The 144,179-nt window shown below is 44.3% G+C and overlaps 1 protein-coding gene across 1 annotated transcript; it reads right to left on the reverse strand.

The window, feature by feature from the left end:
- Positions 1-41,020: 41,020 nt before the first annotated feature.
- BARX2 (BARX homeobox 2) lies at positions 41,021-112,472 on the reverse strand (the record flags this gene model as incomplete). Its single annotated transcript, XM_079709564.1, has 4 exons — positions 41,021-41,755; positions 50,363-50,447; positions 55,547-55,844; positions 112,286-112,472. The coding sequence occupies 4 exons, from the start codon at positions 112,470-112,472 to the stop codon at positions 41,489-41,491; spliced, it is 837 nt and encodes a 278-aa protein (XP_079565690.1). The 3' UTR covers positions 41,021-41,488.
- Positions 112,473-144,179: the final 31,707 nt, after the last annotated feature.

Genomic DNA, 144,179 nt, shown 5'->3' on the forward strand with positions numbered 1-144,179 from the left:
AATGTGAAACAAACAAAAGCAAACAGAACCTTCAAGCAAGATTCGCGTTCATCTCACTAAGACACCATGTGGGGACACCTGTAGGCTGATTGACGCCCAGTGGAAATCACTCAGGATGGCTCGTACTGTTGAAATAGCAACCTCTCACTCTCTCTCTCCCTCCCTCTTTTTTAATATGGACACACAGTTGAATTCATGCAAATTAAAGACATGGAGAAGGCCTTTCCACCCTACTTGTACAAGCCCCTTCAAAGAGCTTGCAGCCTAGTCTAGAAGACAGACATGGCAATGGGGAGAGTTGCCACAACAGGTTGAAGGTCATGGGAATCCACTGAAGAGAAGAGGTACCTAATCCAGTGTAGCAGGGGTTCGGGGAAGCGGCCCAGAAGAAGGGACAACCAACCTGAGGCCTGAAGGACAGACGAGAGTTAACCAGAGTGGGGAAAGGGATGATCCAGGAAGAATGTACCAAGTTCAGGAGGCAAGTTGGAGCACATCATACTAGTTCAGTGTAGCCTTTGAATACTAGGGGGTACATGGCAGCAGAAGCATCAGCCTGATGATCATGGGGAGTCTTTTTTTTTTTTAAAAGATATTGTATTCTTATTATGTAACTGCTACACTTCCACTTTTTTGTGTGTGTGTGGCTGTGTTGGGTCTTTGTTTCTGTGCGAAGGCTTTCTCCAGTTGCGGTGAGCGGGGGCCACTCTTCATCGCGGCACGCGGGCCTCTTACTGTCGCAGTCTCTCCCATTCCGGAGCACAGGCTCCAGACGCGCAGGCACAGTAGTTGTGGCTCACGGGCTTAGTTGCTCCGCAGCATGTGGGATCTTCCCAGACCAGGGCTCAAACCCATGTTCCCTGCATTGGCAGGCGTATTCTTAACCATTGCGCCACCAGGGAAGCCCCCATGGGGAGTCTTGAATGCTATACTTAGTAGTTTGGAAATTATTCTGACAGAAAGGGGGAACCATTAAAGCAGAGAAGAAACATGATCCAGTTGTGTAATAGAAAGAAAATTCTGGTTGTTAGATTGAAGGATAATGATACGTTAGACAGGAGATCAGTCAAGACCATTCCAATAACCCAGGCAAGAGGTCACAAGGGTTTGGATCCCTCACTGTGGATGCAGAGGGGATGAGGGAAGGGACCAGTGATGCTCGCCCAAGGGTCTGGCTTGAACAACTGAGTGAATGGTGGTCCATTTATTTAGGTAAAGAATGGGAGTAGCTGCCCAATTTCCAATTGCTTCCAAATTACTTTTTGTATTTCCTGTCCAGTCATCCCTTTTCTTCCACCTTATCCCCACTTCCAAATGATGGAGACTAGGATAGCAAAGACTTTCCTATCTTGATAGTGTAGAAGGCTAGACAAAAAGACCTCAGAAAGAACCTTCTAATTCCAAGGCCTCTGATTTCTTAGTCCCTAACATGGTACCTGGATAGAGGCAGAGAGAAAGTGGAGCGTAATTGGATATAGAGAAAAATCTATTGATGGAATAAAGACTTATTTGGAAAGCACTTGAGAAACAATTACGGTCCCTCCTTTTCCCTTAGTAACTCAAGTCCTGATGGGCCAGTTTCCCTGCGGTTCCCAGTCTCTCCACATCCAAGCTTTCCTGGTGATGGCCATCCTTGGCCATGATTGTCTCATCTTAGTCAGAGCCTAGAGGCCTATTTCACTTCACAGGAGGTCGCCACACACAGAGCCGCTGAGAAAAGTAAACCTAACAGGTGAGACCTTGAACATGATGGATTCCTCCTGACCTTCCCTTTTTGTTATAGACCAAGGGGCATGCATGAATCCCAGTTCTTAGGATTAAGAGATTACCTTCAGAAAGAGAAAGAAAAATAGGTAGTGTTAATTAATTTTTATTTGAGGCCTTGGCCCTTTTCCTGGTCTCTATTCCTCTTTTGTCTAGTCCCAGGGAAAACCTGTGGGAGAGGCCCAGCCTGTCAGCGGAGTCGGCCCCCCGGCAGATGGGGACTGACTGCAGCCACTGTGAGCAGCCCTGCCCTGGCCACTCCCCTGCCCCCTCCAGCTCTTACACAACCGCCAAGCAGGCAGACGGAGAGTTCAGCTCGTGCTTTGCTTTCTGGGCTCCCAGGCTTCTCAGAGAATCCCTTTATTGGTTAAATCGACCTCTCCCCAAAGGCCTGAAGTGGGAGCCAAGGAGGCCGAGCCCAGACGAAGTGGAGGCTTCCGTGAGGGGTGCCGGGTGGATGGGGACTTGCTGGTGGCCTCTGGGGAAACCTTGGTGTCTCCAGGGTGAGCGTGGTCTAGCATGTTCAAAGTCCTTAGTAAGACTCACCTCCTAAAGGAAGCCCTCTCGATTACTCCCAGTCCTGCTCCGATTGTGTCTGCACTGGGCCTTGTCTCAGGCTGGCGTGCGTGTAAAACCCTTCTTTTTTATTTATTTATTTATTTTTATATTTATTTATTTGGGCTGCATCGGGTCTTCTTTGCTGCATGCGGGCTTTCTCTAGTTGCAGCGAGCGGGTCTACTCTTCTTTGCGGTACGCGGGCTTCTCATTGCTGTGGCTTCTCTTGTTGCGGAGCGCAGGCTCTAGGCAAGCAGGCTTCGGTAGTTGTGGCACGTGGGCTCAGTAGTTGTGGCTCGTGGGCTCTAGAGCACGGGCTCAGTAATTGTGGTGCACCGACTTAGTTGCCCCGCGGCATGTGGGATCTTCCCGGACCAGGGCTTGACCCGTGTCCCCTGCACTGGAAGGTGGATTCTTAACCACTGTGCCACCAGGGAAGTCCCGTAAAACCATTCTTGACGCACTTGAAACCATTGAAAGGGAAACTTGAGACCACTGAAAGGGGAAAAAAGCCATATGCTTGGGACAGAGACAAATTCAAAGCCAAGATTCAACCAAATCCTGTGCTCTTTCTGCTACACACCAAGCTCTCTGGTCCACCCAATACTCTGGAATCAATTACCTTAGTTTCAGATGCCCCAGGGAGAGGTCAAGTCCATGTTCAGGCCTTGCAGTGCCTAGGGCTCCCTCATGGCCTGAAGTCACTCAGACACCATGGATTCTGTCTTTCTGGAAGCTTGGGATATTTTGGAGTATTTGAATGGAGACCCTCACTGCTCTAGGCCATAGCACACTCTGCTTTTCCAAGCAGGCTCTGTCAAGGACCTCTGACATGGTGACATTCAGGTTAGAGTACAAGACAGCCAGCCCCAGGAAAGGCAACAGGAAAGGATGCTTACACCCCTATGTTGTGTTCACCGTCACTCATGAGCTCTCACTGTCAGGGGTAACAGAGAGGGGCAGCTGGGGTAGAAGAGGCTGCACAGAGGAGCGTGTCAGAGCATGAACTCTGAAATCAGGTGGCATATACAAGGCTTGCCTTTTCTCCACATCCTCACCAACACTTTTCTCTTGTCTTTTTGATGACAGCCATTCCAACAGGTGTGAGGTGATATCTCATTGTGGTTTTGATTTGCACTTCCCTGATGATTAGTGATGCTGAGCACCTTTTCATGTACCTGTTGACCATTTGTATGCGTTCTTTGGGAAAATGTCTATTCAGATTCTCTACCCACATTTTAGCAGATTGTTTGTTTTTTGCTATTGAGTTGTTTGAATTCTTTGTGTATTTTGGATATTAACCACTTATCAGATATATAATTTGCAAATATTTTCATTCTGTCAGCTGTCTTTTCATTTTGTTCATGGTTTCCTTTGCTCAGCGGAAGATTTTTAGTTGGATACAGTCCCACTTGTTTATGTTTGCTTTTTGTTGTTGTTGTCTTTGCTTTTGGTGTCAGATTTTTAAAAAATCTTTGCCAAGACTGAAGTGTAGGAACTTACCCCCTATGTTTTCTTCTAGGCATCTTATGGTTTCAGGTCTTACATTAAAGTTTTTAATCCATTTTGAGTTTATTTTTGTGTATAGTGTAAGACAGGGGTCCAGTTTTATTCTTTTGTATGTGGTTGTCCAGTTTTCCCAACACCATTTATTGAAGAGACTATCCTTTCCCCATTGTATATTCTAGGCTACTTTTTCATAAATTAATTGACCATATATCCACATATATTCATGGGTTTATTTCTGAGCTCTGTATTCTGTTCCATTGATCTATGCGTCTGCAATCAGGAATTGTGAAGCCTCCAGCTTTGTTCTTCTTTCTCAAGATTGCTTTGGCTATTTGGGGGATCTTTTGTGGTTCCATATGAATTTTAGGATTGTTTGTTTTATTTCTGTGAAAAGATACCATTGTTTTCATAGGGATTGCATTGAATCTGTAGATTGCTTTGGGATTATGGACTTGTTTTTTTTAAAGATTCTTTTTTTTTAAATTTATTTTTGGCTGCGTTGGGTCTTCGTTGCCGCATGCAGGCTTCCTCTAGTTGCGGCAAGTGGGGACTACTCTTCATTGTGGTGTGTGGGCCTCTCATTGCAGTGGCTTCTCTTGTTGCAGAGCACGGGCTCTAGGCACTTGGGCTTCAGTAGTTGTGGCCCACGGGCTCAGTAGTTGTGGCGCATGGGCTTAGTTGCTCTGCGGTAAAGATTCTTTTTTTTTTTAATTTTTGTTTATTTGTTTATTTTTGGCTGCATTGGGTCTTCATTGCTGCACACGGGCTTCCTCTAGTTGCAGTGAGTGGGGACTACTCTTCGTTGTGGTGCGCGGGCTTCTCATTGTGATGGCTTCTCTTGTTGCAGAGCATGGGCTCTAGGCACGCAGGCTTCAGTAATTGTGGCTCATGGGCTCTAGAGTGCAGGCTCAGTAGTTGTGGCACACGGGCTTAGTCGCTCCACGGCATGTGGGATCTTCCCAAACCAAGGATTGAACCCATGTCCCCTGCATTGGCAGGTAGATTCTTAACCCCCGCGCCACCAGGGAAGTCCCAGTACGGACATTTTAACAATATTAATTCTTCCTACCCATAAACATGGGATATCTTTCCATTGATTTGTGTCTTCATTTTCTTTCTTCAGTGTGCTATAGTCTTCCTTGTACAGGTCTTTCATTTCCTGGGTTAAAGTTATTCCTAGTTATTTTAATCTTTCTGATGAAATTGTGAGTGAGATTGTTTCCTTACCTTCTCTTTCTGATAGTTCATTGTTAGCATATAGAAATGCAACTGGTTTTTGTATATTGACATTCTTTCTGCAACTTTACTGAATTTATCAGTTCCAACAGTTGTTTTGGTAGAGTCCTCAGGGTTTTCATCATATAATATCATTTTATCTGCAAATAGAGACAACTCTGCCTGTCTTGAACTCACGCCCTTTCAACATGTGTTTGTATCCTCAATGCCTGGCATATAGCAAGTCCCTAATAGATGTGCTAAATCATATTCACCATCCCTGATATCATCTTTATAAATGCAAGGCAAAGTATATCACTTTTATCAAGGGAATATATATTGAATATAATGCATATTAAAAAGTCTTTGTGAACCTCAGTTACTAAGGCATTAGATCAAACAACATATAGTAATCAAATTACTGAAATACTGAAATGCATAAATAAATTTGCAATTTGATTATATGGATTTCTGATGAAGATTAAACCCAAACAAATGTTTCAAAAGTTATTGTTGATATTGCTTCTGAAATATATAAAACTACCTTGTTCGAGAAGAAGATGCAGCTTAGGATGGGGATGTGTTGAGGGAGAGACCTAGAAAAAGAATCCAGAGTGTCAGAGAAAGCAACAAGAGCAGAACACATTATTCTCACTTATCTAAACATGGTTCGTATTCTAGGATAAATCAAATACCTACCCAGTTGCTTTAGGTTTTTTTAAAAAATTAATTTGAGGGAGGAAAAATCAATTAAGCACATAAAACATCTTGAGATTGAAAGTTATGCTGTTAGAACTTTTTACGTTTTTCATCTATTATACCTATCTATGTGAATCAGGCATTTCCTTATACCATGTAATAACAACAAAGTACAAAAGCAAGTGTAGGCTTCTGCTCTGAGAAGATGAAGTAGGTGTACTTTTCCCTATTACTCCTGCTAAGTCCAACTAAAACCCCTGGACAGTATGTTAAGACAATCACAAGAAGACTCTAATTAAAAGGTAGAGAAGAGAAGACAAACTGGTGGAAACCTTGGGAACGGAGGAATGGGCTCCCGATTGTTTTGTTTTGCCTCATATGTTCCAGACTTGGAGCTAAAGAAGCCAGCAACCTGGAGTTGCCAAAAGATACAGATTAAAAAAAAAAAAAAAAGCCTCAGCAGAAGCCTATTCTCTCAGGCCAAAGGACCAGGAAAGGGGTAGCCTGTCAAGACAGAAACTTTAGCCCATAACCACTATACTCCGGTCAAAACCCCCACACACAAAAATCCACCTCACACTGACTCCAGCAAAGAGTAACACTTAGGAGAATGGAAATGTGTTTACACCAAAACCCACACATGAATGTTTATTGCAGCTCTACTTATAATTGCCAACAAAATGGAGACAATCCAAATGTTCTTCAGTGAGTGAATGGATAAACTGCAGTAGAGCTATAAGATACAATAATACCCAATAAACAAAAGGAATGATATTGATGCATGCAACAGTTTGGTTGAATCTCAAAGGTATTTTACTGAGTGAAAGAAGCCAGTCTCAAAAGTTTACATACTGGGCTTCCCTGGTGGCGCAGTGGTTGAGAGTCCGCCTGCCGATGCAGGGGATGTGGGTTCGTGCCCCTGTCTGGGAGGATCCCACATGCCGTGGAGCGGCTGGGCCCGTGAGCCATGGCCGCTGAGCCTGCGCGTCCGGAGCCTGTGCTCCGCAACGGGAGAGGCCACAACAGTGAGAGGCCCGTGTAACGCAAAAAAAAAAAAAAAAAAAAAGTTTACATACTGTATGAATCCATGTATATGATATTTTTGAAAAGACAAAGCTATAATGACAAAGAACAGATAGTGGAGGAGGAGGGAATGGGTGCAGCTGTTCTGTATTCTGAGTGTGGTGATGGTTACATAAATTTATATGGGTGTTAAAATTAATAGAATTGTACCTTTCAAAGAAGTTGCTTTTACCACATGTTAACTTGAAAAACCAAAATTTAAAGAGGAACAAAGTTGAAAGACAAACTTTCTGACTTAAGGCTTATTATAGAGCTATAATAATCTGGACTGTGGGCTACAGTCATAATGATAAACAAATAGATCAATAAAACAATATGGAGAGCCCTGATATAGACCCACATTTATATGGTAATTTGATTTTCAAAAAGATGCCGAAACCAACCCAACAGGAAAGAAAAGTCTTTTCAATAAATAATGCTGGAACAACTGTGTATCTACATGGAAAATAATTAAACCCTACTACATGTCATACATAATGATTAATTCAAAATGGATCATAGACTTAAATATAAAAAGTTAAAACTATAACACTTGTAGAAGAAAACTTAAGAGAATATCTTTGTGACCAAAAGACAGGTAAAGATTTCTTCAACAAGACTCAGAAAGCAATAACCATAAAGGAAATATTTGATAAGCTAGACTTCATCAAAATTAAAAACTTCTACTCCACAAGAGATACATTTAGAAAATGAATAAGCAAGGCACAGGCTAGGAAAAAATGTTTTGTGAGACATGTATATCTGACAAAAGAATTATATCCAGAATCTCTCTCTGATGATGGATGACCTTGCAGAGCCTCAGTGAATGTCTGTTGTCACTGGAAGCCCAATTTATGGAGATAGCCTAAAAATCTGTGTGAAGTATCTGCTGAATCCAGAACATACTGGAGGAATGTGATTCTTTTCCAGTCAATGAAAAGCTCCGTATTGCCAACCCCTACAGTGCATTTGTTTTCTGAGGATCTTCCCTTCCTTCCTTCCTTCCTTCCTTCCCTCCCTTTCTTTCTTTCCTTTCTTTCTTTCCATCTCTCTCTCTCTCTTTCTCCCCCCCCCCTTTCTTTCTTTTCCTTTTTTCTCTTCCTTACTGTGGAAGCCATAAAGCTGGTTCCACTGAGAGGCCTGTTTAAAATGTATACCCGAGGGTTCGTTGTATCAGTCAGGGTTTGTGTTTGCAGACAACAGGATCTACCCTGGCCAGCTGATACAGAAAAGGAATGTGTGGAGTTGTTAAAGGGTATTAGGGAGCTCACCACATTTCCAGGAGAGCCAGAAAGACAGAATCTGGGCCAGATGCTGCTTGGCACCAGTAATGCCTGGAACCAAACGCCACAAAGGCTACCACTGTGACCTGTGAAGAATCAGCTCCCTTCCCCAAGCATGCATTTCAGATAAGCCTTCCCCCACGTTGTAGCCACCTCCTCATGTGACTCACTTCTGAATTCAAGTCCCAGCAGAGCGGATCGGTTGATAGAATCTAGATCACATTCCTCCAGGCACCTCAGTTGGCTTCTTCCTTAGAATAGTAGGGCTTAAAATAAAGGAAATTAGCAAAATAGTGGAAGAACGTTTTAAAGTGCTGGCTGCTAAAACAATCTCTCCTCTAAACAAAGCAAACAGATGAGTTAAGTGGGGACATAATAGGAATCACTACACCTACATTTTTAAAATTAGTTTCTGCTTTACAACAAAGCGAATCAGTCACACATACACATCTGTTCCCACATCCCCTCCCTCCTGCGTCCCCCTCCCTCCCACCCTCCCCACCCCACCCCTCCAGGCGGTCACAAAGCACCGAGTCGATCTCCCTGCACTATGTGGCCGCCCCCCACTATCCACCTACCCTACGTTTGGTAGTGTATATATGTCCATGCCTCTCTCTCGCTCTGTCACAGCTCCCCCGTCCCCCCTCCCCATATCCTCAAGTCCATTCTCAAGTAGGTCTGTGTCTTTATTCCTGTTTAATCCCTAGGTTCTTCGTGACATTTTTTTTTCTTAAATTCCATATATATGTGTTAGCAGACGGTATTTGTCACTATGGAGAACAGTATGGAGGTTCCTTAAAAAACTACAAATAGAACTACCATATGACCCAGCAATCCCACTACTAGGCATATACCCTGAGAAAACCATAATTCAAAAAGAGACATGTACCAAAATGTTCATTGCAGCTCTATTCACAATAGCCCGGAGACGGAAACAACCTAAGTGTCCATCATCGGATGAATGGATAAAGAAGATGTGTCACATATATACAATGGAATATTACTCAGCCATAAAAAGAAACGAAATTGAGCTATTTGTAATGAGGTGGATAGACCTAGAGTCTGTCATACAGAGTGAAGTAAGTCAGAAAGAGAAAGACATACACCTACATTTTTTAAAGTCTTTAAAGTGACATAAATCTCTGTGATGCCCTTGGGGATGTAGAATTGCTTGTGTTTCAAGCTGTGAGAACTGGGAATTTGGTAAGGTCCCCTGACACTCTATTGTAATTGCTAAAGACACACCTCTTTTCATCAGATCTAGGATTTGTTTTCTCTTCAGGAGATCAAATAGAAGATGAATGGACTGACCACTTATTTCAGCCCTTGAGAACCTATGATCAGTTAGTCACTGCTAACCATCATTCTAGTTACCCCTTTAGCCCTGATAAATCATGCTACTTATTGTGGTGGCTATACATTTCACCTCCTTCTTGTACAACAGAGGCTGAAAAGCTAAAAAAAAACAAACAAACAAACAAAAAACAACCTTTCTCAGACACCTTTGCAGATATGAAGTGTGTTCTGGGCTCCTTCAAGGGTATAGGTTAGGGTTTGTGAGTGGGTCAGATATGATAAATCCACTCCAACATTCCTTTCCTTCCTGAAGTCTTGGGATTTCTTTCTCTCTACATTTCCCTTAACAATGTCTAGCATCTCAACTTCCATTTGATGTAGATCCCTGCTGAGACTAAATTTTAACCAACCAAATGAACCATTCAAATTACTCCCAACTATTTCAGCTAGCAAATTCAACCCAAAATGTCCACTAAGTGAACCCATATTAGTGAATTTGGCCCAATCTAAAATTCATTTCTACTCCCATCTTCATCCAGCCCCTTATTATCCATTTTTATGTGTATTTCCCAGTTTTTAACCATATAAATTAGCAAAATCTTATCATTATTTTTGTCATGTAAGATTTCACTTCTCCAGATTGACTTTGTAATCTCTGGCATATCCTGGGATCTGACCTTAGTTACAAGTCTAAAGGCAGTAAGGGGTGGTTAGCATAGTACATGAGGACAAAATGTTACCTCTAAGGCAATATCCTTGACCAAGGTCATTACAGGTATTTAATCAAGGCAGGAACAGCCTCAATGAAGAAGGGAGAAAAGGCCTCTCCTGCTGAAATTTTGGGAATTGAGATATTCTCAAATGTCCTGTACCAATTCTCCATGTCTCACTCTTTCTCAGTCGATGTCCTAATTTCCACATAAGAATCCTCTTAAAACTGTTAATTCAACCTATTTCATAATTCAGCATCCCAGTGTGAGTTTGATTTTCAGCTACAGCATACTCGTGGCTTCAAAAGATAGCATAAAAGCCATGTAATTGTAGGATAGTTTCAGGAGCTAAAAATTCTAACTTCTGACTTAACATTTTCTTTCTTTAAAATGTCCAACAGAGTCAGAAGCAGCAAGCTCAGCCCATGGTACTTGCATTCCCCAAGCCCTCCATCATGTAGGCCACCAAAGCCTTGAGTAGGCAGGTCAGGTGATAATTTAAGTAATTGTTTCATCAGTGTCCATCATGGACTACCGGAATCCCATCCTCTAAAGCTAACTCAATAATCATTGCCTTGCCTTCAGATCCAACCACTTCACATAACCAACCATCATGCTCCCATTTCCTTGACAGTCTGTTGTTGGTAACCATTCCAAGTACCAATCAGTGCATCTGTCAGGGTCTTTTAGATGCCAACAGCAGAAGCTGTTCTGGCACTTTAAGCTAAAAATATGGTTTAAGAATTTTAGGTAACTCATCTAATCTTCTGGAGGCCAAGAGAACCAGACACAGAACAATGTCCAACCAGTTGTTCTCGTGACAGTTTACAGCCAGAAACCAGCACTGCCACTGCAAAAGATCTGGTATCTTCTGCTACTGCACCTTCTTGAAGAATGGTTGCTCATGTGTGGCTGTCTCCTCGTATTTGTTACTTCTGAATACAAATCTCATGAGGATGTGTCTGATTGCCAGAACATCGATCGTATGACTATACTGTAGTTGGGTGAGGTATGCAGTTGTGAATTTTCTGGCTTCTACCTTGGGAAGAGAGGATTCCTAAAATAGTAAGTTACCAGAATCTAAAGAGGAATTGAAAGTTGTAGGATGACCACTATACTATGTGATAATTAATATTATATATCCACTTGTAACCACCATTACCATAGTGCACACTTATGAGTTAATAGACACAGACACACAATTTCAGTTGCCTGGAGGTCTCTGAGCTTTGGGGATCAGTAAAGACCTCAATTTAAGATTTTGTATCCAGGGCTTCCCTGGTGGCGCAGTGGTTAAGAATGCCTGCCAGTGCGGGGTACATGGGTTCGAGCCGTGGTCTGGGAAGATCCCGCATGCTGCAGAGCAACTAAGCCCATGTGCCACAACTACTGAGCCTGCGCTCTAGAGCCCGTGAGCCACAACTACTGAGCCCACATGCCACAACTGCTGAAGCCCACGTGCCTAGAGCCTGTGCTCCGCAACAAGAGAAGCCACTGCAATGAGAAGCCCACGCACTGCAATGAAGAGTAGCCCCCGCTTGCCAACTAGAGAAAGCCCGTGCACAGCAACGAAGACTGAATGCAGCCAAAAATAAATAAAATAAATAAATTCAAATTTTAAAAAAAAGGTTTTGTATCCAAATGCTACTTTCCTCCAGTAAAATGGAAATGCAGGTGATATAAAGAAGCCAAATTAGCCCACGATGCAATCTTGCCTGCGACAGGAAGGCTAGTTGTGTTGTCAAGAATGTCCCTCCTCCTGGAAATTCCATCGCTCTGTCACCATGCAGCATGCCTCAGTGACCCTTTGTCGCCGCAGTCTTGCATACTGGTTCCTCTATTTATAAAGCAGAATTTCTGGGTAGAGGAGCCTTGGCGAATATCAGGCTGCCTCTATGCCAAACTAGGATTAGGATTCTCTGCATCTTGATCACACCAATTGCTCCCAGAATAGATAGAGGCAGGCTATGGCTTAAATTACAGTGTCCAGCTCCACCTGACCCCCAGTAGCCAGTCCGTCGTGCCCACTTCTGGAACAGCTAATGTTCCCTGCCCCTTCTGGGTATTAGGTAGCTGGGGACTGCAGCCAGGCCTCTTTTGTCTGGTGATGGGGACTCCAGGGTTTGCAGCGGAAGCAGTATCACCTGGGATTAAAGGATTGCCGCTTCTTTAAATCTGATCTCTCTGAGTCATTAGTAGGCTGTTCTTTGGCTCATTTTCTCCTGCCATCATTCATTCAGGACTATAATTTGATCCAGAGAAATAGATCTCTGGGTTCAGGAGGATCTTTTCAAGCCAGAAGGGTTGTGTGGGAAGATCATCATTAGCAAGATATATCAAATACCTTATTACCAGGTGGTCTGCCAGGACTCTGCACAAAGAGAAGCATGAGGCACACCCCCTGCCTCGGGGGCATATGGCTCGGAGCAGACATGGGGGCTTGGACAGGTCTGTAAAGGACAGACATGTGATGAAGAAGAGCAGGGAGCAGCTGACTCATTGCCAGACCACAAAATATGGTGCTGACATCGAACCCACTGCTGTTCACCTCCTGCGGGTCCTCATTACCTCATCCTGGAGCTATTTGAGTGGCCTCCTCACTGGTGTCTCCACCTTCAACAGTTTCCTTCCTTAGTTCACCCTGAGCGTCCATCACTCTTCTGCTCAAAACCCCCCAGGACTGCCTTTTCATATTGTTAATTGTTTCTGCTATGCAGAAGCTTTTAAGTTTGATGTCCCATTTGTTGTTTTTTGCTTTTCTTGTTTGTGCTTTTGGTGTCATATCCAAAAAATCATTGCCAAGACCAGTGTCAAGGAGCTTCTTCCCTATGTTTTCTTCCAGGAGTTTTATGGTATCAGGTCTTATGTTTAAGTCTTTGATCTATTCTGAGTTACTTTTGTGAGTGGTGTAAGATAGGGGTCCAATTTCAGCATTCTGCATGTGGCTATCCAGTTTTCCCAAAATCATTCATTGAAGAGACTATCCTTTCCCCACTGGGTGTTCTTGGTTCCCTTGTTGAATATTAGCTGACCATATATGCCGAAGTTTAACTCTGGGCTCTGTATTCTGTCCCATTGGTCTCTGTGTCTATTTTTATGCCAGTACCTTAATGTTTTTATTACTGTAGCTTTGTAGTATAGTTTGAAATCAAGAAGTATGATGCCTCCAGTTTTGTTCTTTTTCCTCGATGTTGCTTTGGCTATTCAAAGACATGTCTGCAACCCCATGTTCATAGCAGCATTATTTATAGTTGCTAAGTTATGGAAACAACCTAAGTGCTCATCAACAGATGTTGGATAGAGACGATATGGAAGTGTGTGTGTGTGTGTGTGTGTGTGTGTGTGTGTGTATAAAACAGAATACTACTCAGCCTGAGAAAGAAGGACATCCTGCAATTTGCAACAACATAGATGGACCTTGAGCACATTATGCTAAGTGAGATAAGTTAGACAGAGAAAGACAAGTACTGTATGATATCACTTATATGTGGAATCTAAAAAAGCCAGAGTTGTAAAACAGAGAGTCAAATGGTTGTTACCAGGAGATGGGGGGTGAGAGGAAAGGACAGATGCTGTTTAAGGGTACAAATTTGCAACAAGTACTAAATAAGTCCTGCACATCTAATGCACAGTATAGTTAACATAGACAACAATATTGTATTATAATCATCAAACTTGCTAAGAGACTAGAACTTAATTATTCCAACCATCAAAAAAAAGGATAATGATGTAACACAGTAGAGGTGCTAATTATTGCTACAGTGGCAATCATATTACAATGTAAAAATGTATCAAGTTAACATGTTGCACACATATTTATATGTAAAATATATTTCAGCAAAACAATTCATAAAAGAATGATACCACCCAAACAGGTGAACAAATCTCCAGGGGCTCCCCCTGAGTCCACAGGCCCTTCTTAATCTTTTGGTTAAAAGAATTCATAGCCTCCCACATTATGGAAATTGTACTGTATGATCTGCTAAAAATAACCAAAGGCTACTTATAATTCAGGAAATCTTTCATATATATTAAGTTATGTTTTGTTAATCCAAACAGTATCCATTTGAAGTAGTACACAGAACATTACTTTATTCTGCCCAAAGACAGTGATTGTTGCTTATAAGGATTTTAGTAATTTTCCTTTTCTTGCCCTCTTCTCCCTTGGAGGTTCTACCATTCTTGGTAAAGGCTCAGTTTGTCACAGTTTGACCACCACCTACCTTTCGGCCAGCATGCCCTCTGCTCCCTTTCATGGGCCATCTAATCCGTGTGCTCCACCAGCCACTCAAAAAGCTTGCTCTCCATTTCTCCACCTTTGCTCACATGTTTGCTCTGAAGGCCTCTTCCTCCCAATACCTCCCTCCAACATCATCTGTCCAAACTCTCCCAATTGTTTGAGGCATAATTTAAATGTCACCCACTATCAGAATAACCGGCATCTTTTTTTTAAAAAAAAACACAGCTTCCCTGGGCTCTCATTTTCTAGTTCCTTAGTTCTGGGACAAGGTCCAGGAATCTATTTTTTATTGTCCTAAATGATTCTTAAGTCCCGCAGACTCAGGACCCACTCACTAGGGCTACAGATCCAAGACTTTTGGAATTCACAGAAAACCAACAAGGTTTACATATGCATGTACGTACACACACACACACACACACACACACACACACACACACACACACAAATCAAGGGACTCAATGCAGGTGCCATATATTTTGCTCAATAAGGATATTATAAAACATCAGGAGAAAAGCACATTGCCATCTATGTCTCCTGGTTAAAACTATGACCCCATCAACACTGCTTGGTGGAGCCCTGAGTGTGGGCTTAACCCTGGCCCAGGTCCTGTTGGGAGGTGGGGGACACTGCAAGACGGTCCCTGCCTGAGGGGCCTACAGCCTGAGAAAGGTGGGGCATGGGGTAAGAGTCACTGACTAAAGAACAGTTCATGTCTGTTTCAGTGACAGGGAAGGTCAGAGCAGAAGGTGGCTCTACCAGGCCAGGACCACAGGGCAGGACTTCACAGCTGAGTCTTTCACAGCTGAATGGGAACCTAGGAGGGGAGAGGAAGGGGTGATGTGAGGGTGAGGAGGCGGCCTGGATGAGCATCACCAGCTCAAAGAGCCTTGTGTCCTCAAGAGACAACTTAACTAGCCTCGTCCCCCAAAAGAACTTAAATAACCCAGTGAGAAGGGAACGAAAGGCAGATATCAACTGAGCACTAAAATTGGGCTCTGTAACTCTGCTGTATATCTATAATTTAGCACCTGTGTATACTTTGTATAAGTATAGTAGAGCATAAAGTGCTGTGGGCCTGGATTCAACGCCCAGCTCTGCTTGGACAGGTCACATGACTTCACTGAGTCTGTTTCCTTATCCAAACGATGGAAATAATATCCGCCTCCCAGGGATGTTGTCAGAATTAGATGAGTGAGTCAGTTCAACCATGACCCTTTCTATGAAACTTCTCTGTTCTCAGCCTCCTGATCCCCTACTTGGAAATAATCATTAACACTTTGTGCTCTATTGTACTTTGTAGAGATTTCTAACACATTTTGTAACATGTTTGTATCTCTCTACTAGACTAAGAGCTCCTTGAGGAAAGAATTACATCTTACTCATGTTAATCCCCAGTGCCTAATGCACTGTCTGTTACAACTAAAAAATCAATAAATGTCTGTTGAAAGACAGAAAGAATGAATATGCTTTATAATACATACATATTTATAATGTATATGGATATTATTATATAATATATTATAATATGTATAGTATAAAACATTATAAAAATGGTAGAAACTACTTCCATTCCATGTATGAACTTGCCCCTTTTGCAGTATTTCTGTGCTCCTAATGACCAAGTGGTATAATGACTAAGTTTTCACATGACAAAGGAAGTTTGCTAAAAGAGAATTCAGGGTAAGGACTATAACTTTAAAGCTCCCCCCACCCCATAGGGAAGAGCAGCCCCTTGAATCTTTGGGGTGGTGAGAGATCATCTTTTTGTGAGACCCCCCTGACGTTTTGTAATTAAGGGTTAGTATAAAGACTGCTGTGTTAAGGTAGCTATGAGTCAGAGTGTGTTGTTAATGCCATGGCTAAGGATTCAACAAACACTAGTAATTAGTGAGTGTGTTCATTGTACTTTAGTTTATAATTTCATCACCAGAGGCAATTATTCACTTAAGTAAATATTTTGGCCTGATTATAGGTAATAATACACAAACGTATACTCACATTTCCTCAAGTGTGCCTGAAATTCACAAATCTATCCAGGTTCACCAAACATTTGTCATCACCTCTAATCACAGTGCAAGCCTTACATAAACAGCTAATTGGCCTTAAGAATAGAAGGGCAAATGGAGCCACTATTTGAGAACACGTTAATTATCTTTTCTGGCTATGGCTATTAGTTGACCTTTAGTTTTCTCTGAGGCTACCAATATGTAACCACCTCTGCTCCATCAGATGGACCCCAAGAACTTCCAGTGACAGTGTGCTCTCCTTTTCAGATAGGTATAGTCATCCTGAAAATCATCCTTGTTTTAGCAAAGACTGGCTAAATGTCAGCAAACCTATTTCCTCTTCTCCCTGGGAACACAGCTAGACTGTATTTCCTGGGTCCCCTTCAATTAGATACAGCATGTGACTAAGTTCTAGCCGCTCCAGGTACAGGAACGTATCCCATTTGTAGGCTGGAACTTCCACTGTGTTCTCTGCCCCTCATTTGCTGCTGGATGCAGAGGAGTCAGAGAGACATTAAAAGATGACAGAGCCCCTGGAATGAGGTCCCTGAGGCTCAGCTTGGAGGCTACATCAGTAGCTGTAATCTACTTAGGCTAGGTGGGGAACTCATGAATATTTATCATGTTTTATAATTTATGTAAACATTACATTTTATTTTTTGCATATACCTTGGTTAATAGTAATAGTTAAGAACACACTTTCATCGTTGGTTCATACAATTCATTTCTCAAAAAAGAAAAAGAAGTCAGGTGCCGGGCTACATGCTGGTTTGAAAAAGGAGAGATATTGGAAGCAAGATAACCACTAGAAAGGTGATTAAAACAGTCCAAGTGAGAGAGAATAGGGGCCAGAACCAGAGCAATGCCCTGGGAATGAGAAAATTGTTGGGTCTGAGGGTCATTGAAGTCAGGACCCAGAAAACATGGAGAAATAAATGTCCACATTTGGTAATCAGACTCACAGTAGCAAATTCTGAGGCCTATGTTGTAGTTAATGAATAGCTAAAGAAATGTAATCAAAGCTAATTCTATACTTCTACTACTTAAAAAACTGTTCTTAAACATTAATGGTCCAACTTATTGAGTTAGTTGATATTAATGACAGACCAGAACACCACATCTACTTCCTAACTACCCTCCAAAACACTTCTATACTACATGGAACAACAATTTCTATTTCACGTGCAATAACATTAAGCCTATTTAAAAAATAAATATCAAAATGAATAGTATCTAAAATATAATTATAGAAACTCTCATATTTAAATATTTATGCTCAAAATTTAAAACCGACTTAGGGCACAATCACAGACCACATCTTTAGAATTACAAGCCCACAAAAATAACCAGCTTTGTTCTATCGTATGAAAAATTCAACATATTCTCACATTACTCTAATTGTGTTTTGTTGAATAATTTCAACCTGAAGTTCTAGCATCAAATAAGAAATAAATCATATTCTTCCCTGGGAAACTTCTTAAATTAGTTTGAGGACCTAAGAAATATTGATGTTAAAGAAAAATCACTGAATAATGTTTTAAAAAATTATATATATATATGAATATATATTCTTTATAAGAACACACCAGAATCATAAGGACACAAAAAGTGAAATTAACACTTACTGGAAAATCTATATTAGACAAATACTTTCGTATTAATTACACATACAATATTTCTAAAAACTGACTACTCCTATACTACAGAGCAAATCTTAACAAATATCAAAAGAATTGATATCACAAACTATATTCTCTGACCATAGTAAAAGTACTTTTTAATATTTAAAACATACTCCTGAGTACGTCGCATGTCAAAGAAAAAACAAAGATTGAAATTATAAAATAATTAAAACTAAATCATAAGAAAAACAAGATAGGAACTTATAGGATGCTGTTAAAGCAGTAATGACAGGAAAATTCATAGCCTAACATGTATGTATTATAGTGAAAGACATTCTAAACATTAATAAGATAAATAGACAAAGAGTTAGAAATAATGCAAAAGACTAAACACACACACATAGGCATACAGAGAGGGAAAAGAAGACAGTATAATAAAGGAAAGAGCAAAACTTGAAAAAATGTTTAAATACAATAAGGAATAACAGGAATTTTAAAAGTGAAAATAAATACAAATAAAATAAAATTTCTTTTTAAATATAGGAGAATGCTGTGAAAACAATAGGCCAGGGACTTCCCTGGTGGCGCAGTGGTTAAGAATCTGCCTGCCAATGCAGGGGACATGGGTTCGAGCCCTGCTCTGGGATGATCCCACGTGTTGCAGAGCAACTAAGCCCGTGTGTCACAACTACTGAGCCTGCGCTCTAGAGCCCACGTGCCACAACTACTGAAGCCCGTGCACCTAGAGCCTGTGCTCCGCAACAAGAGAAGCCACCACAATGAGAAACCCGCACACCACAACAAAGAGTAGCCCCTGCTCACCACAACTAGAGAAAGCCCGCACGCAGCAACAAAGACCCAATGCAACCAAAAATAAATAAATAAAAATTAAAAATTAAAAAACCCCAAAAAACAATAGGCCAATCCATTTTTAAAAAGGCTTAGCCATTCTTGACATTGGTCTTGGTGATAACCTTTTAGATCTGATACCAATAGTAAAGGCAACAAAAAGAAGCATAAAGAAATGAAACTACATCACACTGAAAAGCTGCTGCACTGCAAAGGAAACCACCAACAAAATGAAAAGGCAACCTACTGAATGGGAGAAAATATTTGCAAGTCATCTATCTGGTAAGGGATGAATATACAAAGTATATAAAGAACTCATACAGTAGGAGGAAAGAAGGGAGATTGGAAAGGCTAAAACGAAACTGCCATTGTTTCCAGAGGATATAATTGTCTACTGAGAATACTTGAGAATGTCTACAATCCCAATATTAGTACTAATGAAAGAATTTTAGCAAAGTTGTATATAAAATCAATATATAAAAATCATCAGTGTTCTTATAGGCCAACAATTATCAAATGGAAAATATAATTTTGAAAAGAAATAACATTTGTAACATCAACAAAAACTATAACGTACCTAGGAATAATTCTAACAATGATGCATAAGACATTTGTGGAGACAATTATTTTAAAAATTATTAAAAGAAACTTAAAGAACTTCAAAGAACTTAAAAACAACTTTAAATAGACTATATGTCTTCCAAATTAATGTACAAATTCAATGCAAAAAATAAAATTACCAGTAGGGTTTTTTTCCCCACATGATTTGGTCATCTAATTCTAAATTTAATATTTTAAAATATCCAAAACAATTGTGTAGATGAAGAGACTGTGGAGAAGAATTAATCTTATCTTATCAAATAAACTCACTAGAAAGTAAAGTAATTAAATGAGCATGGTATTGTAACATGGATAGACAAAAGACAAATGGGGAGAACAGAGAAACACAGATCTAAGTATATACACATATAAGCTTGGTGTCATTGTAAGCCAGTGGAAAATGGCTAGTTAAGGAATGATGCCTAACCATATGGGAGGAAAACTGTGTCCCTACCCTACATGATGCACAAAAATGGCATAATCCAGAGGTATTAATGGTTTAAAAAGAAACATTCAAACCTTATAGGAGAAACTATAGAAAACATTAAAAACACAGTGGAAAGGAAAGCTACAAAATGGGAAACTATTTTTGCAACACATTATAATTTTAAAAGAATTAATATCTATAATATAAACAACTACTCAAATTAGAAAGAAAAATGAAAGATATTTACAAACAATTCACAGAGAAATATATCTGAACAGTAAATATGTGAAAATATGCCCCGCCTCACTAATAACTAGAAAAATGCAAATTAAAATGATAATTAAATACCATTTCATACCAGTTAGATTGCAAAACATTAAGTCTGATAACACTCTCATTCACTGCTGTCACTTGGTACACCTAGGAGAGTGATTTGGTTGGTGATGTGCAGCCTAGCAGACACTAGAAGGTCTAGGTGTCTGTTCTTAAGATACTGGCAAACAAGCTCCAGGAGACATACACAAGCATCTTTTCCCAATTCTTGGTGTTCCAAACTTTCATGACAGTTGCCTTGATGTGGGTCTTTTTTCATTCATGTGCTAAATAAGCACACGGTAGACTTTTTTCTTTTCTTAATTTATTTATTTGTTTTTGGCTGCGTTGGGTCTTCAGTTGCTGTGCGCGGGCTTTCTCTAGTTGCGGTGAGTCGGGGCTACTCTTTGTTGCAGAGCATGGGCTCTAGGTGCATGGGCTTCAGTAGTTGTGGCACATGGGCTCAGTAGTTATGGCACATGGGCTTAGTTGATCCGCGGCATGTGGGATCTTCCTGGACCAGGGATCAAACCTGTGTCCCCTCCATTGGCAGGTGGATTCTTAGCCACTACGCCACCAAGGAAGTCCCAGTAGACTTTCTTCATCTAGAAATTAATGTACTTAAATTCTTGGAAATGTTAGCACATTTATTTCTTTGATAAATTCCTTCATTCCAAACAGCTTACAAACGTAGTTTCCCCCTGAAAGAGGCCAGGTCCATGCCTGCAAACCCTACAATAAATAAAGCCCACCAGTTGATAACTCTACCTGCAGTTTCCCTCAACTACCTCGTGCATCATGTATATAGTTAGGCAAGGATTATGGGTGAGGACAGTCTCCAACATGAAAGACAGAGACAAAGCAAACAAAGAAAAGAGACAATGCAGGGCAGGGAAGCAAGCTCTTCCCTTGCAGCCTATGAATTAGGAGCTGTACACGGGACTTGGGGTCAGTGTTACTCAAGAATCTCCAGAGAAACAGAACCAACGGGAGATATAGATAATCTATAGATGGAGATGATAGAAATAAAGATAGAGATATGATCTGGCTCATGCAGTTGTGGACTGGCAAGTCCTAAATCTTCGAGGCAGACTCGGGCTGGAAATTCCAGCAAGAGTTGATTTCAGTCGAGTCTGAAGGAAGCCCCGAGGCAGAATTTCTTCCTTTTGGGGAGGCTCAGTGTTTTTACTTACGGCCTCCAACTGATTGGATGAAGCCCACCCATATTATGGAGGATAATCTGCTTTACTCAAAGTCTGCTGCTGCTGATAAATTTTTTTTTTAGTTTGCCTATTTTTAAATATTTTCATTCAGATAGAATTGACATATAACATTGTGGTGGCTTCAGGTGTACAGCATAATGATTTGATATTTGTGTATATTGCAAAATGATCACTCAAGTAAGTCTTATTAACATCCATCGCCATATATAGTCACAAAGTTTTTTTTTTGTTGTGGTGAGAACTCTTTTGATCTACTCTTTTAGAAACTTTGAAATATGCAATACAGTATTATTAACTGTAGTCACCATGCTGTACCTTACATCCCCAGGACTTATTTATTTTATAACTGGGCGTATCTTTTGGCCACATTCACCCATTTTGCCCACTCCCACCCTCCCACCTCTGGCAACCATCAATCTGTTCTTTGTATCCTTGAGTTCAGTTTTTTGGTTTTTTAGGGGTGTGTGTGTATGTGTGGGTTTTTTTTTTTTTTTGATTCCAGATATAAGTGAGGGCATATGATATTTCTTTTTCTGTCTGACTTATTTCACTTAGCACAATGCCCTCAAGGTCCATCCATGTTGTCACAGATGGCAAGATTTCCTTCTTTTTTATGGCTGAATAATATTTCATTGTGTATATATAATATGTATACCACATTTTCTTTATTCATCCATCCATCAGTGGACACTTAGGTTGCTTCCATATCTTGGTTAGCGTAAATAACACTGCAATGATTATGGGGGTGCAGATATCTTTTTCTGAATTAGTGTTTTGGTTTCTTCAGATAAATATCCAGAAGTGGAATTGCTGGGTCCTATGGTAGTTCTATTTTAATTTTTTTGAGGAGACTTCATACAGTTTTCCAATGATTGTAAATGTTAATCATATCTATCTTCACAGCAGCATCTAAACTGGGTTTTGTTTTTTTTTGTTTTTTTTTGCGGTACGTGGGCCTCTCACTGCTGCGGCCTCTCCCGTTGCGGAGCACAAGCTCTGGACGTGCAGGCTCAACGGCCATGGCTCACGGGCCTAGCTGCTCCGCAGCATGCGGGATCTTCCTGGACCGGGGCACGAACCCGTGTCCCCTGCATCGGCAGGCGGACTCTCAACCACTGCGCCACCAGGGAAGCCCTAAACTGGGTTTTTGATCAAACAGCTGGGCACTGTAGCTTAGCTAAGTTGACACATAAAATTAATCATTACAGGGTCTCACTGTTGTTCATGTCCCACATATCAAACATTTATGTAGCACTTACTTTGGGGTTTTTTGTTTTGTTTTTTAATTTTTAAAAGAATTTTATTGAAGTATAGTTGATTTACAATGTTGTCTTAATTTCTGCTGTACAGCAAAGTGACTCAGTTATACATATATATTCTTTTTCACAGTCTTTTCCATTATGGTTTATCATAGACTTTTTTGTCATATTTTTGGACATTGCATATTTCAAGAAAAATTTATTGCTCCTTTTATTGAGTTTTAAAAAAATTTTTATTTTATACTGGATTAGAGTTGATTGACAATGTTGTGTTAGTTTCAGGTGTACAACAAAGTGATTCAGTTATACATATACATGTATCTGTTCTTTTTCAAATTCTTTTCCCAATCAGGTTATTACAGAGTATTGAGCAGAGTTCCCTGTGCTATACAGTAGGTCCTTGTTGGTTAGCTATTTTAAATATAGCAGTGTGTACATGTCAGTCCCAAACTCCCAGCACTTACTTTGCATTAGGCACTTTTCTAAGCACTTTACAAATCTTCATAACAATCACTGAAGTATTTACTATCATTATCCCACTTTTCAGGTGAAGAAAGAGTGCCCAGAGTGTTCAGGTTATACAGCTAGGTATGCCAAAGATGCCCCACCCCTCCTCCTTCGCCTCTTCCTCTTTCTTCTTCTCAATCCCTTGAAAAAAATAAAGCCATTCTTAGCTTGCTGTCTGTAAACAGATGTCCAGCCTTCCCCCTCCAAAGATTTTGATCTATAGGTGTGGGTACCCGACTGTGACATGTGCTTTAACTTGCCCCTTGGTGACCCAGGAGCATCCCAAAAGTTGCAGGGCAGCAAGAAGTCATTCCTTCCTACCTTCAGTCGTTCAACATGTATCTATTGAGCTTCTGTTTGGGGCACACAGAGTGAGCAAGGCAGACATGATTTCTGATAGGCAAAGCTTACAGCCTAGCTAGAGAGACAGACAAACCAGTGCCTTAAGTTCAGAGAAGTCTGGAGGGCCTTATTTAGTGAATAGACCTGGAGCTTCTCAAGAATAGTCATGGGAGAAAAAGGCTTTGTCCAAGCAGGTTGCATTTCTAAGGTGTGCAGATCATCTCCAGGCCAAAGGGATTCCCTGTCTTCCTGTTCTCTGCATATGGACCCTTCCGGCTTTCTGCTGCTCTCCCCTTGGCTTCATAGTGATTTGAATCTACTATTTTAATACATTTTTTCCTTTCAACTTTTCTCTTCGACTTAATCTCAGTTTCAGTTCCTGCCGTAAGCTTGAAAGTATCATGGTATAATTTGAAAAGAATTCACTAGGAAGGAAAAATAGTGAAATGGCTATCCCAGTAAAATCATAGAAAATGTAGAATTTAGAATTGGAAATGCCGCATTTCTCGTCCTGCAACTGTGCTTACTTCTCTGCCTTTGAAAGTCCTTATTTTCTCATCCCTTTTCTTTTGGTTTTGAACAAACCGGGTAAAAAGACATACCCCAAAGCTCTGGGAGGGCCTCGTAAACTGGTATCTAGGCAGAGTAAAGCAGTTCTGCTTTCCGGGTATCTGGTTTTGAGTTTCTAAAGCTCTTGCTTCACCCAGTCTACTCTGATGCTCAGGTATCTAGAGGCAAGCTTTGAAAATGACCTCCTCCTCTTTTTTATAGTACGTGGCCCATTTAATCAGGTTGCTTGTTTCCTTATTACTGAGTTTTAAGAGTTTGTTGTATAAGTTGGATAGCAATTCCTTATCAGGTATGCATTTTGCAAATATTTTCTCACAGCCTGTGACTTGTGTTCTCATTTTCTTGGTCACGTCTTTTGTAGAGCAGAAGTTTTAAATCTTAATGAAGTCCAGCTTATCAATTATTTCTTTCATGGATCATGTCATTGGTGGTGTATCTAAAAAGTCATCATCAAACCCAAGGTTATCTAGATTTTCTCCTATGTTTGGAATACTTCTCAGCAATAAAAAAAAAAAAATTTATGCTCAACATGGATGAACCTCAAAACAATTACCCGAGTGGAAGACAGGCAAAAGCAGAGTACATCTTTTTTTTTTTTTAACATCTTTATTGGAGTATAATTGCTTTACAGTGATGTGTTAATTTCTGCTTATAATAAAGTGAATCAGCTATACAGTACATCTTGTATGATACCAGCTATATAAATCTTTAGAAAACACAAACTAATCTACAGTGATCGAAGACAGATTGTGGTTGCCCGGGGAAGAGAGTTGGCTGGGGGGGGGAAGGGACTGGAGGAGAGGATTAGAAAGGAGGTGAGGAGACCTTTTGTGGGGTTGGATGTGTTCACTATCTTGACTGTGGTGATGGTTTTACATGTATATACATATGTCAACACTTGTCAAATTATATAGTTTAAATAGGTGATGTTTATTGCACGTCAGTTATACCTCAATAAAGTTATTAAAATAATACTTATGTGATAGATGCAGAGTTTAAAGAAGAGGGAATGAGAAGGTCTGATCTATATGGTAAATTTTTCTAAAAGTTGGAGGTGGGGCATCTAAAACACAGGTCAAAGCAGTTTTATATACAGGTAGGGACACCCCTTCGGTCACAGGAGGGAGAAAAGAGAGGCTGGGGAGAGATGCCATTTCCTGCATCGTGAATCTCTTCAGTTCTTCAGTTACTTCTTCTTCCTCTTGTCTCTCTTCGTCCTTTCTCTGGGCCTCCAGTTCCATCAGGTCTTCATTAGTAAGCTCCTCATGTTACACAGCAAGGAGTTCAATGAAGTCATCCTCTTGCAGATCTAGCTTGAAATAAAGATACTGTACTACTGTACTCTACACAGTACTGCACAGTAAAGTGCACAAAAGCACAACCACTTGTAGAGGATGCATGCATGTGACAAGGTACGCCAGACACATGAACTAACTTACGTGATTGGACATGCGAACACACGTTCACATCTTTGAAAGTTCGCAACTTGAAGGTTCATATGTAGGGGGCTTACTGTAGTTGAATTAAAAATGGGAGGAGTTGAAAGCGGTGATCAGAGAGCAGAGAGTAAACGCTTGATCTAGTCACGTTCAAGGTAGATAAGCTTTGGATGGTAACAAAGTTCATGGTGTGATTGTTGAGTTGGACACTGGGGGCCTTGGAGTGGTAACTTAAGAAAGTCTATGTGGATGTACTGTTGGGAAGATTTTCTGGATTTTGCTGATTGCCATCACTGGAGCATCATTTAACATGTTCTCTCTTCCTCTATTTTCTGTGAATTGATATTTTGATGTAGAAACTTAATCAGGTTCAGGTTGGTTGGTTTTTGCTTTTGTTTCTTCGTTTTTCTCTTTTTTTGCAAGACTCCTTCACAGGTAGTGGTGTGTACTTTTATCAGGACATATGTGGTGTCTGGTTGTGTCTCTTTCTGTGATACTAGCATACATTGGTGACCTTCACTGAGATTTGCTTATTTTGAATGGTGACGTTCTAAATCAATCATTCCTTGTTCACTTACTATCTTCCATAAAGAGAAAACTCCCCTCATCAATTATTTAGTTACCTGAAGATACAGTTCATAAAGGGTAAATGCTTGATGTTTTCCCTTTATTTACAAATTTTCAAAATCATGAGTTGCCTTCCTAGCATCCCTCCAAAGGTGATGAATTAGTTTTAGTTTTAAAATTCTGAAGACGTGGATTCATACACATTTGATGTGCAAACCCATTGTAATTTTTATTCTTACCAACACTTGCTTGTCCCACTTTCGGTCAGTGGAAGCCTCTTCAAGTTAGCTCCTGTGTCCCTTACATCCTTGGCACATGACCTAGTGGTGTTTAACAGTTTCACTGCCTTCTGGAACAAGCAGACATTCCAAGACAGACTTATGTAGTTCCTGCCTCAGACCTGGAATGAGCCGTTTCCAAGGAGTCCTGATTCCTTTCAGTGGGAAATAAAATATAGAGACCATCATCTAGGTGCCTGGAGTTTCCATTGCCACTGGGTTAACCACTGTTTCTTGGTCTTTTCCAAAGGCAGAGCTAGGAAACACTTTTTTTTTTTTTTAAGATAAAATACATCATGAATTCATACAGATGTCAGTCACTTTAACATTCATGGAAATAAAACATCCAATTTACAAATAAATTGCAAGTTTGAAAAAAGAGATGGAAGGGAAGCCTATAGATATAAAAAGACTTAAGGGATATGCCAGCTATGAGAATGTCATCCCAAACAACTTTAAATTAGTGCTTTTTGTTTCAGCATATGTAAAATAATATGTAAAAATATAAAAGATCCACTGAGCACTTTTTGTAAATCTTGAAAGAAGTAAAAAATGAGGTAAATTGAACATTGGAAACTCATCTGAATTGAGCGCATATAAATTCTCTTATGCTATTTTTGTGAATACTTTTTTTCACCTTTATGAATAAAGTTAGCTTTGAAGCAAACTCTGTGTCAACCAGTGTTTTAAACAGTTAGAACCTGACACTGGGTCTAAAACCGGCTTGAGGGCTTCCCTGGTGGCGCAGTGGTTAAGAGTCCGCCTGCCGATGCAGGGGACATGGGTTTGTGCCTCGGTCTGGGAAGATCCCACATGCCGCGGAGCGGCTGGGCCCGTGAGCCATGGCCGCTGAACCTGCACATCCGGAACCTGTGCTCCACAACGGGAGAGGCCACAACAGTGAGAGGCCTGCGTACCGCAAAAAAAAAAAACAACAAAAAGCGGCTTGATTCTGGAAAGTAAGTCTTGTACAGCTGCCTCTGTGTGAAGAAGCTTTTTAAAGAAATATGCACTCATTGAATTCTTTGATTGCCATGACAGTACACTGGTGTTCCAAGGTCCAGACAGGCACATAGCCTTGATAATGAAAGCAAATATTTGCCATCCTTAGAAAGCAATACAAAACACCCAGCTCCAGCACATCTCAGGCTTTTGTGTGTGTGCATGAATATTCCTTCCTGCGTATTGAACATCTGCTTCAATTGTCCTTGTATCTCTGTAACTATGCTTTGATTCAGAGTGACTTTCTCAAATTATGGAATTTACTTGCATCGAACACATACTGCAAATAAAAAGGAATAAATGGCTGAAGGAGAAGCCAAGAGGAGGAGGATAGGGAGGAACAGGAAAAGGAAGACTAGCTCTGGGACCTCTGAGGGCCGGAGCATGATGATCTGGGTCCAGAACCGGAGCTCCAAGACTGGCCCAGACTTCAGAGTTCACCCAAGACTGCCAAGAAAGAGCAGCGCCCACGTCCGGAGCACAGCACTACAGGCACTCCTACCGAGGGTCTCCCAGCTTCTCTGTACCACTCCCACTTCGGGGTAGAAGGCCCCTAGCACTGCTTGCCACTCCATAGCGAGGACCTGTGCTGTCACTGTGCTTCAGATGTGACCCCTCCCACCGAGCTTCCTCCAAATGCTAGAACCCGTTTCCAAGGTCACTGCTAATGACAACAGACCCCCAAATCCCGACTGTTCCCAAGCTTCTGGAAACACAATAGAAGAGGTGGGAGGAGGACTGGCTTTTTTCCAGAACAGGTGGGTAGATGGAGGGCTTGATCATTCACACTCAACGGGCAGACTGAGCTCTGTTCTCTGCACCCCATGCTGCAAAGGCGTGCTATGACAGGTACCCCAGTGACAGCTGTGGGAGGTGGGACAAGGGCACCAGCAGGGGAGGCTGAGGACACGGGGGTCTGCCCACCTCAGATCAGGCTCAGTCACCTCAGCCCTCTTAGCAGCAAGCACAGGCCCAGTTTGGGGGGGACAAGGACCCACAGCTGTGTTAGGGAGACCTCACCACATTGGCCCAGCTTCCCTGTCTCTGAGCATAGATGCTAATAGTGCCAGCTTCACGGGCTGCTGAGGTGTTAGATATGATGATGTAAGTGGTCCTCACTGTGGGGCCCGGCGTCTGGTCAGAGTGCATAGAGAGACTCGGACCAGGGTCTGCTACTCTCGGCAGACCTACCTGTGTGTTCAGGGAGCTGGGTGCTTGGGAAGGGATGTCACCCAGAGGAGGGGAGCCCCGGCAGCACTGGCACGTCGACCGAGGATCCCCAAGGGGCAAGGACTCGCCCGACAGGCCTTGGGGTTCTTGGAACCACTTGGGGCAGGTGCACTCAGCCGAGACAAAGGAGTGAACGCCAGACCCCGCAGTCCTGCCGGCCAGATGACACCCGTCTTGATGGACAGGGTGAGCGTGAGGCAGCTCCCGGGCCCTGGCTGCATTCTTGAGCTGCAGGAGAGGCCGCCCTTGGGTTTCGGGTCGTTCACTGACCCGAGGCCCTACTTCCTCGTCCTCTCCTCCCCCAGTCCGTCCCCACCTTCTTGTTAAAACTGTTTAAAGGGTTCTGTCAGTGAATGATCTTATTCATAAAGCAGGGGTGATGACAGTTTGCAGAGCTAAATGGGCACTTAACTGTGTGTCTAATAAATCTGCAACCAAAGTAAACAGAGGGAAGAGGGTTTGGGAAGGAAAGGAGGTCAGGTATGAAAAGAGCCTGTCACAGTGATTTACCAGCCCTTGCAGCAGGCAGCGTCTGCCCTGCACCCTCCTGGCCACCGCGGGCCCGGAGCAGCAAGGGACGGATGGTGCACATGGCTGGGCAGGCACACACAGATGGACGGGCACACACGGCTGGACAGTCACACACGGCTGGGCAGGCACACACGGCTGGGCAGGCACACACAGATGGACGGGCACACACAGATGGACGGGCACACACGGACAGGCACACACGGCTGGGCAGGCACACACAGATGGACATGCACACACGGCTGGGCAGGCACACACAGATGGACGGGCACACACAGATGGACGGGCACACACGGCTGGGCAGGCACACACAGATGGACATGCACACACGGCTGGGCAGGCACACACAGATGGACGGGCACACACGGCTGGGCAGGCACACACAGATGGATGGGCACACATGGACAGGCACACACAGCTGGGCAGGCACACACGGCTGGGCAGGCACACACAGATGGACGGGCACACACAGATGGACGGGCACATGTGGCTGGACAGGCACACACGGCTGGACGGGCACACACAGATGGACAGGCACACACGGCTGGACGGTCACACACGGCTGGGCAGGCACACACGGCTGGGCAGGCACACACAGATGGATGGGCACACACAGATGGACGGGCACACATGGACAGGCACACACGGCTGGGCAGGCACACATGGCTGGGCAGGCACACACAGATGGACATGCACACACGGCTGGGCAGGCACACACAGATGGACGGGCACACATGGACAGGCACACAGCTGGGCAGGCACACACGGCTGGGCAGGCACACACAGATGGACGGGCATACACAGATGGATGGGCACACATGGCTGGACAGGCACACACGGCTGGACGGGCACACACAGATGGACAGGCACACACGGCTGGACGGTCACACACAGCTGGACAGGCACACACGGCTGGACGGGCACACACGGCTGGACGGGCACACACGGCTGGGCGGGCACACACAGATGGACAGGCACACACAGAAAGATGGGCACACACTGCTGGATGGGCACAGACGGGCACACACAGATGGACAGGCACACACGACTGGACGGGCACACACAGCTGGTCGGGCACACACGGACAGGCCCACACGGCTGGACGGGCACAGATGGCTGGACGGGGGGAGGAGGTGGGGAGGGCCGCGCATCCACTGCGCACTGGAGAGGCAAGTGCAGAAGGAGGCCGGGAGGCTGAAACATGCTGGTGCCGAACCCCATCCTTTTCGGGATCCGCACCCGGATTACAGCTGTTGTTACCAGGACCTTTCCGCCGCCCCAAACCACCCTCCACCCAGGATTCGGGTGACAGTCTGGGATTAGAGGCATAATTCAGGTGACTTACGAAACACCTGTTGTTCCAGTGCTAGTCACCCTCCCAGGTGCACAAGGGGCCAGCTTAACCCTCTCTTAGTGGCCCAGCCTGGTGAGGACATCGTGCGGATGCATCTTCCATGAATCACCGTCCTTGCCCAGAAAGAACACCAGCTCACAGGGTAGGGGCACGGGCAAACACCACAGAAATCTACCTGGAACCCCTGCTGTCGCTCTGAAACTCACTGAAGTATAAGTGTCTCCAGCAAGATGTTAGCTTATTTGAGGGCAGAGACATATGCCTTAGCCCCCTCCTGCCTCCCCTGCCCTTGGCAGGCACAGGGGAGACACTGAGGAAGTACCTGCTGACGCTGGTGGTGGCCCTAGAAGCCCAGGCACCCGGCTTTCTGAGGGCAGAGGATGCCCCTGGCTTCCCACCTGGCTGCTGGAGCCTCTCTCAAGGGGCTGCCATCTCCCCCAGCCTCCCCCTGACACCCCGCCCACTAGTAGAAAGGGTGTGTCAGGCTGCTGCCCACTCCAAGGCTTTAGAAGGAGGCTCCATGCTCAGAGCTGAGCCCCGGGTGCAGCTGTCACCTCCTGCCCTTGCCCCCAGCCCCCCGCCCTGCCCCATCCTCCAGGAACAACTCAGCCCCCTTCAGCCATCTCTGCACAGCACCTCGTGCACCAGGTCAAGCCACCTCTCACCCACCCACCACCAGCTACAAATATGATTTTGGTCTAAATAGGATTTAATTTAATTAAGTTGTTTATTTCACATTTAACATTATTTTTTACTATGTATAAAATATTTATGTTACAACTAACTGCTGAACAATTATCGACAAGAAGACACTGGAACTCACCAAAAAAGATACCCCACATCCAAAGACAAAGGAGAAGCCACAGTGAGATGGTAGGAGGGGCGCAGTCACAATAAAATCAAATCCCATAACCACTGCGTAGTTGAGTCACAAACTGGAGAACAATTATACCACAGAAGTCCATCCACTGGAGTGAAGGTTCTGAGCCCCACGTCAGGCTTTCCAACCTGGGGGTCTGGCAATTGGAGGAAGAATACAGAGAGAATCAGACTTTGAAGCCTAGCGGGATTTGATTGCAGGACTTTGACAGGTCTGGGGGAAACAGAGACTCTCCTCTTGGAGGGCACACACAAAGTGGTGTGAGCATCAGGACCCAGGGGAAGGAGCAGTGACCTCGTAGGAGACTGAACCAGATCAACCTGCTAGTGTTGGGGGGTCTCCTGCAGGGACGGGGAGGGGGCGCTGTGACTCACTGCGGGGACAGGGACACTGGCAGCAGAGGTTCTGGGAAGTACTCCTTGGCATGAGCCCTCCCGGAGTCAGCCATTAGCCCCACCAAAGAGTTGCAGGCTCCAGTGCTGGGTCGCCTCAGGCCAAACAACCAACAGGGAGTGAACTCAGCCCCACGCATCAGCAGACAAGCGGATTAAAGTTTTACTGAGCTCTGCTCAGCAGAGCAACATCCAACTGTACCCACCACCAGTCCCTCCCATCAGGAAGCTTGCACAAGCCTCTTAGATAGCCTCATCCACCAGAGGGCAGACAGCAGAAGCAAGAAGAACTATAATCCTGCAGCCTGTAGGATGAAAACCACATTCACAGAAAGATAAACAAAATGAAGAGGCAGAGGACTATGTACCGGATGAAGGAAAAGATAAAACCCCAGAAAAACAACTAAATGAAATGGAGATCAGCAACCTTCCAGAAAAAGAATTCAGAATAATGATAGTGAAGATGATCCAGGACCTCGAAAAAGAATGGAGGCAAAGTTTGAGAAGATGCAAAAAATGCTTAACAAAGACTTAGAAGAATTAAAGAACAAACAAACAGAGATGAACAATACAATAAGTAAAATGAAAAATACTCTAGAAGGAATCAATAGCAGAATAACTGAGGCAGAAGAATGGATAAGTGACCTGGAAGACAGAATGGTGGAATTCACTGCCACAGAACAGATAAAGAAAAAAGAATGAAAAGAAATGAAGACAGCCTAAGAGAGCTCTGGGACAACGTTAAACACACCAACATTTGCATTATTGGGGTCCCAGAAGGACAAGAGAGAGAGAAAGGACCTGAGAAAATATTTGAAGAGATTATAGTCAAAAACTTCCCTAACATGGGAAAGGAATTAGCCACCCATGTCCAGGAAGTGAATAGAGTCCCAGGCAGGATAAACCCAAGAAGAAACATGCCAAGACACATAGTAATCAAAGTGACAAAAATTAAAGGCAAAGAAAGATTATTAAAAGCAACAAGAGAAAAATGACAAATAACATACGAGGGAAATCCTGTAAAATTAACAGCTGATTTCTCAGCAGAAACTCTACAGGCCAGAAAGGGGTGGCATGACATATTTAAAGTGATGAAAGGGAAGAACGTACAACCAAGATTACTCTACCAGGCAAGGATCTCATTCAGATTCAATGGAGAAATCAAAAGCTTTACAGACAAGCAAAAGCTAAGAGAATTCAGCACCACCAAACCAGCTCTACAACAAATGCAAAGGAACATCTCTAAGTGGGAAACACAAGAGAAGAAAAGGACCTACAAAAACAAACCCAAAACAATTAAGAAAGTGGTAATAGGAACATACATATTGATAATTACCTTAATGTGAATGGATTAAATCCTCCAAAAAAAGACATAGGCTCGCTGAATGGATACAAAAACAAGACCCATATATATGCTGTCTACAAGAGACCCACTTCAGACCTAGGGACACATACAGACTGAAAGTGAGTGGATGGAAAAAGGTATTCCATGCAAACGGAAATCAAAAGAAAGCTGGAGTAGCAATACTCATATCAGATAAAATAGACTTTAAAATAAAGAATGTTACAAGAGACAAGGAAGGACACTACATAATGATCAAGGGATGAATCCAAGAAGAAGATATAACAATTATAAATATATATGCACCCAACATAGGAGCACCTCAATACATAGCTATAAAAGAGGAAATCGGGGCTTCCCTGGTGGCGCAGTGGTTGAGGGTCTGCCTGCCGATGCAGGGGACATGGGTTCGTGCCCCAGTCTGGGAAGATCCCACATGCTGCAGAGCGGCTGGGCCCGTGAACCATGGCCGCTGAGCCTGCGCGTCCGGAGCCTGTGCTCCACAATGGGAGAGGCCACAACAGTGAGAGGCCCGTGCACCGCAAAAAAAAAAAAAAAGAAAAAAAAAATCTTCCAACAAACAAAAGTCCAGGACCAGATGGCTTCACAGGTGAATTCTATAAAACATTTAGAGAAGAGCTAACACCCATCCTTCTCAAACTCTTCCAAAAGATTGCAGAGGAAGGAACACTCCCAAACTCATTCTATGAGGCCACCATCACCCTGATACCAAAACCAGACAAAGATACTACAAAAAAAGAAAATTACAGACCAATACCACTGATGAAAATAGATGCAAAAATCCTCAACAAAATACTAGCAAACGGAATCCAACAACACATTAAAAGGATCATACACCAGGATCAAGTGGGATTTATCCCAGGGATGCAGGGATTCTTCAATATATGCAAATCAATCAATGTGATGCACCATATTAACAAATTGAAGAAGAAAACCATATGATCATCTCAATAGATGCAGAAAAAATTTCTGACAAAATTCAACACCCATTTTTTGGTAAAAACTCTTCCAGAAAGTGGGCATGGAGGGAACCTACCTCAACGTAATAAAGGCCATATATGACAAACCCACAGCAAACATCATTCCCAATGGTGAAAAACTGAAAGCATTTCCTCTAAGATCAGGAACAAGACAAGGATGTGTACTCTTGCCACTATTATTCAACATAGTTTTGGAAGTCCTAGCCATGGAAATCAGAGAAGAAAAAGAAATAAAAGGAATACAAGTTTTGAAAAGAAGAAGTAAAATTGTCACTGTTTGTGGATGACATGATACTATACATAGAGGGTCCTAAAGATGCCACCAGAAAACTACTAGAGCTAATCCATGAATTTGGTAAAGTTGCAGGATACAAAATTAATGCACAGAAATCTCTTGCATTCCTATACACTAACAACGAAAGATCAGAAAGAGAAATCCAGGAAACAATCCCATTCACCATTGCAACAAAAAGAATAAAATACCTAGGAATAAACCTACCTAAGGAGGTTAAAGACCTGTACTCAGAAAACTATAAGACACTGATGAAAGAAATCAAAAATGACACAAACAGATGAAGAGATATACCATGTTCTTGGATTGGAAGAATTAATGTTTTGAAAATGACTCTACTACCCAAAGCAATCTACAGATTCAATGCAATCCCTATCAAATTACCAATGGCATTTTTTACGGAACTAGAAGAAATCTTAAAATTTGTATGGAGACACAAAAGACCCCGAATAGCCAAAGCAATCTTGAGGGAAACAAAAAGAGCTGGAGGAATCAGACTCCCTGACTTAGACTATACTACAAAGCTACAGGAATAAAGACAATATGGTACTGGCACAGAAACAGAAATATAGATCAATGGAACAGGATAGAAAGCCCAGAGATAAACCCACACACCTATGGTCATCTAATCTATGACAGAGGAGGCAAGGGTATACAATGGAGAAAAGACAGTCTCTTCAGTAAGTGGTGCTGGGAAAACTGGACAGCTACATGTAAAAGAATGAAATTAGAGCACTCCCTAGCACCATACACAAAAATAAACTCAAAATGGATTAAAGACCTAAAGGTAAGACCAGACACTGTAAAACTCTTAGAGGAAAACATAGGAAGAACAGTCTTTGCCATAAATCACAGCAAGATCTTTGTTGACCTACCTCCTAGATTAATGGAAATAAAAACAAAAATAAACAAATAGGACCTAATGAAACTTAAAAGCTTTTGCACAGCAAAGGAAACTATAAACAAGATGAAAAGACAACCCTCAGAATGGGGGAAAATATTTGCAAACGAATCAACGGACAAAGGATTAATCTCCAAAATATATAAACAGCTCATGCAGCTCAATATTAAAAAAAACAAACAACCCAATCAAAAAATGGGCAGAAGACCTAAATAGACATTTCTCCAAAGAAGACATACAGATGGCTAAGAGGCACATGAAAAGCTGCTCAACATCACTAATTATGAGAGAAATGCAAATCAAAACTACAATGAGTTATCACCTCACACCGATTAGAATGGTCATTATCAGAAAATCTACAAACAAATGCTGGAGAGGGTGTGGAGAAAAGGGAACCCCCTTGCACTGTTGGTGGGAATGTAATAGAATTAATAGAACTGCCATATGACCCAGCAATCCCACTACTGGGCATATACCCAGAGAAAACCATAATTCAAAAAGACACATGCACCCCAATGTTCATTGCAGCACTATTTACAATAGCCAGGTCATGGAAGCAACCTAAATGCCCATCGACAGATGAACGGATAAAGAAGATGTGGTACATATATACTGTGGAATATTACTCAGCCATAAAAAGGAACGAAATGGGGGCATTTGTAGTGATGTGGATGGACCTAGAGACTGTCATACAGAGTGAAATAAGTCAGAAAGAGAAAAACAAATATCGTATATTAATGCATATATGTGGAATCTAGAAAAATGGTACAGATGAACCAGTTTGCAAGGCAGAAATAGAGACACAGATGTGGAGAACAGAAGTATGGACACAAAGGGGGGAAAGCAGGGGTGGTGGTGGGATGAATTGGGAGATTGGAATTGACATGTATACACTAATATTTATAAAGTAGATAACTAATAAGAACCTGCTGTATAAAAAATAATTTAAAAAAAGTAAAATATGTTGCATAAAACATTTATTTATTTTTGGCCACATGGCTTTATTTTTATTTGCGTGGCTTGTGAGATCTTCGTTCCCCCACCAGGGATTGAGCCTGCACCCTCAGCAGTGAAAGCACAGAGTCCTAACCGCTGAACCACCACGGAATTCCCTAAATAGGATGTTAATTCTCTTTTAGACAAAGACCTCTGTATGCGTCTTTTTCCCAGGCTGCTGGCTGCAACCCCGTCTGCGATCTCCTTGAAGGGGAATCTTCCGAGGGCATCTTCTTCAGAGCCCCATCAACACCTTCTCCCCCAAAGAGTTAACAAGATGTGGGTGAACTGACCCTTGGCTTTGTGGGCCACCAAGTTGGGGCTCCCCGTCACCCCCTCCACCCTCTGTCCCTGGGGAAGCGGCCTGACACTGCTTCCCTTGGCAGATGGGACTGTTTCTGCAGATGACAGAGGTGTTTTGCTCTGCCTTCTCTCTTGTCTCTGAAAAATGCTGGCACCCCCCACCCCAGCCCTGCAGCCAGCGAGCAAGGCCCTAACAGGGGTCAGTGACCGGGAGAGCTGCTTCATGGCCAAGAGCTGGACCTCCCCTCCTGCTGAGAACTCAGAAGCTCTGGGCCAGGAACCGTGTCAGCAGGACACCAGGAGCATCTAGATCCTCCAAGTGCCTTGGGAGTCTCCGTGCAGAAAAAGAAACTGAAAAACAGCCTCGAGGAATTTACATTCTAACAGGGAAACAAAACAAATCCGTGTGCTCTTTGGAAGTATGGCAGGACCACAGTGATGATGACAAACGATGCATTTAGAGGAAGCAGCGAGAGAGGAATGAACAGGTTAGACTGGGGTAGAGGTGAGGTTATTGAAGGGACAGGGAGAGGTGGCTTCAAACTCATGCTGAGGAGGGTAAGTGAGCAGAAGCAGGGCGGGCAGGGAGAGGGCATTGTCTCCTGGGCACAGAGCAGCTGGGGCGCAGCCTCACAGAGCAGCAGCCCCCAGTGCTGTAGGCAAACAGGTAATTCAGTGCATAGAAATCCTGAGAAGCAGGTGTGCTCTGTGTGTGTGTTTGTGTGCGCGCGCAAAGCACATTTCAGCTTTCTAACCCCAGTACTTCCTGCTCTTCAAATAGGATGGGGGTAGGGTTTAGGCAGCACCTACAGAAAATTGCCAGTGGATCAGGCAAATGCCTAGAGGCTGACCAGGGCTGCTGGGGAAGCCACTGGGACAGTCTTTAACCCAGTCCTGCGAAGTCCCAGCTCATTTTCTGCTGAGTCAACAACACGCAACCAGGCTGACACAGCACAGCTTCTTGAGGAAAGAGCTTCGTGCCCTGCAGTCCAGCTCCAGCCCAGGCGCGGCCCAGGGCATGGGGCAAGACTGGGTGGAACGAAGTTGAAGGGTGGTGAGAAGGGCAGGGGAATCTGTAAACAACTCTGAGGGGAGGTCACTGAGGTCTCCAGGCCCCCTCTCTAAGACGGTTCTAGAACCGACCAGTCTCTGAGACAAACCTGAAACCAGCCCAGTTAAGGCTGGTTTCTGATAGATCTGTCCGGTCCCATTTGAGGGCCAGAAGCTCACAGCATGAGACCCACTGGGGGCGATCGTCTGAGTCAAGCTGGGTGAGTGTTGTCTCAGCAGACCTTTGTAGACTGTGGAGAAGGGGCGTGGAGGCCAATCAGGGGGGCCTCGTGACCCAGAACAGGAGCACAGTGCTTGGCAAGCACCCCTGGGCACTCTGGGAGGCTGGGACCTGCCCCAGGAACCCAGGCGGTGGAGCAGAGGCAGGGAGGCCTCCTCCAAACCCCTGCTTTAGGACGAAGCTAAGTGCAGGGAGTCTGTTGCTGTGGACATTTTTCCACCCGCTGAAAAGGCACAGGCGGTTTCCAGCAGGGGAGAGAGGGCACGCTAACCAAGAAAACCCTCTGCAGGGACTCAGGCCCCCTGGCTTGGTTTTCAGCATGGCCCCCGACCAGCTACATGACCCAGGGTTAGACGCTGAGCCTCACTCTGATGAATGGGGCTTCCTGTAAAACTGGAAGCAGCAGCCCATTTTGCAGCCTTAGGGGCAACATCAGCTAAAAGCGCTTGTAAGAGCCTGTCGCATCCTCACAGGGAGGCCGGGATGCCGCGTGGTCAGCTTCCCTCGGTGGTCAGTTTGCCTCAGCCCTCTCCCTTCCTCTGGAAAACAAAAGACAGCAGGTGACTGGACTCTAAAATAAGACCCTGAACCCTCAGGGGTCACCATCCTGGATGCCGGAGAAGGGAGAGAATGCTTTTGTTCAGCACGGTCCTCAAAGGTAGATGACTGTAGGGGAACAGACATCCAGAGGCCTCCGAGAAAGAAGGTGAAAAAGAGAGGAAATGGTTCCCCGTAGGAAACTGTGGAGCTGGTTTCTGGGTGCCGGTCACAGGGCTCGGGAACTGGAGGGAAAAGGGAAGGATGGGTGTGGAGAAGGACCAGGGCGTGGCCCCAAATCAGTGCCCACCTGCGCCGGAAAGGCCTCGCTCAGACCCATCTTTGATCCACGGGGCTGCGCTCTGCCGAGCTGTGGCTGGAGGATAAGCCCAGGGCTCGTCAGCGGAGGTGACCTTGGGCTCGGGGCTTCTAAAACAGGAGGAAAGATAATCCAGGCTCTTCCAACTCCCCACTCATCCCCTGAACCCTTAGGGCCAAGAAACAATACCAAAGATGACAGGCCAGGAACTCAGAGCTGGAAGTCAGAAACAGGGCCCAGAACCAGGCTGGGGAAAACCAAATGTGTGTATGCACATCTCTACCTGTGCAATGGCAGTCACCGTCAGACACCTAAGAGAAGGGCAGTGTGAGAGTCCAGACCCAGAGAGCAAAAACCAGCCTAAGAAAATGGTGTCCAAATGATGGCCTTTCTGGGGTGGGAGAGCAGGGCGGAACGGTTCCTCAGGAGGGAGAATAAGCTGGCACAGACTCACCTGCTTGCTTTGGCCGTGGTGACACCACCTGGTGGGCAGATCATAAAGCCGTGTGTGGGGTGGGCCGCAGGTGAGGGAGCTTTCTGCAGGCACGGAGCAAGAAGCCCTGCCAACAGCTGGGGCGGGCTCCACAGACTGGTTCTCGGACGCCAGACCCTTACCTCCTTGGTGTATTCACAGAGTAAGAAAGAGACTGCTTTCTCTCTGTTGATCTCAACAGCCAGGGGAAGGAAGGTGCTGCCTTAGCAAAGTCGAAATTGTAGTCACTAGGCTTGAATCCATTCCTGTCCAAAGGAGTTGTATGTTATAAGCTCTCAGGCTTATGAGTTTTTGATATTTAAATTTTAAACAAAAGCCACCCTGAATAGTCACCACAGTACCTGAAATTTTTAGCACTAATAAAAGACATAAAAACATGTCAAAAAGAAAAGAAATTGAAGTCACTGTCCATGTAAATGGAGGGAAGCAGGAAGCCAGATTACTAAAAACAAGTAGATCATTCCCGTTTAACTTTTTAAAAAGAAGTATCTGATTTGTTTTACAGAACTAGTGACAGGCTTTACTTCCTAGTTGAGGCAATTATTAAAGTCAGTTTATATTTCCCCAGCCCACAATTGGGAGTTACTGAGTTAATAATTATTAATAATTAATTAAATAATTATTTAATAATTAATTAATAGTCGGGGGTCCATAAAAGGGGCACTGTGCCCTGTAGGACATCACACGTGAACATGTCAGGGGAACGGTGACACAGACAGCCCCCGTGAGATCAGGCCTCAGGCCCGTCTGCAGGATAGTCGGGCAAGAAGCAGAGTCAGAGTTCTCTCTTTCGGAAGCCTGGAACCCACCTCTTTCCTGGTCTTATTAAAAGTAGGACATGATTTTAAGTTTAAAACCACAGAGCACATCTAGCCAAGTAGTTCTCAGTTTTTCTTTTGTTAAAAGTTGTAGAGCCCATCATTCAAATGGCTACTTACTACAGAAAAATACACAAGAACCAGAAAAAATGGTTCCCTGTAGGGGATGGGGGCATTGGGTGGAGAGGGCGGGAGGGAAGCAAGACTTCTTTTCATATAGCTTGACTTTTGAAACCTATGAATTTATTGTCTCTTTGAAAAAGTAAAACACTTTTTTAAAGCTGGAAGCTCACCATGTAAAGTGGCTACAGCAGAGCCCCCTGGGCAGGAGACGGTGGGAGGTGATGGGGGCAGAGGCCCTGCTCCTGTTTCTCTCGTGCTGTTTCCATTTGCTCTGCACTTGGACACCAGTGGGCCTGGCCTAATCTTACAGGTTCCTTCTGGGGAAATTAAAGCCCAGGGAGCCAGGCCATCTCTGGGTCTCTCTTTCCATAGGACATATTCAAGAAGGGCTAAGTAGTATTCCATTGTATATAGGTACCACATCTTCTTTATCCATTCATCTGATTCAATATCCTGTGATAAACCATAATGGAAAAGAATATGAAAAAGAATGTATATATATGTATAACTGAGTTACTTTGCTATACAGCAGAAATTACCACAACACTGTAAATCAACTATACTTCAATTAAAAAATAGATTAAGAAAAAAAGAAGGGCTAAATATACTCCCCAGAAGAAAGAATACACCCAATCCTTTTTTGAAAGATTTATTTTTAATTAAAAAATAAAAGTTATCTTAACATATCTGCATTGCAGCTTCAGGGATGGAAACTTAATGAAGCAAGAAAAACAAGGTTCATCAGTTCTTGGGTCACCTGACCACCTTCCAATGGATACAAAGGCACACGTGTCTTCAAACAAACTTTATTCTATTAACTCAGAACTCCCTTCCCCCAACTCTTATTTGCCCACCCTCACCAACCCCCCCTGCCAAAAAACAACAACAACAACAACAACCAAAAACATTAAATTCTCTTTTAAAACTACAGAAATAAGTGCTGAGTCAGCAAGGAACCTGGGCATGCTGCCCCCTCCTCCATCCCACTCTGCTTTGATGGCTGGCTGTCCAGAGGCTGGCTGGAGCATCCTCTACCACACTGGGGGGCTTGGACCCGGACAGCCCCACGGCATCACCCCAGCTGGGGTAGGCAGTTCCAAGGCACTGTGTCCCTTAGTCAAGGGCATCCGTGGCTAAAGCAGCCTTTCAGGAAGAGCACGCCGAAGCCAGCAAGTCTTTCTCAAAGTCTCGAGGTGAGACCTGTGGGCAGGAGGGAGGGAGGGAGCAGCGGTGGTCTTCTCCCCCCAAGTTACCGGCTATCGGAAGCTATCCTCTCCCTGGTCTCCCTGCATTCTCTCTTTCCCTTCTTCCCAGTCTCTCCCTTCCCGCTCCCCCAAAGAGTTTTATTTTAGCTTGATGGCGGGGGTTCCAAAGAAGCTACTGGCAACTCCTGGGGCTGGCCTAGGGGCTCAGCCACCTCTGCGGGGACACCGTGCACTTTTGGTTCCTGCGTGTCACAGAGCCCCTCCTGGCCCTGGGAGGGCTCCCAGCACTCCTTGCTCTGGGCCTGGCTGTTCAACTTCTCTTCAGCTTCAATCTCTTCTGATGTGGGGATGGAGTTCTTCTTGGGACGACCTTTGGGTTTTGTGGGCGCTTCCTGTCCACCTTTAAGAACCTACGTGGGAGAAAAACAGTCATCAAAGGTAAGGAATAACTCCTTCCCTCCACTTTCCCACTCCCAAGGCCTCTAAACCATTCCTTCCCAGCAGTGAAGCTGCAAGTTATGGCAAAAAGTATTCTCCACGGGTCACCTGCGGTCTACAAAGACAGCTTCATTCATGAAAGACTCAACGCACTTTTAGTCAATATCACTTCTATTGGTATTAAATACAATGATCATAAGCACATGAAAAAATCCAACTTCAACAACGGGGAAGGAAATGAAAGTTAAAATATGAATGTGATAACAAGTTGACAAGTTATAAGGAAAAGACAATATTTGTAGCAAACAGGAAAATAAACATACATACGCTAGTGTAAAAGTGTAACTGGTACAGCTTTTTCAAAAGACAATTTGAGATTGCAAATCAAAAGTCTGAAAATGTTCATACCCTTTGACACAGAAATTCCATTTCTAACAATTTAGCCTAAGGAAGTCATCAAAGATTGGGACAGTGATTGATATGCAAAAATGTTCATCACAAAATTGGTTATAATAGCAAAAATCGGTTCTAACAACAAAAAACCATACCCTAAGGCTTCCACCATATGATTGAATACATAATTATAGTATATGGCAAAGAGAGAACACTTGAAAACCATTACAGCCATTATATAGGAGAATGTATAACAACATGGGAAATATTATTAATATATTTTTGTGAAAAATGGGTTCTAAACCAGTGTAATTTAATTTGGTGGCTAGACAACTACACACCACCCTGTTTGTAGTCTCAGGATCATGGATAATTAAAAATTTTTTCATTCTGTTTTTTTCTGTACTTTCTACTTTTTCAACAATGATCATGTATGAGTATTTCTGAAATCAGAAAAAAAAAGACGTCATGAAACATGGTTTTGTAGTGTTCAAAGAGGCAGTAGCGCACAGAAGAGAGTGTTCCAGCTTTGAAAGTGGAATAACTAGATTAAATTCTAACTGTGCTCCTTGTCCACTTTCTCTCTGGGAGAGTCCTTTTAAGACTCTGAGCCTCAGTCTCCTAATCTGTAAAATGGGGATAAGCATACTTTCCTGCACAGGGCGATGGTGAGGCGAACCAACAGGTAATGTAGGGTAAGGGCCAGAAGTGTTCCTGAGTGTTCCAGAATCTGCCTCCCACCCTCCTTGCCTGCGTGACTCCACTGAGACAGTGCCTGCCCTGGGAACCTGACCGGACCTCCCAAGTCTACGTTAAATGCCCTATGAGCATCCTATCAGAGCACTTTTCAGATACGCCTGTCACTGCATGTTTACTTGCCTGTCCCTCCCACCCAGTCCCTGCACACGGCAGGCGTTCAATGACTGTCATCGAATGAACTAACCTTTCTCAACAGGCCTTTCCATAGAATTGAAGAAAGATATGAAGTAAGCAAAATAATGAGAACCCAATGGCCTTCACTGATTGCAAATGACTTGCACATTTATTATCCCAATTCGTGACTTACATAAGAGTTCCATGAGGTAGGCAGGGATAATTTTAAAAATATTTTTATTACTTTGGGTTATAACAGGCACTCCTTCTTCCACTGGCTCTGAACTCTGGCTGGTGTAGCTATTGACCTGGGCAGCTCGTGAGAAGGGCTTCAGGAGGACCTGGATTAGCACAGATAATCAGGACTGGGATATATTTTCGCTACTTACACACCTTTTGTAATCTTAGCTTCCTCATTTGAACAGAAGCTCTTTGAAGGTAAATCCTGCATCTATTCCTTGCTTTGTGCTCCAAGCATCTTAACTTCCAACTAACTTTCTATGCAGTTGTTAAATATTTACTGACTATATCTCTTTCCTCTAAGAGCAGCAGAAGAACTCCGGGTGCTGAATTGTAAGAATGAATGTAGTAACTTGATAAACCATAAGTTCTTTTTTTAAAAAAAGCTTTATTGAGATATAATTCACATACCACACATTTTATTCATTTATAGTGCACAACTTAGTGATTTTTTGTATAGTCACAGAATTGTGCAGCTCTCATCAGAATCCAATTTTAGAACATTTTCATCACCCCCAGAAAGAAAGCCCATACCCATTAGCAGCCACTCCCCATTTCTCCCCTGCCCCCCAACCCTAGGCAACCATGAATCTGCTTTCTGTTTTTACAGATTTGCCTGTCCTGGACATTTCATATGAAGGGAAACATACAACGTGTCATCCTGTGTGACTGGCTTCTTTGACTTGTTTCCAAGGTTCATCCATGTTGTGGCATGTGTCCGTATTTCATTCCTTTTTTTGGCCAAATAATATCCATTGTATGGATATACCACAATCTGCTTATCCATTCATCAGTTGATGGCCACTTGGATTGCTTCTACCTTTTGAATACTGTGAGTAATGCTGCTGTGAACGCGCGTGTACAGATACCTGTCTCTGTTCCTGCTTTCACTTCTTTTGAGTATATGACCAGAAGTGGAATTGCTGGGTCAAATGGTAACTCCGTGTTTAACCTTTGGAGGAATTTCCAGGCTGTTTTCCAAAGCAGCTGCCCCTTGTTCCATTCCAATCAGCAATATATGAGGGTTCCAGTTCTCCTCATCCTCGCCAACACTTGTTTTTATGTCTTTTTGATTCTAGCCATCCTACTGGGTGTGACGTTGTACTGCGTTTTAAATTTGTACATCACCGACAACTAATGAAGGTGAGCATTTCTTTCATGTGCTTATGGGCCAGTTGTATATCCTCCTTGGAGACCTATCTATTCAAATCCTTTGCCCATTTAAAAATGTGGTTGTCTTTTTTTATTACTGAGTTATGTGTTCTCTATATACTTTGGATGTAAGTCCCTTATCAGATAGAAGATTTGCAAAGATGCTCTCCCGTTTTGTGTTCCTTTTTCACTTTCTTGATGATGTCCTTTACAGCACAAAAGTTTTTAATTTTGATGAAGTACAATTTTGTTGTTGTTATTGTTGCTTGTGCTTTTGGTGTCATGTCTAAGAAGGTTTTGCCTAACCCAAGGTCATAAACATTTACTCAAAGAGTAAACATTTTCTTCTAAGAGTTTTACAGTTTATTGTTTACATTTAGGTTTATGATTCATTTTGAGTTAACTTTTGTATATGGTGTGAGGAAAATCATAAGTTCTCAATAAAAGCCTCTTTTAGCTGGGCATCTGCTCAGCCACTGTACTTTCAACCCAAACAGCTAACACAGAGATGTGAAGGGGACCTCTAACAAGATATAGACGCTGACAGAATCAATCTCTGGGCAGAAGACGTCCCTACATTCCTTTTCATGTAAGTCAGTATCTGATTTTGATTTCAGTCTGAGCACACAGGCTGTTGAAAGCGCCCAGATGTACCGAGAAGAAGTTGACATGTTGAAAGCAGCCCCACTGTGTATGAAGGAGGTTATACACAACTGAGTTGCTCCGTGTAGTAATCAAGTTATAAAAGGGCAGGTCTAAGGAAGCCGCCTAATTGGCAAAAGAAAGTCCAGCCCAGGGCTTCCCTGGTGGCGCAGTGGTTGAGAGTCCGCCTGCCGATGCAGGGGACATGGGTTCGTGCCCCGGTCCGGGAGGATCCCACATGCCACGGAGCGGCTAGGCCCGTGAGCCATGGCCGCTGGGCCCGCGCGTCCGGAGCCTGTGCTCCGCAGCGGGAGAGGCCACAACAGTGAGAGGCCCATGTACCGCAAAAAAAAAAAAAAAAAAAAAAGAAAGTCCAGCGCAGCAATTAGAGAACACCACTTACACAGCTTGGCTAGACCCCACCTGGCTGTTTTCCTACAGCAGGAAAAAAAAATCAAAACCATCAGACCATTTTCTAAATGGAATAGAACATTCCAGCACAAGCAATAATTAGGAGATAACTACCCTCTTGGCTGCTTTCCACACTTGACCTCTGGCCCCTGCCTTCAAGCATACCTGCAACACGCAGTGATCTCACAACCACCCCACACCAGCAGCTACACACTCGCGTGCACCCTGCGGCCCTTCTCCCAGGACCCCTCCTCCCCAGGCATCCCCAGAGCCCATTTAGTCCCCTTGGTCCAGAGAGGCCAGGCAACCCCTTGCTGGTGAGGTCACACACCTCTGGGAAAAACACCTAGCACACCATCGACTTTTATTAGCCAGGCCCGCTGGCAGCCTCCTTCAAACTCTAAAACTAGATTCTTCCATGTCCTCCTGCTGAGGATGTCAGGACGAGGCCTCTCTGTCCTTCCGGATGGGCACAGGTGGCTGGGGGACAGGCACGTTGATTGGAGAGCCTGGATGTCAGAGAGGAACCTTCTACCTCTCCCATTTTTCAGGCAGGAAACTGAGCAGACAGAGTGGTTTGTCATGGTGGAAAAGCAACCTAAGGCAGAGCTGGGATATGAACACAAAACCCTGATCATTTGAATCTAACACTTTTTTTTTTTTTAATTTTTTGGCCGTGCCACACGACATGTGGGATCTTAGTTCCCCGACCAGGGATTGAACCCATACCCCCTGCAGTGGACGCACAGAGTCCTAACCACTGGACCGCCACAGACGTCCCCTGAACCTAACACACTTATCAGTATTTCATTGCATGTATGTAATGTGCAAGGAATATGTACAATGTGAAGCTGATATTTCTTATTATTATTTACTTTTTGGCTGCATTGGGTCTTAGTTGCAGCACGCGGCATCTTCGTTGAGGCATGCGGGATAGTTCATTGTGGTGCGCGGGCTTCTCTCTAGTCATGGCATGCAGGTTTTCTCTTCTCTAGTTGTGGCGCACAGGCTCCAGGGCACGTGGGCTCTGTAGTTTGCAGCAAGCGGACTCGAGCTGAGGTGCACGAGCTCAGTAGTTGTGGTGCAAGGGCTTAGTTGCCCTGCGGCATGTGGGATTTTAGTTCCCTGACCAGGGATCAAACCCATGTCCCCTGCGTTGTAAGGCGCATTCTTTACCACTGGACCACCAGGGAAGTCCCTGCAGCTGATATTTCTGACTCCAATATTTACCTGCACTTACCCGATCTCCCAGCAGATCCTAGGCCATGGACTCATTAACCCAGTGCTTTTTTTTGCCCCTTTTTCTCTATCTTTATCTGCAGCTCTATGGAACAGTAAGAGCCATGTAACTGACAATATTTCCCCAAAGCTGGGAAGTTTGCAGTCTCCAGTAGGGATCTCTCCCCAGCAAACTGTTTAGCAGATTTTCCGCCTGTAGATGGGATGTTCCACTCAATTCAAGCCTGAATGCTAAGGTGCTGACAGGGGAAGGCTGGCGGGCGGGGAATGAGGACGCACAAACGCCCAGGACTGTCTTAACCAGAGTCCCAGCAGCCTACAGAATTCATTTTCGGGTTATCTCTCCTGGCCTCCAAAAGTTTACATTTTCTGGAGGCAGGAATTCTGTGGATAGGTAAATAATTCTAAAAAAGTAAGAAGAACAAGAATAACAGCTAACATTTCTTGGCTGTATCCTGTGGGGTAGGCACTGTTCCGAATCCTACAAGGATTGGCTCAGTTACCTCATCCGCATCCCTATAAGGTGGAGGTTAGGCATTTAATGATGAAGAAACAGGCACGCAGAGGTTAAGTCACCTGCCCACGATAACATGGGTAGCAACTGGTAGCAGCTTCCCGGAGCTGTTGGCTAGCTGGAGACTTTCGGTGAGAAAGATGACGATGCACGTGGTATGTGGCCCACCCGGTTCCGTGACTAGGAAAGGAAGGTGCTGCCCATCTGGACCCTCTCACGGAACAAAACTGTACTTTGGAGCTGAAAAATACCACTGAATGATGAGGTACTTCCGGTCCGCTGCAGAGCCCCGTGGACCCTACTGGAACCAAAGCCAAGCAGAAACGGGATGGAGGGTGAGCATCCCACCTAATGTGCAAGATCACATTTTCCTAACCTGCTACAGGTCACACATGTTGACTGGTAAAAACTAGTCAGAGATGCTATCTTGGTTCTGGCAGCGCTGTCCTTGGCAGAGTGCAAATAACTCTGAGAAGCAAGTGCTAATCTTTTTCCAGTTCCGATGAGGTTTCTTGCCTTGAGACATCTTTCTTACTCAATTATCCTTTTCTTCCCCAGTCCTGGGCAGAGACAGCCTTGTAAGAGTTTTACCAGGAGAAACTATGAAGCAATCAGGATCCCAACAATGCCCTGCTGTCCTGGAGGAGTAAGGATGTGACCCACACCCAAGCCACTTCGCTCTCATCTTCACTCCAGCCGTTCTGAGGTCCTTCCTGCGCCCCATGTACTCCTGTGACACCCTTCCCACTTTCACCTGGCACGTGTCTATTCATCTGCTAAACCCCATTTAGATGGCACCTCTTCTGGGCAAGCCCTCCCTTCTCTACTGACTCTGAACCTTGTCAATGCTTCCACTGTCGCCCTGATCACACTGAATAATGAGCAGCTTACAGGTCTGTCTCCCCCATGTGACTGAGTATCTTCTTTGAATTTTACTTTTTAATGGATGGGTTGGTGTCTTATGGCCGCATCTCCATTGCCTGGTGGAAGTAAGTGCTCATGAGATGAAATGAGATGGAGTCTTGTTTCCCAGAGGGGCCTGAATCCGGTTGGCCTGTGGAATGCTCTCTGAGGTTAAATGTGCGAAGTTTCTTCCATTTTGCTTCATACGACATTGATAACCATCGACACCTGGCCCACGGCCGCGCCAGCAGCGTGGCGGCTGGTGGAAAACAGGTGACGTCAGAGGCAGAGGCAAACGTGTCCCCCACGGGCACCGGGCGACGCTGGCACAGATCGCAGGCTGTCAGTTTGTTCACCATCTGACGCATGAAAAGATCGCTGATAACCAACTTAAACAATGCCTCTGCCACTCAGGAGACGTTGATTTCGATGATAATGATGGACGGGGAAGGAGGTGGGTGGTGGAACTTGCACAGAAAGCAGTGAAGAGACTTGCCCAAAACCAGCCAGGGAGGGGCATGCCTGGGAACACGGCCCAGTGTTTCCAGCTCCCAAATCTGGTTCCTTTAGAGATCAATCCCCCAAAAGGTTTCATGGGTGTCTTAGCATTCTACAAGTTGGGGAGCAACAATATATTTAATTGAATTTTATCTATCCTTCAATTTCACCTTCTCCTTGCAACCTGTCCCAATACCTCTCCTCTGGACTCTTCTGGGGTTCTAAATCTATAAATAAGCAACCAGCACTTAATTACAGTGTGCTCCTTTGCTGCTTCCTGGACCTTGCTTCTTCAACTGGATCATAAATTCCACGAAGACAGGGCTCTATTTTGTTCCATGACTTCCTATAGTGCCTGGGACGAGGCGTGGTTCACAAGAGACACTGAATACGTATCTGTTGATGCATGCAATATATGTGTGTTTGTACATGTGTCTGGCATTGCCGCCTCACTGGGAGAGCATTCATGGGCCAGGCCGCCTCCATCTGAAAATCCTTCCACCTCGGGGGTAGGTCTTTCTCTTTGTTAGCAGGCAATAGCAAGAACTAAAGTTTTCAGAAAAAAAAATGTTGGACAGAAACAAAATTGAGAAAACCCAAGATCTATTACCTATTATCAAAAAATACTGATTAACTTTTTTTTTTTCTGAAAACTAGGTGGTAGGGGGACCTTAGTTATTTGGTAATTGTGAAAAAAATTCATATTCCAGCTCTTGAGACACCAGGAAACATGGCTTGTGAGCAGATGGCTTAGCAAATTAGAACGTCATGCAGGCAGGCCTGAGCTCCTGAGAGGAGAAGGGGGCCAGTGGGATCCAGTGAGGATGTGCAGAGGCCTGGGTCAGAGGCCGCGGTGCATATGGTCTCTAAAGGATCGGAGCAAGGCTTCTTCCCATCCTCATCCCAACCCTCCTCTTTTCTCTGGGCTTTGACCTTGACCCTTGGGGTTTACAAAACTGGAAGTGAAACCCAACAACTTTGGATTTAACTGTGCTTTTTCAAAAAAAGAGGGGTGGTAAACCATTAATGAATAGAGTTCCTCAAAATGTAGAGATGATTATTCTTTTTGTAAAGAGAATAAGTTCATTTAAAAACCAAATATGGAACAGCCCATCAGCTAAGCACAAGAGCAGTATTAGGGAAACCAGAGTCACTATACCATGTGTATCAGAGGAACCTGGGTGCTGGTTAACACCCCCTGTCCTGGGAACAGGACAGGGAAGCAGAATCCTGGGAGGGGCCTCGAGTTCTGCATTTGTACCTGCCACCCAGGTTACTCTGACCCCGCCCACTAGAGCTGAGAATCACTGCATTAGGGGGACACACAGCTACAAGAGCAGATGTGCCCTGTATATCCTCTAAACAAAGAGGACTGGCTTCTATTCTTAGCTATTGGTGGGAGGGGGAAGGAAGTTCTTTGAAAAGTCTAGCAGGTGGGGTTAAAACCCGCAACTGAGAAGCTTGGGGGCTTTCTTTTTATTTTATTTCTAATGAAACTGTGAAAAAGAATATCCTTCTGGTCAGGAAATCCAGGTCAGAAAGAATGGCTTATCCTATTAATTCAAACAGCCTCCCTCCTAGCCAGCACCTCAAAAGGCCTTCCAACCTCTGGAGCTCAAACCACCAAATGGTCCTTCCTGCCCTCTTACCAGACCTGTAAGAAGAAGTTTTCGTGTCATGATGGGCCCATGGTAAGACCTACTCTCTTTCTTACCATTTTCTTCCATTTCATCCTGCGGTTCTGGTACCAAGTCTTCACCTGCAGTTGAGTGAGTCCCAGAGACTGGGCCAAGTCCAACCTACAAGGCACGAGAGACGGAGGAAGGATGAAGAAGAGGGGAAAGGGCAGCAAAGGTGGGGTCCTGTTGGCTACCTCTAGGCACTGCTACCAACACGTGGACCTCCCCATTAAACCAATTCCTCCCCAAAGAGCTTTGCTTTCCTTCCAAGAATCCTACGGAGGAAACTCTGGGACGCTAAGAAACAGATGCCCAAGCCCAAGGACGGTCTATCTACATTGGAATTGAAAAGAATTTCTGAGCCTTCACTGCAAAGTCCTCTTCCTGACCCGATAGGCTCTTTACTCTGATCCTGTACAAAAGGAAGGCTCTGCTCCAAAATCCAAACTGGGGAGAAAAGGTAAAGCCGTATTTTCCTTACCAGAATCCCGCTCATCACTCAGCCCCGGCTCAAGCCCCGGCTCCCGGGGGTGAGCCTGCTGCTGCCCCTCCCACCAAGCAGGCTGCCTCCTCTACCCAGGTTCCCCATCACCCAGGTGGCTCTGAGTTCTCGCTGGTCTCTGATTGCTTCACATGAGTTATTTCTGCCTCCCTAACTGAACTGCAAGAGTTGACTTCCTAACTCAACTGCTGCTTTTACAGTCGCGAAAGTGCCGACCGCACTCTGAATCCAGAACAAGGGCTCACAAATACCTTTCGATGGATTGACTCATCCACCATCGCTGCCCTCAACTGTTATGATGCCAGCTTCCAAAATAAACATTACACCCGTAGCGCCTTCTGCTTCCCATTTCACGGCGGAGTGTGGTCCTGCATTTCTCAGTAGCCTCCTGCAAAGCCCTGAATGTCAAAGCCGTTCCTGGGGAAGTATGCAGTTGGAGCTAATTCTAACAACACGGCACCTGTTTCCAGAGCACCACCACGTCCCAGGCTGTGTGCAGGGCCCCTGACATGTACCATCTCGTTTATTCTTTTTTTTTTTTTAACATCTTTATGGAGTATAATTGCTTTACAATGGTGTGTTAGTTTCTGCTTTATAACAAAGTGAATCAGCTATACATATACATATATCCCATATCTCCTCCCTCTTGTGTCTCCAGCTATACATATACATATATCCCATATCTCCTCCCTCTTGTGTCTCCCTCCCTCCCACCCTCCCTATCCCACCCCTCTAGGTGGACACAAAGCACCGAGCTGATCTCCCTATGCTATCCGGCTGCTTCCCACTGGCTATCTATTTTACATTTGGTAGTGTATATATGTCCATGCCACTCTCTCACTTCGTCCCAGCTTACCCTTCCCCCTCCCCGCATCCTCAAGTCCATTCTCTACGTCTGCATCTTTATTCCTTTCGTTTATTCTTTTCACATCTATTCCTTACTGCTGTGAAGTAGGTATGATTATTCCCGTCTTACAGATGAGAGATCTGAGGCTCAGAGAGACTAGAATCTCTCAGCGACCACGGCAAGTCCTGTCCACCACCTGTTTTTTGTAAATAAAGTTTTACTGGAACACAGACACATTCATTCGTTTACATATTGTCTGTGGCTGCTTTCGTGCTACAACCTCAGAGCTGAGCAGTTGTGACACAGACCGCATGGCCCACAAAGCCTAAAATACCTACTCTCTGCCCCTGCACGGAAAAACTGTGCTGACCCCTGCTAGGTGGTCCTAGAGAAAGAAGTGGAGGTAGGGTTCAAGCCTGCTGACGTCTGTGTGCCTCCCCCTGTACAGGGGCTCCCTCCACTCATCGGCCTTTTGTACAAGATAGGTCTGTCGGAGGGAGGCTCTCGCTCAGGCCTTCGGGGACGCTGCACCCCAAGGAGCCGCAGACAACCTGAGCAGAGCATGTGAAACGGGAAAGGGAACCAGGCTGAGGCTGTCCACCTCAGTCCCTGAGACTGTTGGAAGTGTTGACCTGTGTTTACTGATGACAACCCCAGGTCCACCTGAGCACCCACTGGAAGGCCCACCTCTGGCTGGAAGGAGCCCACACGAGCTGCCCCCCCCCCCGCCGAGGTCCCAACCCTGGTCCCTGGAGCAGCGTGGACTTGTCACGCAGCACCCCTGACACAGCTTGAGCAGGGACCACCACTTCAGGAGGCCCCGGGGTATCTGAGGGTTGAGCTGTGCATGTAACGTCCACCATCTCACAGCAGCCTGCACAGCCGCCAGCCTGGGCTGTGGGGAATCTCGGGTGCGAGTCCTCAGCTGCAACTTTCTCTAAGCTGAGGAGTAACGAGCGGCATCGCACCATCAGGGAGACCAGCGGGTACAGGAGTGAAGGTTCCAGGTGCAGCGGCCCAGCCGCCCTGCTGTGACCAGAGAGCCCAATTTCAATCTCCGATAATAAAAACTGTTCCTTCCAGGAACTTCAGCTCCTGGCTTCAGTCAGCATTCACACAAATCTGCTTGTCCCAGTAAAAGGGCTACTGGAAGGTGACAGTTTTATTGAAAGTGATGAACAGACTGAAGCTAGTAAATTCCCAGTGCCAGCAGCCCTTACTCTCCCCACTAACGAAGCCTTGCTTCCCAAGTAGCTGTTCATTAAAGCATCAAGAGCCCAGGGGGCCATCCCACAGGTCTCCCAGGTCTCCCCCACCCCCAGACAGGTTCTCCCCAGGCTCCCCCTGTGCCTTCCCGGCCGGTTCACCTGAGGCCATCAGGTGCATTAGTGAATGGGAAGGTTCAAGTTCACAGCTCTGCCACCGCATTAGCAAACGAGGTGAGCTCACTTGGGAAAAATGCGCCCCTGACTCACTCTGGCTCCAGAAGCACGCTTCACTGTCATCAGCCTTCTCTCATTACCTGCCACCCTTACAAATTCTCACTACCCTGCATATTCGCTTAGAAGGGGTCACCCAGGAAACTGGAGAAACAAACAAAGGGGAAAGAGGGAGTGCACTGTGGGAGGAGGGCGTGCTCATGGCCCCGGTCACGTATGAGGTGAGGAACAGCTGGCAGGGCGGCTCGGCCTGCAGCCTCCACGCCCACCAGAGGGTACTCCTCCCCCAGCAAGTGGATGAAGCCCGCATAGCTCACCTGAGAGGTGCCTGGGCAGGTATCAGGAAGCCCCAGGAGGTTTATTTAGAACAAGCGTTTCTGCGAAAAAAATTTGCTGACTTCCAAAATAGGCCTAAAACGTCACCCGAGCACGGTGATTCATAAATCGGGGTGCCCACCCTTCCTGGGTGACAAGTACATGAGGCTCTCCATTACACACTGGGGGCATCAGAGGAGCCATTCGATACCTAGAGATCCCATTTATTAATCCCCAGTTCACAGACCTGTCTCCACCGTCTGCCCGAAGGTGCCCCAAACTGCTCACGTCCGAAACAGAACACACTCCCCTCCAAACCCACTCTGTCCTCAGTCTTCCAGCTTCAGATTATGCTTGTCCCCCTTGCCTGGTGGCCCATCCAGGAACCACAGAATTCTCAGCTCTCTTCCTCATGCCAACATCTGTCTGTTCCAGCTTCAGAACTGTTCTCCGATCTAGTCTCTCCTCTCTGTTCCCACCTTAATTCAGGTCTTCAGTGACCCTCCCTGGATTCTGTCTACCTGCTTTCCCTGCTCCGTCTCTTCCCTAACAGTCGCCTGTGGTGCCACCAATGTGAGGATTTGAAAAGTAAATCTGGCCACGTCGCTTCCAGCTCCACATGGCTGCTGATGCACGGCCTACACAACAAAGTCCCTAATCTTTGGCCAGACGTACAGGGTCCTTCCCGCTTCTGCAGCCTCATCTCCCACTGCTCCCCACTCCACACCTGAAGCTGGAGATGCCCGACCACCTGCAGGGCCCTCAGCACGCCCAGCGAGCCCATCTGTGCCATTTATGTGTCGCTCCCTCTGTGGAGGGCTCTCTCCCTCCTGGGATGAAAGCTCTTCTGAAGAGGTTGCCTCCTCTGAGAAGGCTTCCCAGCCCCCGCCAACATACTCAGCAACACCTCTGTGCTCCTGCAGCCCGCGGGAACGCGCCGGCACCTGCACCCGGCGTCGTGATGTCATTGCCACAGCCTCGTCCTTCCCCGTGACCTCCTCTAGAGCAGGTCTCTTGTCTGCTACTTTCTGGACCCATAATCCCTGCCACAATGCCTGGCACACAGCTGGTGGGTGCTCAACTAACTGAATCGGTAAACAAGTTCCCTTCCAGTCTGCTCTGCCACCGCATTAGCAAACGAGGTGAGCTCACTTGGGAAAAATGCGCCCCTGACTCACTCTGGCTCCAGAAACTTACCCTTCCCCTCCTCTCTCACTTAAATTTTGGTCAAACAGCTAATAAAACAGCTTAAGAGATGCATTTGAGTTTCCTTCCCTTCTCTTTAATAGGAGTAGCGTCAAACCTGATATGGACAAGGCAGGGAGCAAAAGAAGCGAAAAAGTACCTTCAAAATCCTCCCAATAAATAGGATCACACATTAGGTCAGCCATTCCAGAGTGAGTATGAAAGACAAGGTAAGACACACACCTTTACAGCGTACTTTTTTGTTAAGATGCTAAATGAAAGAAAGCGGGGAGGTATTGAAGCCTATGAGTAAAGCAGGGGTCACAGCTGCCCTCATTGGGATCTCAAAAGGGTTTAAAGAAGGGGCCCTCATCCAGGTCCTCTTAGGTCTCAGCCAAATGGTTCTGACTTGCTATCTGTCAAATCCAGCAAGACATGTGACAGCTCCACAGTCCCGTCAATCCAGCGCGTCCAGGCAGGAGCCGGGCCGACCCACTGAGCCAGTTGGGGGTTGGAGGCTGGGGAGGAGCCTGAGGAGATCACGGACCCCAGTTGTGGGTCCAGTCCCACTGCGTCTGAGCCTAAGTGCAAGTGGCTTTAAACACCAAACCTGTTTCCCAACTGAGAGCCTGAATAAGCACTGGCTAAGCTTTACTTTGCTGGTTGTACTGGAGAAGTTAATATACAGGGATATAGTGAGCAGTATAAATTCAGCAGCAGGCAGGGGCCCGGGCTGAGATGAATTCACGTGGGCTGGCTTCTGTTAAACCCAGGCTGAGACTGCATGAGCCGAGGGATGGACAGATTCCTGCCATACTGTCCTGCACACACTCTAGAACAGTCCTGTGGCTCTCCGTCCCATGCCGAGAACCAAAGGAGTCCCCCTTCTCAAGGGCCTTCCCGGCAGACAGTCCCCTCCCCGTGTCCTCACCTGTCTGGGGTGGACAAGTACTTCTGCTTCTGGAACTTCTTCTCCAGGCCCATGAGCTGCAGCTCGGTGAAGATGGTGCGGCTCCGGCGGGGCTTCTTCTGCCGGGGCGTGGGCTGCTCCGTCTCCGACTCGCTGCTGCCGTGGTTCTCGCCCACAGCCTCGGCAGAGGTGGCCTCGGCAGCCGGGTGGCGGGACAGAGCCTGGGCGATTCCCAGGGTGGCGGGGACCAGGTGGGGGATGACTGTGGGCTGTCGGGTGATCACCGAGAGGAGAGGATATGCCCGAAGGGAAGCGGGGCCTGGAAGACAAGCAGGGAGGCAGGTCGCACAGGAGCAGTGGGGGAAGGGGGCCAGAGGCCCTCAGAGGACCCCAGGCCGAGACCCATCTGTCTGGCAGGGCCTTCTGTTCACAAGGAGGTATAAATGGGGGAAGGCTGGGTGGGCAGGGCACACGCAGATTTGCTCAGCCTGGTCTGGTTTGAAGTGAATCTTTCCCCATCTCTCCCGTTTGAACCCCTAAATTCTGGTTTCAGAGATACGGGTCAATGGCACTGAGTGGATGGAAAGCAGTATTCAGATAAAGCTAGAAACACATACTTAAGGAAGCGAAACAGATCTGTAATATACAATGCACCTGAGAAGCACCTCCGGTCTTTATAAAAATACATGGTTGTAACTATAAATTCTTCCTGAGAAGTCTACATACCTTGAATCGTAACATTTTTCAGAGCTGGAAGGATGCTTAAGAGTTATTTAATTCAACTCCATTTCAGAGACAAGAAAACAACCCCAGAAAGCCTGAGGGACTTAATGGTGTCACAGAGCTAGGAACAAGCAGACTCAGGAGTCAAACCAGGTTCTGGCTTGAGGTCCAGGGCTGTTACCACATCATGAATCACACGGATGCACCATTTAGAAGAGGGGGCCAAAAAGATTTTAATTCACGTGAAAATTCAGATCCATTACACTGGCTGCCTCTGGCACTGTGTTAAGGAGGATTCTCAGGCTGGGTCAGAGCCTGGCTGAGGAATTCGAGCTGAGGTTGATTAGCAATGTCTGTCACGGGTGTGCAGGGGTAGGGGGTGTGGTGGCCTCCACCCTAGTTTTGTGCCTCTTCTGCTTTAGGAATTTCAAGGCAAGAGGACTTTTCTGTCCAAGAATCTGTTCTGTCTTTTGTCGACTGAAAAAAATTGCACAGCCTAAAAGTTGAGAATTATGTTTTATATTTTTGCAGCAAAGACCAGGTGGTCAGAACATCAAAAGATTAATTCTGTTAATTAAACAGAACCATGGATAGACCTAGAGACTGTCATACAGCGTGAAGTAAGTCAGAAAGAGTAAAACAAATATTGTATAATATCACTTATATGTGGAATCTAGAAAAATGGTAGAGATGAACTTATTTACAAAGCAGAAATAGAGACACAGATGTAGAGAACAAACGTATGGATACCGAGGTGGGGAGGGGGGTGGTGGGATGAATTGGGAGATTGGGATTGACATATATACACCACTTTGTATAAAATAGATAACTAATGAGAACCTACTGTACAGCACAGGGAACTCTACTCAATGCTCAGTGGTGACCTAAATGGGAAGGAAATCCAAAAAAGAGGGGATATATTTATACATATAGCTGATTCACTTTGCTGTACAGCAGAAACTAACACAACTCTGTAAAGCAACTATACTCCAATAAAAATGAAAAAAGAAAAAGAAAACCAGATATCTCAAGTCAATGAATTTAGTGCTTTTCTATGTATGGGAAGAAAGAGTCTGGGCTCACTGAAATCATTCCTTTGATGTGCACCTCAGCTCTCTGGGGCCAGTGTCCTGCTCCTTCCCATCCTGAGACCCCTCAGGGGGCACCGCTGGGGGCGGCTGCAGTGGCTGAGGGCTTGGCAGCGGGCAGCCGGGCAGCCCGTTTGTCTCCACCCTGAGTTCCCTCAAGGCTCACCATCGGGGTGGAGATAGACAGTGGCTGATGGTTGATGGCTGCAACATCCTTTGTTTGCTGATACTTTAAAATTCAAGTGAAAAAGCTCTTCCTGGGGCTTCCCTGGTGGCACAGTGGTTGAGAGTCTGCCTGCCGATGCAGGGGGACATGGGTTCGTGCCCCAGTCTGGGAGGATCCCACATGCCGCAGAGCGGCTGGGCCTGCGCGTCCAGAGCCTGTGCTCCGCAACGGGAGAGGCCACAACAGTGAGGGGCCCACGTACAGCAAAAAAAAAAAAAAAAAAAAAAAAAGCTCTTCCTTTTCCATAGTTCCATAGTACTGGGTTTAAAATGTCACCATCATTACCTATGGAAATCATTTTATCCCTCTGGGCCTCAGTTTTGTCATTTGTACAAATGAGTAAAAGTAGGTAACTTCGAAGAATTTTTCAAACTCTAATATACCAATGTCACAAAAGCACATCATCCCAAGCCCATCTTGATATCTGATGAAAACAGAGAAGATTCTGTGGCTGCCCTTTGGGACTCAGCCCAGACCTGACAACTCACTACAAGGGCAAGGTGAGCGTCGGAGCCAAACATCACTCACACTTGTCCTGGGTTAAAACCAACCAAGGTCACAGAAGCACCCAGGTGCTACGTGCAAGCTCTCTCTCCTCTGGGTTGGCATTTCTCTTCTTACTCATTTCCATGCTTCTGTTTTGGACCCCAGTCATAGTTATTAAAAGAGATAACTTCTCTTGTTCTTTGACTACATGTCTAGTAAGGCCCAGTATAAACCACAAAGCTGTTAAACAATAAATCACGACTTCCATTGACTCTCCAGCCAAGGCTAACACTTGAGGGGTTTTGTCGTGGATTCTTTTAATTAAAAAAAAGTGATATTTTATAATGAGAAAATCAGGATACCTGGGACAGTAGTTTTGGATCTTCATACATTATGAAATGCTACTTCTCCAAAAGAGTATCTAGGTCTTCCCTGGTGGCGCAGTGGTTGGGAATCCGCCTGCCAATGCAGGGGACACAGGTTCAAGCCCTGGTCCAGGAAGATCCCACATGCCGCGGAGCAGGTAAGCCCATGCGCCACAACTACTGAGCCTGCGCTCTAGAGCGTGCAAACCACAACTACTGAGCCTGCTTGCACAACTAATGAAGCCCACATGCCTAGATCCCATGCTCCGCAACAAGAGAAGCCACTGCAATGAGAAACCTGTGCACCGCAACAAAGAGTAGCCCCTGCTCACCACAACTAGAGAAAGCCCGCGCACAGCAACGAAGACCCAATGCAGCCAAAAATAATAAATAAATTAATTAATTAATTTAAAAAAGAATAAAGTTATGAGGCTTCCCTGGTGGTGCAGTGGTTGAGAGTCCGCCTGCTGATGCAGGAGACACGGGTTCGTGCCCCGGTCCTGGAGGATCCCACATGCCACGGAGCAGCTAGGCCCGTGAGCCATGGCCACTGAGCCTGCGCGTCCGGAGCCTGTGCTCCGCAACGGGAGAGGCCACAACAGTGAGAGGCCCGTGTACCGCCAAAAAAATAAAAAATAAAAAAAATAAAGTTATAATATATTTTAAAAAGTATCTAAAAGCTTCTTATACTGCTATTTTGTTTTCATTACCAAAGTAGCACAATTTCTTATAAAAGAATTTTAAAACAATTCAGAAATATATAAAACAGAAGTCTCCCCTCCCAGTTTTCAACCCCAAATCTTAGAGGTAAACTTCCATAATCATTCCTGTGTATATACAGACATATATATGTTCCAAATCTAGTAATAATGTATTCTAATCTACTGAAACACATAGTTACAAAGTGTTTATTTTGTAAAATATAAACATGTCACTTTATTTTTTCTAAATGGAGAGCCAACAACCCCTAAACCCTTTATGGACTAGCCCATGACTAAAAATGCCAGCCTTAAGATACATTAAGTTCCCAAAGAAATGAAGGCAAACAAAATTTTCTTGGCTATCGTCATTAATTAATTTTTCCAGTTGAATTTTAGAATCAACTTGTTAGTCTCTTAAAAAGCAGATTTTTTTGAGGCCACCATGAGTCTGCAACTCTGGGGAGAGTGAAGGCTACTTTGAGAGGATTTCTGAAAAACATTTTAGGGGTGTACTGGGTAAAATCCTTGAATATATTCCTTTAAGTAAAACTAAAGATCTTCCTGTTCAAGGCTTCTGTAATCAGATTTCTGTTGTCTTTGAGTATAATTCTATAGATACTGGGCCATATGGGGCCCTAGAAATAGCCAGGTTATGTCATGAATGCATGTGTCTGTTTCTGGACTCTATTCTACTGAACTAATATATGTCCTATGATAGGACCATTCCACTTTTATTATTGTAGGGTTTAGGGAGTTCTATTATCTGGCAGAACAAATTTCCCCTTTTTATTTTTTTACAAAATTTTCTTGGCTATCGTCATTAATTAATTTTTCCAGTTGAATTTTAGAATCAACTTGTTAGTCTCTTAAAAAGCAAATCCCACTGAAAATTTATTAGACTTCCGTTGACCTTATAGATTACTACAAGGAAAGATGATTCTTTTGATGATCCTGTTCTCTGGTAGGTTGAAAGAAATTGCTGGTAATTAAAAATGGCTTTTGGAGATTTATGCCATTTGGTTCCATAAAGCTTAAATCCAATGAAAACCTTCATTAAAAAACAAAAACAAAACAAAAAACTTCAGAAGAATGGTAGTGATTTAAGGCAACATTCTAATCACCAAAGTCTGCAGTTTCAGGAATCTTGACCCAATGTTCTGATGCAGATTCAGTGACAAAATTGCACCTCTCCCCAGTGGCAGAGAGCACCTTCTGATGTTGGAGATGCACCCACAAGGCCACTGTGATGCTGATAAATATTTGGAGGATTCAGGGGGACCATCATTGTAGTAAATAAATACAATTGCAGTGAAGCACTGTGTTGAGGTTTTAGTATTTGACATGTGTCCCTAAGGAAGGAACAAGCGTGGCTGGACCAGGACACAGGGTGGGTAATGTGTGTGCAGCAAAGCACTGCGTCTCCTGAGAGGCAAACCAATGGGACCAGAAAAGTGAGACCAAACATATTCTCGCCAGCTGCTCTATGTCTTTCCTTGTTTTAAAATATGACCCGATATCCAACAAAATAGGATCGGCCCAGAGCTTTCATTTCACAAAGCACTTACACACCCCCATCTGATATTCTCACAAAAGCACTGTGAGATAATCCAGCCATCTATTTATATTTTGGCTAAAAATCAAATTTAGATTTTAAAAATAGGGGGGAAATGATAAATTAGCTCATACATTGTGGGGTGGGGGACTTGGGTTACTGAGAAGGCAAATAATGTATAACACTATGTATTAAGTATGTCTTTCTCTTTTCCTGAGAATTATCAGTATGTGAAAATGTTGACTAAAGACAGCTGTCCCGCCACCCTGGATCATTTACATACACTTGTGAAATTCAAGCACATTATCTGCTACTGAGATGGAGTCATGACTGTCATAAACCAAAGACTTTGTTTAAACATTTTTAGTTGACAAAAGGAGTGTAAACATGACCACAGTGAATGCATTTTCTAATAGCTGCTTTCCTTCAACCCATCCCCCTAACCAGTGTTTGGCTGTGGGATGGATATCACATAACTGTGTGTATCGTATACCTAGAAATAGCTGCCTGCCAAATGTTTGGCCGTTTTGAGAATCTGTTTTTGGATTAGAAAACCTGAGCACATTCGTGGTAGGCTGATGCCCAGGGACATCCCAGGGAGCCCGTGGAGATGCAGACCATTTGGGAGGCTAAACAGAATTTTCTGTCACGTGGATTCTGCAAACTGAGTGTAGATCACGCATACGAACGCACTTGGGCCAAGCATGGGCACAGTCCAGGGTGGCAGATGCCACGCACATCTCCCCAACGTAAGTCCTCCTTCCCCGCGGAGGCCAGTCCCCCCAGTTACAGCTGGACGTGAACCCCAGAGCAGAGTCCCCAAAGCAGTGTTGGCTTCCACACCCCTCCTGGGGGCTCCTCTTCCATTGCTCCAACATGCCAGTCCCCAGAATGGCTCTCCACGCCCACTATTCCAGTTGACACAAGCGAGGTCCAAATGTCTGAGTGGATAAGGATCTCTAAGCTGCCTGCTTGACTGATTCATGTCCCGGGAATGTGTGACCTGTATACCCACAGAAAGCTTCCAAGGGACAAGCAACACACACAAAGCCACAGGTAGAGATGGTATTCCTGATGGTTAACCGGAAAGAAAGACTCAGTGGAACAACTGGGTAGCTCTGGCTGAGTTTCCTGGGAAAAATCATAAAACCATCCACACCGAATTATTCCCATTGGCTCACATCCCTGCAGATTGGCTGGTAATTTGGGGCAGTGGAAAGAACAGGACCTCACTGACTTGTGGAGTGAACTTGGGCAGGTTATCAAAACTTTCTTAGTTTCAATTTCCTCTTCTGTAAATTAGGGCTAATAATGGTTCCCCCTTGTATCTTACTGGGAAGATTAAATGCATTAAGGTATGTGAAGTGCCTGGTGGGCATTTCATTACTGTTAGTTCCCTTTCCTTTCCTCTTTTCACTTTAGTGGTTTGATGCTCTGTGAATGAGCCAAAAGAAAACAGACGGATTTTCTTATCAAGAAAGCAGACCTACTTGTGAACCTACTATGTGAACTATGCATATGCATCTTACCCTCTGTGCACTCGTATGCAAAGCAAGATGAAGCAGCACTAGAACCTGCTAGCTTCTCTTTGCCAAAGGAGGGTCTTCAAATGCCCTGACAGCAACAAGGGAGCTAAAGGATACCGGTGGGAGGGCTAACCAGGCCAGACATCCCCCTAAAATCATCAAGACTCCAGAAATAACTCTTGTGGTTTTGCAGACCTGTATAAACAATTCACAGCCCTTCCCAAGATTAGTCGTAGGCAAAGAAGGATGAAGTTAGTGGGACACAAGACTGTACCCAAAGTCAATTTCTAAACACTGCAGAGAAAACAGAGATGGGGTGGTTAAAATTGACTTGCCTGGTCATATGCTGAAGGTGGACTAAGGAAAGGCTGAGCTGAGGGTAAGCAGCAACCAGACATGAAAGTTCAGTGCTTGTTTGTCTATATGCATCATCTGTAAGAATGTCAAGGAAGGGAGGAAATATAACGAGGCTGAGTGGCCTTTTAACTTTGTGATACACTAAGTTTCTAGCCCAGTAAGAGTTAATGGAATACGTGCCCCCTTTACAGGTTATGGCTTTGTATGACTAAAGAAAAGAGAAAATGTTTTAAGAGGCCAACTCAAAGGCTGACAAAACATTTTAGCCATTAATTACCTCATTAAAAAAGAGCGGGTGGGGCTTCCCTGGTGGCGCAGTGGTTGAGAGTACGCCTGCCAATGCAGGGGACATGGGTTCGTGCCCCGGTCTGGGAAGATCCCACATGTCGCGGAGCGGCTGGGCCCATGAGCCATGGCCGCTGAGCCTGCGCGTCCGGAGCCTGTGCTCCGCAACGGGAGAGGCCACAGCAGTGAGAGGCCCGCGTACCACAAAAAAAAAAAAAAAAAAAAAAAAAAAAATAGCGGGTGGGCATGTTGATGAGTTAAGTGTAAATGAATTAGAAACATGTGAAATAAACTTATTCCAAAATCCACACGCGACTGCCATAATGTAGACTCTGGAATAAGCATCTAGTTAAATTAAAAACAGAAGAAGGTTCACAAAGGTTGATGAATAAAGGGATGAAAACATTTCTGGAGATTTGGAAAAATGAAGATTTGGGAAATAAAGAGGAGACCAGAGCAATGACAGTAGGCTTGACTGCGTCACGCCATCTTTTCAGAGTCTTGATTTTGCAAAGAGACAAACTCGGTCTTAACCACATTCAACCTGCAATGTCATCAAAATTATAGACAGCCTCAAAAACGCTGGGCTGCACTGGGAGCTATGTGAAATCGATTAAGCTAGCCTGGCAGATAGGCTTATGGTCCTTCCCATGCTGCCTGAAATGCCCTACCGCCCAAACGTCACCATCCACCCTCTAGCCATCACCACTCCACATCTCCCTCCGCCAAAGAACACACTGGAAATGGCATTGTCTTTCTCCTCCTGGCCATTCTGTTGTCTCCATACACCCACACCTGCTTTCAGCCATACCTCATAACCACTCACGGACAGAAAGCTTCCAGAACAGCTGTTGTTTAGTACAGAGACCGAATTAATCACTCCCATCTTCATGCACCCCCAGCTTTTTGTTTGTGTCCTTATTCACCCTTACTTAATTCAAACCTTGGAGCAAGAGTTAATGTGTTTACCCATTTATTTCTCACTAGACTGCAAACTTCTTTAGGACAGAATTAAAAAGTGCATCTTCCTAGTGAAAACTCCATGCCTGACTTGAACTGATTTTACCTGGAATCAGAAGACTGGGGCTGGAGATGTGGTTCTGACACCTTTGACAACTTTGGGCTCCGTGGCCTTGGTTAAACCATACTTCCAAACCTCTGCTTTCTCTTCTAAAAAATGACACTAATAATACTTCTCCCAAGCTTGTTGAAGGATCACATTGGATAATGAGTATAAAAAATTTTTAAACAATGAAGAACTATACCCAAAAAGGCAGTAATTTTTTCCAGCAGTCAAAAAGCACTAACTTTCCAAATTTTAGAGATGTTTCTATTCACTAAGAAATCATGCTCCTGCTTCCTGTGCTAACGTAAACCATCCCTTTGTCTCGTCCCTTATCCTTCATAATTTCTAGTTAAGGTCCTATTGTCACAGGGACAGAGGCTACACAAAGCTGACCAGGAGAAATCTTCTAGTTCACTGTCACCACATCATCTGTGAACTCTACCAAGTAGCTACTCAGCTCTGTGCTAACTGCTAGAGATGGGAAGAGAAGCGACTCCTCATCTCTGTCCTCAGAAGCTAGTTATTGCACTGGAGACAAGAGACATTACAATAAAAGGTAAATAAGAAAACAAAGAAGTTTTTGTGTGGCAAATGCTGAGTGGCAGAAGACCTACAGGAATTCAGGATGGATTGCTGCACTCCAGAGAGTACAGTGCCTGGTTGTGAAAAGAGGAGCCGCGGTTTTTCGGGGAAAGGAAGAACCCACAGGACCTGGAGAAACACTAGATTGTGATGGGAGAGGAGGGCAGACACATAGAAGGTGCCAGAGGACTCAACACTCCAGCAGTGTAAGCTGGGACGAAGTGAGAGAGTAGCATGGACATATATACACTACCAAATGTAAAACCGATAGCTAGTGGGAAGCAGCCGCATGGCACAGGGAGATCAGCTCGGTGCTTTGTGACCACCTAAAGTGATGGGATAGGGAGGGTGGGAGGGAGGGAGACGCAAGAGGGAGGAAGATGCGGGGATATATGTACGTGTATAACTGATTCACTTTGTTATAAAGCAGAAACTAACATACCATTGTAAAGCAATTATACTCCAATAAATACGTTTAAAAAAAAAAAAAAAGACTTCAGCGGTAAGTGCTGGGATCGGAGCACCTCTTCCTCTGCCCAGTGACAATGTTTGGGTAGAAAAGATAAGGCTCGCAGAGGCTTATTTAGTTTGCAGTAAAATCAGATACTGAAGTGATGAGTCCTGGCAGGCCTGGGCGGTCACAAACTAGGGTTCCCCGAAGGACTCTGAGATGGCTCTGTGGATTTTACACAAAACAAGAGTTGAAGGGTTGAAAGTAGAATTTGTCTCCCAAGAAGAAAAACTTAAGACCAACAGAGGATGAAAGACTGGGTCTTGGGGTACATCTTCATCAATGGAGCTGGAAAAGGAAATAAGACCAATAAACCAGGCAGACATAGTAGCCTAAGAAGCAAGTAGCAGAAGTAAGAGCACAGGGTCAATGAAAATGGCCAGAGAATTTCAAGAAGGATACACTTTCAACACAGTTACTCACTAGGAAATCTCTTGATGTAAGTTTTGAAAATGTCCCCCCTTCTCTGATACTCCCAGACCTATCTTCATGGTATAGGAATCTCCACAAGGCAGGCTGGGAAAATGTGTGTTGTGCCAGGGCCCTGGGCGGTTTCGAGGAAAAGCCACAGGAGATTATTTTCTGCAAGTGGCCCTGTGGGTCCCAGGCAAGCTCTTGATTACCCGGGAGGAGAAGCATCCACCAAACTCAGAACATCTTATGCCAAAATGTAATTTTCTAAATTCAATTTAATTTCCCTTGTCTCTCTATGCATCCTAATCCCGGCTTAAATATATTCTCTGTAGCTTGCCTTTGGTTGCAAAGAATTAGAAACAAAGTGGGATAAAAGAGAGTAAAATTCAATTAAGTTTAACAAATTATGGAACACTTAGTGTAGATACTATGCCAGGAACTGGGGATAAAAGAGTACACAAGGCAGACCAGGTCCTTGCCCAGCGCAGCTGATGGACAGCAGGCAGTTAAGGAAGAAGTACTTCAGCAAGAGGATTTAACCAAGTACAGGTGGTGAGGATCCACCTGAAAGAGTGTCATTTAAACTGAAGGATGATGTTAGCTGAGATTCTAATCAGAGAATAAAAAGAAACAGGTAAAAGTCTACAAATTTGCCAAATACTAACTGTGAAAAGAAATTTGTTTTTTATAAATTTATTTATTTATCTATCTACCTATCTTGGTTGCACTGGATCTTCATTGCTGTGCGTGGGCTTTCTCTAGTTGCAGCGAGCAGGGGAGGCTCTTCGTTGCGGTGCGCAGGCTTCTCTTTGCGGTGGCTTCTCTTGTTACGGAGCACGGGCTCTAGGCATGCGGGCTTCAGTAGTTGTGGCACATGGGCTCAGTAGTTGTGGTTCGTGGGCTCTAGAGCGCAGGCTCAGTAGCTGTGGCACACGGGCTTAGTTGCTCCGCAGCGTGTGGGATCCTCCCGAACCAGGGCTCGAACCTGTGTCCCCTCCATTGGCAGGCGGATTCTGAACCACTGTGCCAGCAGGAAATTCCCTAAAAGAAATTTTTTTAAGCAAAACAAAAAACATAGGATGAAAAGGCATTTGGGCCTTACTGAAGAATATCTACAGAACTTCTGATGTCGAAATTGGCTCTGCTGAGTGTGGACAAGTGGGAAAATTCTCTGCTGGAACGTGAAGGCAGAACAGTAAACTGGAGGCCTCTCAAACAAACCAGTGTCTGGTAAGGCCCCCAAGTACTGTCAATGACCAGAATATCTCCCTCTGCTGTGATGACCAGCATAATGCAGGCAGTTTCCATCAGGATGCCTCCATGTCATACAGACAGTCATGTGATTTTGATGGTTAAATCTCTTCTTCCTGGTACCCCACTATTTTCTTTTTTTTAAAATTATTTATTTAGTTAGTTTTGGCTGCATTGGGTCTTCGTTGCTGTGCGCAGGCTTTCTCTAGTTGTGGCGACTGGGGGCTACTCTTCGTTGTGGTGCGTGGACTTCTCATTGCAGTGGCTTCTCTTGTTGTGGAGCAGAGGCTCTAGGCACGCAGGCTTCAGTAGTTGTGGTGTGTGGGCTCAGTAGTTGTAGCTCGCGGGCTCTAGAGCTCAGGCTCAGTAGTTGTGGTGCACGGGTTTAGTTGCTCCGTGGCATGTGGGATCTTCCCGGACCAGGGCTCAAACCCGTGTCCCCTGCATTGGCAGGTGGATTCTTAACCACTGCGCCACCAGGGAAGTCCCCCCATTATTTTCTGATAAAAGTGTGCCCTTAAAACTTAAGCAGATAGCTCAGCCCAGGGACACAGAACTATGTTGCAAAATGGACTCAAACTCTGGAGGAATCTACTTACTGAAGATAGGAGGATGGAGCACTGTATCTGGGGGAAGGCTCTTGTTGGAGAGAATGAAAGAATTCCTCTCCTTTCTCTTGTACTCAAGGCGTTAGGACTGAATGGCAACAAGTGTACCTCCAAACAGTAGCGGGAAAATTATACAACAGACATCAATATTTATTTGTTTGAGTCTTGCTCTTGTAGGTCATAAGGAGTAGTAGTAGGAATAACAGTGATAAGATTCTGCAACACAGTGAATGTGAAGCAGGTGGACCATGGCACCCAACTGGCCAACCAGGACCAAAGACAGTTGCTCCCTGCAGCAAGATGCCCCCTGCACTGAGCCACGTCCTGTCTATTTAAGATCCAACTCTACCCTCAACAACGCCATTCAGCTTGCTTTAGCTTCAGTCCACAATGAGGTCTCTCTTTCTCTGAATTTTCCTCATCCGTAGATGGGGGAAGTTGGCTGGGTTTTAAGGTCCCTTTTGGTACCAAGATGCAATGACTTTATCAGCAATATCACACTCAGACACCTTACATTTCTCAACTCGACTGTAAAGTCTTTGTCTTATACTTCAGTTTCCCACAGGTACTTCCCATACTTTGCAAATGGTATCAGCTAAACAAATATTAGCTGAATTTAACGAGTGAGCTAAGAGAAAGAGTCTTAATGCCTGCCTGCACCTAAACCTCCTCAGTACTACTAAATCTTGTCAGTTCACAAGGGAGTAGACTGATGAACTAATTACTCATCTGATATCCTCTTAGGTGATCCAGATCGTAATTACAAAGGCAAAAGACTATCTCTGCATAAGTCTCACTATGCACAATTAAGACTTTGAGGCTATGTGATTTACAGCTAATGACACATTGAATAACAAAACAGAGAGATTATTTTTTTCTAACCCAGTCTTTGCTGGGATAAGGTGTTAAAGTCACACAGAAGGTCGATGTCTGAACTAGGAGCAGAGTGATTCACTTTGTTATAAAGCAGAAACTAACACACCACTGTAAAGCAATTATACTCCAATAAAGATGTTAAAAAAAAAAAAAAAACCTCCAGAGGAAAGGACACATGTGCTGTTCACGTCACTGTACTGCCTTTCTAGGCAAGAGCCACCAAAATGCTGAGTACTGTTTGGCCTCAGATACTTATTTTTCCTCATTCATGTGGTCTATTTATTTTAATGGTTAACTCTTTCAGTCTGCAACCCAGTGTGAAAAGCACTATGATTTAAATAATCTGAGAAGACATGGTAAATATTAACCTTGGAAGTTTGGGGGCTTTTGCACTTTCTCTCCTTTTCTTTCCAGCTTTACTGAGGCCTGATTGATAAATAAAAACTGTATATAATGAAGGTATACAACGCACGACTGGATGCATATATATATACATACACTATGCAATGATGACTGCAATCCAGCTAATTAACACATCCATCACCTCAACTAGTTACTTTCTGTGTGTGTGATAAGAACCCTTAAAATCTACTCTCGTAACGAATTTCAAGTATACAATACAGTATTGTTGACTGGATTCAGCATGCTGCACATTAGGTCTCCAGAACATATTCATCTTATAACTGAAAGTTTGTACCCTTGGACCAACATCTCCCCATTTACCCCCACTATCAGCTCCCCACAACCACTCTTCTGTTTCCATGAGTCCTACGATTTTAGACTGCACCTATAACAGGAGGTCATGCAGTCTTTGTCTTGGCCTAACTTATTTCACTTCGCATTGTGTCCTCCAGGTCCATCCATGCTGTCACAATGGCAAGATTTCCTTCCTTTTCTTTTCTTTTTTTATTTTATTTTTTTTAATTGGGGTATAGTTGTTTTACAATGTTGTTAGTTTCTACTGTACAGCATAGTGGAGTTCCCTGTGCTATACAGCAGGTTCTCATTAGTTGTCTATTTCATACATATTAGTGTATATTTGTCAATCCCAATCTCCCAATTCATTCCACTCCCCCTTTCCCCCCTTGGTGTCCATACATTTGTTCTCTATGTCTGTCTCTATTTCTGCCTTGCAAACAGGTTCAACTGTACCATTTTTCTAGATTCCACATATAGGCATTAATATGATATTTGTTTTTCTCTTTCTGACTTACTTCACTCTGTATGACAGTCTCTAGGTCCATCCACGTCTCTACAAGTGACCCCATTTCATGCCTTTACATGGCTGAGTAATATCCCATTGTATATATGTGCCACATCTTCTTTATCCATTCATCTGTTGATGGACACTTAGGTTGCTTCCATGTCCTGGCTATTATAAATAGTGCTGCAGTGAACACTGGGGTACATGACTCTTTCTGAATTACGGTTTTCTCAGGGTATATGCCCAGTAGTGGGATTGCTGGGTCATATGGCAGTTCTATTGTTAGTTTTTTAAGGAACCTCCATACTGTTCTCCATAGTGGCTGTATCAATTTACATTCCCACCAACAGTGCAAGAGGGTTCCCTTTTCTCCACACCCTCTCCAGCATTTATTGTTTGTAGATTTTTTGATGATGGCCATTCTGACCAGTGTGAGGTGATACCTCATTGTAGCTTTGATTTGCATTTCTCTGATAATTAGTGATTATCACTAATTATCACTAATTGAGCATCTTTTCATGTGCCTCTTGGGCATCTGTATGTCTTCTTTGGAGAAGTGTCTATTTAGGTCTTTTGCCCATTTTTTGATTGGGTTGTTTGTTTTTTTGATATTGAGCTGCATGAACTGTTTGTATACTTTGGAGATTAATCCTTTGTCCGTTGATTCATTTGCAAATATTTTCTCCCATTCTGAGGGTTGTCTTTTTGTCCTGTTTATAGGATTTCCTTCTTTTTCAAGGCTGAATAACATTCCACTGCATACAGAATAGTTATTTATTTATTTCACATTTCTTTTTCTATTTATCTGTCAACAAACACTAGGTTGTTTCCATGTCTTGGCTGTCATGAATAATGTTGCATTGAACATAAGGGTGCATTTTTCTCTTCAGGATAGTGATTTTATTTCCTTTGGATATATACCCAGAAGAGGGACTGGCAGATCATATGATAATTCTATTTTTAATTTTTTTAGGAACTTCCATACTTGTTTTCCATGATGGCTGTAATCAAGTAGTCCATTTTTTAGGAAGCTTGAGCATGTTAGAGATTAACAGCTAATAATCTGATATTTTACCAGCCAGTCTGAAAGACTTCTGCTTGGAAATTTTTCCTAAATTGGACCAGTAGATGTTTAAGAGGGAAGGAGGAAGTAAGGGTAGACCTCTGACTATATTACAGCTCAATGGCCCACAACATTGGCATTGATTTGTTCATAAAAAAATAATAACTCACCCTACAGTAAGGGTCTGAGAAAGGGTCAATCTCTCCAAAAGAAGAGAGGCTCAACAAGCTGCTAAGTCAACCTCATGTCCCTTAAATTCCACCCATAATCTCAAGGCAATGGACTGACGGAAGGGACAAAGGAAGGAAAGCTTATTGCACACGACCATGAGCTAGACTTTCCACACACCATATCTCTTTTACTCCTCACAAAAATTATCCAATGACGAGGGCACATATCTGGAATCTGAACAGAAATCTGTTTGATTCATGGCCATCCTCATAATTATATCATGCCACCTTTCAAAATCCTAAATACACCTTCCCAGGGACTTTCCTTTCTGACATTCTAGTGTTCCAGACAGTTGATGTACATTCATGCACCATTCAAACCCTCTGACTCTTCCAGGGTGTGCTTGTGACTTAGGTACTGGCGTTGGCTCACATGGCATAAAAATAGTAAGACCTCATAATTTTCATGACTCAGCACCCTATTCCTCCTCCCCAGAAAAGACAGGCAAAGGATATAGTATTTTTGTTTCTTCTTAAATCACAGTAATTTTTTCCCAATAGAAAGCAACATGTTTCAACGTAGAAAATTTAAATCTACAGAAATATAGACACCAAAAAAAGTTGTGTACACTCCCACGTACAGAAAAACCAGTGAAGCTCACAGATTCCTGAAAGAGGTAGGAGGTCCTATTTGGAGAGGCCCTGCTTTGCCTGGAAGAAAGATGGCACCATGGTTTTAGTCCAGCAAGAAAAAGAGGACAAACAGTTGTGTTTCCTGGGGAACAGCTTGAGTTGAAACAAAGTATGAGTATGACATTCTGAAATCCATCTAACACAGAAATAATGGGCCTGTTACCAAGACCAAAGAACTGAGCCAAGCCACACACATAGGCAGAGAACTCGAATTTGTAGCCAGATGCCCAGGTATTTTCTCATTTTCCATGAGCCATTTCCCCACTGACCATGTGAGAAGTAGAGAGGCATTTTTACAGAACTTGCAACTATTCCTAGAGATATATATCAATACTGCTTCTCCCAATTAGTCAAATTTACTTCCCCAGCTGGTAGCAAGTTAACAAATGCTGTGGAAAAGTTGTACAAACACAAATAAATACTCCCTCTCCTCGCTAGATTCTGAGCTCAGGATTATCGGTTCAGAAATTGTCATTCTATTAACAGAAAAAAAAATAAGGTCAATAAATAGCAGTGCAGAATTTTACCAAGATTACTTCAAAGCACAGATATTTTTTAAACTGAAGTAAATTTACAAAAGCACAGATTTTTAAAATAAGTGTATGTAATTCAATATCCTGAGATAAACCGTAATGGAAAAGAATATAACAAAGAATAGGTATATATGTATAGCTGAATCACTTTGCTGTACAACAGAAATTAACACAACGTTGTAAATCCACTATACTTCAATACAATAAGTAAATAAATAAGGATGTATATTTTATAAAATTAGGACCTTTTCTGCCTATTTAATAAGATGAACATTAGAACAAGATTTTGAAATTTAATCAGAAGATGGAGAATTATACAAATGTCAATGTAATAATTGATATATTTTACTTTAAATACATACTATTATAAACTGAAAAGGGCAATACACCTGTAGGCTGATAGTATCATCCGGCCGGGACCCCTGGGAAGGCACAGTCCTTCCCAGAACATCTCCCTTCCTGCTGTCAACACTACAGAACCCACACAAAGCATAACTAACTACCAGCGCAGACTCAGTGAGACTCTGCAGTAGGTCCACAGCCCTCCAACAATCGGAAAGTATTCATCTCTGCTGTTCGGATTCAGCACAGAAAAGAGGATTTTTGACAAAAGCAACTTCTAGGCCCCAATGAGAAGAGCTTAACACACATTTTATCCTGCAGGCATGAGCTCTCTTTGGGCCCAACCCCGAAGGCCATTTACCCAGCACCCCTAGGTCCTTTTTTGAGGCCAGATCCTGCCTTCCCTCTCTCATCACGCATCTGACAGCTGAGGTGAGGGCTGCCCCAGGGGAGCATCTTCCCCGTCCAGGAAGCAGAGCTGAGAGTGAGTCAGAGCACAGCGGGGTCCGTCTCTGGTCCGCTGCGTCCACATCATTATCTCACTGCTCAGCAGAGGACCGGCAGAAGGCAGGAGTGTGGTAATGTTGTTCAAAGTACAAATCAAGACATTGGATGGGTGTTCTCCTAGGACACTGCAAAAGCCTCCAAAAATAGCCTCACACAGCAGCCAGTCTACACCCCACCAATATCTCAAGGCAAGCATCCGTTCACAGAGGAGAGGAAGAACCACAATTGGTCTTTTATATTTTGAGGTCTATAGCGAAAGTATTAGCGTCAGGCTCGAGCTGTCACTTTTCTAAGGTAGCAATTAAATACAAACAAGCGGTGACACTTGTTAACCCGCTCATTTACTGATTAGGGCACCTGGCCGGTCAGAGTTCAAAGGGGAAATAATCAGCCCCAACACTCCAACTCCAAGTACAGCTGATGGGCGCTACATTTCTTCTTATTCTTAACTAGCAAGGATCTATAGGATCCTTAGTTTCAAAAATCTCTGGGCATTATAGCCAAAGAGAATCCTTCAGAAACACTGAGGCAGCTCGTTTCTCCTGAGGAATTTCTGAGAACGTTCGTGTAGGAAGGGCCTGTCCCGACAAACTTCTCCATCCCCAGCGCTGTTCTTTCTACCGTCCACACACTAACGTTTGCTGCTCTTTCTTTCTTTTTTTTTTTTTTTTTGCGGTACGCAGGCCTCTCACTGTTGTGGCCTCTCCCGTTGCGGAGCACAGGCTCCGGACGTGCAGGCTCAGCGGCCATGGCTCACGGGACCAGCCGCTCCACGGCATGTGGGATCTTCCCGGACCGGGGCACGAACCCGCGTCCCCTGCATCAGCAGGCGGACTCTCAACCACGGCGCCACCAGGGAAGCCCTGCTGCTCTTTCTTAACCAGCTTTCCTACCTCCGCCCCTAGCCACACCCGACTGTCCCCACACCAGCGTCACCTCCTGTCAAGGCTGGCAAACAATGTAGGACCCAGACACAGCATGACTCCCAAGCACTGAGAGACATGAGGCCCAGCTCAGAGTCACACGTGAAGATTTAAAAAGCACCTCCAGCCATACCCTCTGTGCCAGCCCTGGCTCTGAACCCACCTGCAGACCAAATGGAGTATCCACGTGGAAGTCAGCCAGCGCAACTACTCCAATCCTTCCCACAAAGATGCAACAAGAGACAGGAGATGTGCAAAAAACCCACATCTCTGAAACTGGAAACTGGGTGTGGACTCAGCCTAAGAAGGGAGAGAAGAGCCCAGGGGAGGTCAGACCCCAGAGGAAAGAGTCACCAGAAACAGCATCCTTGGATGATTCAGGGAAATTAGTGGGTCTGCAGCCACACTTTTACTTCAAAACCATTTAGGGTCAGCTAAGGCTTCAGAGAAGACCTAAAATGGCCTGTTGGCCTCTTTCCTGCAGGAGGAGGAGAACAAAGAAAAGTTGGGGTGAGGGGAGAAGAGTTTATTAAAACAAGTCTTGATAAATGCCTTGTGCAAACGTATCTTGTGCAATGAAGGACACGGTCCTCCTTAGTTTACAACTCTTCAAACAATTTAGTTACGAAAAGGAGCCAGAAGATTCCAGGACTCAGTACTGCGTGATCTGGGAAATGGTTTGCAAGCATCTGGTCTTTCTTGAGGAGAAGGGAGAGAGACCGAAGGTGATGGGAGATGCACTTAATATACAAGTTGTGAGAAATGGGCTCAGCAGAGCAACAAACATTGCTCATCTGAAATCTCTGGACAACTGGAGAAAGGGAAGCTTGCTGCCTGGAATAGCTCTGTGGGGCACTTCCCATGACATCCTGGAGGTTTGGCTAAAAAGGTAAGGTGAAAGGCGTTTCCTGATGCTTCTGGATCTCAAAGGGGAAAAGGGCTCCGAGGAGAACAACTGGCTGGCCGGCCGGCCCGACAACATGAAGTCACAGAAACATCAAAGGGTCTGTCTTATTGGGTGATGCTAGCACGCTGATAACTCATCATCATCTTCAACACCATCAAAACGCCTATTAGGACCCTAATTATGGGGCCTCTCACAGGAAAGGAACTGAGAAAGTCACAAAGCATCAAAATCATTCTTGCTTGTAATGTTTATAATGGGGTGGGTGTGGGGGATGGAATCATCGAAGTTTTTAATTAAAACAAAAGACTTGATATTAAATTAAAAGAAATGAAAAGTAAAACAACTATTAAATAAAGGTAAAAATAACTATTAAATAAAGGTATAAATGAACAATATTGTACTAGTCATCATGACTTAAAATGAAAGGCTTAATGCCTTAGAGCCAAAGAGGACAGTGAGCCCATTCATTAATTGCTATCTCATTATTTGGGAGATTTATTGACAGCTCTACTGCTCACTCTAATTATTTTTGGCCCGAACACTTTAGCCCTTAGGAAAATCATTAGTAATAATACATTTGAATTTCTCACACCTAGCTGAGGTAGTATTTTCACACACCCAGGATCCTTGTAATCAGGCACAGAGTCTTTCTTAAGCTAGCACAGGACAGCAATTGCAGAGAGCTCCAAGCAGGCTCTGATCTGTCCCCTGCTTCCCCCTGCTGTCACCCCATGCAATGCAAACACAGGACTTGAAGATACGCGTATCAACAGAGCATTATGGAAGTCTAAGAAAGGAACTGGAGACGTTTCCCATCCAAGACATGGAGAAGGGTTCATTCGGTAAAGTCTTGGGTTATTAAAGAAAGATCTGTACCCAACCTAGGAGCTGTAATTAATACTAAAGAAAAGGAAACAGGGGAAATGAGAATGAAGGCTTATTCGCTCCCTGAGAAACATTACCGGTCCTACAACAGAATGAAATATTGAACTTATGTAATTCCTTTATCTCAGAAGCTTTAAGATAAGCCATATAAAGTAGCTTAGTCACAGGGCCTAACTTAAATAATATCCAGAAATGAACTGAATCAAAGGTCATACAACCCTTACAAGCCTAGAGCTAATTTAGATAAAAGTTAAACAATTTCAGAAAATTTGTCATTTGCCTTTTTCTTTTTCTTTTTTTTTTTTTTTTTTGCGGTACGCGGACCTCTCACCATTGTGCCCTCTTCCGTTGCGGAGCACAGGCTCCAGACGCACAGGCTCAGCGGCCATGGCTCACGGGCCCAGCCGCTCCGCGGCATGTGGGATCTTCCCGGACCGGGGCACAAACCCGCGTCCCCTGCATCGGCAGGCGGACTCTCAACCACTGCGCCACCAGGGAAGCCGATCATTTGCCTTTTTCTTAAAAGAAGGATACACATTCTCAACTCCAAAACCTCCCTACCTTAGTGAAATATAAGGAAATTCAAACTCAAATCAAACCAAAATAACCCCCGAGGTATTTATCGTCCAATCCCACATGCCCTGCTATCTTTGGATATGAAGAACGGTCATTCTTTTCCAAAGTGCCCTACACCTTTCCCATTCTTCCCCATCCCTCTGTCACTGACCTTGTTCAGGCCCTTAGGCCTTCATGCCTTGAGCACTGGGACATCTATCTTTTTTTTCTTTTTAAATTTATTTTATTAAAGTATAGTTGATTTACAATGTTATATTAATTTCTGCTATATAGCAAAGTGATCCAGTTACATATATATATACACCTATATATATATATATATATTCTTTTTCATACTCTTATCCATTATGGCTTATTGCAGGATATTGAACATAGTTCCCTGTGCTATACGGTAGGACCTTGTTGTTTATCCATTCTGTTATAACAGTGTGCATCTGCTAATCCCAAATTCCCAATCCAACTCTCCCCTGCCCAACTCTCCCCTGCCCCCTCCTCCTGGGCAACCACAGCCTGTTCTCTATGTCTGTGAGTCTGTTTCTGTTTTGTAAATAAGTTCATTTTAGATTCTACATATAAGTGATATCATATGGTATTTGAATTTCTCTTTCTGACTTACTTCATTTAGTATGATAATCTTTAGGTCCAACCATGTTGCTACAAATGGCATTATTTCATTCTTTTTCATGGCTGAGTAGTATTCCATTGTGTATATGTACTGCATCTTTTTGATCCATTCATCTGCTGAGAGATCTTTTTAACTGGTCTCCATATCTTCAGGCTTTAAGGTCTTCCTAAAAAATTGCTTTTTATCATGGCACTTCCTGCCTCAAAAACCTTCACAGACTCCCCAGTATCCAGATATAAAGTTAAATTCCATGTAATGGCAGTCAAAACCCCTGATAACTTGAACTGGGCCCCAACTCACCTTTCCCATCAAAGGTCTACTCAACCTCACCTGCTACTTACTCAATGTGCAAGAAATATACTTTGCCTACCCTGGCCTCCCTTCTCTGCTCACACTGGTCCTATAGATGGTGGTTATAAGCCCAGCCCAAGGGCCATACAGCCCTGGTTTTGAGTTTAACTCCACCACTTAGTACCCTGTGTGACCTCTGACAAATGTCTTTAACCTTAATAAGCCTTGGTTTTGCCACCTGCACAAGAGAGATAATAATAACACATAGCTCAGAACTATACTGTGAGATTGAATGTGAGAGTTCCCATGAAGCGCTTAACATGGTTCCTGGGAAGAAGTATGTCCCCATTGTTTGCCCTTTAAATTGTAAAATTTAATTAATTATTTGCAGTTCTCTAAGGCAAAATTCAAGTTCCACCTGCAACTAGAAACTTTTTCCAAATATATCTAATGATATCTCTTCAATATCTTTTTTTTTGGTGGGGGGCCACGCCACACACCTTGCAGGATCATAGTTCCCCAATCAGGGATTGAACCTGGGCCCACGGCAGTGAAAGTGCCAAATCCTAACCACTGGACCGCCAGGGAATTCCTCTTCAATATCTTAAATTCCCAACCATAACTTAGCAGCAGCAAATAGCCTTCTGGTTATTTTTGTTTTCCTCTATTTGAAACAGAAGTCTCTTGTGTGTTATTCTCATCTGTATCTCCTTCAGAACTTATCCCATGGCTGGATACATACTTGGCATTCAATTAATTGTCCCTAACTATCCCAAGTACAAAACTATGTAGTTATTCCAACCTCGTCCACATGTGTTGCAAACTACTTATGTGGTATACCTTGTACTATTACTTAAGTTTTTCCTGTTAAATTTCAAGATCTAATCAAGCACGTTAAGGACAGGGGTCCTACTGTATGTCTGATTATCTTCCAAAGAGACTCCACGCCTGTGAGTCTCAATCCCAGTTGCAAATTAAAATGATCTTGGGAGCTTTTAAAAATATTACTTCCCAGGCCCCACTCCCAGAGGTTCTGATTTAATTGACCTGAAGTGAGGCTTGGGGAGTCTATTGTTACAGCCAGAGCTGAGAAGTAACTTATCACCAAGTACAAACCGGAAGTCAACAAATTCTTATTGATTTACTGATTGACATCCTTATAGACTATAATGAAGCCTCCCAGTCTTCCTGTCTCTAAGTTAATAAACCTCTTTTCTCTGAACTTTGCCTCACAGGAGGCTCATGACAATTCCACCCCTCCCCTGATTTCACATAGCCCATCACCCCAAGATTCCATTACAAAATCCCCATATAAGCACAGCTCCCCAATGATTTAAAGGGCTACTTACTGAGTGTAGCTCCATCATGTCCATATTATTCTCATTTATATCTACTCTCTGCGTTTCTTTATAGACTCAGCTCTACAGGGAGGGTCACCATAGCACAACCAGAGAGACTGCGACATCTTCTGAATCACAGACCTATTTCAAGCCTGTCCAAGAGTGTACTTGGAAAGAATCTTGCTATAATTCAGCCTTATCTATAATATGGCCATCACTCTGGATTCTGGATAATAATTAGACTCCTCCCTGCTTAGCCTGAGGTCAACAAAGGTCATCGTCCATATCTTAGGGCTCATGTTCAATCATATTTAATGGTTGTTCATGTAGAAACCTCCACATTTAATAGCACCTAAATAGGGAGTTACCTGGTGGTCCAGTGGTTAAGACTCCACGCTCCCACTGCAGGGGGCACAGGTTCGACCCCTGATCGGGGAACTAAGATCCCACATGCCGCGCAGCGTGGCCAAAAAATAAATTTAAAAAAACAGCACCTAAATATTTCCTGAGCACTTGTGGTAGACAGAAGAGACATGGTCTCTCCTCTCAGAAAGCTTACAGTCTAGAGAGACAGCACATGGATGAACAAATAATACAATAAACGAATATATAATCATACTTACAATAAGTACTATGAAAGAAGTATTCAGGTTGAGTGGTGGAGAATATCTAGGTGAGGTTTGGGCGTAAGAAGGCTGAGATACAGTCTCTGAAGAGGAGACCTTTTAGAAGAAACCTGAAGAGTGAGAAGAACCAGCCATAGAAAGAACGAGTGTTTCAGGATGTGGAATGACAGAGGCGAAGGACCAGAGCAGGGAAAAGCTGATTAGCACATTCCAGGGACAGCAAAGAGGATGTGCATGAAGCAGAGCGGGGTTCTGGGGAGATGGGAAAAGCCAGGTCGGGCGGGTGCAGCAGGCTCTGCAAGACCTGCACGCTGCTTGCTGACCGCCCGTGTTCAGCGCTGTTCAACGGCTACCTTCACGTTAGGGGCCTCCGTCCTTGTTTTATTATTTCTTTTCCAATATTTTAATCCACAATTTGTCTGGAAACAGAAAAGGTATTCTTATCAAACCCTCTCATGTCACAACAAAGTAATAACTGCATGACATCATCAGAATTTGTAAAGCTTGGCAAGGGCTAAAATCAACAGATATAAATATACAGTTCAATGGCTTTTCAGGACAAAATCCAATCTCTCTAGCACAGCATGCAAAGCCCTGCCCACCTCTGCAGCTTCCTCACTCATCACGGAACCTGTTCTGATCAGTCCTCCAAACACCCCCGGCCTTCTCACACCCCAGCTCTTACAAAGGTTGTTCTGTCTGCCTGGTTCTCCTTCTTCGCCCGGTTAACTTTTTTTAATGCTCCAAGCTTTCACAGAGGTACCAAATCCTCCAGGAATCCTTCTCTACCCTCCCCCGCCACCCTCTTCCATTCCAAGAGAGTTGGTTAAACGCCCCTCCTTTGTGTAACATCTTGCAAACATTTCTATCACAGCACTGTCGCACTCTATTGGTAATTTCTGTTTATCTATGTCTTTCCTACTAAACTGAGCTCAATTTCAAAACTGCATCTTAGGCCAGAACTGTATCTTAGAGGCAGCATCTGGTAGAGTACTGAATATTTAGTAGATACTCAAAGTTTACTGATTGAATAAATGAATTAAATACATATAACATGGAAAACATCTGATTTATCAGCTGTTTGTGGAGTGCGGATGGGTGACAGGGGGATGTGAGTTGATCACATTTCAAAGAGAGCCAACCGCAAGCCCAGGCTTCCTTAATAGAAGTGCTATACACAGACCACTGCAGAGTGTTGGGCCCAAGTGTTGAAAGCATCGTTTAAAGGAGACTTCACTCTCCAGGAGAGGGCGATGGGAACAGGGTAATTAGAAACAATGTTGTAGCAAGACTTGCTAATTGAATCAGGCTATGAGCTCTTGGAGGGGAAGAAGCCACGTCTCAATAAAGTTGGAAAAAGAAATGATGGGCAGGCACAAGGGCACAAAATGATGGGCACGAAAATAATATTATTGTTTAATTGTATTTTTAATTAATTTCTATCGGAGTACAGTTGATTTACAACATTGTGTTAGTTTCAGGTGTACACCAAGTGAATCAGTTATACATACACATATATCCACTCTTTTTTAGATTCTTTTCCCATATAGGTCATTACAGAGTATTGAGTAGAGGTCCCTGTGCTATACAGTAGATCGTTATTAGTTATTTGTTTTATATATAGTAGTGTGTATATGTCAATCCCAATCTTCCAATTTATCCCTACCTGCCCCACACACAAGGGATATTAGATGAATGTGTGGTAATCATGGTTGGTACCGTCCATCTGTTTTTAAAGTATTTATTTAGGAGTTACCTTATGCAGGGCACCATGCTACGCTCTGTAGGTAACAAATATGTTTAAGGGAAAAAAACTTCCATCAACGGATGACTACTTTAAGAAGATGTGGTACATAGATACAGTGGGATATTACTCAGCCAAAAAAAGAATGAAATAATGCCATTTATAGCAACAAGCATGGACCTAGAAATCATCATATTAAGTGAAGTAAGTCGGGCAAAGACAAATATTATACGATATCACTTATATGTGTAATCTAAAAAATAATACCAATGAACCTATATACAAAACAGAAATGGACTCACAGACATAGAACACAAACTTATAGTTACCAAAGGGGAAAGGGAGGGAGAGGAGGGGTAACTGAGGAGTATGGGATTAACAGATACACAGCACTATACATAAAACAGATAAGCAACAAGGACTTACTGTATAGCACAGGGAACTATATTCAATACCTTATAGTAACCTATAATGGAAAATAATTTGAAAAATATACATATATAACCGAATCACTTTGCTACACACCTGAAACTAACACAATATTGCAAATCAACTATACTTCAATTAAAAGAAACACAATAAATAAAATAAAAACCCCTCTTGTCCGGGAATCCATAACTTAGTAAGGAGACAGGTAAGAAATGTACACAGGAACCTATAAAGCAAGGTATTCAATTAAACGTGGAATATAGAATATACAAGTTCTAGGGCTTCCCTGGTGGCGCAGTGGTTGAGAGTCCGCCTGCTGATGCAGGGGACACAGGTTCGTGCCCCAGTCCGGGAAGATCCCACATGCCGTGGAGCAGCTGGGCCCCTGAGCCATGGCCGCTGAGCCTGTGTGTCCGGAGCCTGTGCTCCACAATGAGAGAGGCCACAACAATGAGAGCCCCGCGTACCGCAAAAAAAAAAAAAAAAAAAAAGAATATACAAGTTCCAGAAATTCAGTAAAGGGAATGAAGACTTCTGCCTGGAATGTTCTGGAAGGACATGGCCGTGAGCCACTCTGATTAACAGAGAGGATTTTAATGGGCAGAAGGAAGGAATGAATGCAAGTATTCTAGGCAGAGGGGGCATTGTGACAGGCATAAAGACAAAAACTTGCAGGACAGGTCAGGGAGGAAAAGCCACAGAAAATAACCAGAGACCAATGTTAGACCGTGAAGCAGTTTCTTTTTTTTTTTTTTTTTTTTTTGCGGTACGTGGGCCTCTCACTGTTGTGGCCTCTCCCGTTGCGGAGCACAGGCTCCGGATGCGCAGGCTCAGCGGCCATGGCTCACGCACCCAGCCGCTCCGCAGCATGTGGGATCTTCCCAGACCGGGGCACGAACCCGTGTCCCCTGCAGCGGCAGGGGTACTCTCAACCACTGTGCCACCAGGGAAGCCCTGTGAAACAGCTTCTAAACGTTTAACCTCTGCAATCTTTTGAAAGTCATTGTTTCTTCTCTATTCTCCCAAGCGTCTAAAGGGTATGTGTGAGCTTTCTATCCTATCATATTATTATCCAAACAATTTTATGTATCATCTTTAAATGTTAAGTTATATTATCAGTTAGGAAACTGTTTCATTAGTCCTGGTCAGGTCCATGGCCTGAACTCATAGTGTCAAGGAAGAGACAGACTAAAGAGAAAATTTTCGGAGACCGCTCTGAGGTTGGGAACAAAGGAGACAAATCTAGGGCACTCCAGAGCTTTGTGCCTGTGAGCAGGCAAATGGTGATCCCATTAAATAAGTGACAGGTGTCAAAAGAAAGACCTCCTTGGGAGGGAGGGGCACAGAAAAGATGACTTTGGCTTCAGACTTGCAGACTCTATCATCTAAGTGGAAATTTATCACCTCTATTGGACAATCAAGCTACCTACCCTCTAGAGTGTGAGTAGACGGCTTTTGGCATATTAAGGAAGGCTGTCTTATTATACTTGAAATTACTGCAGTTGGAATGTCTCAGAACTGCTGCATGTCCAGGGGAGAGAAATGCTTCTGCCCAAATGCTCTGAGGCCTTAAACCCGTCGAAGCATTAAGGGACTGGATTTTACTGTATCTGATGGAAATCTCTCTCAGATCAAGCAGTGGTCACAAGGATGCAAGACCAGATCAAGAGGATATATGTACGAATGTATATACAACCCACATATTTTTTGCATACTTCCAAATTGCATTGTTTATACAGCTGTTCACAAACTCAGCTTCTCTGTTTATTTTTGTCCTTAGAGGAAACAGAGAAGAGGGTTCTGCCTATTAGGCAAAGGGAGATCAAAGAGTCCCCTTCCCAGCCTGAGAGGGGATCCCACTAAAGCCTCCCATCTGAGCAAAGATCAAAACAAGCCTGGTGCCCTCCGAATGGCTCCCCCACTGAAAGCTCCTGAGGGCACCTGTTGGCCTCCTCTTTCCACGGCTCACACCAAATGGACAGGCTCTGCGTGCTCCTGGGAAGGAAACGTGCAATAACAGCTAGGCTCTCCAAAGAGAAAAGCATTTCCCACCGGGTTCATTAAGACAACGTGACTCTCACTAAGCAGGTAGCATCTCGGTTGTTTTATGAACCAAGGGGGAGAGGAGCCCGGAAAGGTCAGCCGACAAGCTGAAGGTAACCAGCAGTTCAGAAGGGCACTTGGGAAGCAGGCAGATGGCAAATGCTTGCTTTCTCTCTTGGGCCAAGGGAAACAAATCGACACCCTCTGTGTTTTCCTTCCCCATCTCTGCTATGTGTCACCCTCTTAATTGGTTCTAATCACCTGAAGCAAGACTAGAAGACTGACATCTATTCCCGGCACCATTTTGGTTGGCTCATGAGACAGGCCTGCCCTTGTAACCTGTGAATAGGGCATTGTTCCCCACTGAGCCTGCAGCCTCCTGCGATGACCCCTCCGATCTGGGTTTCCTTCAGAACATGGCAAGAGCAGTCAGAACTGCAACAAAAATGGCTGTGTCAGCGGGTATGGCTGTGAGTCTCAATAGTTCTCCTTCAGAAAACTTGCAGGGTGAAATGGACACTAGATAATCTTTCATGGAAGCTTTGATTAAATCATTATTTAGGACAGGTTCCTGCAGACGTTTGGTTGCCGAGGGGGAGGGGAGGTGGGGGAGGGATGAGTGGGAGTGTGGGATCAGCAGATGCAAACTAGTATGTATTGGATGGATAAACAACAAGGTCCTACTGCATAGCACAGGGAGCTATATTCAATAGCCTGGGATAAACCATAACGGAAAAGAACATGAAAAAGGACGTATATATGTGTATAACTGAGTCACTTTGCTGTATGGCAGAAATTAATACAACACTGTAAACCACCTATACTTCAATTAAAAAAAAAAAGAATGGGTTCCTGGTTCAGCATCCCATCCCTTGTTCTGATGCTGTCCTTACCCCTACTGACCTTTGTTGCCTACAGAAAAGTACAAATTTCCATTTGATCCAAAATCCACTTGCAGTGGAAGCAATCAAGAACGATCTCAGCAAGAAACAGGGATGGAGGCTAAGTTCCTGCTTTCACATCCAGGCACCCACAGTTCCATATCAGCTCTACAAAAGGAAATGCCAGTCAGTTATATGGGAAACATAAGATGGACTCATAGATGGTGGTAGAGCTGTGCCATCCCCAGTCACCACCAGCTTGGGAAATACTCGTGCTGAGTGAGCACTGTGACCAAAGGTGGGGGGACAGGTTGGGAAATGGTGGTCCAAGAATGGAGGCTGCCACCTGCGAGGCTGAAGCTTGAGAAACCAGCAGCAGCCTCGTGGATGAACTGGGAATAACAGTTGCGAGGCAGATTCACACAGCCTTCAAGCATGTCCAAGAAGACAAGGCAGCAATCACCCAATTACCATGATAAACATGAAGTTTGCAACACTGTCCTGTTATATCCACTTCTATTTCTCCCACCACCTATTCTGTAGGTAAGAAGTAGTGGAAAGGAAGAAATTTCAAAGTAATCGACCCACAGTGACCACCATTCCAAACCAGCTCATTGCTGACTACGAAACATAAAGAGGCTGAGGAAGCCACTGGGCTCAGAGCTCCGCGAGGCCATGGAGCTGCCAGGGAGGCCGTCGCAGCTCAAGGAACGCAGTTATTCCAAGGACACCCGCTGGTCTTAGCAGCTGCCAATTTCTCCAAACATTGTGCAATTGCAAAAAGAAGTGATTTGCAAACGCCATCCTCCTCCTCTGAACAAGTTCTTTACTGTGAACCGGTTGAGCTCCTGACATGGCCAGAATCACTTCCTTCCTGCAATGTCCTGTCTTTTGTTAGACTTTAAGCTCCCCGTGGGTTTTCGTTGTTGTTTGCTTTGGATCTCCCTCAGTGTCTAGAATGTTCTCTTACATACGTTAGACATTCGATGAGCAACTGCTGACTGATTAATTGATTTCTCTTTTAAAGGCTCTATGAGGAAACCGTTACAGAAGGAGGTAACCAACCAGTTAATCCTCAGTATTGCAAAATGTTTCCTTTCACTTCTGAAACATTAAATGTCATAAAAGTGTTTCATAAATAGCTCCGTTTTCTCTTTATAAAATCCTATAAATGAAAGGGCACTACTATTCGCCCTTTTCCACTGATGGGGAAATCGCAACATTCCAATATTAAACAGCCTGCCTGGTCATGTGCTGATTTTTACATCAACTCCCTTAGACATTCCTTCAAACAGTTGTTGAGTGCTTATCCCATCTATGCTAGTATGGGACACCCAAGAGTTTTCATACACACTCTATTATTTAATCGCCATGTTAACTCGCCATAGTGTGTATTACTATGACTTTTCTAGAAACGAAGAAACAAGCGTTAAGAGTGTCTAAATAATTTGCCCACATTTACACACTTAATGGTGAGGGACTCAGAATTCAAACCAGGTCTGTGCCTTAAAAAGCTGTGGGCTAGACGTAGAGAATGGACTTGAGGACGAGGGGAGGAGGAAGGGTAAGCTGGGATGAAGTGAAAGAGTGGCATGGACTTACATATACTACCAAATGTAAAACCGATAGCTAGTGTGAAGCAGCATCATAGCACAGGGAGATCAGCTCGGTGCTTTGTGACCACCTAGAGGGGTGGGATAGGGTGGGTGGGAGGGAGACGCAAGAGGGAGGAGATATGGGGATATATGTATTTGTATAGCTGATTCACTGTGTTATACAGCTGAAACTAACACACAATTTTAAAGCAATTATATTCCAATAAAGACGTTTTAAAAAAAAAGCTGTGGGCTATTATTAATACACAATGTATTATGAATACACAAGGTTTCGCAAAGAAACCTTGAAAAACAGAGCCAGAACTAAACTCCAAGCCTCACGACCCCAGGGCAGCAACCACTCCACTCCATCCCACACTACAATAATTTACATTTATTCATATACTTCTATGGAAGGATATTTATGTCTTCTACATATTTGTTTGTTCTTTATCCACCTCCTTATCATAAACCTCAATCTTCCTACTTTCCTTTAAACCGAAAAACAGGTGCTCAAGTCTTGGCCAATGCTAAGAAATGTGTCTTCTTGACTTACATCCATCTCTAACAATTTTGCTTTCCTATCTTGTCCAAGTTTCTTGCAAGGCGATATTATCTCCACTTTCTCATTTTATATCAACTCCCAAATTGTCTGCAGTGTTGATTCTGTCCCAGCCATTGCAATGAAAATGATCTGTCCAGGTCATCGACAACCATCTCCACATTTAGACTGTGTCTCTGAAGTGTGGGTCATGACTTTGCTTTTGTAACCAGCTCCCAGATACTGCTGGCACTGCCAGGTCACAGACCACCGCTCTGGACACTTCTCAGCCTTTAACCAACTGGATCCCTCAGACTCATTCCTTCTGAAATTCTCTTCTTGACACTCTTTGCTGATTTTTTCTTTTCTCTCTCTGACCAGGGTTTTGCTTAGGGTCCTAATTTTCTCCTGCCCGTTAAACACTGGGATTCCCCAAGGCTCCATCCTTGACCCAATCCCACCACTGTCCTAGCTCGTCATCTTTTCCCTGGATGATGTCAAGAGCCTCCTAACTGGTTCGCCTGCCTTCAGTCTTGTCCCTGTCAAAGTCATCCCCACAGTGATTCTCCTCAAACCCACATCCAATTGTTATTTCCTTGCTTGGACCCAGGCAGGGACCCTCCAGAACCTACAGAACGAAACCCCCGTGGCATGCGCCCCTTCCTTTCTGACCCCACCTATCAGCACTTACTCTCTGCACTTCACACCCTGTTACTGTTGAGCTGCCTGCAGTTCCCAGATGCACACTATGCTGTATCAAGCCACCTCATCTTTGATCATATTTCCCCTCTTCCCAGGATGCCCCCAGACTCACCCCGGGACTCTTATTCCCCTGGCTAGTTCTTTTTTTTTTTTTTTTAATTCCAAGATTTATTACCATAGGAGTACCTGATAGTTCAAGTTTGATGGAAGAATTCTCCATTCCATGGTATGCTATGCATGGCAATTGAAATAAAATAGCACAGCAATTATTCCCAGGAATCTGAAATGTAATATTACAATGAAACATTTAAAACTTATAAGGTCAGAGCTATTTTATTTTAGGAGACTGGTGTCACCATAATAAGGACTAGTTAAGTCTTTTATTTATTTATTTATTTATTTATTTTTGCAGTACTCAGGCCTCTCACTGCTGTGGCCTCTCCCGTTGCGGAGCACAGGCTCCGGACGCACAGGCTCAGCGGCCGTGGCTCACGGGCCCAGCCGCTCTGTGGCACGTGGGATCTTCCTGGTCCGGGGCACGAACCAGTATCCGCTGCATCGGCAGGCGGATTCTCAACCACTGCGCCACCAGGGAAGCCCAAGGACTAGTTAAGTCTTTTGATAATAAGGTTAAATATCAGCTAAGGTTCAATTTGCTTCCTATGAAGTTTTTAAGTTAATAATGTGGAAAATGAAGTCACATTGTCAGAGTGAATCATTGAGAGAGTCTACAGTGAAAATTAGGGGCCCTGGGGCTTCCCTGGTGGCGCAGTGGTTGAGAGTCCGCCTGCCGATGCAGGGGACATGGGTTCATGCCCCGGTCCGGGAGGATCCCACATGCCACGGAGCGGCTGGGCCCATGAGCCACGGTCGCTGAGCCTGCGCGTCCGGAGCCTGTGCTCCGCAACAGGAGAGGCCACGGCAGTGAGAGGCCTGCGTACAGCAAAAAAAAAAAAAAAAAAAAAAAAAAAATTAAGGGCCCTGAGGACACACTGTGCGGAGATTAAGCCTATATTTCCCATTTACTAGTTGTGCGACCTTTGGGAGAGCTACTTAACCTCGACCACAAATGGTTGCAGAGACCCCTGGCTAATTCTTATTCATCCTTTAAGGTTCAGCTCAGGTTTTCTCATCCATAAAGCCGCCCCCAGCCTTTCCTGCTGCTTCCTACATGGATGGGGCTGAATCCCTTCCTCTGTGCTCCCACAGTGCCTCTGTGCTGGCCTTTCACAGTGCTCTCCACAGAGTATTTAAATGCACTTATAATATGCTTATAGCCCTTTACTACTCAGTAAGCTCTTTGAGGGGATAACTCATATTGTAGCTGCTCCCTCACCCTGGCAAAGAGCAGGCGCTCCATGAATGTTTCCTGAGCTGACACACACCTGTTTCTCCTCCACCAAATAAAGGTGCTTGAGATGAGCAGCATCAGTACATGTCAGGTCTAAAGGTCTATGGTTCTAATCAAAGAGCCACAGACTCTCCAGATGCAGGAGAAGCAGCAGCTGGCTTACAGTCTAATCTGTTCTCTTGGCTCTCCAGAACCACTGGTCCACCCACTCTGCCCCTCCAGTCAATCTGGAAGTCTTCCCAGGAGAACAGTAATCCAAACAATAAGCTGTCTAATTAACTACACTCCAGGAAAGCCTAGTGTGCTGAGGCAGGTGTGTTACAAACGCAATACTGATGGGCTACTCTACCAGGTGGACGTGAGCTGGTCCATGGACCGTCAAGTGGTCTGTATGATGTTCCTTGAAGAGCTACTGAAAAAAGTGCTTATGCTTTTTCTCTTTTTGAAAATATCCCTAGAGTTGAACTGTAATCCCCAAAATGGTAGGTTAAGGAGGTAAAGTAGTCAGAAAGGATTTTCTCCAAACCACTGTATCACCAAGGAACAAAACACAGTTATCCCAAGCCTTCTGAGGACAAGAAAACTCATAGCTGCACAGCCCTCTTCTCTCACAAACCCCATCATGGCCACTTGGCTCGCTTGAGGTTCCATAAGCCAAGTATTAGAACTCAAATCAAACTCATCTTTTGCAAATGGTGCTGAGCTGTGTTCTGTACAAAGTGAGCTAATACATTTCCTGACTTCCCATGCAGAATCTGATGAACTGAGCTAACCAAATGATGAATGCACCAGAATCAAAAATACTCACACACGGGCTTCCCTGGTGGCGCAGTGGTTGAGAGTCCGCCTGCCGATGCAGGGGACACAAGTTTGTGCCCCGGTCCGGGAAGATCCCACATGCCGCGGAGCGGCTGGGCCCGTGAGCCATGGCCGCTGAGCCTGCACATCCGGAGCCTGTGCTCCGCAACGGGAGAGGCCACAACAGTGAGAGGCCCGCGTACAGCAAAAAAAAAAAAAAAAAAAAAAAAACCCCTCACACACCTGAAAGTCCAATGGGAACAGCAATGAGATATTGTTTTCACCTGCTGCAACTAGGCTTCCAATGCTTTACAATGAACAGTGAATTGTTAAATTCTCAATCAAATTTACGTCAGGACACATTTATTGAACACCTGCTTGGAAGAGGAAAACAACTGTATGTACAGAATCATATTTTGCATTCTCCTAAGTTTCCTGTTTGATATTTAAGGACCTCCAAGCACTTGACTAACGAGCATACTGTCTCTGTTCAAAAGGAATAGAGTTCAAAAGAAGTGAAACAGGGCTTCCCTGGTGGCGCAGTGGTTGGGAGTCCGCTTGCCGATGCAGGGGACACGGGTTAGTGCCCCGGTCGGGAAGATCCCATGTGCCGTGGGGCGGCTGGGCCCGTGGGCCATGGCTGCTGAGCCTGCGCGTCCGGAGCCTGTGCTCCGCAGCGGGAGAGGCCCCGGCAGTGAGAGACCTGCGTACCGTAGGAAAAAAAAAAAAAAGAAGTGAAACAACTTATCCCTGTCACTCTAGGGGCTCATTACAAAATTAAAAGTAAACTCAGTACAGCAAATGAACCTGCATTCCTGGTAAAACACAAAGCCCTAACTTCATCAAGAGATATGAATAATATCCCGAACTTCCAAGGCAAAAATGATGAAAAGGGAAAAACAAACAAAATGGATTTATGACGCAACAATAAGTCATGATTCAAAAACACACAATTCACCCTAATTGTTTGCACTGTCCTTCTACTACACAAATATTATGTTGAGTTTATGCTGGTTTATTTTTAAAACACAACTTCTAAAGATGCATTTCAGACAGTGTTGTCATTAATATTCTATTACATTTGATACAACTTCATCTACAACATTATATAAAGACTGGTGATAAAAATAATTATCCTTGGGCTTCCCTGGTGGCGCAGTGGTTGAGAGTCTGCCTGCCAATGCAGGGGACATGGGTTTGTGCCCTGGTCCAGGAGGATCCCACATGCCGCAGAGCGGCTGGGCCGGTGAGCCATGGCCGCTGAGCCTGCGCGTCCAGAGCCTGTGCTCCGCAACGGGAGAGGCCACAACAGTGAGAGGGCCACGTACCACAAAAAAAAAAAAAAAAAAAAATTATCCTTAGGGTTAGCAGATGCAAACTAGTATGTACAGGATGGATAAACAACAAGGTCCTACTGCATAGCACAGTAAACTATATTCAATATCCTGGGATAAACCATAATGGAAAAGAATATAAAAAAACTTATATATAAGTATAACTGAATCACTTTGCTGTATAGCAGAAATTAACACAACATTGTAAATCAACTATACTTCAATTTAAAAAATACTAAAAGGGATTCCCTGGTGGCGCAGTGGTTAAGAATCCGCCTGCCAATGCAGGGCACATGGGTTCGATCCCTGGTCCGGGAAGATCCCACATGCCATGGAGCAACTAAACCCATGCGCCACGACTACTGAGCCTGTGCTCTAGAACCCAGGAGCCACAGCTACTGAGCCCGCATGCCACAACTACTGAAGTCCGCACGCCTAGAGCCTGTGCTCCACAACAAGAGAAGCCACCGCAATGAGAAGCCCACGCACCACAACGAAGAGTAGCCCCCGCTCGCCGCAACTAGAGAAAGCCCACATGCAGCAGCAAAGACCCAATGCAGCCAAAAATAATTAATTAATTAATTAATTAAAATAATTATAGTAATTTTTATTTCCAAATGGGTCTGCAGTCTTGATGCTTTCAACATTTTTCGGGCATTCTCCCATATCCACTAGCTTAGGCCAGATTCTTTCATAAAAAGATGTTTAATGCCAGTTATGTTCATTAGGTGACTTAACTTCTTTCAATTTCTTATCGTTTTTCATCTCTGAAAGTTTTAAAAGGCTTTGCAGTTATCCTGATCATCAACTTTATGGTTCATGAAGGGGGCAAATCTGTATGTCTGTATCATAGGGAACTTTAAGGAAGAAAGGAACAGGTGGTGTGTGATGACAGCGTAAAGTTCCATGAGCTGTACTGGAACCCTGCTGGTAATTCCAGCAGCCCTTCCCCTGGGGCTGAAGGTTCAGGAGCTCTGTCTTTGGAAGCGCAGTCACTGTCTGCAACTGTACGTTCACATCCCATGTCCTGTAGCACTCAGTGTCCTCACCCAATTCCAGCATATTCTACTATTCCGATTCCTTTTTCACGTTTAAGCCTTTGTGAGGAGGTGCTATGCACTGTTTAACAGCTGCCATTTAACTCTGGTCCCCCAGCCAATAGGTTACACTTTAGTCTCACAGATTAACTTGAAATGAACCGTTATCCCTCATGGTAAAGTACAATCAGGAAGAACTGAGAGAATTAAAAAAAAAAAATAGCGGACACTTTAAAATAGGTAAATAAGGCCTTCAACTTAAGGATTCTCACGCTGGAGCAGGCCACTCCAGATAATAAAGTCTATTACCTAGATGTGGCAAGCTGCATATTATAAATACTTAGACCAAAAAAAAAAAAGTGGGTATGGGAAGGAGCAGCTACATTTGAAAACTGCAGGTGTAGGATCGGGGTGGTCCCCAGAAGGGGAGAAAGGTCAGTGGTGTGGAGGAAGCAGGGAAGATTGAGTGAGAGAGAAACCTATTAACTACAGTAAAATAGTCCTGTAAAGAAACACCAGGCACAGACAATTCCCAACAGTTTAGTGACTTGCAAAACTACACTGCTTTTAGCACCTCCCATATGACACTGATATGCTAGATGCTTGAGGCACAAAAAAGAATAAGGCACAATCTTTGCCTGATGGAAGCTCAGAGCCCCACAGGAGGGGCAGTTGGACACAAAGCCTCAACATACTGTCCCGACTGAGCCCGTGCTGCTGGGGCACAGGGAGGGGGCGGCTGGTGCGGGACGGGGCTGGACAGACTGTGAATCCGGACACCACTCCCACTCTGGCCTCTGGCAGATGGGTTCCTGTCTTGGATGCAGACACATAAGGAAACACGTAGGATTGTTTTTTCTTTTTCTTAGATGTAATTCAGAGGTGAAATCCTTTGCCCATATAAGATTCAGATCATCCAGATCATTCAATCTCTACAGCAAACCCAGGAGTATCGGTGTTATTATACCCGCTTCACAGTGGAAAAGGAGAGGCCCAGGAAAGGACCACGGCTTTCCAGAGTCACTGAGAGAGGAGCAGAGGTGGAAAATCAGTCTCCACGGTGGGACTCCAGGTTCCTATCAGGTTCTTTTTTTTTTTTTTTTTTTTTTGCGGCACGCGGGCCTCTCACTGTTGTGGCCTCTCCCGTTGCGGAGCACAGGCTCCGGACGCGCAGGCTCAGCAGCCATGGCTCACGGGCCCAGCTGCTCCGCGGCATGTGGGATCTTCCCAGACCGGGGCACGAACCCGTGTCCCCTGCACCGGCAGGCAGACTCTCAGCCACTGCGCCACCAGGGAAGCCCCCTATCAGCTTCTTAAAACAGATTTTAAGCTTTCAGGAATTCTCCTGAAAGGAGAAGAAAGTAAAACCCAATCCCCTTGGCAAATGCAGGGCTCACCAGCTCCTTAGGATTAGAGGAGCACATTTCTTCCATGCTGAGCCATGGCTATTTCAGGATGGGGCAGCGGGCGAGGGCTGGAGGCGGCACTGGAGGAAGGGATGGGAGGGCTGGGTGATTCCAGGAGCACAAAAAGCCTCACACCCCGCCCCAAATGCACGGTACTCACTGCCCACGATCGAGGCCTGATATATACACTACCAAATGTAAAATAGATAGCTAGGGGGAAGCAGCTGCATAGCACAGGGAGATCAGCTCGGTGCTTTGTGACCACCTAGAGGGGTGGGATAGGGAGGGTGGGAGGGAGACGCAAGAGGGAAGGGATATGGGGATATATGTATATGTATAGTTGATTCACTTTGTTATAAAGCAGAAGCTAATACACCATTGTATAGCAATTATACTCCAATAAAGATGTTTAAAAAAATAAAAAATAAATAGAAAATAAAAAGATTGCTCCTGCAAAGCTGCTGCTTCCTTAAGAGGGAAAGCCCCAGGACCAGCTGCTGAGCCAGGCCTGGGCCATTACCTGTTGACATGACCCAGGATCCTTCGAGCTCTGTGTTTGTCTTCCAACAGCTTCAGCGGCCAGGGTGCAAGACAGTGGGAATATTGTTCACTGCCAGAAACCGGGCTCTGGGAACCAAGTGAAAACCTCTCCAGGGTCAGCAGTGGACACGGTGCAGAAAAGCAATTTAAAACATCAAACCTCAAATTGCCATGATGGATTGTATTAATGGTTTTCTTTTTGGAAGGATACTAAATAATTCAAGATACATTGAAGCAAAAAATACATATATATATATATATTCATGAAAAGAAGCTTGTGGCTTCTAATTTAGAGATGAAACTACAGATCACATTGCTGTTTTAGAAAAGTTGTATTTAAAAGGCTGACAGGGGCTTCCCTGGTGGTGCAGTGGTCGAGAGTCCGCCTGCCGATGCAGGGGACACGGGTTCGTGCCCCGGTCCTGGAGGATCCCACATGCCACGGAGCGGCTGGGCCCGTGAGCCATGGCCGCTGAGCCTGCGCATCTGAAGCCTGTGCTCCGCAACGCGGGAGGGGCCACAACAGTGAGAGGCCCGCGTACTGCAAAAAAAAAAAAAAAAAAAAAAAGGCTGACGGGCCTCGCTCTGATCGTGGTTAAGTCATTTAATTACTCTGAGCTTTGGTCTTCTTTCCAGTCAAAAAAAGCAGAGTGGACTCTAGTTCCTTACCAGCTTTAAATCTCTATGCCTTTGCACAACTCTGTAAGTGATTTCAAAAGCTTTTTCAGGCCTCTCTTTTTAAGTTGGAAAATGTTAAGAATTTCTTTTCTAGTCTCCAAATAAACAGGAGTGGGCAAAGACCCTCTGAGCTACATAATGCAATATTGTTTGTTTGTTGCTCTGGATGACAAAAGCTTATTTAATGTTTAATTTAGAGAAGAAAGTACTTCACATTCTAATTTACACTAAGCATTTTCAAATTTGTTTATCAAAATATTTACAAAGCTTTTACTGTAAAATTGGGCAGAGTTTTTTTGCCAGTGATTTTTATAATAAATGCTTCGATTTGTTTACAAAATAAAATACACAGATCATTGTCAATTCTGGAAAAAAATTAACGCAAACTGCAATTAAAAATAAACCCACTGGGGACTTCCCTGGCGGTGCAGTGGTTAAGTCTTTGCCTTCCAATGCAGGGGGTGTGGGTTCGATCCCTGGTCAGGGAGCCAAGACCCCACATTTCTCGCGGCCAAAAAACCAAAACAAAAAACAGAAGCAATATTGTAACAAATTCAATAAAGACTTTAAAAATGGTCCACATCAAAAAAATCCTAAAATAAATAAATAAACCCATTTAATATGTAGTATGTGCCCCCAAATGAAAACTACATTTATCTGTACAAGGAACAGGCATTATAATTTTCATTAAGCTCTAAGACTATGCTTTTTCATTGAAAAACTAATTAAGTAAGTCCTCCTGGCTACTGGTTTTTAAAAAAGAATTTAACAAGAATGTTCAAGCAGCAATATCTATACTAAGAACTGGAAGCAACCCAAAAGTCCATCAATGGAGTGGGTAAATACATTGTGTAATATTTATACACTGGATTCTATATAGCAATGAATATGAATGAATTGCAGCTACACACAGCATAGGGGATTCTTGGAATCTATGTGATTCCAAATCTTGGATGCTACATGAAAAAGCAAGTCACAAAAATACATGCAGTATGATAACATTTATGTCAAGTTCAAAAACGAGCAGAGCTAAACATGTGATTAAGAGATACAAACACATGGTAAAACGCCAAACAAAAGCAGGGTATGCACAGAGAACTGAGATGTGGGTTCCCTCTAATGGGCAAAGGGCTGGGGACAGTGCCAGGGAAGGGCACAGGCAGACTCAGACTAAATGCCCTTTTTCTTAAACCAAGCGGTGGGTACACAGGTGTTCGCTGTATTGTTATTCTTTGTGTTTTATTGAAGTACAGTTGATTTACAATGTTGTGTTAAGTTCTGATTCAGTTATACGTGTGTGTATATATACTTTTCATATTCTTTTCCATTATGGTTTATCACAGGATATTGAATATGGTTCCCTGTGCTGTACAGCAGGACCTTGTCGTTTATCCATCCTACATATAATAGTTTGCATCTGTTAATCCCAAACTCCCAGTCCATCCCTCCCCCAACCCCTCTGTATTGTTATTCTTTTTATCCTACATATATTTTATAAATACTTTTATCTACCCAACATTTAGTTTTTTTAAATATTAACAATCAGGTGAAATTTATTTAAATCATATGCAGCCTGGAACAATACCTAAGGCAGTGAAGCATAGTGGATAAAATAGTGAACCTCATCCATCACTAACTCACTTGGCAAATTTAGGCACCAAGACATTCCCTAGGGCTCCAGCTGTGTAAGAACTTTACTGCTCCTTGAGAAAAACAAAAACAAAAACATGTCCTCATCACTCTAGAGGTGTATAGCCTAGAATTAAAGAACTAGGTAAGGAAAGTCAAATGAGTTGTAATATAAGATAAAGTATTTTTAATATTGCTGAAGATCTACTCTGTACCCAATCCCATGCCTTTGAAAATAAGAAATTCTTCAAGCGTCTAAGCTCCAAATGAGGCAACACAGTTCCCTACGTGTGACAAAGTTTGACTTCTCCTCTGCTTTTCCTCCTGTATCTTTTGTGTAGGGTTTTTGTCTTTCCATGTTAGCATCATGGAGATCAGAGATTCTCCCTTCATGTAGTCAGTCTCCATATGACTTAGAATGTTACTGCCTGTCCTCTTCTCTTCTGTACTCTCCACCCAAGAAGAGGTCTATGTCCCTACTTCTTTCTGCTTCCTTCTCTATTAAATGAGAAGAATAATAGTACCTCATATGATTGGGGTAGGAATTAAATAAGTTAATTCATGTAAGGCATTCAGAGCTGTGCCTGGTACATAGGAAGTATTATGTAAGTGTCTGCTGTTACGTTTATTTGTTTTTATATTTATTTTGTTTATTATTGTTATTACTGTCGTTCTGTGACTTCACCTCTGATCTGGTGTAAGAAAGTCAGATGTAGCGTGTCCCACACGTACTTCTCTTTGAGGTAGAATTTTACCTGCAACATCAATCACTTCTTCCTCTGAAGGTACTCTACCTTCCTCTTGTCCTTACCCCTCTCCACTCCATCCCAGTGGGAAGGGCTAAACCTAAAGGATTCTCAGCCTAGTGGCTGGAGAAACCCAACAACGAATAGGAAATTATCGCCAAGTCAGATTAATTTCAATCTCCCACTTCACTAGCGCTTCATGACTCAGGGGCTGCCATAGAAAATATTGAAGGCTTACCCATTCCCAAGTGCCTAAACAAAAGTGAGAATGGGACAGAGGCACCAAGAGAATCATGCTTGGTCCTTCCCGAGAGGCCTGGCAGCCCTGACCCTCACGAGTTGACAGTTCTGATGGGCACATATAGATGTGCATTTCCACCGCAGAAAGCACCCCAGCAATTAAGTGCTTTATCCAGTGATGCACACCCTTCCAGACAGGCCTCTGTGATTACACAATGTTCAAGGGCCAGGCAACAAATTAAAGTCAAAGAAGAAGCATATAAAAGTCACCCAAACCTCAAATGGAAAAAGGTCAGTAATTCTGATGCTCCCAGTCTCTCATCAGTTGTCATCCTCAGATTTCCTCTGGGAAAACCAGGGAGGGTTAGAACTGCAAAGAAAAGTCCCCGAAATTCAGTGGAATCCCAGCCACCTTCCTGTAAATATTTTCGACCCCCCTCTCTGTGCAGAAAAATCTAGTGTTATTTCTAGAAAGGTTTGGGAATGTTTCCGTAGAGCTAAGAGCCTGATCTCAATTTCAGAGAGTCCTTGTAAAATTCCCCCACCAAACTGACTTTCAGGCCTCCACACATCACGGATGACAAGAGACCCCGACCTGTGACACAACAAAGGAGGGGGGCTGAGAATGACATCACATGTTGTGGATCAGTAACAACCTCATTTCACAGCCGAGGAACCCTGTTTCCAACAGTCTCGTTCAAGGGTCTGTAAACTTTTCCCGAGAAGGGCCAGACAGTAAATATTTCAGGTCCTGTGGGCCATACTCTCTCCATCAAAATGACTCCATATGTACACAAAGGGGAATGGCTGTCACCAGTAAAACTTCGTGGACACCAATATCTGGACTTCATACAATTTTCACATGTCACAGAAGATTGTTCTTCCGATCTCTTCTGTGCACAGATGTAAATGCCATCCTTATCTCGTGGCAGCAGGAAGACAGCTGACCGTCCAGGTTTGGCCGCTCTGGGGTCTAGTCGTCTAGAAAAATACGGAATGACTCTGACACTGAACAGCTTCCCTCATGTGGAGTCTGTGCTTGTTCACCGCACCTTGATCTCCTCAAGGCATTACATTAATACTCCTTAATCAACCACTCTTCCCCACACACAGGGGAGGAGGGTCTGTTTTATCAATGGCAGAAACTGAGGCACTGAGCCGGCCCAGAATGAGCCCGTGCGGAGCCCTGGGGGTGGCTTTCTGACAGCTCTTCTACCTTGAACTCTGCGCCCCCATTGCCTGCTCACCTCAAGTGCACACACCTCCTGCACTGTGCTGCACAAACACAATTACTGCATCTTAATAGGATAATACTGATCTTCTGTGAGCCGGGATGGTGCAACTCTTTATTGCATCATTAATATATATTATCATAATATATATGATGATGAGGCAACCTGTGTGGCTAGGCGGGCCCTGGCCCAACCCCAAGTCATCGGCTGGCTGTCAGTTCTGAGTTATGCCTCTGAGAAGAAGCACGTACTCACGGGGCAATTTCCCAAATGAAACGTTCCATTCTCATTTTCAGATCTGGACAACAAATGCTGAACAAGCACGTAAGGACCCCTGTGTCAGGAGGATAATCGTTTCGTTCCCCCCGACTCTCCTCTCCCCACCCCCATCACTGCTTCTCACCCCTCACCCACTCCTGCCTACTCCCCTCCTACCAGAGTAGAAACACTTGGCTTCTTGGAATTCACAGACTGAACAGAACAGTCTCAACAAGTTGCCCAAGGTCCACATCTCCAGCTCAGTCCTATTTCCACAATGGTTCTGAGGCACTTAGGGGACCACGTCGGCATCCTCTCCACGAATCAATACCACCCCACGGCACCAGATGACACATCCACGTGTCTTAGCCCACCTGCTTCCAGCCGGCCCCCTCCCACCCCTGAACCTGGATGATTTCACTAGAGGTTGCTTGAAGGAATCATCAGTATAAACGGTTGGACAGGGGTGCTGCCCTGGTCACCGGGGCTTCCTTCAAACCATGGAAGAATTCCATTCACCCTCATCAAAAGGACTTTTCTCACCCTGTGGAGGGCATCCACCAGTGAAAGTATTTCATCAGCAGATACTTGGCTTCCTAAGACACTAGTGACTAGTTAAGAAACACAGTTCCAGGAAAAATCCATGCAGAACCCTGTGCATTCAGTCCCTTCCACACAGAATGCAATTGTAAACAATCCCCCTGAGCAACTGGAAGTTGTAATATAGAGGCTTCATTTGGAAATCCCTCTGAATCACAGACCCAGTACTATACGAGGACAAGGATTATCTCCCAACCTGCTACCTCTTTCCACACCACCAATTAGAAAAGAAGGTCTCAAATGAATTTTTCTTCTCTCAGTACTCTGACACCAGAGAATAAAAATACTCATAGCCGGGCTTCCCTGGTGGCACAGTGGTTGAGAGTCCGCCTGCCGGTGCAGGGGACGCAGGTTCGTGCCCCGGTCCGGGAGGATCCCACATGCAGCGGAGCGGCTGGGCCCGTGAGCCATGGCTGCTGAGCCTGCACGTCCGGAGCCTGTGCTCCACAACAGGAGAGGCCACAACGGTGAGAGGCCCGCGTACCACAAAAAAAAAAAAAAAACTCATAGCCTCTTCCAAAAGAAAAGACTATCCCTAACTCTACTCTTCAAAGGAAAAAAAAAGTTAAATGTGCTGAGAAATTCTGCCACTTTTCTAAAAACGGTTCTTGAGAGGCACAGCCGCATGATGAAACACTTCCTAGGGGTAATTAATCCTGAGCAACTCTTGTAAAAAAAAAAAAAAAAAATAGAGGAACAAAGTACATTCTGTGATGCTGTAGTGTTTGACCAGTTTTTGCTACTCATATATGAATTTACAATATTCTGAATTCACACTATAAAACAGAAAGATGGGGGGAATGAAACATACCTATTCATGAAGACTTGAACTTCAACAGCTCACGGACCCCACCCAGGCTGCAAGAGGAGGCCCTAGGAGGCAGCCAGTGTAATGACATAACCCACAAGAATGCCCTAGAGTGAAGTGGTTTTAAAAGGATATTTAATTTTTCTTGAGCTTCATTCACCACGAATAGTAATCTTTCTCTAAAGGGCTGTGCTTCAGCCAACCAAGATGCGGTTATTATTATAAGATAATTATTTGTAATAGAAGCTATCAATTACTGAGTACTTATGTGCCAGGAACTATGCTAAGTGCTTTATACACACTATTTTATTTAACCTACATGACTAACCCTATTAGGTAGTTATTACTATCTTCCATTTATAGATGGGAAAATTGAGGGTCAGAAAGGCTAAATGACTTGCCTAAGGTCACACAGACAATAAAACACAAACCAACCCAGGACCATCTGACTCAAAACCTATCCAGTAAGATCACTCCACTAAACTGCTTCATAGATTTGAGTCATGGCTGTAAATTACCTCAAGCTCATCTTTAAGCCATCATCTACACTACAGTGATTCCCAAACTTGACTTTTCATTATAATCTCTTTTTAAAAATACAGATTCCCCAGAACCCACACCAGCCTGACTGGATAGAATGTGGGGAAAAAAAATTAATCTCTTATTCTTTTGTTTTAAGCCATGCCAAACAAATGGCCAGATTTATTTTTTCCACTGAACTTAATGAGTATTTCGTGAAAAATATTCCAAGTCTTAAGGCAATTGGCTGGCATTCAGTTGTTAAGTACTTTCTCTCTGGTTCACAAGAATGAATAAATGAATGAACGCATGCATGCCTGGGAATTCCACCCTCGCCTCCCATAGAAAAGCTTTATCCAGAAGAAGCTTCCAAAGTTCGTGGAAGCACTGTGACCAAAGGAGACTCGGGAATGTTACACAGATACGGACACTGATGTCCAGGAGCAACGGGATGAGTTCAGGGTCGCCCAGCCGGACGGCAGCAGGCCCCAAATCTCCCAGCCACCCACTTCCTCCAAAGACAGGACTGCTGCTTAGAATTTGTCTGGAATCATTCAGAAACCCAAATAATCACAGGAAATGAAAGACAGACTGGCATATGTCAAATGATTATAAATATGCGTAAAGGAGTAAACAAGTTCAAAATATATCCCTCGGGAGCCGGCACACTCACTTGACCTTTCTTTACGTAAAGCATGGGGCCTCCGTGGAAGGAGACAGACTTGACTTCTAATTGACATATGATTGTGTATATTGTTAGGATGGAACTTGATATTGAAAGAGACAGACCTGAGTTCCAGCCTCAACTCTGCCACTTCCTCATGTGGCCGTGTTGCCATTTACTCAACCTCCCCGAGTGTCACTTTCCTCCCTCCAAAACCAGTGATAAGAATAACTACTTCCTATAGGGTCTCCATGCAGTTTAAATTCCTTCATGAAGACAGGCACCCAGCGTCTGGCTCACACCCACCATTTATAATTGTTGTTATTTTTCCTTTCCAGTTCCCTGAAAAGTGAAACACATTCTGTTTACGCAGCTAATTGTTCTAACTCTCAAGGCTCAATGTCCCAGTTTAAAAAAATTCAGCCCTCCAACAGGACATTGCTTTATGCCATCCTCCAAACCGAGGATTGAAAGCATGCTTCCAAGACACACAGCTGTCTAACGTGCTAAGAGCAATAATGAATTGCCCTAATATCCAGGGATAACAAAATTAACAACATCTACCCCAAAAAATCTCCTCTGGGATGATTTCAATCAAATGTTTCAACCAATGATTTCAGTCAAATGTTCAGTCATGAAAAAGAAAGGATTTGGGTTGGAACCTTATTAAAATATATCCCTCTACCTCAGTGAAACTTGTTCAAAGTTAACCATAAATATCCCAAATGCTCGCCTGTACTTTCCCAAGTCGTTCCAAAGAGAAGATCCACGGTGGAGCGGTCAGATTTGCTGCCAGTGATCGGACTGTCAGGACAGCAGGGGCAACACCTGCATGTTATCTTCCTCAGACAGCCACACACAGCCCTTTAGAACATCTCTCTTGATGACATTCACTCCTTTCACAGCCTCGAGCCTGGAGAGTCCATTTTACGAGGAATAAGGTTTCACCGGAGAGACGCAGGAAGGGGACAGCATAAGGCACAAATGAAGTTTCAATCTGTTCCTTTCACTGCAGCCGTCCTGTGCATCCATCCAGGTAAGGCAACATGCAGAAGGCCTCACTCCTGCAGCCCTGAAAGTCTGTCCACTGACAGCAAATCTGATAGATCCACCGGCCTTTCAGTCATGTCCAATTTGGCCACCCTCCTCTAGATGCGGTCATTAGTTCCTGCTGACCACGGCTGCACTGCCAAGCACCAAAGACAGCACAGCGACCCTGGCTGTTGATGGCTGGCGTGGGATGTGGGCTCCAAGGGCTTTGATCTATTTGCTTCTCTGTTTACATATGGATTTAGGACAGAGAGGGGTGGTCTCAGAAGGAGAAATGCTTTGGCAAACTCCTGACTGTACAAACTGTTTCATTCACACCAAGGACTATTTTCCCTCTGAAGGGACACAGAAAGAGCTCCCAAAGGGCCAGGTTTTTGTCACAGTATCTTAAAGCAACATTTCTACATTGGAACTATTTAGCAGAGAAAAGAAGAATGCCTTGGCTGTTAAGATCGGCTGAACAAAACACCTGTCACCAGAGTTGTCTCTGGAGAGTAATGTGGTCCAGGTTACCCCCTCCAAACCACAGGACTACCGTTCATCATCCCTAACAGACAGCTCTCTGCGTGATTACCATGGTAACAGCTCTCATCCCTTCCTAACAATCCCTGATACCACACATCAAAGTTTTAAAATCAAATCATGGTTACAGAATATAAAGAAAACTCAGCCAGCTTACATGTCAATACCAACATGATTCTTTCCTGCCAAGAAGCTACATTTTAATATATTTTTGATTCTTTGGTATTCACAGATGTCCCTAGACAATTTTTTAAGTTAACTTGTCAATAGCAATGACCACTGGTCAAAAGCCAAGGGTGGTATATCATTTGAGCAGTTACATATCAAAGCAAGATGCAATCAAAGGCAATTTACTGGGATTTGAAACATCATTAAGAAGAAGGGGAGGGCTTCCCTGGTGGCGCAGTGGTTGAGAGTCCGCCTGCTGATGCAGGGGACAAGGGTTCGTGCCCCAGTCTGGGAAGATCCCACATGCCGCGGAGCGGCTGGGTCCGTGAGCCATGGCCGCTGAGCCTGCGCGTCCGGAGCCTGTGCTCCGCAACGGGAGAGGCCACAACAGTGAGAGGCCCGCGTACCGCAAAAAAAAAAAAAAAAAAAGAAGAAGAAGAAGAAGGGGAAAGAACCTACTGACTCTTCCTTGCATGATCAGTGATGGATATTTGCAGAAAACAAACACACACTTCAGCAGCAGTTTCTTCCTGCCCTAGTGCCCAGCTCAGAGCCCATTTATTCACATGCCAAAGCATTACCTGGGGGAAAGCAGTTGTCTTGGTGAAAAATGACATCCCCACCCAGCCAGGGGAGGTAAGTGAGATCCAAAAGCCAATTTCAGAAGCCGCAGTGATTGTTTCAGGGTGAGTTGTACACGTGTGTCTAATTATAAAGTTCTTTCCCCACTGTGAGACTGTATACAAGAAGCTTGTATTTAACATCTTGTCTCAGGATAGAAAGCTATTAAGAAAACCATCAAAAGTCCCCCAAGATCAAGAGTTTTATGGATATGTGGGGTCTCCCATACTATCATTTTTCAATGTTTATATTATAGAAAATTTCAAACATACAGAAAAGTACAAAGAATAATGTAAGGAACATCTTGTGCCCATGACCAAGCTTTGCCCAAGTGTAATGCTTGGCTGTACTTACATTAGGCCTTTTCTTTTCCTTAATAAATTACTACACAGGAAAGTAAAAATCTGTGTATAGCCCTCTCAATCCCATGCCCTTGCCTCCCTAAACAATATACAGTATTGGCCTGCATGTTTTCCAGCATTATATAAATGGTATCAGGCTGTAAGTATCAATCTACAACTTGTGTTTTTTTTTCCTCAGCCTTGTATTTCTAAATCTTATCTGTATTAATACAAGTAGATCTGGGTCATTCATTTTCATCACTGCATAGAATTTCACTGCTTGAACATAATACACAGAATTCTGTCCTTTTTCCTCTGAAGGGCAGTTGGACTGTTGGAGATTTTTCACTATCATAAACAACATAGAAACGAGCATTCCTCGACCAGCGTCCTATTGCACACATGCAGTGATTTCTCAGGGCATAAACAGAGGTGGAACTGCTGGGTTGAGGGCATGTGTGTATCTGCTTCGAGGTGTTGCCACGCTGCTTCCAAAGCAATTGTGCCAAATAACCCTCCCACCATCGGGGAATGAGAACATCTATTGTTCCACATCCTTGTCATTGAGCGATACCATCAGAGTCTTTCATGTTTACCTGTCTGACTGGTATGAAATGGTACCTTGTTTTCATTTGTGTTTTCCTGATTACCAGGGACATCCTTTCATGCTCACTGGATGCCTAGATCTTCACTTCTATGAGTTGCCAATTTTTCTACGTGCCTTTTTTCTTATTGCTTTGCAAGAGATCTTTATACATTCAGTGACTTTAGAAAGTTACTTAACTTCTCAGCTTCCATTAGTAAAGCAGAGATACTATCTCTTAGGAACGATTGGAAGCTGAATGAAAAGCACTGGGTCCAGTGCCTGCAACGTGCTAAGCCTCAAAACAAGTCACTATTTCTATTACAGTAAGTCCCCTACATACGAATGAGTTCCATTCCGAGAGCACATTTGTAAGTCCAATTTGTTCGTTAAGTCCAACAAAGTTAGCCTAGGTACCCAACTAACACAATTGGCTATAGAGTACTGTGTGTAATAGGTTTATAATGCTTTTCACACAAATAATACATTAAAAAAACAAAAAAATAAAGAAAACATTTTTAATCTTACAGTACAGTACCTTGAAAAGTACAGTAGTACCAGCTACATCACCGCTGCTTTTACGCTTGCTTCCGGACATCCTAGGCTTGAAATAAAGATACTGTACTACTGTACTCTACACAGTACCATACAGTACACAAAAGCACAAACACTGACTCTCTCAGATAGTGCTTAAAAGAAACATCAGAGTTACACATCCTCCAATCTACAAGTGGCTGTGATCTTGTCTGTGAGACCATGATCCTGAATTTCAGCAATGGTTAAGTACCTGTGTGAAAAGACCTCTGGGAAGAGGGAAGTGGGCGGTGGAGAATGGCAGGTAAATCAATATTAGGGATCCGTCCAGTATTGCCGGGGTGGAAACACAGCCATGACTACATGCGATGCCACCAGGCCCAAGACCTCTCCATGTCCCCACACGTCATAAGTGATCCCCGCATAAGAAAAGTGAAAGGACAATCATCCTATCGCTTATCACATACAGAAGTGTGTTTTTCAATAATGACCAAAAGTACATTGACATCACTTTGGTGGCAGGCACATTGTGAAAATACTTCTCCAATATTTATCCAATATCCAGAAGCACATGTTCCTAAGGACATGGTGGTGAGCTAGAGAGATGCAATAAAAAGGAATCACATAAGCTTCTCTGCTTGGACCCTTAAGATATTTAGTTTCGTGCTGAGATCCTCCAGATTGGCTTCTACTCAGTTGCATCCTGGCCTCTCCTTGGAGAAAGGCCATGTTCATTTTTATGAACACTGCCAGTGGAGTCAGGGAGTGTATACAGCTGACCTCCAGGCCGATCAAGCAGTCCTAACACCAGCTTCAATCGGTGACTAGTGGAGTCCCTTTTTACACGTACTTGCACCTCATCTAACATTCAGAATGACCTTCCTCCATGTTCAATTTCCACCGGCACTGAAGAAACCAGAGACTTTCCTTAGCGACCCTCTGCCTGCCTTTTGCAGAGTAATCATGGGTAAGAGTCAACTCCAGAGCAAATATAATTAAGCCATCTTCTGATATCTATCTGGGTGTACTGCTTTCTTCCTTAAACGTGTGCCAAGTTTCCACTTCCAAGAAGTTAAACTGCCATATAAAAATGCCGTGGTGATAAGTAATTAGACACTGTAATGGAAAATTAACTGTGTTTTTATTTAGAGCATTCATTTTAACAAGACATTTCTTTTTCTAACTGTTAGTAAGCTGCAATAAAAATAAATTAAATCCTGAGGATCTGCAAAGGTTTTCTGGTTAAATAAAAACAAAGAAGAAGAAGAAGAAGAAAAACCGCCTCTTCTCCTAGAGTCAGAGTATTTCTTATTTTGTTAACATCACTAAATTGGTACACGGTCCTGGTCTGAACCCCATTCCTGGTAAATTCTAAGGCCAATTCTAACCCTGTCACCCATGCTGTGGACAGAGGAACAACACTTCCACCGTCACGGCAGCTGACCCGGAGGCAGTCATGCCAGGCGGGACGGAGGGCCGTCGCCACATGTGGGAAGTCTTCACCCAAATGTTCTCTCTCCTTCTCTTTTTTCCTCCCTGTTTTGCTGCTCCCAAGAGACTTGCAGCCAAGTGATTCGCAACAGTCTGGCAAGCACCTGTGGGCTTTGGCAAGTCCTGGGTTAGAAGGCGGCTAATCCAGCTCAGTGGGGTCCATCTCTGATGCCCCAGTAAAAACACCACCTCTTCGAGATAGGAATGGAAAACGGCATTCCCCAAGAGAGAATGCAAAATGAGGCCTCCACCTGTCCATCTCATCCAAAGCCTTGCAGCCCTCTAACCATGTTCCAGCTAAGGGTTCATCAGCAGGTGTAGCCAAGGGACGTGAACTGACTTCACTGGGGGCGGAAGAGTGGCCGGCGTGGTCCGCAGGCTCCGCAACCCCCATAGAAGTTCCCAGGCTTCGTACTAAGGCGGGAGCCTCAGATCTGTGCCCCACCTAACTTCCGTCTCTGTTCTCTTCCTCCCGACCTCAAAACAAAGTGCAAACAGCACCTAAAATGCTTCTGGGTTAACACTGATTCAGTCATGCTAAATGCTGGGCTGGACAGGGCACTCCCCCCACCCTCACCCCCCACCCCCACCCCCGCCCAGGCTCTTCCCTAAAGGCGCCCCAGCACGTGTCTAAGTCAAATCAACGGTGGGCATTTACTCTCCAAGCAGGCACAGAAGAATTTCAGAAGCCACCTGACACTGAACTATATACCAGGCGGAATCAAGTGGCTTCAAGAATTTCCAAGAAACCCACCCTTTTTCTTTTTCCCTATTCCTTCCCTTTTTTGGTTTTCATCTCTCTTTACAATCTAAACAATTTACCGTCCTTACTGCTTTTCAAATAGATCCCTGGGATGTAAAAACCTAACAATCTTCTCATTTAGATTCCTGAGGTATGTTCAAACCAGCAGCTATATACCAGCCATGCTGGGATCACAAATTTTATTTTCAAGCCAGAGGTACAACCAACACTGCAGGAAATTGGTTTCATAAAAGATTTACTGCATATACAATTTCAGTTGAGTTGTATTTAAGGAGGTTAATATGACAATTTTGGTGTTGATAATACCCTTTAAGTGGAGTTCAAAGAGAAAATTCCAGACAGTAAGCAAACGGATTAAATTATCATAATGTTTCACAATTCCAAAGTGCCCACGTAGACTCTAGAGGACCACAAAAAAGAGTTTGGCAGTGGCTCTACAGGTGCTTCAGAGAAAGATTTAAAATATCCCAACTGTTAGCCAAGACTTAGAAAAAACTTAAAAATAATGCCAGTGGACTTCCCTGGTGGCGCAGTGGTTAAGAATCCGCCTGCCAATGCAGGGGACACGAGTTTAAGCCCTGGTCCGGAAGATCCCACATGCCATGGAGCAACTAAGCCCGTGTGCCACAACTACTGAGCCTGCGTTCTAGAGCCCGCGAGCCACAACTACTGAGCCCATGTGCCACAACTACTGAAGCCCGCGTGCCTAGAGTCTGTGCTCTGCAACAAGAGAAGCCACTGCAATGAGAAGCCCGTGCACCGCAACAAAGAGTAGCCTCTGCTCACCACAACTAGAGAAAGCCCGCGCAGCAATGAAGACCCAACGCAGCCAAAAATAAAAAATAATTTAAATAAATTTAAAAAAATAATAATGGCAGTGCCATCAACAAGCAAGTGTAAATATTTGTTGAATTAAATTATTGAATTAAATGATACTGAAGATTATAGACATTTGGAAAGGCATTTTAACTTGCTAAATTTCTAATCATTTTCCCATTCGCTATTAGAAAAATGAGAACCAGCGAATAAATTGCTAATAAACTATTCACTCATTAAAACTGACCCCTAAGGAATCCCTCAGTCTCTCTATTTAACAAAGGTGTCATAAAATTTAAGGAGTAAGGAGACAACAGCTGAGGATCCCAAAAGAGCTCAGCTCCAAATATATTCTGACCTTGGATGAGTTCTCTATCCTGTGCTTCCCTCAATTTATTTACCCTTAAAATGGGAACAGGAGAGGCAGTGATGAGTGATTGCTAATAAAAGCGTATTTGCCTCTGGCAGAAACACAAATGCTGTTAATAAAGATCATTTTCCAGACCCCCAGTTTACATTTCTCTATCAACGTTCCAGTGCCCAGGATCCAGGTTCCCAAGATACTACAGGTTTTGGTCTCCAACTAAAACACTGAGCTAGGATTGGGGGAATCAATGAAGTGGCAGCAGAGTCCCTGACCCCATCACACAGGCCCACACCTCATTTCATTTTTCACCAGGATGACACGCAATCTTTGTGCTAAAAATGAGCCCAAGGACACCACCCCAAAGAACTTGTTTCTCTCGGACCCACCAAAGAATAAAATGTTCTCAAAGCGCACTCCTAAGATAAACACCCTTCCCCACATGCCCCTTTTAATTGGCTGGTTAACTTTCCCTTGGGTGTGACTGCACAGCTTTATCCCGGGTGTGTAATGGAGTTGGAAGAATCTTCCTGATTTCTGAGTACCCTAATATGAAAGACGGCGGTGTACAGTGTGGGCTGAAACTACGTTTAAGCCCTGATGTGACCCTAGCAGTTCGCAAAAAAAAATGTATGTTCTGCTTGGGAAGGTTGGTCTGTGGTCACTGTGATTCCTCCCAGTCAGCTCTGTAAGACTGGCCGCTGGAGGTCACGGAGAGAGCCCACAGAACCCTTCTGCCAGAGGAGAGAAAAAGAATTAAACTATAGGTTTTAGTGAAATCACTAAAAGTCATGCAGGGGCCATGGGTTGTAAAATGTACAAATACCCATATTCACCTCCGCCCAAATGTGCGTGTACAAGTCCTAGGGTAATTCTAGGTTATAAGTATCGATAATTATAATAAGTTATAAGTAATTATGCACAGTACTTAGGCTTCTCAGTATCATCTTATGAAAACTCTTAGGGTAAATTGTTACATCCTTGTTTTTGTGAAGCAAGTTACTCATTTTTTCCAAACACCCCTCAAATTTAGAAACGCTGCCTATTTCTAAAGATCAAACTGAAAGAGAGATCCCTCAAAAGGAACCGTGCCGCTACCTCTGCAATCTATTCCGTCCTGAGAAGCCAGTTCAAGGGACTCTTCCACCAAGAAACATTAATCACAACCAGAAAAATAAAACAATGCACCTGAGAGTTAAACAGTATTTATGATATCATAAACTGCAAGTCATTTTTGGTCTTCAATTACTGTCAACATTCTAATGTTTATGAGAGATCATCACTGCCTTCTAAGTGGCAATACAGTTCCATTCTGAGTGAGGATTACTGTTACCAGATTTTAAAATAAGAACAACATGTCATAAACTAAATTCATTCTAAAGATGTTCCATACCTCCTCAACAGTCTGAATAGCAAACTTTGTTTTTCAAATGGAGGCTCTCTTTGGGTTTGGGTTTTTAATTTTATTTTAAATTTAATGACAAATGTTCCTTTAGTTTGGCATTAAGAGAAGGATTCCTTGACTCAATATCTATTATGTGATGCAGGAGATCTATTAGGAAACTTAAATCAATCTGGAGATTGCTTCCTAAAACTAAAATTACTATATTTTAATAAGAAAGGGCCTGTTCAAATAAACAATTGTTTTTGAAGATGAGTAGTCCATCAAGGTTAGGGTGTCTAATAATAAATTACTATCAAGTGATTATCTACCAGATGAGAAATGTTTCCATTTCTCAGTTTACCTGAATATACATGCTCTTCTGCCCGAGGAGATCAGGATCATAAACTGACATTAGGATTTTGCTAAATCTGAACGACATGGCTTGCTTAATTATGCAGAGGCTTTTTAAACGCTGTAGCTTTTTTTCCACCACAATTTCATGTACTTACTGTGCAGGGTGGTCACTTTATTATCTTAGTTTTCATTATTTTAACTGACAAAGGTCACTTCTGTTAGTTATATAAATCTTAAAACAGCAAACCAAAGGATGAGATAGTTCAGTAACTTTAATTCCAATTTATGCCTTTCACTTGATTTGAACATTTTATGCATTGGTTCCACCAAAAGTGCTAAATATTTATCTCTATCCAGAAAAAAATATATATATATAGCTTCATTATGAATGCCAGCAACTTACTGCTTTTTTTAATTAATAAAAAAAAGATTAAGTTCATCCAATTTAAGATTTGTGATCCTGAACATAACTGTTAAAAGCAACAAAAATGCTTTGAAAGTATGGTATTTGCAAAACCTTTGAGAAGTCGCTAATGGTATTCCCATGATCTAATACATATAAGGCTTTAACTGTAATCGTAAACCCACTGAAAGCTTATGATCTGAAAGGATGGACTATTGTAGCCAGTTTTTAGGGGTTTAATTCCACTGGCAAATCCCAGTTTCTATATTTTAAATCTCAACTAGAGCAAAATCACAACACATTTTCAAAAGAACAACCTAAAGAAATCAAGCACGGGAACAATAAGGCAAGAACGCCAGTGCCAACAACCACCCTCTCCCACAAACCATCAAAGAACTTCAAAAGCACAAGACTGAGCAAAACTTTTAGTTCGTGAAATATGTGTGATTCACTTTTAACACTCACAAAAGTACATATGAATCACTGTATTTTCCTCCGATTTATGTCCCACGCAAGGTTCAATACAACACAAAACTTACTCAGCCTCGACGGATGACTGGATCATTGTTTTTGGAGGCTACTTACTATTCTTTTTCTGGCATGATTTCTTCTATGATCCAATTCTGTGACTGCTAAAAGCCAGGAAAAGCTGCCTTCAAGTCAATGCATGGCACGAAGTCACTAAAAAGTTTGCAGGCATCAGGCTATGCCTAGGTGCTTAGGAGAAGCTGTTCTGCTTTGTCCTAGGGACCTCCAGGTATGCAATGTCTTTTCAGGGTGCGAGAGATTTACGATTAAAACGGATCCTCTCTTTTTCCTTTAAGGGATTTGAGTTCTCATGGCAAATGATTATTTACGCTCAAAACAAGAATCAGCCTCCTTCCCCGCTCCAAGATCTATGTAGACAACTCATCTGAGGTTTAACGCATGGCAGACATACAAATGTAAAAACATCAACCATATCTATCTTGTTTATAAAAGTTCTTCTTCGTATCTTGTTTCGTATATTTCTTGGCTTTTAAAATGCAGTATTACAAGTCTTGTTCTGGGCTACCAGGCCTAATTCCACCTTACAGACAAAATTTATTTTACAAAGGAGTAACTGAATAATACTCATTACCAAATACATGTAGGAACAAGTTGGTTGTAAAAGAACTTTACTGTATGTATTTACACATGTATTTACTGATTGTCCTAGAGAGCCTATCAATGGAATCAACAGAAAATGCAGTATTCCAAGCACAGTGTACTAGCAGCTCTTGGCCTGAACGTTCCAAAAATATCTTTCAAAACCACTACTATCTCTTCACTTTACTTTTTCAATGTAAGTATAATTAAATTCATTTATTTCATGCCACCCATGCAACAAATATACCCTCAAAGGGTCTTTCGGTTTGGAAATATTAAATTTTTACCTTCAGTTGAAAGCAGAGTCAATAACTTTTTTGATAAAAATTGCTACTTTTTTTTTTTTTTTTTTTGCTATACCCATGTCTGGAGAGCCTAAATCCTTATAATGCCAGGGCACTATGAAACTTGGAGCTTCTCTTAATGCAAGTTTTTTAGAAATAACTTTGGACTTATTTTCTACATAAACCTATGACTTTTAAAGTATATTTATTAAGTGTTCTTTATTTTTACTACGGGTCTTGTTCTTGTGGAGAAAGCAAACCAGATTTGAGGAGTGTTTTTATTGTGATCATTGTTTTTTAGTCACTTAAAACTCACAGGGTTGACCTCCTCAGCTGGCTCCACAGCGCGACACATTCCAGAACTACTTCCCCAGAGGGAGATCCTTTTAAGTAAAGTTCAGCGGATTCAGGATTTTGCGGGGAACCTCAGGATACTGACTTACTTGTAAAATTCCCAGTGGAGACAGGAGGAGGTTGGACGAGTTAACTCAAAGTGAGAAGCAACGCCACTTCCTGAGACAATGATTTAAGCGCTGAACCAGGTCAAGGGTTTGAACTTTCTTCCTGAAAACCACAGCAGCGCTGGGAAGGAGGAAGGTTCTCCTGCCAGCAGATCCCAGGCGCTGCGAGGCGGCGGCTCTCGGGGGCGCGCTGCCTTGACTGCCTTTCTAACCTTGCCATTGACACCTTGCCGGGCCCCTTCCAGGTTGCAGAGGCCTCTGCAACGCTCGCCTCGGACAAGTCTAGTCTTCTTGCAGGGGCCCACAATTCCCGGGCCCCTTCCTCTCGCCCTTGGGTGGGAGGACAGAGGTAGTCAAGCGCCCGACCCCGTCACGAAAGCGGCCGCACCCCACTGCGCTCCCGAGGGCCGTCTTACCGGTACAGGAATGCAGGGGCTTGGGTCGCACGACCAGCGACGGGCACATGGAGTAGAGGGAAAGTTTCTCAAAGTAGTCGCAGGTCTCCTTGGAGAGGATCTCGTCGATCATGAAAGTCTTGTAGCGCCTCCTGGCTGCTTTGAGCTGGCCGGGCGAGCTCAGCCTCAGCTCTGCGTGGCAGTGCATGGTGAGCCCGGGCGAGCGCCCGCCGCCCGGGGCCGCGGGGCTGGCGCGCCGGCGGGGGCCTCCGGCCGGCTCCTAGGCGGCTGGGAGGCGGCGGGGCTCGGGAGGTGCGCGGAGGGGAGCCGACACCGGGCGCGCGGGCTGAGCGTCTAGACCCACCCGCGGATCAGCATCTTCGCGGAGCCTTTTGGGGACAGTGCAGCTGTCAATCAGCGCGCGCTTCCCGCAGGGCCTGGTGCGGAGCCGCGCTGAGGGCCGGCCGCTCGGCGCGCACCCCGCCCAGCTCGCCTTTACCACCCGGCTCGGACCTGCGCGCCTCGTGCCCGTCGCTCTTAATCGCCTTCTCCAGCCTCTCAGCGTCTCGCGCTCGTCTGCGTGCCTATTTTAAGACACTCGCTCCGGCTCTCCTCCCCGCCCCCCTCCTGGGACAAGCTCCAGGTGTGTGTGTGCAGTGTGCGCGCCCGTGTGTGCGCGCGGTGCGGGGAGCGCGCGCCGCCCCCGCCAACGGGCTAGGCCTCCGGGGGCCGCTGCCCACGCGGAGCCCCGCGCGCCACCCTCGCGCCGGGCATGCCGCGCTCCCAGCCGCGCTGCCATCGCCGGCACCCGGCGGGCGGGCACGCCCTGGTCTGTTAGTAGAAAGAAGTCGAGACTTCGCCGAGGCTCCCGAGACTGCGGGACCCACAACCGGCGCCCCCGAGGAGCCGGGTGCCTTCCTGCCTCCCCACGTGGACTTCCGCGCGCCGTTTCCCAAGGACGGCGCCCGCCCCTAGCGTCCCCTACGCTCGCAGCCGGCCCCCAGCCCACGCGTTCCGGCACCCGGAGTGTACGCCGCGATCGCGAACTTGACCGTTCCACGGAGATCCCAAACCATCAATGACCTTTGCCCTGTCCGTTATCCCTATAGTAAACTGTTAAAAAAAAAAAAAAGTAATCAAAAGCACGTGTTCCTTTTTTATTTTGAGCTCTGTTTATAAACTTTTTTTGGTCTCCAGAAGGGCCAGGGCAGCGGGACTGCCGGGTGCGGCGAGTCAGCCCGGTCGTGGCTACTGGTGCCGGATACTCTGGCACCACGGCTTTCGTCCCCCGGGTCCCTGGCGACGAGCAGGGTTGGGGGAGCCGCGAAGACACGTGTTCATTAGGTGGTTTGTCTTCTGCCTCCTGGGCGCCTAACTTCCGAGTCTGTTCCAATCAGTATCTGAACTAACTTTTGTTTTCAGTTGGAATTGTTGGGCGAGAGGCGAGGGGACCCCACCCAGCCTCGGCACCCGGACCGTCCCGCTGCCCGCGTCCTGCCCCCTCGTCCGCGTTCGGCAGAAACTGCCGGTGCTGCCGGTTTCGCGCAATTATGCCTGGGAGTTAGTTTGCACGGGGCCGGAAGGGAAACGCACGGGAAGGAGACTGAGAACTACAGACGCGGATGGCCTTCTCCGAGACCGAGTTTGGGGCTGGTGACATCTCGCGGCCCCGGGTAACGGCGGGCTCGCTGCAGAGCTGCTCGCCCTGCAGCCCGAGTCGCCGCGGAAGCAAGTGGACGCGCGCGCCTGGGCCAGTGGTTCACTTCAGAGGGAAGGGGAAAGCCTGGAGAACTAATAATTAGGCACTGAGAGAAAATAGTAATAAACCGAATCAGAGCCTTGCATTAGACGTGGTCCGCAATGCGCCTTTGAGGAACTTCATTCCCGAGGTGTTGGCGGGCGCCCTCGCTCCCCTCCCCTCCCCCTCTCCATTTAGAACGGTTTTCGTTTATTCTCATGATATCGCCTTATGCTCATTCTTCTCCTCCCGGAGCGGCGGCTTGAGGGCCCGCGAGAGCTGCGGCCAGGTGTCCCGGTGGCGGCGCGCGTCTCGCCTCAGAGCCTGGAGGGCGCCGCGCTGGGCCCGGCGCGTCCGCGGCTGTGGTGGCCGGTCCCAAGGCCTGTCCGCTGCCCCGCGCGGGGCCGAGAACGCTCCCAGCTCAGCCCGGGCAGCGCCGCTCGGCGCTGCGACCGAGGGGTCCTCCTGGACGCCGGCGGAGCAAGGACCCGCTGCGCCACGAGCAGGGGACCGTCCCAGGGTCGCGGCGTTCGCACCGAGGACATTGTTGGGTGGGGAGTTATATGTCCCGCTGGAAAGTGCAGAGCTGTCGGCAGCGCCGAGAAACTGCGTGTTTGGTGGGATTGGAGGGCGCGGCGCGGGGGAGACCCCCGGGCCTCTGCACCGCACACGGTGACCCTGGAGAGGGACCGAGCGTTATTAGCCCTTCGGACCCGCTGTCGGGCCCTCACGGCACGCGCGCGCCCCGTTGCTCTTCGGGCCCACTCTTTTCCTCCACCTCTTGTCCCGTCCTCTAGCCTCGCCGGCTCTTCCGGTTCCTCCCACCGCCACTGGCCCCTTTCCTCCGCTTCCGTCCATTTCCCCTTCCCCACTGTTCCCAGCACTTCGGGCCTCCTCTGCTGGATCGAATTCCCCCATCTCTCCTCCGCATCTTCCATCTCTTTCTCTTTTCCTTTCTTTCCTCTCTTCCTTTCCTTGCTCCTCTCTTCCTCTCTTCCTTCCCTCTCTTCAGACCCGGATCTGGAGCCGCGCTCCTGTGCCCCTGCGCCCCTGCGTCGCGGCGCTGCCACCCGGACGGCTGCGGGTGGCTCGCGGGCGGAGACCGCGCCGAAGCCCCAGCCGCCCGGCCCAGCGGCAACCGGCCTTGCCTCTGCCCGCCGCGCCCTCCAGCCCGCTCTGCTCCCCGCGTCCACTTGACCACCGGCACAACATTCGCTCACACTCTCCCACAACTGGTCCTTCGATTGGAAATCTGCAGCCCTTTCAATAGCTAAATAATAAATTAAATAATAGCTTATTGGATTTTCCATCTTTTCTATTTTCTACCACAGAGGCAAGAAATCTCATAGGGGGTCTGAGAGCACAAGTCCCCAGGTATTGGAAAGAGAGATTCCAGATCTTGGGAGTCTGGAGCCTTCAGCTTTCTGTCACTTATAATCAAAGCTGAGCCTCAGTTTTTTCATTTGTAAATGATAATCATAATACCTACTTCACAAGGTTAGCCTTTCATAATCCATGACTACACAGCTCTTCCCTTCAGTGGGAATGCCCACGGCACCCCATCCCCTCCCTCCTTCGCTGCCTGGAAAACTAATTCAAGGCCCATCTCAAATGTCACCTCCTTTGGAAAAGATCCCACACTCCCCAAGGCTGTCCTTGCTGTTTCTACCTCTATCTTAGAGGTTCCTTTACTATATTATTGCCTTCTGCATATTTCTTTCACCCCCTGGACAATTTGTCTTGTATCACCAATACCAGCATAGCACTGGCACATAGTAGGTTCTCAGTACATGTCATGAATAAGTTAATGCATGAAAGCTGGGATAATTATATAATGTGTGTAAGACCCGAGCACACGATGGGACTTCAAATCTTCACTAGTTGCACTACATTTGTCTTTCTCCTTAAATGAGCCTCTCTTTCCTTTATATTTTTGGTTTTTCTGCAACGGCATCTAGCCCAATTCCCATTTTGCACTCCTCTCTCTCTTTTCACTCCCTCTCTCCTGATCTCAGACTGTAAAGGGCTTTCGTGGGAAGAAGCACACCCCAGCTGTCAATCATGAAGTGGGGCTTTGGTCAGGAATAGTCAGGGGTTTAGTTTCCAACATTAATGAAGTGGCTGGAACAGCAAACATCTGCCAAAGAGCCTCAAACCTTTTCCAGCTGCTGGAGACCCAAAGACACTTCCCAGCCTCCTGTGACTGTACCCCGGCAGTGTCTGCCCCTCTACCGGGAGGAACACACATGGAGAGGAACAGACCTGTCTGTACCCAGCCACGCTTGCTCAGGCAGGCATGGAAGGGGATAAAAATGCACATCACCAGGAGGCTTCAGGAGATCAGCTCCCCTCCCCCATCCGGCACCTGATTCCTGGGGATAGAGCCCAGCCAGAAGGAAGGAAGCAAAGACACCTGTGCAAAGTTAAAAGGTTCTGACAACTAGAAACCAAAGAATCACTTTCCCATTTCAGCTGACAGCCATTGTCTCCATTCAACTAGAACACGTGAAATTTAATAAAGCAAAATGGTATTGAAAAATCCTAGGATGGCATTTAAATTGCATCTAGGATCTAACCCTAGGTAAATTAGCTCAGCTTCATTTTTTGTGTAACTATCCTTTTATAATCCTGGGTTTTATGTCGAGGTAGATGTCAGAAGCAGCCGGGGCACAAGTCCTCCAAATACATGAACTCATTCACAATCATCTTCTACGAGTGGGGGGAGTGGAGCGGAAGCCCTCCTTACACTCCAGTAAAGTGTGTTTAATAACTTGTATTTCAGTTGCTAAGATTTGAAATGGTTTCAGACATGTAAAAGCAAAATAGGGAAAGCCTTGTAAGTTAATATTCCCCTGGGCCCCAGGGCCATGCCAAAACTGCTGCCTGCGGAGCCCAGCACCACAGACTTGCACAACAAGAAGTTGAAGGAAGAGGAGAAGAAAGCCAGCTTATTTTTAATGATGATATTAATTTACAAAAACTGCTCTCATACACTGTAAAGCATCTTTTTAAGAGAGGGCACAAATGTAATCCACTTGACAAATGGGCTTGGAAATGTCTGAATAGGTCTTTCTTTCTCAAAACATCTTTCTGGAGCAAAAGTTTACAGAAAAAAAAAAAAAAAAAAAAAGACGATGGCTGTGTCTACAAAGCACCTAACAGTTATGTGAAGAGTGAAAATGCAGTAAATCATCCAAAAGTTTCCAACTTTTTAGAAGCTTGGTATACAGATTAAAACCATTTGTTAAAATTTTTTTTTAAAAAGCCATTTGTTTTGCTGATTATTTCCCTTTTAAAATTGTGCTATCCTGACATGAAACAGCCTTATTTCTGCCTATGTGTCTCAATTATCCCATTGGATATAGCCAGGAAAATAAAATTTAATCACTCCTATCTTGTTCATAATATTGTAGAAATGGATATTGATGTTTGGAGCATCACTGGTTTTGACTTTTTTTTTTTTTTTTTTTTTTTTTTTACATGATACCCCTCACTAATGAGAAAGCTGCCACAGGAGAGGAGAATCACTTTTAATATGTCATGGAGCAGTGCCCTGGCTGCCTGGGGCAAGTGGAAAGAACTTCTGAGTCAGGCAAACCTGTGTTCCATTCCCAGCCCAATCATTTAGTAATTTCCCTGACCTCTGGTCTTCAACCACAACATAGGGGGATGATAGCCAACTCAGGTTTACTGGAGGATTCCATGGAGGATTGTGTGCACCGCACTAACTCTTGAAAAGCCAATCTTCCCACTGCCTTCACCTTGAGTTCAATAAAATAATCAATTCGCTTTCAAAAACCATCACAAAATAAAACTGCCTTTTTAAAAAAACATCAGAGCCACTGCTGTTTCATGTGTTTGGGGTTGGTTTTTGTTTAATGTTTAGAACCCAGAATCAACCAGGAAATAAAGAGTGAGAGGAGCTGGCGTTAGAGTGAGGGACTATCGTTAACAGAAGGAAATGGCCCTGGCCACCAAGCGTCCCTAAGTGCTACTCAACATCTGGCACCTGCAGCCACAGACTCGGCACATCTGCAGGCGTCAATCATTCTAACCAGCACTTCACAAGAGAATGGTTCATATATCGTTGTTATGGCTTCTGTCTGCAGAAAAAAACCGCCATGATCCTGCACCCACTGGGTGACATCTCATCCAAATCATCTCGTAAAGTATTTTTATTCTCTTCTCTGTATCACGCAGGCCTCGATTAGGTTTCATGTGAATTCTCTGTAATCTGCCCTAACACAGAGCCGGCCAGCAGCAATGAACCCAGCGAGGCAGGGTCGCAAAGAGAATGAGCAGTCGGTCTGTCGTTGGCATGGGCTGTTATCAAGGACAAGAAGGTTCCTGTGTCAGCCAGCGCAGGAAAAGACTTGTGGAGCCAGTCTGCCTCTGACCATACGAAGGAAAAACAACACTCGAATGATTAACTTGCTGGTGTGATTGTTATTATGCTAATACAGAACAATGTTTACCAGGAACACTGGGTGCAGAGTGCCCATCAGAATGGAAGGGTCTCTGCTCTCCAAGCTCTAAGGAAAAGGAAGTTTGTATGCACTCTTTGACACAGGTGCTAATCACTCACTTAGGTCTAAGTGTAGGGGGCGGTGTGTGCTCGCCTGCCTGTGCCTAGGTTCTATAAACTTTTTTTTCTTTAATATAGGAATGAAGAGAGGGGTAGGAAAGGACAATGGGAAAAAAGGGAAATAAGAGACATTCGGAAACCTTGTTTACTAAACAAATTCAAGAGGAATCTTTCATCTTAGAGGAGGGAAAAGAAAACCGAGGCTAAGTGAGTCGTCCAGCCCAAAGTTTGACATTTGTTGTATCTTTCCGTCCCACGCTCAGCCTAAGTTAGCAGGCTTTTAGGCATGGAAAGATGTGCAGACTGTTTCTTTTTCTGAGGAATAAACCACAATTTGAAATCTTTCTTCTGGTGATAGGCTTTTACCAGAAAGTTGACCTCGGTGAGTTCTTTATAATGAATATTTTTATCTTCACTAGAGATTACAATACAGCAATTGTGCTCAAAGCAAAATGGAGAATCAAAAAATAACATGGAGAATTCTGGCATTAAACATTCTCATAAAAAACACTCCAAAACTTAAGGAAAATGCAATTGTATCATTTTCTAGATAATCTGAGTCAAATGAAATTCTGCTGCAATCTTTTCATCTGGGGATTTTTCTGCAGAGAAGTATTTCATTTCACTTTGAGCAGACAGCCTCACAGACAATTTTTATAGGTCTCTAATACTGAAGCTTTTCCTTGCTTTCTTTCAAAAGTTACAGAGATGCTCAGATCTAGATAGGCTATAAATTACTAAAGTAAATGACTGAGATGGTGCCAATCTCTGCGCATTTCAATTACACAAGCAGCCTGCCTTTTAAAAAGGGATTTGAAGTCATCACAGAACAGAGAATCCTCAAATTCTATTGCCAGTCCACATCCTGATACGTTTACTTAAGTCAATTATTGAGTCTCTTAGATTATGTCTACATAAGCTGCCAAAACATCTGGTCATTTCAATCAGTTCAATAAAAGATTCTGCCAAGCCAGGGGAAAAAATTAGTCAAATTAGTCATTTGTACAGCAGAACAGTGGGTTGTTTTCTCAGGGTAGACAGTAAGTGGATATAGCGCAAAAGGTTTTAATTTTCTCTTCTGAAATCAGTTCCTGAAGGAGGTTTTGATTTTTATCAGTTAATGTTTGGGAGGTGTTCTGACAGATCTTCAGTCCAAAATGTCATGGGTATGAAGATGGCGTAGCCATGTCTCTGAGACAATTCTGTGCTCATTTGAATTCTACATTCTCAAGGTTGAGACCACGCCAAAACTAAGCCAGACTGGTGTTTGTTAAATGTTGAAAAATAAAAGCAGCAGTACTAGAAATCACCGAGTAGTGTTTATTCTCCTGGAATTTACTAGCATTCCTGTTCGCCTGTGTCCTCATTTTCAGGAAATCTGATACATTATTTGAATGACCAAATATAGGCGAATATAGCTTTTTCTTTAAATCGCTGTTGCACAGAAGACTTCTCTATAAAATCAAAACCATACAATCCTTTTATTTTTTTCAGTCTCATGTGAAATTGTCAAAGAATATTTGGAATTTCAGCTCACTATCTTTCTGGATCACATAGAGACAGCCCCAGGGAGAAACAAACGCTCAGAGAAGGGAAGAGAAAGTTTCAGGTCCCCAGCCCAACATTCTGCTTGTATTAACCCATTTTTCCTTTCACATTCATGTTCTCATTCATGGATTTAAAATCCTCTGATCCAAAAGAGTTTATAAAATGATTTGGTTCAGAAAGCTGTATTAGAATGCAAGCTCCCACTTGCATAAATGTATTAGAAGAAAAAGACATTTTTATATTTTTTTGGGCAACATGAAATACAGATAACCTACCTATGTCTAATTTTACACAGCCTTATTCTCTGTGCATAGATTTCAAGGTTGTTTTTAAGACACAGACAATTAGAAATAATAATTGTCATAAACTGACTAATGTAAACTTTATATTAAGTCTGAGATGACTCACCTTCCTACTAAATATTCCAGGGTGCATGACCTCTTAGGCTGCTGTCTGTGTATACCTTGTAGGATGTCTGTATCTTAATTGTCAAAGGTTAGTTGTTAATGAATTAGTAAAAAAAAAAAAAAAAAAGTATTTTCTGTCTCCTTTAGGAGAGGAAATAGCACTTTACTTTGAGGACAAAGAAATTCAAAGAAACCTAGTTTCCTAGGTAGGAGGCAATAGTTTTTGAAAAGGAGAAAAAGAGTTTTATTTAGAACTTTAGTACGAGGAGAATCTTGCTTTACAAAATCTGGAGTTTAGCAAAGGAACTATGCTTAACAGTGCTAAGGGGAAGGGTTTTAGTTCTGACATGGGGAGACTGGAAGTTGGTAGGATTAAGACTTTGGAGAATTCAGCAGAAGGACTCTAGATAAAGAATAGGATAAACTAGGGGGATCAAACGGGGGGGCAGAGGGTAGACTGTAGTTGACCTCTTGTGGAAAGAACGAGAATTTGTTTTCCATCTGGAGGTACTAATTGTGCAGAGTTTATACCTTCATTTATCCAGTATAATTTTAGAAAAGCAGGTTTTACAGCCCCGAAGACAATGGCTTAGAGACCAGACAGAGAGCAGCACATGAGGCAAGGCGTTGAAGAGATGAGAGAGAAAAAGAGGGTATCATTAAACAGAATACGCAGAAAGCCTCCTGAACCTCAAAATGATTAACATATTTGAAGAAAAGTGCTCAACCTCAAGTTGAAACTTTAGTGGGTGCACACACTCGTGTGCTAAATAGCCTATAAGTAGGTTACTGTCCTGAGGACAAACTAGGAAGCAATGTACAAGGTAATATTGTGGAATACAGAGAGGTCCAAACAAAAGAGCCTAAATTAGTCACACACAGTTTGTGGGAAGGGAAAGTGGTTGACATTTCTGGAGGGCCGTTTGGCATTATGTCTCAAGTTCAAAATCGATCCAGCAATCCCAGTCTAGGAATTTAAACCAAGGTTGTGGTTCTCAAACATGACTGTACATATAACAACCTCCAAGGACAGCTTGTTTAAAAATTCTCAACCCATAAGTCTCTTCCCTTAGAGATTTGTAGGTGTGAGAATTGACATTTTTGAACAAGCAGCCCTCTTGATTTGTCTACTAACAAACAGAATGCTGAAGACACAATAAAAGTGGGAAAAGCTGTAAGCAGAAGCAAATATGTTTGTTGTAAGATTCCTTAAAATGGCAGGAAATCGGAAAATCTGTGATTTCGCTTCTCTGAACCTCAGTTTCCTGTCTTTATGATAAAAGTACATACTCAGACAAAAAAGTACACCCTCAATGCCACTGCTCTGAGATTAAATAAGGATTCACTTAAAAGGCTCAGACAAAGCCTGACGCGTTATTAAAGATCAATAAATATTGGCTATTATGCAATGTTGAGTGTGTTGGGGGAGGCATTTAAATAACAGAATGTATAATACAATTCAATTTTTGAAACATTGTTTACATACATGTGTATATATGTACATGCAGGGTTGTCCGAAGACATGTTCAAATGTTAACAGTGATAATTCCTTGATAGTGAAATTTTGAGGGACTTACATTCCCTTCTGTAGTTTTGAGTATTGTTTGAATTGTTCTACAATTAACATCTATCATTTTTCCTCAAAAACATATAAGTTCAAAAATATAAAGTATAATTCAATAATACCTTACACGTGCAGAACACTTCCATGTACAGAAAATTTCCAAATACCTCCTTGCTTCATGGGAGCCTCACAAAGTCCTGCGAATGAAAAAAGAACATATCTCATCATTTCTGTTTCACAGATGAGGAATCAGGGTAAGTGGTTTACCTGAGGACCCCATGCACAGCTAATGACTTTGCAGACCCGAGTCCAGCCCCAGGTCTTCTGAGTCCAAGTGCACCATACCTCCCACTGGACAATGATTCCTCAATGATCTCAGTTATAGTTTTCAACAACAACAACGACAAAAGCGGGGGGAGAGATTACAGTTATACAAATGTCTATTTTTCATTTATCCTCCACATTTAAAAAAATGCTCAGCACTAGAGAAAACTGAGATATATTGAATACTAAGAAGGCTGATATGAAAACGTATTAAAGTCAGGAGATACCCATGTTAGGTCTCAGATAGTAACCCTAAGCATCTCATGTGTTCCGCAGCTTTGGTTACTCTAAGTACAGACAGTCTCAATCACGTGTTAAAAGTTAACAGGAACCTCATGAGCAAGGAAAACGATTTGATAATCATGTAGAGTGTAGACTGTCAAGCGGGCTTTCTCTGAGTTCTCACAGGTTTTTCACCTCTTAGCAGTTCAGCCCGGCACCCGACGGAGGTTTAAGGCCGAACCTCCTTGGCTTTGTTTGCAGCGACCCTGCCCGGAGTCACGAGCAGATTGTCAGGGAGCCGCGGTGTCTCGGCCGGCGGTGTGGCCTGCACTGCCCCCTCCCGGACGAAAGCCAGAACTGCGTCTGTGCTGTGGAGCCACGTCTCCCCTCTATGAGCAGAAAAAACTCCGTCGCCGAAGACCGGCTTCAGCAAGGCGCCCGCAGGCTCAGAGCATCACCTGGGCCCAGACCAGCTCCCGAGGTGCTCAGGAGGTACCATTCGATTGGTTTTCAATGCAGACGTTTCAGGAATTCCCCCACTGGCTAACAACGTCCCCTCTTCTCCACTCCGGGGCCTTCTGGACCTCAATTCTGTGTCAGAAGTGCCACGAGTTGCTATTCTGTCCTGAAATAGTGAAGCAGATCAAGGGACACATTTTCTTTGCTGGCCCTAAACTCTAGTTTCCTTTCTCCCATGAATGTGAGTTGGCCTTCTGATTCATTGTGACAAGTCCTTACAGCAGAAGTGACAGTTCTAGGCCTGGTGCTTCAGAGAACTGGCAGTTCCACTCTGGCTCTCTTGGAAGCCACATGCCAAGTCAGAAGTCCAGCTACCCTGACAGACCACAAAGCTGTGAGGAAACCCAAATCAGCCACGTGGCAAGAGAGTGAAGGAGCCGTGTGAAGGAGCCCCGAGGAGCCCAGCATGTGAAGGAAACCCTTTGATGATCCAGCCTGCGCACGTTCGTGACCTCACAGCATGGAGACGATGAACTGCCCAGCCAAGTCCTGCCTGAATTCCCAGCCCACGGAATCATGAGAAATAACAAGCCCTTGGCTTTTGTTTTTTGTTTTTAATTGGAGTATAATTGCTTTACAATGTGTTAGTTTCTGCTGTACAATGAAGTGAATCTGCTCTATGTATACCTATATCCCCTCCCTCTTGGACCTCCCTTCCTCCCCCATCCCCCATTCCACCCATCTAGGTCACCACAGAGCACTGAGCTGAGCTCCCTGTGCTATACAGCAGGTTCCCACTAGCCATCTATTTCACACATGGTAGTGTATATACAGATGAACCTATTTCCAGGGCAGGAATAGAGGCGCAGATGTAGAGAACAGACATATGGACACAGGGTGGGAAGGGGAGGGTGGGACAAACTGGGAGATTAGAATTGACATATAAATAAGTGCTTGTCTTGAACCACTAAGTTCTGGGTAGTTTCTTGCACAGCCATAGATAACTTGAAACACTCGTGCCTTCTGGGCGTGTTCAGGCTTGACCTCATAGATACTGTTTCCATCCTACACTGTCATGCTGCTCTGTAATTGAATTTAGTTGTATTATGAGTGTTGTAGTTTAGTCAATCAGTTAAGACTCAGTTCAAGGTCAGGTTGCATACTCACTTGGTATCCTATAAGTCAGACATCTCGTCTCTACTAGGGCCCAGCTGCAAGATGGCTGTATTTTCAAATAGAGAATCGTTGTTCACGGAACAGGCATGGCCTTGCCCTGGGGTCTCGTATGGGAGCTGGCTGGAGGTTGCATCTCTGTCTGCCAGAGATACTATAATTTTAGGTCTGCTGGATTTTACAGTGAAATTTGTGGGACAGTTTGAAATGAAGCCTGGACCTCTGCCAATGCTTCTTGTATTGGGCTTCACTCAAAACTGGCTACCTAACGGGTTAGCCAGTGCTTGAGTCAGAGCAGCACGGCCAAACATCAGATATGAAGCTCCAAAATCCAAAGAGACCCACAAACAGCATGCCCTTCCTTTGTGGAGAGCAGTGCGAAGTGCAGCATGTGCCTCGCTTAACAGGGGCTGTTCCATAAAAAGGAACAAAACTGGGTCATTTGTAGAGATGTGGATGGACCTAGAGTCTGTCATACAGAGTGAAGTAAGTCAGAAAGAGAAAAACAAATACCGTATATTAATGCATATATGTGGAATCTAGAAAAATGATACAGAAGACCCAGGGCAGGAATAGAGACACAGATGTAGAAAACGGATGTGTGGATACGGGGGCGGGGTGGAGGGGAGATTAGGATCAGGCTATATACACTACCATGTGTAAAATAAATAGCTAGTGGGACCCTGCTGTATAGCACAGGGAGCTCAGCTCGGTGCTCTGTGGTGACCTAGATGGGTGGGATGGGGGAGGGGGTGGGAGGGAGGTCCAAGAGGGAGGGGATATATAATTATACATACAGTTGATTCACTTCATTGTACAGCAGAAACTAACACAATATTGTAAAGCAACTATACCGCAATAAAAACAAAAAACAAAAAAACAGTGGCTGTTCCAATATGCCCCAGACCACAGGACCCTAGAAGTTTCATTGATAGAGCTAGCACTTTTGAGCTCCCACCCTCTAGCACACATGCATCTTACCAGAGTGCCTTGTAATTCCACCTTCCAGATGCAACTAGAAAAATGTCATCAATGTCAAGGGCCAGCATGATGTTCTGTGGGAGATCAGGATGGTCAAGTCCTTCTAGACTATATGTGCCAGAGAGCAAGAGACTTGGCGAGGCTCTGAGACAGAACTGTAAAGGTAATCCTTTATTCCTCCCAGGTGAGGGCAAAATGCTTCTGCTTATCTTTTCTGATAGGAGTGGAGGTGGGGCTCATGGGATGGGGTGGGGTGTTGGTCAGTAGTTGCCAACCAGGTGCCAAAAGCCATGTGCTGATTTGCTCCAGTAAAGAGGATATATCCAAAAACACGGCTCTGATTAGCCGTGACTTGACTAAGTTTGTCTAATCTATAATCATTCTCAACTATTCATCTGGCTCTTAACACAAGCTAAACAGGAGAGTTTGAAAAAGATACAGAAACAAGAAAGATTATGTAATGACAGCATAGCATTTTACTCTTTCTGAGTCCCGCCATAAAAACAGAAAGAATAACTAATAGAAAAACCAAACCAATGGATCACAGTTACAGGGAAACTAAATGACAAGGTGTCCCCATGAACTACAAAATGCAAGCAGTGATGACAACCCACCAACAGCACAGACTGGTAGGGCATCGGCTGTGTGCAGATGGAAGCAATGGGGTATCTGACAAGATGACAAAAGGTGAACCCCAAAATAGCAACTGGTTTTCCCTGAAAAGTGTGATGGTCTAACTTAAGAACAGCACCTGAAACTGAGCAGTTTTAACCCCCTGGTAGTACTATTTGCATGGGTAATAATTTAGCCCAATGGTAGGTAAGTGCAAGGAGTCTAAGGTGAAAATGGAAATGTCTGGAGAGCCTAGCCTCTGTAACTCTCAAAACTACTCTCCAAGACTCCCTTCCAGAACAGGGCCCAAACCAAGGAGAAAGTCCCAAAAGTGATATCAAAATTTCACAGGACACAGAAAATAAAGACAAAGGAAGAAAAGGCCCAGATAAAGTTGGGGGGGAAGGAAGAGAGAAAGGAAATCTCAGAAAGAAAGACACCATATTTGTTAACACCCCTGTGAAGTTAGAAGAGCCACTCTCAACTATGCCTCCTTCTAAAAATTCAGGAAAACTAACTTCACATAAAAAATAGCAACAGAGGGCTTCCCTGGTGGCACAATGGTTAAGAATCCTCCTGCCAATGCAGGGGACACGGGTTCAAGCCCTGGTCCAGGAAGATACCACATGCTGCAGAGCAACTAAGCCCTTGCGCCGCAACTACTGAGCCTGCACTCTAGAGCCCGCGAGCCACAACTACTGAAGCCCGCGTGCCTAGAACCCGTGCTCCGCAACAAGAGAAGCCACCGCAATGAGAAGCCTGTGCACTGCAAGGAAGAGTAGTCCCTGCTCACCGCAACTAGAGAAAGCTCACACACAGCAATGAAGGCCCAACGCAGCCAAAAATAAATAAATAATATCAGTAAATTAAAAAAAAAACAACAACAACAGAAAAGCATGAAAGTCAAATCCTGTGGAAATTCTTACAAAGAAAAAAAAAGAATAAGGAGCAAAATAACATTCCTACAGATAAGAAAACATGGCATACTCTTACCCACAAAAGAGAACTGTGGATTTCTATTTCAAAATAAATTTAAGTACATTTTATAAATAATACAAGCTTATTTCCTCCTTAAATATCAATAATTCAATAGAAGAGCCATTTGGCAGGCCCAAGCAAAGAGGGACATTGGACAGAGAGGTGGCTTAGCAGGAGGTTGAGGACAGATGAGGAAGGTGGCCAAGAGAGACCCAGAGGGCTGAAAAGATTGGTTGCAGAGGGTGATTGAGCAAATAAGTAATACTGAGGACAGAAGAAGTCATAGTCTTCATTGTCAGAGAAGAAAATCTTAAATTTGAAAAGAGGGAAAGGCAGAAGGAATACTCTGCTGTTGGACTGGAATTGGCAGTGTTGGTGTGAACTTACAGGTTTCCATATAAAGAGAATACACAAATATACATGTGTGTGCATGCACGCGTGCACATGCATTAGTCTGCTTGTGCTGCTATAACAAAATACTGTAGACTAACCATAGGCTTAAACAATAGACATTTATTTCTCACTGTTCTGGAGACTGGAAGTCCAAGATCAAGGTACTGGCCAGTTCAGTTCCTGGTGAGATCCCTCTTCCTGGCTTGCAGATGGCCAACTTCTCACTGTGTCCTCACTTGGTGGAGGGAGAGAGATAGCTCTCTCTTCCTCTTCCTAAAGCCACTAATCTCATCACAAAGTTCCCACCAGCATGACCTCATCTAACCCTAACTACCTTCTAAAATCCCCACCTCCAAATACCATCACACTCGGGGTTAGTTCAACACATGAATTCAGTTCAACATATGAATTTAGGGTGGACTCAGTTCAGCCCATAGCAGTGTGGATATACATATAATTTCTAGCTCTGTCTACTAAGACTACTTTAAGCAGCAACACCCCAGTAGCCATGACCCTACTTAGTACACCTAGACCTTGGTTTCCAAATACCGTTTCCACTTAAAGGAGAAATGGCTAATTCTAGGGGTGGGGCATAGAAAGTCCAAGATGGGCCTGGAACAGCCTATTGTGACCAAAATAAGGGAGTTAAAATACTGATGGGGGCATATCAAAAGGGCACAGATGGGACTTCCCTGGTGGTCAAGTGGCTAAGACTCTGTGCTCCCAATGCAGCGGGCCTGGGTTCAATCCCTGCTCAGGGAACTAGATCTCACATGCAGGAACTAAGAGTTCTCATGCTGCAACTAAGACCCGGCACAGCCAAATAAATCAATAAGTAAATTTTTTTTTTTTAAAAAGTGCACAGAAGTCAGCAGGAAGGGGCTTCTGCTAGACAAATCTGGGGCAAATTGAAAACCAAACTAAATGGTAAAAATATTATATCCCATTGAATAAAATAGGAAACCATGAGCCAGCACTGATGTACATACATAAATGAATATATAAATGAGAAGATAAATAGTAAGTGCTAATTGGTAAAAACAAAAGGAATGGTGAAATGAGAAAATCACCATTTGGGAACCATCATAGTTATAATTCAAATGAGAAATCTCAATGTATCCTAACCTAGTGGATTAAAGTTCAATATTTTTAAAAGATCTCATCACAAAATGATAAATACAAAAGGGAAAAGTCTAACTTTATAGTGGAGAAACTTGGTACATAGCAGTTTAACAAAGTGGTCAAAGTAACTTCACCAGAGATGGACGAAATTAACACCACCTGCTACCGGCTATGATCCAAGGGGAAGAGCCCAGCATCACCTTTGTGATATTCCTGTTATCAAGTCAAGAACACAGAGAGTATGGTTCTCATGAGCCCTCCTTGAGGACTCTTTAAGGGAATTTGTTTCAGGCAACTAAATTGATTAGAGAGAGAATGATACAAGGACTGTTGAAAGAAAATCTTAAGTGCTCTCAGAACATACTCACACAGAAGATGACCATGTGAGGTGATTCATGTGTTGATTAGCTTGACTGTGGTAATCATTTCACAGTATAGATATAGATATAAATATTGCATATATATTAAATTAACATATTATACACTTTAAATAAATACAAGTTTTGGGGACTTCCTTTGTGGTCCAGTGGTTAAGACTCTGCCCTTCCACTGCAGGGGGCACGGGTTCAATCCCTGGTCGGGGAACTAAGATCCTGCATGCCGTGTGGCACAGTCAAAAAAAAAAAAAAATTAAATTAAAAATAAATAAATAAATACAAGTTTTACTTGTCAAATATACATCAGTAAGGCTGGAGGAAAACTAAAGATCCTGGGCACCAGATGCATAGAAAAATAAAAGATTGGTGATGAACCTTAAGCCTATGCTTACTTGTAAAAGTAAGTCCAAATGAAGATTAAAAGGGAGAGAACGTTGTGTAATGGCAATATGCTCCATAAAAATACAGTACAGCTATCTGGGGAAAGTATAGGGAAAAGCTTTCAACCTTTTAGTGCTTATAACTAAATCACTTTTTAGTGAATTAGTGTTTAGTGACAAAAACATTCTATTATATAATCTAGTTGGTAGTTTCAGTGTTTTTATCCTGGGACTGTAAACTGTATAATGTGGAATAAAGTTTACTTGGCCTTGTCCATTAAAGAAGCTAGAAGTAATCACCAATCCAGGAACAATAAGCACCCCTAGTGTATTAGTCTGCTCAGGCTGCCATTAAAAAAATAAAAAATAAAAAAAAATCACTGACTGGGTGGCTTAAACAACAGACAATTATTTCTCACAGTTCTGGAAGCTAGAAGTCCCAGATCCAGGTGCTGGCTGATTCACTTCCCTTCCTGGCTTGTACATGGCCACCTTCCTGCTTTGTCCTCACATAGTAGAACTCTCTGGTCATCAGACTAGGGCCCCACTCTTATGAACTCTTTTAACCTTGGTTACCTCCTAAAGGCCCTATTGCCAAATACAGTCACATTGGGGGCTAGGGCTTCAACATATGAATTTGGGGAAGTGGGTAGACACAATTCAGACCATAGTACCCAGTATCAGATTTCAAATTGAAACACTGTTTCCCACTAAAAGAAGCTAGTACTTCTTGACAAAAACGTTGACTTTCAGGTCTAGGGAAGGAAATGTATAAGATAAGCCTAGAACACCTTGTCTTTCTAGATAGCAAGGAAGCTATCAAATACTACTAGGATCTTGCCAAAAAGAATCAGGAACCAAAGTAAAGACGCTTTCACTGGTCAAAGAAAATACAATTTGAGCTTCAAAAATGAAAATAATTGCAAGTGTTTGGAATCCCTCAAACAGGTTTAAGTATATGAGTTCAAAATTATATTTTTTTAAATTAATGAGTTATCTTTGGAGAACAGTTAGCCCTCCATATTTGCAGGTTTTGCATCTGCAGATACAGAGGGCTGACTATCCGATGCCACTTTAGAAATGAAAGAGGAGTCATTACAACTAATACCACACAAATAGAAATGATCATAAGAGACTACTACGAACAAATTGAACAACGCAGAAGTGGATAAAATCCTAGAAATATACAACCTACCAAGACTGAATCATGAAAAAAGGGAAAATCTAGACATACTAATTAGTAGTAAGGAGATTGAATCAGTAATCAAAAACTTCCCAACAAGGACCAGGACCAGATGGCTTCACTGTTGAATTCTACCAAACATTTGAAAAGAATTAGTAGCAATCTTCTCAAACTCTTCCATAGAATAAAAGAGGAGAGAACACTTCCAACTCATTTTACAAAGGCAGTATTACCCTGATACCAAAACCAGACAAGGACACTACAAGAAAACTACAGCCAATATCCCTGATGAATATGAATGCAAAAATTCTCAACAGGGACTTCCCTGGTGGCACAGTGGTTAAGAATCCGCCTGCCAATGCAGGGGACATGGGTTCGAGCCCTGGTCTGGGAAGATCCCACGTGCCGTGGAGCAACTAAGCCCGTGCGCCACAACTACTGAGCCTGCGCTCTAGAGCCCACGTGCCACAACTACTGAAGCCTGCGCGCCTAGAACCTGTGCTCTACAACAAGAGAAGCCACCGCGATGAGAAACCCGTGCACCTCAACAGAGTAGCCCCCGCCCGCCACAACTAGAGAAAGCCCGTGCACAGCAACGAAGACCCAAAGCAGCCAAAAATAAATGAATAAATAAATAAATAAATTTATTTTAAAAAAATTCTCAACAAAATACTAGCAAACTGAATTCAACAATACATTAAAAGGATCATACATCGTAATCAGGTGATATTTATTCCACCTAAAAGTTCATTTTTTTGGTTCTGATTTTAAAAGAATTAAAACATTTTCACAGGTCCCTCAAAATATTGTGGGCTCCAGGCACTGGGCCTTCTGTACCCAGTGGATTAAGTTGGCCCTGGTCTTTCCATCTCTGTGCCCCTAGATGCCAGTATCGAGCATGATCGATAGTCAATAAATTTCTGTTGAAGGAGGGTAATGTTCTAGACCAGCCTACTCCAAAAAACTGTTTGAGGATCAAATGAGAGCGTATTTTCAGAAGAAGTTTCTAAACTGTGAGTTCTATGCAAATAAAGGGGATTTGGGGGAGGGAGAGAGATGTTAATTTGGTGAATGGAATTCAAGTTTTCATCCCAAAACAGGGAACACCAGGCTGCTAGCATCATTGAAAGGCAAAGCAGGAGAAAATCAAAGACAATTGTTGCCTCCTGCAGTATTTTGAAAAGACCTAGACCTGCATGGATCTCGCCCTTGGATTTGGACAGCTATCAGGAAAATCAGCAGGAAACGGGAACAAACATATGTCAAGACACAGGCACATCAGACTGTGAAAGGCGGTCCACAGGCCCTGCTCCACCAGATGGCAGTGTGTCAACAGGGAGTCAGAGAGTTTCCAGGTGGCCCCAATTAAACGACCTTGTGCCGATGCCAAAGCAGGGGCACTGTTTGTCTGAATTATTGCTGATAATTTCTTTTTATTATGTAATGAAGATTTTTTTACTGACAGCAAAGAATACATAAAGGAGTACATTATTATAGTCCTTGCCAACGACAAGACTACAGTCAAGATAAAGGCATGCAAATAAACCAGTAATATTATCAACTGTACACAAATTAAATCACCATCGTTATTATCAATTAATAAATACCATTGGTGTCAGCTTTTCATTGAGTTGACTTGGTGAAACTCCTTCGGAGTCTTGTGGGTACAAATTGATTCATGGGGTGTGGTTGTACATTGTGTAGGCACTCGTTCCAAGAGTCTTCCAGGGCTGGAGAAGGGCCGAGTGTCAGAGGCCTCTCCCTGTGCCAAGGGCAGGCCCCGATCTTCCCTCAGCAGCTGATGACTTGCAGAGAAATCCTGCCTGGCATCCTGGCCTCATCTTACTCATCTGTAGAGGCAGTTACAAGAGTGTGAATCCTGCAGTTTGGACATCTGTATTAGTTTTCCAGGGCTGCCATAACAACCCACCACAGATTGGGTGACTTACACAACAGAAATTTATTTTCTCATCGTTCTGGAGGCTAGAAGTCCAAGATCAAGGTGTCAGCAGGTGGATTTCTTGAGACTTCTCTGTTTGGCTTATAGATGGCCATCTTCTCCCTGTATCTTCACATGGCCTTCCCTCTGCGGGTGTCTGTGTCCAGTATCTCCTTCTAATAAGGACACCACTCACATTAGATTAGGGCCCACCCTAATGACTTCATTTTAAATTGATCACCTCTTTAAAGATCCTATCTCCAAACACAGACACATTCTATGCTCCTGGGGGAATAGGACTGCAACATATGAATTTGGGGGTACACAACCCAACCAATACCAATACCCCAGTTCTCATCCTGGCTCTCCCACTAACCAGGTGATGTAGTAACGCTGAGCAAGTTACTCTCTGGGCCTCAGGCTTTTGGCTATAAAATGAGGTTACTGGATTATGTCATCTCTGTGGTCTAAAAGTCTGTGATCACAACAGTCAATACAAGTCTGAACTTTGCAAGACCAGGAACAGGATGATTTCCAAACCAACCACAAAGGACAATTGTCTCCATGCATAGAAATTGGCATGCGTGTGGACATAGATGTTTCTATATACTCTTGTAGGTATAAAGACAGCTTTCGTCAACTTATGGGGGTTGCCTTCACATTTACACATGCAATCAGTGCTTTCAGGACAATAGCAGAACAAAACACAGTAAGAATATATTTTCTCCAAGTAAGTTGGTAATTTTCCCTTTATTGCGTCTTTGAAAGAAAAGAAATGTATTTAAGGACCTACAAGTAATCAGTCGACTGTTAGTTTTCCAGTCACCCCATCCTCTTTCATGAGTCCTTGTTCATGCATGTGATGTTCTGTCTGCATGGATTAACCTCTCCTGTACCTATTCCTGCCCTATCTCTGCCAGCAAGCAACTATATTAAGGCTCAACTTAAACATCATCTCCTCTATAATCTTCCAGAATTATCTGTTCTTTCCTCTGTGCCCATATGGTATACTTGTCTGTAATAATAACTATTGTTGCCGACACATACATAGCACTTACTTTGTGCCAAGCAGAAGTCTATATGCTTTATGCATAACTCATTCAATTCCCACACTTACCGGCTGAGGGAAAAAGATATTGTGATTATCCCCATTTAATAGATGAGGAAACTGAGTCACAAAGAAGTTAATTAACATGTTTACTCAGAAAATTTCCATTCATTCCCAGTCATCCAGGGGAATCAAATTAAAAACACAATGGTCTCATCAGCCTCTCCCTGCTCTCCCCTATCCCCATGCCTACATCAGGCAGATGCACCTAGAGAACAGCTAGACATAAAGCATAACCAGTTGCAACCTGCCTACTCATCTTGTATTTTTCTCTCGGGCATCCTCCACACCAATATTCCCCACCTGATTTAGATGATGTGTTAGAAATAGTCCCTAAATCTCTCTGCGTGGTCTTCACATTTCTTGTAGAAAAGGCAGAGCCTCTGTTCATTCCAAGTGTGTACACTTGTTGTAATTAAGGGGAGGCAACACTGGAGCTCGGGAGGAGAGATGGAGGACTGGGAATTCTGGCACAGAAGACAAATTACCCAAACAAACGCCAGAAGTCTACGAAAAGGCATTACAACACTCTCTTAAGTGACTAACAGTCGGCTAGCAGCTAGCTGTGTAACTGCAAGCAAGTAAGCAATCTCTGGTTCTTTCATCTGCAACGAAATAATGGTTGAACTCTATGATTGCCAAGACACTCATCTAGCTATGGAAGCCTCGTTCTGCTAAGCCATCCCGAGGAGGTTTTTCTGAAGAAAGAAATTTTCGAGACAAAGGAGAAGAGATAGTGATAGATAGGGAAATAGAGCCTCACTGCTTTCTCTTGATGAAAAGAGACCAAATTCACAGCAAATTATCCTACCAACTGACCAGGAAAAAAACTATAGATATAAGCCAGTTATTTATATTTCAGCTTTTACTAGTGAAAATATCTGCCTATTTGAATTGAAGACTGAATTTGCTTAACTACTGAATTTGCTTAATAGGCTGGCATTAGAATAGGAGATCTAACATGTATCTCTGTAATTTATCATTTTTTATTCTGAATTCAATCATACATTTTGTATAAGTGCAAATGTAAAACATTTTCATGCAAAATTCATAGAGCAGAAGCCTATGAAAATGAAATTAAAATGGAATCCTTTTTCTTTGACATTTAAACTCAATAACTGTAGCGTCAGATTTAGTTCAGAAGCCGCCATTTCGAAGACTTTTGAAGCACTGGACTATGGGCGAAGGGAAGGTTATCTCAGCACCTCTCTCTTCCCCGCCACACCCCAGGCCTTTCCTCTTGGCCTCCTGGCTGGAATGACCTCCCCAGGCACCCCTGCTCCTATTTCGTCTTTGACTTTTCGGGATCCCTTCCCTTTCCCCATTTCTCCACCCATGATAACTCCCAACTTGGCTTTGCCTCTCCCACAAAACTCCAACTCCCCAGATAGTTCTCCATCCTATTCTCATCAAAGCTCAGCCACCCTGTCCTGCATTTCCCCAGGGCTGCATTCCTGAGAATCTGCATTCTATTGTGGTGGCCTCTTAAAAAATCTAAGTGCTCTGCAGGTGCCTCCATCAGTCCATAGAAAAAGAAAGCAGAAGGCAAAGGAGGAGATAACACCCAGTGACTCTGTCTAGGTAAGCCTGCCCCAAAGCCTGGAGGGAAATTCCTGGCACTCACCTTAAAAGGGTTATTGATAAGCGGAGTGGTTTCAGGGGAGAATACTCAGACATATGCTCATAAATATGAGCAAATATTCAAAGAGAGTCACCCAGGCAATGAGCACTAAGAAAGCTTGTCACGTAAGAGAAAATTCAAGGAGTTAGAAATGTTTAACATGGAAAAGAAGAGACTTAGAATACCAAATACCACACGGGAAGAGGTATTCGATTTGCAGTTTTGACCCCAGAGAGCGAAGTAGGAAGAATATTTGAAAGTAATAGAAAGGCAGATTTCAATTCCATGTAAGAAAAATCTCCTAAAAACTTAATAAGTGCCTGTTAGTGGAATTGAAACAGGAGGAAAGGGTGCAGGGTGCAACCTTTAAAAGAATGACATAGCCATAGCACGTGACAAAAACTGGTTAGAACCAACTAGGTCCAAGATGGTGGAAGATTCAACTTCCAGTGGACCTTGAGCCTCATTATATGTTCACTGTAATGCATTAGCTACTGACACACCTACCAACACCGTGACAGTTCCGAGGCCAACCCTAAAAGGCCAAAAAGTGGGCAGTGGCCCAATTCCTGGAAATCCCGCCCCTTCCCCAAAATAGTTGGAATAATCCTCCCACTCATTAGCCTATGAAATTACCCAGCCCATAAAAGCTAACCACACCATATTTTGGGGCCTCTCGCCTTCTGAGATGGCCCACACTCTGTCTGTGGAGTGTCTTCCTCCCAAGGCTGTTCTCACCTTTCTGAGATGGATCGCATTCTGTCTATGGAATGTGCATATCTCTAAATAAATCCACTTCTTACCTATCACTTTGTCTCTCACTGAATTCTTTCTGAGATGAGACATAAAGAACCTGAGCTTCATTAAGTCCTGAAACCAGGTGTGTGATCTCAATTAGAAGACAGTGGGTTCAAGTCCCATCTGAATTTTGGCTGGGTTCGAGTCCCGACCGGTGCATTCAAGGCCCATCTGAGTTGTGCGGTTTCAGCACGGGCTAGTCTGTGAGGTCAGAAACTTGCCCTGTGCTGCAGATAATCACACACAGTTAACCAGTCACATTGAGGGATTATTTTTGAAGAGGGAAATGTGTTCAATAACCATTCATTGAATACTTTCTATGGTCAAGCACTGGGCTAGCTTCTGAGGATGTAAATCTGAGTATGGTATGGTCTCAGTCGGGTAGGAAAATAATATCAACAAGTAACAGTGCCACAAGTAATTCATATGCCACTGGAGAACAGAAAGACAGCCCACTCACCTTTTTTTTTTTTTTTGAAGGTATATAAACTTTTCTTGGCTGTGTTGGGTCTTCGTTGCTGCGAGCGGGCTTTCTCTAGTTCCGGTGAGCGGGGGCTACTCTTCGTTGCAGTGCGTGGGCTTCTCACTGCAGTGGCTTCTCTTGTTGTGGAGCACGGGCTCTAGGTGTGTGGGCTTCAGTAGTTGTGGCACGCGGGCTGAGTAGTTGTGGCTTGCGGGCTCTAGAGCGCCGGTTCAGTAGTTGTGGCGCACAGGGCTTAGTTGCTCCACGGCATGTGGGATCTTCCCAGACCAGGGCTCAAACCTGTATCCCCTGTGTTGGCAGGCGGATTCCCAACCACTGCGCCACCAGGGAAGTCCCCCACTTACTTTTTATATACTAAAGTTATTTCAGTACCAATCTCCACCTACCTAAATTCCAGAAATAAGCCTCCTTTAAAGTGTCTCTCCGGTTATTTCTCAGTCTCCTAGGATAAAGCCTTCTTATCTGGCCAACCAGGAAAAGGAGGCTTAAGAACAGAAAACCATGGCAATCCTTGCAGAGCAAGCTCCAGAATTAGTCACAGCTGGAGGGGGAAGCTTGCTGGGGAACTGGTGTGGGATTGGAGGCTACTGGATGAGACCAATCAGGATATTGGAGGGTGGAAAAAAGAGCTTCAGAATTTAGTGGCTGAGTAGATGCAGTTTTCACCTGGAACTGGGCTTGGTACCTGAATCCCGACCCCAAAGAACCAGGTTTGCCCAGAAAATTGGGCCAAGAATGTTGGAATCACAGGGGAGAGGTGTGGACAGGAGAGAGGCACCTGAATGTGGTGAGCTTTGTGTAGCAGACAGTTTCCGAGCCAAAGGTCTGTTTAACCCTCAAATTCCTCCCTTTTATGAACACTTCTTAATGGCCAACCAAGCAGAAATGTGCTGATGACACCAACCTGCTGAGGAAGGAAAAGAGAGCAGACCACGTTTGAAGGTCTGAAACAGATGAGGACCAAACTCTAACTGCGGATAGCAGCCCTGCCGGGAGCCCAGGTCCAGGAGCTTGTCCCGTGGGTGGTTCCTCACTGCTCTGTCATGTGAGTTAACAACCAGATTTTCAGGAGAATCCCCTGGTGGATTTTCTTTATGCATGAGAGTGACTTGCCCAGACTTAAGGAAGTGGAACCGGCCTAGGCAGTCCATTTTCAGTTCCTGAATCTCAATGGTTAACACAATCTCGTGGCCTCTGGCCGTCCCTGAATCACTCTCACCTGCACCTACTCACATCACAACTCAAACATGAACCTGCAAAGTCCGCATTGCCTCTGCTGGTACGATTTCCTTTTCCAGTCCAGACACGTCTCCTGGGTCAAGATGCCGACCCAGGACAGATGGGATTCCTTTTGGCAGAAGTAGCCCCGAGGCTCCTTCGTGATCCTGAGGGGGGGATCTCATTTTACTGTTTGCGGTGCAAACAGGATGCCACCTATTTCAAGCACAAGAGAATAATACGTCTCAAGGAAATGCCAAGAAGTCCTTGAGGGGGGAGAATAGCCTTGATTCTGGAGAAAAGGAAAAATTGTAATAATAATACTACCCCAAAGAAACCACGTAGAGAAGTCAGATGATTTTCTAACACAGAGAGGCTGAAGTAAAACACCATGACCTAGAATGGATGCCAAAAGGAGGTCCCTTGAAAGAGTCAATATTGTAACATTAATATCCAGATGGCTCTCTCTAGGGCAAGCAAACTCTGTTGGAGAAGGAAGTGTGTAGGAGGCAGGGTGAGAAAGGCAGCTTCACACCAGGCACGGAAAGGGAAATATGCATTTAATTTTAAGCTGTCCTCCCGGGCTCCCCACTGCTTGAGCCCACCAGCGAACAGAGGAAGGGAAACAGTAACATTCTGGGCTGTGTGTGTGTGTCCTTTTCTCTCTGAACTGTTTGTACGGTTCACACATGTACCAGGGCAGTGGATTCCAGAGGGGTCCTGCCCAACAGAGGCTGTTTTTCGAGATGTTCATCTGTGTTATTGCTGGGGGATGAGGGGGAGGGATGTCCTGTGATCAAACTATTTCAGAAGTACTGGATTTATCGAAATTTTAACTATTTGTTTACTGCAGAGTTCCTAGACCGATTTAACCTGTTAGCGTACATCATGACTTTTCAAACAGGGAAATACATGGCATTTCTCAAATTTAGATGAACAGGTACTTTTCATGTCATGGAGTGCTTTCTGGATCTAGTGTTCTAGAAAATGCTGCTGTGGAAACTTTCAGAAGCAGTTCTTTTCCCCTGTATCTGTATGTGATCTGTCATTCAGTCTCGAGATCTGTCTCGCGGCCGCCCCATCCCCATACCTTGATCCCAGCAGCAGCCTCCTGGCTGGGCAGCCCGGGGCAGGTTCTTCAACCCAAATTCTATCCTGTACACTCCCCACCGCCTTATCGGACCAAGCCCAGCCTAACTCCTCCATCTGCCTTTGAGAGCCCAAAAAATCTGCACCAATTTACCTTTACTCTTACCCAAAATAAGAACGAACATTTCTTGAGTGCTACGTGCACAGAACTGTTCTCACTTTACTTCTAGTGGCTCGTTCAATTCCTGCCCCACCCTGCCCCCGCCACGACCTCTTTTAAAGCCTGACAAATGGGAAAACCCAGATACAGAGACATTCTTGAACCAAGGTAGGAAACTCTGCAATCCAGCTGCCGGACCAAGGCTCGCTCACAGCCACGAGCTGCTTGCCTCTGCATCCACCTGCCTGTCTCTGCTTCTCAGGAAGCCTTCCCAGCTGGAGGGCCCTCTCTCCCGGGCCTCGTTCCATTGCATATGATGCATGAAACTGGGTCCGACCTTGGAGGCTCTAGTTAAGCCCTGTTGAGGAGTTGGGACTTTGTCCTGAGGCCACCAGGGAGCCATCAGAGGATTTAGGGAGGTGTGTGACAGCATTCAATCTGTACTGTGGATGGCTCGCTCCGGAGAAAGAGGAGAAAATAGACTGGGCTGTTTGACAAAATCAGAGAAAGCTAGAGAATAAGGCTAACACACACAGCCTGTAAATGAATGAATCATTCTCTCAGCCCCATGCGTGCCCGCTCTCATCGCCCCCATTTCATAAGTGAAGACACTGAGGTATAGAGCAATCAAGGAACTTGCCTCACGTTACCCAGCTAGAAAGTGCTAAAACCAGGATTTGAGCTGAAACTGTTTATTTCTAAAGAGATCCTCTCTTACTAGTTCCCAAGTGAGCCTTACGGCCTCTCCTGACAGTTTTTATACTATTCTTTAAACTTTTCTCCGTGCTCACAATATTCTGTAACTGTTTTTAAGCGGACAGGAAGGGGGCAGGTTGGCTGCAGTGAACCTGCAAGAAGCTGCTGCAGGTGACCCCTCAGGATGCCCTCATGAGGTCCTGAACTCGGGCAGAGGCTGGGAAGATGCAGACGAGTGGACAGATTTGAGAACAAACCAGGAGGGAGACCCCACAGGGACTGAGGTTGAAAGAGGTGTGAGGAGAAGAAGGGAGGGAGAAGAAAGAATCAACCTCAGTGGTCAGGCTGGAAAATTGGGGGCCTCTTAGCTCTCACTGCCTTGTGCAGGGGTCACTACAGCGGCCTCCTGGCAGGGCCACCTGGCTCCCTGTTCTTCAACCGAAATTCTACTCTGGATGGACTGTAGGCACATGAACAGATGCTCCACATCACTAATCATTAGAGAAATGCAAGTCAAACCTACAGTGAGGCATCACCTCACCAGTCAGAATGGCCATCATCAAAAAGTCTAAAAATAACAAATGCTGGAGAGGGTGTGGAGAAAAGGGGGAACCCTCCTACACTGTTGGTGGGAGTGTAAGTTAGTACAGCCACTATGGAGAACAGTATGGAGGTTCCTCAGAAAACTAAAAATAGAACTACCATATGATCCAGCTATCCCACTCCTGGGCATATACCTGGACAAAACTATAATTCAAAAAGATACATGAACCCTTATGTTCATAGCAGCACTATTCACAACAGACAAGACATAGAAACAACCTAAATGTCCATGGACAGATGAATGGATACAGAAGATGTGGTACATATATACAATGGAATATTACTCAGCCATAAAAAAGAATGAAATAATGCCATTTGCAGCAACATGATTGCAACTAGAGATTATCATACTAAGTGAAGTAAGTCAGAAAGAGAAAGACAAATACCATATGATACCACTTATATGTGGAATCTAAAATACAGCACAAATGAACCTATCTACAAAACAGAAACAGACTCACAGGCATAGAGAACAGACTTGTGGTTGCCAAGGGGTGGAGGCAGGGAAGGACTGGAAGTTTGGGATTAGCAGGTGCAAACTATTATGTACGGGATGGACAAACAACAAGGTCCTACTGTATAGCACAGGGAACTATATTTAATATCCAGTGATAAACCATAATAGAAAAGAATATTAAAAAGAGAATGTCTCTATGTGTATAACTGAGTCGCTTTGCTGTACAGCAGAGATTGGCATCACATTGTAAGTCAACTATACTGCAATTTAAAAATATATATATAGGGCTTCCCTGGTGGCGCAGTGGTTGAGAGTCCGCCTGCCGTTGCAGGGGGCACGGGTTCGTGCCCCGGTCTGGGAAGATCCCACATGCCGCGGAGCGGCTGGGCCCGTGAGCCATGACCGCCGAGCCTGCGCGTCCGGAGCCTGTGCTCCGCAACAGTGAGCGGCGGCCCGTGTACTACACACACACACACACAAATATATATATATATATATATATATATATATATATATATATATATATCTCACACACTCAAAAAAAGAAATTGTATTCTGCACGCAACTGACAGCCTTTTCTTTACCAAATATGAGTCAACTGTGAGTATTTACAATGTGTCCCCTTATTATTTTTCTTTTTAACAGAAACCGAAATTACAGGAGGCCTATATTGTATGCCATGCACAGTGCCAGCAGTTAGAGAGGATGTGTGGAGACATGGATAAAAGTACTAAAAAAAAAAAAAAATCTGCTCTATTGATAGCCTAGCAGGTCCATGGGAGACGTGGTTGCCTACTTACGACTTGAAGGAAAAGGGAGTTTTCTCTGCCCCCAAATATCTCCCTATTGTTGCCTGAAATCCTCCATTTGAGTCCATAGACCCTCCAGACAGGAGACCTTGGAGCTCATGGAATCAAATATTCTAATTATTCATAGGAGGAAACGGGACCCAGAGAGTTTATGGGATTTGTCCAGCATCACCCAGATTGGTACTGGACCCAGATTTAGAGTACCTGCATTCCCTTGATGTTCACTCTCTAGAATCTTCTTGGATAATGGAAGGAGAGGCAATACTTTGACATTCCCAGGACCTTGGAGTGAATTCCTGAGAGGCTTTCCTCTGTTCCCAAAAGAAAGTTTGCACAGGAAACTGCTTAAGAGGCCACCCATATTTCACCAGAAGAATTCCTTTCTCCACAGCAAGCGGCTAGGATGGTGCTCCTGGTTCTTCGCCAGGTTGCGAAGGGACATTGTTCTCGGGGACACCACTGACCCCTTTGCTCAACCATTTGGGGAACGGTCTGCACGCCTCCTTTAAAAGCCTAGGAGTCCAGCTATGCTTTTGCCCAAGCAGATGGGCCCCAGTCCTCGAATCATAAATCTTTAGCAAGGAGGGATCTCTATCTAGCCCAGATCCCTGCCTGGAGATAAGATTTTATTATCCCTAATTTTGCAGATAAGGGCCTGAATCCCAGAGAGGTTAACCGAATTGCCCAAGGTCATATCTGGAGTAATTAGAACAGTCACTTAAGGCTATTACCTACTTAGAATCCTAGTGGCATAGAATGTCAGTGCTGAAAGGGATCTTAGAAGTACAGGGACCATATTTTCAGAATCCAAAACTAGGACATTTAGTCTGGCAAACCCAAGTGTACTTACAGGGACAGCGAACGGATTATTTGAATTGGTGATGCCCCAGAAAAGAGGGATTTATGGCTGTGGTTCTCAGAGATCATCCAGTCCAATCCCCTTCATTTCACAGTGAAGGCAACTGAAGCCCAAAGAGGCTCAGTGACTTGCCAGAGGTCCGTAGGCAGAAATGTTTGCTGTTTTCTCAACTCTGAAGGTTGAGTCAACAGGGTGTGGGTGGGAGGAATAAAGAAGGGGCCATTGTTGCAGGCGGCTTGCCCTCCTGTGGACTGATCTGACTCCACAGTGCCTGCTTTAATCCAGAGTGGGTGTGGCTGTCCCCTACACACCAGAGAAATAACATTGGAAGCCAGATAAAGCTCGGGGTCTTGAGCTCTTCCAGACCTAGGCAGCTAGACCGAAAGGAATCTGGAAAACTAAAAGTCCTTTTCCTTCAGGGGGTGGCATTCTGTGGAAAGGAGATGTTATTTTCTGGGGTTTCCTTTGTTTTTTCCTCCCATAAACAAGATGTTAAAATGACAAGATATAAACTAACCACTCCTCTGGCTTTCTAAATTCTGGTGTAAATCAAAGAAACAAGTCAAGTTGACAAGTATTTAATAAGGATCTGCATAAGCCCTGTCATGAGCTAGGCACTATAAATATGTATTATTAAATCTTCAATTTGCCCCTAACCCTTGCCTCGTGCACTGTGTGACCTCATTTTATATTTAGCAGGAGAAAAGGAGACCAAAAAACCGGCTCAAGGCCTCAGGGTGAGTCCATTCCCAGACAGTTCCTTTGGCCTGGAGGCCCCCAGTCTCTGGATCAACACTCCTTCCCATATTAAAAGTGCATTTCATCATGTCCTTTTAACACTGTGGAGTCCAAATTAGGACTCCAAGTAGCAGATGGACTCCTTCCAAGAGTCTGCCTAACGTCTCCTCTATGCAAATGCAGAACTACTCTGCTGATGGAGAAATTGCTTCCCGGAAAACCAGTTTCCTCCTTATTGTCCTAAAGGCTGCTGGGAGACACCTTGCTGTGTAGGGTGGGCACCCGGTTCGTTTATTCCTCCTCCCCCCGCCCAGAAAGAGCAATTGCCGCAAACACACGCCACTCAGACTGAGATTTAGGAGACGATTTTGAATGGGAGCTGTGTTCCCACTCCCCAGTTTAGAAATTGTTTTCCTGATGCTTATTTTCCAGTGTTCCAGTTGCTTTGCACCCTCCGAAGCCCTGGAGCCAGCATTCTCAAAGCGTCACCACCCTCGATCCACCCGCTATTGTCGGGGTTCAACAACTATTTCATTCATTACTTCGTTCATTCATTTCCTATGAATTTGTTTCCAAAGAACCGTAACCTGCCATTCAAGCCCACCCTCTATTCCACTGGCAAAGAGTCAAGACGGAGGTGAATGGCCGGCCTCCACAATGGGCTCCCCAACTCTGTCCAAATGAGAGCACGTTTCCTTGTCCACCATTCACCCTAGCCTTCAATCCTGCCTTGGTGAAACCAAATGACGGTGAACTTGAGAAGAGCTAATAAAAACCTGATCTCCCAGATAGCAGCTTCTTTAATTATTTAAGGAAAGGGACAGTCGGTTTAAAAACCCTTCCTGTTCCAGTTCTTTTGTTAAAACTTCTCTTAGAGTCAGTGACAGGTTGTGGAGCTGAGAGCGGGAAGGGGCTGGCCCTGGGGAGGGGGTCCAGCAGGAAAGATGCTTTCGGGATGTAAAGGAAGCGTGATGCAAAAGACCCTTTGTTTACCATGCAGTTAACGCACATGGTTTCTCTGAGAACCAAAAATGCCAGCAAGGACAACTTATGTGTTTTAAAGAGCATATTGGAGAAGGCCAAGAGAACAGTCAAGTGTAAATTCTATGGGAACTTGCTGGTTCCTGTGAATATAACAGAGGAAGCATGACCTTTGGAAGCAGGTTTAAGGACTGGCTCTGCCACTGACCAGTTGTGTGACATGGTAAGGGTTATTTAACTTCTGTAAGCTTCAGCTTCCTCACCTATAAAACAGACATCATAATAGCTACTCTATAGAGGTGATTTGAG

The sequence above is a fragment of the Hyperoodon ampullatus genome (genome assembly GCF_949752795.1).
Source record: "Hyperoodon ampullatus genome assembly, chromosome: 7".
Lineage (NCBI taxonomy): Eukaryota > Metazoa > Chordata > Mammalia > Artiodactyla > Ziphiidae > Hyperoodon > Hyperoodon ampullatus.